Consider the following 144,179-nt stretch of genomic DNA (forward strand, 5'->3'; position numbering starts at 1 on the left):
CCTAACCTCCTCCTCCCGTTCCAGCAACCAGAGGGCCTTCCGTCCCACAGAGCTCCAGCCTGGTGTTGGGAAGGCGTTGCAAAAGTGCCCCCCTATGCTGTTTGGTTGCTGTGGGATGGAGGTGCTCTTAAATTAAGGCTTTGTAATAAACTGAGGCTCGAAGTTCACCTGCATCCATAAGGAAAGCGCAGCGAGCACTGATTTGAGCCCTGAGACTTTATCCCCTTTCTGAATTTAATTCACAGTGATACTTAAAATAACTATAGGAAATCCTGCAAATGGACGGACTGTCCCCCAAATCTGAGCATCTTAAGGGTCACTAGTTTTGGCAACTTCAGCCCACTCCCCTTTACAAACTAATGGGCAGCCCTCCCACCAGGGTTAAACATTTTCATGAAACCTGCAGATGCTACTAACACTGACATTTAAATAACTTGGATTCTGCATGCTGCATGTTAAACAGCAAAATGACAGATCAGTTTCGAGAGGCAACAGTATCTGAATCGCCAGGCGCGGGGAGGTGATGAACGACCCATCTCATATAAAAGTTTAGATTATGCATGGCAATGATGGGAGTATTTTTCAAGTCATCAAATACTGGACTGGCCAGTTTGACTGTGTGATCTCTATAGCATTCAAGTAGAATAAATTCAGAGCCTTTGAGATTCAAATTCACCCCCTTGTGGGTGGACTCTGATAATTACCCGGGTCTCACAGCAGACACTGAATATGAGGCATTACACATGCAGTCAGGACGCTGGGGAAAAAAAAAAAAAATGTTTTCATCTTGTTGGGATGAGATCTGAAAACTTTGAAGATGGGGCTGGGCTGGTGGAGGAAGAACTTGCATAACAGATGGTTCTTTAAAACTTTTTTTTAAAGTGCTGGGCCTCTGGGCCTCATGTGGATCGTCCCACCCAAGAGGCAGCAAAATGAAAAAGAAAGCCCAGGCAGCTCTTCGCATTCTATATGGAAACCCAGTTCACCAAAATTTAGGAAGTCTGCCGCCAAGATAATCTTGGGCTCGAGGTGGGGCGCGGGGTGGGGGGGTGTTTATAAGTGAGAGAAGGAACTGGGGAAGAATGGGGAAACGGGGATAGCCGTTCAGATTCCCGGCGACACGGCTGTCCCCTCGGTGAGCAGGTGAACCGTGACGCTCCGCCACTCCCGGGGGCCCGCGGACTGAGTGCCGAGGAGAACGAGGCCGGGAGACCCTCAAGAGCAGGCCAGCTCTTCTTTTCATTTCTGGGTTGTTTAAATGTGTTTAACTCCTCCTGCAGCCCCTCACCCGGCGCACACGGGGGCCGCCCCCTCACCCCCACTCCCACTCGCGTCCCTCTGGCTTCCCCTCTGCGCGCGGACACCTCCGCCCGAGCTTCTCCTTGGCCGCCGCGCTCAGACAGAGGTCGCCTCTCACTCGCTGTTAAGACCCGCCGCGTGCGCATCCCCCGCCCCGGGCCTGGGTGGGGTGGGAGGGGGCGAGGCGGGGTGAAGAGGTTGGGGCAGGCGAGGGGACTGGAGCCTGCGCCTCGTCCTCATTGGCTGGCGCCTGGTGTCCGACCCGAGTCCGGAGCCCGCGTCCCCATTCACTGTCATCACCCCTCATCCCCTCTTCCCCTACCCAGCCCTACTCACCTCCCTTCTCCTCCTCTTCCTCCCCTTCTCCTTCCCAGCCTCGCCTCCCGGGCTGGAGAGGACTGCTCCCGGACTGGCGAGAGGAATAGACGAAGCGACAGAGGGAGGCTGGAACTTCCTAACTCCAAGCCTGATAGTGAGCGGGAGGGAAGCAGAGACGGGCAAGGGGCGGAGAGGAGAGGAAAGGCGAGGAGGGAGAGGAGAGTGAGGCCAGAGAAAGCGCGCGCGAGAGGCCCTGCGGATCCCGAGCGCTGGGCGGCGGAGGGCGAGGTGCAGGTTGCCCGAGCCGAGCCGTCCGGGAGCAGCGGCACCGCCGCGGCGGCAGCAGCTCGGCCGCCGCCTCCGCTGCGCGCCCGGAGCTCGGCCGTAAGCGCGTTCGCGCCCCGGGCAGCTGCGCCCTTGCCGAGCCGGACCGGGGCGCCCGGACGCGGTCTTCGCCTGCAGCCCGCTGCCTCCTCCTCGCGGTTCGGGGGCGGCTCGGGAGCCGCAAGCCTGGACGGGGCTCGGGGGTCCTGACGGCAGCCCCGGAGGCGGCGGAGGCGCGCTCCTGCCGGCGGGCGAGGAAGCAGCCACCCGGTCGCCCCCTCCTTCTTCCCGGCGGAGTTGAAGCTGTGCCGCCGGTGTCCAGGTGCTGGGCTTCCGGACCGGCACGGACCCCCTACCCCGCCCGCGGCCGCCTTGTCATGCTGCCCAAAGTGGAGACGGAAGCTCTGGGACTGGCTCGGTCGCATGGGGAACAGGGGCAGATGCCGGAAAACATGCAAGGTAAGGAGGCGCTCGCGGCGCTTGGCTTCCGCGGCTCCAGCGCCCCCGGGCTCGCCCCGCGGGCTGCAGCCGCCCGCCCCGCGCGGGAGCTTGACCGGCCGCCGAGCGCTGGTCGCCGCGGGGCTGCCGAGCTGCGGGGCGGCGCGCGGGCTTCGGGCCCCTTCCCCAGGGGCAGGCATAAAAGTTTATGGCTCTTGAACAATGCGGGGCGGGGATTTTCCAAGCAATGCCTAATTGGCCACTTCTCATTAAGAAAAGAGAGGCTTCGAGCTCTGGCTACTAGAGCGGGGCAGCTTCAGGCTAAAGATCTTGTTATTCTAAAGATCATTCTAAGGAACGGAATGTCTCGCGGGAAACCCGAGCAGGTTCCCAGTCGTTGGAATCGGCGGGAACTTGAACCAGGGCTCTTGAGCGGTGGAAGAACACTGCCTGGGAGAGTCAACTGCAGAGAGAGATGGAGCCTCGGGGAGAGCGGGCTTAGCGGTGTTAGGACGCATGGGCACCCCACAGCCCAGGCGCACCCAGGGAGCCGGCTCGAATTTGAACAACTTCATAAAACTGCAGGCAGAACTGGAGAGAACCAGTTATTCCCAGCCCATCCTCTGGTCGGGCGCTGCGGAGTGAGTGTTGGGCGGGGGCGGCGGTTTAGCCTCAAGCCCTTCTGTCTGAGACCTGGGAATCTGGAAGTCCTTTTTCATATCCCAGCTTTTGATTGCTAACACCAACAGCCAAAAAAAAAGTAAATCCCGTAGGCAGTATTTTCGCCGCATTCCAAACTAAGCGAGTCTAGATCTGGCCGTATTGAGCCCTTCCGAAGTGTATCGCAGTTGCTCGGGGCCGGGGAGGGAACAATGCTAGGAAAAGTCACCGGTGCCCTTCCATCCTCGCCCCTGCCAGCGCGCAGGATGTGCGGGCCGGCGGGCCTGTGATCCCGGAACGCTTCCTGCCATCCCCTTGAACGGACTTGAAAGGGCCGGGGAGGCGTTGAGAGCAGAGTTCAGGGCTGGTGCACGCGGCTGTGCGGGAGAGGCGGCGCTGGGCCCGGGGCCTGAGGTCGCCCCGCTGCTTTGAGAAGAGGGGGCGGCGGGAAGGCGTGCGTCCTGCTGGTGGGGTCGGATACCGCTCGCGGATCCTGGGGTCTCGCTCAGCCTCCAGGGAGGGCCGTGGACGTCCCCTGGGGCCGTGGACGTCCCCTGGGCCCGAGGCCCTAGAGTCTAACTTGTAGGTTGGCTAACGAGGGGACCCGGTTGGCCCAAAGAGGCTTTCCCTCTGGCACCTGGGATTCCGCGAAGGGGGTCGCAGGGGAAGCGGCGCCGGGGAGCTGCCTCCGAAACCCTCCGCCGCCAGCGGCCGCGAAGGACTATCCTTCGGGCGGCCTTGGGGCCGGCGAGATTCTTGGGCCAAGGGAAAGTTTCTGCTTCTCCTTACCGCGCGCGTTTCTGGGCGACTCGGGAAAAGCAGCGGAGGGAGAAGCCGGAGCAGGAAGCCGGGGAGGCAAGAATCAGGGTTTGGGGGGAGATGGGAGGGAGATGCCATTGCAATATTTTCTTTGTAAAATTCGAGAGGGGCGTTCTCGACCCGACCTACTGCCCCAGAGCAGAAAGCTGGCTTTCCCTGGTGCCTAGGGCTCCGGGAAGCCTCCGGCCGCTGGCTCAGCCCCGGGGTCGAAAGCGGGTGGGCAGCGCCCGGGCGAGGCTTCCTCCAGGCCACGCGGCCTGCCGCCGGAGGGGAGCCCCTGCGGACAGGCACCCCAGGACCAGGCTCGCTTTGGTCTCGGCCGGGGACGCACCGCCGTCCGACCCGCGGGGCGGAGGGCCGGGGGGCAGAAAGAGGACCCGCTACCGGGCCCCGGGACAGTTCGGGGAACTTGTCCGCGCGCCTCTGAGGCCTTCGCTGTCCAAGGCCCCACCGCGCCCTCTACTTTGGCAAGACCGGGACTTATTTGCTCGGACGCACTCCGTGCTCCAAACGCTAACTTGGGTTAAGAGCACCTGGGCGCCTCTGAAAGGTGCCCCGGTCTCGCACCGCAGCGTCGGTCTCCCCACACGGCCTCTGTCTTTGAATTTTCCAAGAGGGTCCCCACCCCCAGCCCCGGTCTTTTGGGTGTCGGATCCCCGAGGCGCGCACCGGGTCGCCTGGAAACGGTTGCCTCTCCGAGCCTCTCAGATGCGAAGTTAAAGTTTACTTTGTTGGGGAAAGGGGGAGGGAGAAGAGAACACACTTGGTAAAGCACACCTTTTTCCGTCCCTAAAACGTGCCTCAAGACAATAATCACGAGCTTTAGGAGGGATGGGGCTATTAACAAACTTCTGGAACTCTCAGCCTCGGCCAAAGCCCCAGGTTCCCCAAACGCGAGCGCGGACCTCTCAGGGCACCGCCGGGAGAACTGCGCTCTGCGTCTCTTTATTTCTGTTTCTCGGAGCCCACACGTCTGCCTCGGCTGGAACATCTCTTCCCGGGACCCCCCACCCCCCACCCCCCAAACTCTGGCTAACTCACCCAGGTTTATGCCCCAGCCCAGGGCTCTGAGTTCCTGGGAGAGAGCCGGCCCCACTCTGCCGGTCGCGGCTCAGCCGAGAAGCGCTGCAAGGACCCTCACCCCGACGGCCCTTTCCGGAGGCCCCCAGAGTCCGTAAAGAAAACAGAACTTTATTTTAAAGAGAGAAAAAGAAAATCAGTAATCATTGGCAAGGAGGCCACTATGGTGGTAGAGCGGCCAAGTACTTTGGGGGTGGGCCGGGGGCTATTTCTCCCTTTCCTATTTGGTAAACAAATCAGAGGAAGCTTCTGCCCGGCCCTCGGTTCCCCGTCCACCCCCTCCCGCCCCGCCCCGCCCCCTGCAAATGCCACTGATTAACTTAAAACAAACTTGACTGGGGCGTTTGTGCGCCTGGGTGTAGCCGAAAGTTGAGCAAGGGGCGAGAGGCGAATGCGCCCGGGGTTTCACCGGAGGTGCCGGGAGGCTTCGGGCGGCGGCCGGGCTGCGCGGACCTGCCCTCGCCATCCGTCCCCCGCGGCGCGCGCTGCGAGGCTCGATCGGCGAGGACCGAGTCTCGGGGAGGGACCGGATCAGGTATTATCTGGGGTCTCCGGGCCACTGCCTCTGCTATGCAGTTTACCGTCTTGGAGCTGTGAAGACGCCTTCGCGGCGCTGCGTCGGAAGGAAGGCCGGTTACCCGATCCCTGCAGGGAGCCGCTCAGAGCCGCGGCCTGATTTCTGTTTAACAGGGCGAACTCGAGGTGTTTATATTTTGCGGGGATGATCGGAAACATGTGAAGTTCATTAAACGACTTCAGTACTTTGCGACGAAACCAAACCCTCGTGTGTATCTTTTCCTTTCCTTCTTTTTCTTCTTCTTCTTTTTTTTTTTTTTTTTCGTCCGGGCGTCCTGCCTTTTGCCTTTTTATTTTTACAGGAGATTTTTGCAAAGTGTGGAGGGGAAAGCCCTATCAATACGTAACTGAATGTTTGGATTAATCTAACAGATCTGAACGCTGGGAGCCGCAGGCTGTGGTTAAATTGGGACTGCTGAGAAGGTTTCTGCGGCATCCGTTCCCCTGCCAAGTGTTTGCATATTGGTGTTGCTTTCCCCAAGCACCCTTATAGTTCGGTGCACTTTGAGCAAACTCATTCCAGTGGGAAGATAACGCCGTGTGCTCCTTTCTCTCCCTTAGGCAAAGGTGACATTTTGGAACTTAACGTCAAGGAGGTTTAAAAGAAATTCGAAGTTGTTACTTTATGCAATTCTTGTTTCTATTCTGATCTGTTGCTTTGCAGAGTTAGGGGGACTCGTGTTCAACAGTGGTCAGCTTAAGAATTTTTAACGCAAGAAATTAGAATTATTTTTAAACTAAAATAATGCAAAGCGCATGCCAAAAGATGTTTTACTTTCACTGTATGAAAATAGCTCTCTGCAGTACATCTGGGTAACACATTTTTAGTTTCTATTTTACCTGGTGATGTTTGCCCACCAGTCACCAAAATGGTTTTTATTGCAGGATTAAAACCTACCTAGTAAATTAATCGGATATGTGCATGCATTTCTCTTGTTTCAGTGTCTCAGTTTAAAATGGTGAATTACTCCTATGATGAAGATCTTGAGGAACTCTGTCCCGTTTGTGGAGATAAAGTGTCTGGGTACCATTATGGGCTCCTCACCTGTGAAAGCTGCAAGGTTTGCCTTCTCCGTTGCTACCTGAGAAATACAATGTTCAAAACCAAAATAAACCATTGGATTACTTCTTAAAGCTAAATATAGGCTGTCTTTTTCGGACTCAATTAAAAATGAGAGAGGGAATGAGTGAGTCTTAGTGAGATGATTCTTCGAAATATGTGTCCAATTTAATTCAAAAGGCAAAGAGATTTATGCTGTTTAGAAAACTTTGCCAGTCTCATGGCTTTAAAATAGTTTATGGTAGGAAGGTGATAGAGCTGTAGAAAGACTTCTATTTCTAACGGTCCAAAGTATTGATTTTGCTTGACTTATATATATTTAAAGCATCGTTGTTCTTGAGAGTGAACATGACAGAGTATTTCCCAAATACTTTTTAACTTCAGAGTATTCTGTGCTACACGTCCAAACATTTTTTACCCACAGACATAAAAGTCTAAATTTCCAACTGCATGATTTCATCCTGATTTATTCCAAAAATAATTTTTAAGATTTTTTTGAAATCTATATCATAAAGAATTAGAAACCAGATCTTAAGTTTATAATAAGAGTAGTTTTCATAAATATATTATATGACCTGTTTAAATGCAAGAAATTTTAATATGTAAGATGTACTGTATTATTACTAACAATGTCAACTATACATTAAGGATTTATCTCAGACCTTTTTCATATATTCCCAGTAAATCTGATACCCCCTATTTTTCAACATTTTTAAAAGTAGAAAACTCAGTACAATTACTTAAACCACTGCCAAGAAAATCCCTTCTTTCTTTCTAACAAAGTAAGATGGTTTCACTTTGTGGCTAGTAGGACAAACAGAATATACCATCCAAGCTGTTATTATGTTACAAAGCTACAGATTTTATTTTTGATTAATTCTTGTGGGTGAAATATAAGGAAGGCATACACTCTGCTAAAATTCAGCTCTCTGCTATATATGCTTTTTTCCCTCATGAGTTTCACCTTTTTCTTTACACAGTTCCCCAACTTGAATGTATTCCAATGGAATTATGAACATTTTCCCATTTTATTCTTTAAATCCTTTTGCTTTTAACTATCTAGTGCTGACATTTGTAAAAAATCTGAGGTGTTTTGCTATTCCATTTTTCCATTGCTATTTTACAGTAGTTTGCCACTGAAATTGTATCAGACTACTTAAAAACAATGCCGCTCTCTATATAAGTGCCTTATCTGGAATATGAAGGTTAATAGGAAAACAGATTTTCTTCAAAAAATTACTGGTTAATATGCATGTATTTTCCCCTGAATGTTGAGATAAGATGGTGTGTAGCTAAAGCTCCCCAAGATTTGATACGATTCTTGAAATATAACTCTGATGCCAGAAAAATCTCTACCATATCCTGGTTTTGGAGGGTTGATCTTGTTAAAATGTAAAACAAACCACAGAACCACATAAGGGCTCAAACGGTGCAATGAAAAGATTTACTGGTGATTTCCTTAAAATGAAACAATGGAAGAGACGGGTGTTAGCTTTATAATATGTCTCACTATTTTCTCTTATAGGGCTTTTTTAAGCGAACAGTCCAAAATAATAAAAGGTACACGTGTATAGAAAACCAGAACTGCCAAATTGACAAGACACAGAGAAAGCGTTGTCCTTACTGTCGATTTCAAAAATGTCTAAGTGTTGGAATGAAGCTAGAAGGTAAGTTTTTTCTAAAGACCACTGCCTGTTAAAACTCTCCAAGGACATAGGATTTAAAACAACATTGTACTTATAACATGGTAATAGTATTTTCCTAGTCTTTTAACACTATTGACAATAAGATCTTTTGATGTTTTGTCAGCAGAATAGTCCGAGTCTCATTTAAATGCTGGTGAAATTTACTAGGAAAAAAATTCTAATACCAGAGTTTCGCCTCCTCACCTCTTTTTTTATTTTGAGGAGCATATGCATTTCATAGGTTAGATGAAAGGTCAGGTTAGATGAAAGCAAGACTAACATGATTCAGCTGAGAACAGGTAAAAATAATTTGCCAAAATATTTTTTAAAATCCTTTAAGTTTTCAAATCAGGAAAAAAAGTTTGATTTTAATCTTTTTAAATAGGTACACTTGTCATAATTGTTGCTATTAGTTTCATGATTCCTGAACAAGAGTTAAAGCCTTTAATTATAAAAAGATTTTGTCATGTAGAGTATCATTTTTGATTGTGTGGGAAAGCACATTTCTTTTTTTTTTTTTTAAGATGATGATTGAGTGCAAAATAAAAAAAATTTTTTGAGAAGCAGGAAACATGAAAAATAATGAACCATTACATCGGTAGCATTGGTATGACAAGAACAAGAGAATGGTTCCTCAAAAGCCACATTAAACTTTACGTTGAAAAAGTAGAACCTGCATTTACGATGTACAGATTGGCAGGAAGTAACGTTTAATATGTGACTTCTGTAAATAATTTGTAGTTCATGGACTATTATGGTGTGTTGCTGTTTTTCAGCCTCTGACCTACTGACTTTCCAGAGATTAAATATATTGTAAATAAAGTAACAAGAAGTGATACAGATCCCTGAGATGTGCCAGATACAGGAGTGCATTTTATTTGATCAGTGAGGCACAGACTAGTTGTGTTTGGGGCTTTTCTGTTGTGTGGCACTCAGACCTGATGGCAATACTCAAAAAATTTCAGATACGTCTGCTGAATTGCTAATAGGTTCCTTCCCAATAGAAGTAGCCACTTCGGTTATCAGGAGGACTGTTAAGTCAGTGTTGCTTTTAAGACAAGATCGAGAAAAGAAATAACTGATTCTTGTTAATTTCTTCGCTACCAATCCCTGTTATTATTTTCCAAACAGCAAAACAGTGTGGTAGATGCTTACTATAGTATGAGACTCAGAAGATAAAATGTTAAAAATTAAATGTTGTGATTGCATATGATGTCATTTGATTCCTTTTTTTCTTAACAAAGGGAAAAGGTTACATTTCTTTACCTTAAAAAGTGTGCTTTCTTAACAGTAAGTCACTTGCACTGCATGCTCATGCTTTGTTCACAGTGATATGAAACAATTAAGTATTCAATAAATTATCATCCAGATGAAAAACTCTTGATTATCTTGTGCGGTGTTCTGGATACCTAGTATTCACAATAAATTTTTAATGCTATACTAATCCGAAGATGAAAAGCTCAAAAACTTAACCTCCAGCAATTTCAGTATGTCACAAGCTGTCAGAGGGTTGCTGGGTCCTATCTAATTGCCACTGGCCACCATGAGCTAGGAGAGTCCCGCTAAGTAAATTACTAGACGTGGCCCCAGACGCCCCATAGCATTGTGACGGTGGACCGTTTTGACAGCTTCTGAAATGAATTTGCTTTAATTATGTCCAGTTCTGCTTAAGTGAAAAACAATAACCGGTGGCTCCCTGGTGTGTGCCCGTCAAGTCCAGGTGAGGATGATTTTCCAAGAAGAGCATGTACCTAACACTTTTTGCAGCAAATTAACCAAAAGACTTTGAGAGAGAAAGATGTTCTAAGGAAAAATAGTCACAATTGAATCCAGAAATGGCTCCTTTGATTTTTTTTTCCCCTTTTAGCAGTTTGGGTTTCCATAAAGAGAATCACAGCATCCCTGGCATGACAGACCCTGATCCTCTTCCTTAACAACATGAAGCATCTCCTGTGTGTAGCAAAAATTAGGAAGTCTCTGCAGTCGCCAAAGGGTTAATATGTCCCTACGTATCCGAAATATTTTTTTGATGACAAACACACTTGGAGGAAAGAATTCATAAATAAAGAGGGCATGGCTCTTTTTTGGCTATTGTAGTGAAAACAACCACACACAGACCACTTCCGGTCCATTTTCAGCCTTTCTAACTATCTGGAGATCTGGAGAATGCTAATAATTTACATCTTCTTTTTACCCTTACTTTCTTTTTTTTTATTCCCCCATCCCAACAGCGGTAAGGGCGGACCGAATGCGTGGAGGGAGGAATAAGTTTGGGCCCATGTACAAGAGGGACAGGGCCCTGAAGCAACAGAAAAAAGCCCTCATCCGAGCCAATGGACTTAAGCTAGAAGCCATGTCTCAGGTGATCCAAGCCATGCCCTCCGAGTTGAGCATCTCCTCTGCAATTCAGAACATCCATTCTGTCTCCAAAGGCCTACCTCTGAACCACCCTGCCTTGCCTCCTACAGACTACGACCGGAGTCCCTTTGTAACGTCCCCCATCAGCATGACAATGCCACCTCCTGGCAGCCTGCAAGGGTACCAGACCTACAGCCACTTTCCCAGCCGGGCCATCAAGTCTGAGTACCCAGACCCCTACACCAGCTCCCCGGAGTCCATCCTGGGCTACTCCTACTTGGACACTTACCAGACCAGCTCCCCGGCCAGCATGCCCCACCTGATCCTGGAACTGCTGAAGTGTGAGCCCGATGAGCCCCAGGTCCAGGCCAAGATCATGGCCTATCTGCAGCAGGAGCAGGCGAGCCGCAGCAAACACGAGAGGCTGAGTACATTCGGGCTCATGTGCAAGATGGCAGATCAGACCCTCTTCTCCATCGTGGAGTGGGCCCGGAGCAGCGTCTTCTTCAGGGAGCTCAAGGTACGTGCCAGCCCTGGGGGCTTAGAGCTCCCCTTCCGGGAGACCCGGGGCTCTGTGGTCCCTGCTTAATAGGGTCTTGGTGTGGAAAACCCGTTTTCCTTACTTTTCTTCTTTGTAAAATGATGTTTTCGACCTTGACTTCAGAACTATTTGCAGCTTAACTTTATGGGGCTTTTCTTGCCTGTAGCTCTTCATCTGGGGACATGGCATTTCATGTCAAATAGGGGAAAGTTGGTTGTTTTTTTTTTTTTTTTCCTGAGTAGGAGAATGTCTTTACTTACTCCCTTTAACCTCAGATGGTTTATGGCTAAAAAACTGAAGCCAGTGTGAAACAGAACCTAGTAAACTTTAAAAAAATTACCAAGTAAAAAGCTCTGTTACAATGGTGCCATTTTAGAAGGAAAAAAAGGCCAACATTTAGTTGTGTTTAGACACTAAAGAATGCAAGTGGTACCACTGGTTAGTAGTTAGCAAGTAGGTATTTACTACCTGTTTACCTTGACATTAGGTTGGTAGAGCCTTTGTTTTCGGAGCAGATTCCAATAGGATGTTTACTGCTGTTGGCTGGGGAATGGGCCCATGGCAAGTGCTAGCCTGCTTGGCTGGGCTTTGCTACTCATAATCCATGTCTGTCGTTGATTTTAATGGATTGGTACATTGTAAACACAGCCCTTGTTTGTCTAAGGATCTCTGTTTAACTACATAATTATTTTATTTCCTGAAACTGAAGACCGAATTAATATGGGAAAGTTATAGGGAAGTTTGGGATCCGAGAGTAGCTACCAAACTGTATTTGGTGGTCAGTGATTTCGTTCTCTGTGTTGAAAACAAAACTGAATCCTGGGTTTGATTTCTAGTTTGTCTGTCACAAAATCAATTTCCTCCTGTTCCTGTGGCTGCTTCAGACACCTAGGACTTTGGGAGGAGATTTAAACATCTCTGAGAGAAGGACAGTACAAAGCAGACTTTATTTTAAAGGTTTCTGTTTAAAGTGGTGTGTGCGCGGATGGGCTGGGGAACGTGGAAGCCACGTGCAAACGGAAAACAGTGCTTTCCGTGGCCGTCTTCACCTGGCACTGTGATCTGCAACAAAAAAATTATCTGAATGGATCCGAGTAAGTTACTAGGCTACCACCAGCCTGCTGTTAGGATGCTGAGCGGTCCAGCCCTTCTGTCTAGGCCTCTGTCCCGCGCGTACAGACGGCTGATGGCGGGGATCACTCCGGGGGGGGGGCGAACAGAATGCACTGTTAGCTGTCAGGCCAGACCCTCTGAGGATGGAACCACCCTGGGATAGTCAGGGCGCTTATCATTAGAAACCAAACCAAACCAAAGTTTCCCGGCGCTCTTAGGTTCACGACTTTGTCCCTTAAGAGAACAGGTAAGAAATTGGAAAATGAAAATGAAAATGATGATTTTACATACAGCCTGAAAGGTTAGGAAATGTACAAGTGAGGAAAGCACAGCCTTCCAAGTCAGAGGAAACCAGTTTGCATTAGATCTTTGCTACTTAGTAACTGTCTTTGTGGGCAGGTCCTCAATCTCTGAGCCTTAGTTTTTGTTTTTTTTAAAAAATATATATATATATTTAAATTTATTTATTTTTTTTGACTGCATTGGGTCTTCATTGCTGCGCGTGGGCTTTCTCTAGTTGCAGGGAGCGGGGGCTACTCTTCGTTGCGGTGCGCGGGCTTCTCATGGCGGTGGCTTCTCTTGTTGCGGAGCACGGGCTCTAGGCGCGTGGGCTTCAGTAGTTGTGGCACACGGGCTCAGTAGTTGTGGCTCGTGGGCTCTAGAGCGCAGGCTCAGTAGTTGTGGCACACGGGCTTAGTTGCTCCGCGGCATGTGGGATCTTCCCGGACCAGGGCTCGAACCCGTGTCCCCTGCATTGGCAGGCGGATTCTTAACCACTGCACCACCAGGGAAGCCCGAGCCTTAGTTTTCTTGTAGGTAAAATTGTAGGTGTGGTGTTTGGGGGGTGATGGAGGGTATGGAGGGAATAGCAATACGTGTATTGAAGAGGTTTTTCGAGGAATAAATGAGACTATATGGGCAAAGCATCTAGTCCTGGGAACCCGGCCTATATTATATACTCAATAAATCAGTGCTATTTTAAAATTGCTCTTATTGTTTTATGACAAGTCTGTGGAGGCTTTACGTATTACTCTTATATTCAGGAAAAAAACATGCACTTGTACTCTGATTAGTTTGACATTGGAAAACAGTATTACCACATGTGTGGCAGAAAGTAAAATTGTATAATAGTCATTAACTACTGCCAGTTGAAGACCTCAAATTTGTCAGGCAGTTAGTTGGTGTAAGATGGATGCAAAGTGGAATAAGACAGAATATTTGCTCTCAAAGATTTTATGATAAGACAATTTCATAAATATCTATTCAAAAAAGAAAAAGACCGTTGAAGTCTGTTTCACAAAAGCGTGGGGAAAGAAATCATGTGTATTAATTACATGTGAAAAAAGAAAGGAAGGTTATAAAGTGAATATAGAGCCCCCCAGGTAGGACTTTAAGAGTGCTAGGAAAACACTCTCTCCAAATTTCTCTTTTCTTTTCCCTGTAATTAAATGGTATGAGATTCTTTTCTAGGACATGAGAGTTCATATTTGGCTAAAATGTAAACACTTTTGAGAACGGGACATATTAAAGCAATATCAGTCATTTATACTGTTGTTTAAGGCATTTATCAGTCTTTCATGAGAATATGCATTTAAGAGGGAAAGGGAACAGATACAAACCCTGGGGGTGACACCTGTAAGGGGTGAGAGGTGCCCCCAGGAGAAAGAGACAAACTGGACCCACTTCACCATTTGCCTTGGGCTTACACTGATTCCGTTTTAAGTATTTTCCAGAGAAAGAGAAGTAGAATTTCAGAATAACTTAGGGGTCGTTTAAATATGGAGTTGCGAGGTGACCATTTGCTTCAGAAGAACTCCTTTTCCTTTGTTTATAAATTTACTTTGTGGAAACCAGACCAAGGCGTTTGAAGCCAGCATGGAGACGTGGGTTGCCGTGTATTTCTCCAGGGCAGAGGGTTTCAAACTTCTGAACTAAGACCTGCAGTAAGAAATACATTCTACCCTGAATCCTGGTGTACCAAACACATCACACACACATACACAATGCATACACGCACACACACATACAACTGAGCCAGAGTTCCACTAGACAGTACATGATTTTGTCCATGCCATGCACTCTGATATTTTCTATTCTGTTCTGCTTTAGTCTAATTTATTTCATGCTTTTTAAAACTTTCTGGTCATGACCCACTAAATTGATTTCACGACCCACTAATGAGGTATGACCAGCAGTCCGAGAAACAGTGCTCCTGGGAAGGTGTCATGGGTCTTCTGGGTGTTGTCTACCTGCCACCACTAAGAACGACTCCTGGACAAGGCCTCTCCCCAACACCACCACCCCCGCCGCCGGCCCCACCGCCTGGCCTCCAAGACATCCCCGAAACCTGCAGCCCGGTCCCTGCCTACCTTCCTGCAAAACTTGTGATTTTTTTTTTTTTTTTTTTAAACTTGTGATTTTAAAAATATCGTTTGGGAAGATGAATGCTCCCCTTTACACATTTGTCTTTTTCTTGTTAACGTCACTGCAAATTACCCATCAAGCGATATACTTATAGGGCAGATCAGATTGCTTATACCTCTACAACCCCAAGATGAAAAGGCACATATTTGCTCCCGGAGAGTAATAGGATAATAAGGCAATTTTGCAAATGACCCCTTGCTCGCTCTCCCAGGACAAGTTACACTCTCTCCGTGGATAAGAAGAGGGCATACAGATTCCATTTGTTTACTATTTAAGGGATCAGAAGGGCCAGAGGAAATTTGGTGGGTTGTTTTGTTGTTCTACATAGTTACAAGGTGCAAAAAGAGATATTCTGGTTCCCATTCAAAATATTGGAACGGGAAAGAGGAAAGTATAACTCCCAAACACGCATCTTGAGACATAGCACATGAACAGCAAAAAAGAAAAAGAAAAATACAATATACTCAGAGAGAGCGTGCAATTTCAGAGCTGGATGATGAGCAGGGAAAAAGAGATAGAGGGTACATGTAAGTGAGCTGTTTCGTTTTTCTCTCTACCGGTAAGGAACAATCTTGATCTCCATCCAAAAGCATGGCATGGAAAAGTTGAAATGAACACCCTGAAACTAGTAGGTTTCCAAACAGCACGTGTGCATCCAATGATACCCCTTGCCTGGAAACCACAGATTTTCCAGATCTGGAAGAGACGGTGGGGGTCGTTTGATTCTACCCCCTCCATTTACATACGAAGAAGCTGAGGCAGGGGGCCTGTGGCTTGTACCAGATTATACAGCTACTGGAGGGCAGAACTGGGACTGGTCGATTCAGGTTCCCAGAAGCTGTGCTTCTCCGCAGCCCTGAACCCCACCCCCCAATGCACACACACAAAGAAGCCGTGTAACCTTTGACTCCAAAAATACACGCCTTTGCCAGCGAAGCTAAAGCAAATCTCCACGTTATCAGAAGTCCATCACTACCACCCAATTACTAAATCACTAATAATCAGGGAGATAGATTTTCTCTGAGCCCAGACGACCCCCTGGGAGTGAGTGAGTCACTTTAGAAAGCTACTATAATTCTCGCAGGCCACTGGGGCATCATTCAGTGAAGTGCATCTACCAGCCGGCACTTCTGAGCCCTGGAGGAGTGTCCAGAGCTCTCTGAGTGCCTTTCCCTCTGCACACAGCCCTCTCTCTGGGAGAATCTGGTGTGGCAACCACGTGCAGTTCTGTTCTGCAGGAAAATGGCTAAAGGAAGTTACGTCCTGGGTCCTACGTGATGCTGGGTGTAACAGCATGGGTTCCTTTTTATGTATGTTTGCGAAAATAGGAAGGAAGAGAATTTAGGATTGTAACCAGTTGATAGATGGGCCACGAATTACTGAAGTATGACCATATTTTTGGGGTAGTGTCGTGCATTCACTATACCTTCAAATCCTTTTTTCTTTTTTTTGGCTGCATTGGGTCTTCATTGCTGCGTGCGGGCTTTCTCTAGCTGCGGCGAGCGGGGGCTACTCTTCGTTGCGGTGCACGGGCTTCTCATTGCGGTGGCTTCCCTTTGTTGCGGAGCGCAGGCTTTAGGCGCGCGGGCTTCAGTAGATGTGGCTCACGGGCTCTAGAGCGCAGGCTCAGCAGTTGTGGCGCACAGGCTTAGTTGTTCTGTGGCACGTGGGATCTTCCCGGACCAGGGCTCGAACCCGTGTCCCCTGCATTGGCAGGCGGATTCTTAACCACTGCGCCACCAGGGAAGTCCCTCCCTTCAAATCTTTAAACCTTGTCTGTCTTACAGTGGCCTATACTCTTGACTTTTCCTTGTGTTTTTGGAAATCAAGAGCGAATTCCAGAATCCCCCCTTCCCCCCCGCCCCGCCATATCATAGAAAGCACTGTCTTTGTGAGTCAAGAAGATTGTGCTTTTTTCTTTCCGTTATTTTTCTCCCATCTGTGTCTTGAGTATCTCACAAACACAAGAGCAGTGAGAAAATAATTCCCACTTTGTTGAACAACTAATGAATCTGGAGGATCTATTTGATCTTCTAATGAGACCAGATGTCTTCAGAGGATTCTGGGAATGGGTATAGAAGAACTTCCCCTCCGTGAATGATCCTGATACATGGAGGAATAAAAAAAAAATTCTAAATTAATCCTGAGTGAAACACATAACTAGTGTTCCTGTGGAAAATAGGGCTCAGAGGCTCAGGGAGTTTGTGCCAAAGGAATTCAGCCGTGCCGAAGCCAGTTTTCTCGAAAGTGAGGAGACTGGGGGTGGGAGCAAGCCTTTTTCTCTCTGCTCTGGTGCAGAAGCTTTTTGAGCAGAGTTTTATTTATTTATTTTTAACACCCTAGATCACTTTTCCCAAGCCTTAGTTCACTTCTCCCAACCAATATAGGTCTGCGGTTTGAGATTTCGTTGGATTTGCCCCAATTTTTTTTTTTTTTTTTATTGGAGTACAGTTGCTTTACAATGTTGTGTTAGTTTCTGCTGTGCAACGAAGTGAATCAGCTCTATGTAAACCTATATCCCTTCCCTCTTGGACCTCTCCCCCTCCCCCCATCCCCCCCATCTAGGTCATCACAGAGCACCAAGCTGAGCTTCCTGTGCTATACAGCAGGTTCCCACTAGCTGTCTATTTTACAGAGGGTAGTGTGTATATGTCAATCCTAATCTCCCAATTCGTCCCACCCTCCCCTTCCCTCCCTGTGTCCACATGTCCCTTCTCTACGTCTGCATCTCTATTCCTGCCCTGCAAATAGGTTCATCCGTACCATTTTTCTAGATTCCACATATATGTGTTAATATACAATACTTGTTTTTCTCTTTCTGACTTACTTCACTCTGATGACAGACTCTAGTTCCATCCACATCCCTACAAATGACCGAATTTCATTCCTTTTTATGGATTTGCCCTAATTTTAAGCCATGTTTAATGGACTTGCTTAACCCTTCTTTTCTGTGTGTGTGTGTGTGTGTGTGTGTGTGTTGGGGGGCAGTGCGTGCATCATGTTTTCCCACATTCACCCGCCGTCCTGCTCCCCTTTGATTCCACCTGAGCTTTGGGGTTCAGGGTCACATACCCAGAATTATAGTCTGTCACTTTACTTACCTGTGTTTTCATTTCTTGGGATGCAAAGTAGTTCCTCCTGGAAGCAAATGATCAGTATTGAAGTGATTTCCCATCAAGGGGGGGATAAGTGTTTCTTTCTGAAGGCAAATTAAAATATCTATGACCAGTCAACATACTCATCAAAAAGAGACCAGAAGAAAAGAAACCCAACCCTTCGTAGGTTTACAAGGAAATGAGAAAACTGGCTTTTCTTCCACCGGGGCTGGGAAGTTTTGTCCTGCCTTTGAATTTGGAGGGAACATTGGAATCTGCAGGTCTGATTCCATGACTCGGGGCTCTCCAGGCATCAGACGTCTGTTTCTGTGATTCTCTCCAGGCAGACCCGGCACAGCAGCCTCTGGGCTGCTTGATGGTGCTGAGAATGTATACGATTCTAGCCTTCCTCGCTTGTACAGGCACGGGGCTTACTGCACCCGTGTCGGTTACTGATTGAGAAATCCATTCTTTAGACTTTAGCGTCCTCTTGGTCACCGTCCCATCAATGCCTGTTTGTGCTATAGGTGTTGTCCTTTGGTGGAAATGGCCCCCTGACTGCGGAGATGTGGCTTCTCCACCTTCTGTGTTCCTTTTTAAAGTATTACATTTGCTTTATTTAGAGAGGATGCATCTGCAAACTGCAGACTCGGCTTAGACTCTAACTTCTCGAAGCTTGGTTTCAGCGTAGCCAGGCGTTAGTCGTTTCCATGCTAGTCGTTTCCTCCCTGGAAAGCCAGGAGATGTGGTCGAAGCAATGATGATGGCTTCATACCGGGTTTGCTTGTTCGCACACCCGATACGCTTCCTGTTCCTGTTAATCTATTTTTTTTTTTTTAATTTTTGACTGTGTTGGGTCTTCGTTGCTGTGCACGGGCTTTCTCTAGTTGCAGCGCACGGGCCTCTCATTGTGGTGGCTTCTCTTGTTGCGGAGCACGGGCTCTAGGCACACGAGCTTCAGTAGTTGTGGTATGGGGGCTCAGTAGTTGTGGCTCGTGGGCTCTAGAGCGCAGGCTCAGTAGTTGTGGCGCACGGGCTTAGTTGCTCCGCGGCATGTGGGATCTTCCCAGACCAGGGCTTGAACCCGTGTCCCCTGAATTGGCAGGCGGATTCTTAACCACTGTGCCACCAGGGAAGCCCCCTGTTAATCTATTTGTTATCTACCAGCATCGTGGGGAGCATGGGAATAGCCAGCCATACCCAAGGAACCCGTGTTTAATTGGCTGGGCCATTGTCAGGCGTCTGAAATGAACAATGAGGGTAGGAAGAAAATGGGCATCTTCCTTGCTCTGCTCAAGGTCAGGTGGTGAAGGGAAGAGAGGTCCCTTTTATTGGGTGCTCACTGTTTGCCTGCTCTAGGACTGGGTGCCTCAGGCCCTTTTCTGGTCCGCTCCTTAGGGCAGCTCCGGGAATTGAGGATAGGACAAGGTCTCCTTTGGTCTTAGAGAGGGAGAGGGAAAGCCCTGAACCACTGCTGTCACATAACGTGGTCCTTCCAGAGGACACGTCCATCCCTCCCTTATAGGCCCAAAGAGACACAGAGTTCATTGATTAATAAAAGTTTGTTAACTGGGTTTTTATTTTTTAATTTTTTTAAAATTTATTTTATTCAGGTATAGTTGATTTACAATGTGTGAATTTCTGCTGTACAGCAGAGTGACTCAGTTATATATATTCACTTTCATATTCTTTTCCGTTATGGTTTATCACAGGATATTGACTATAGTTCCCTGTGCTATACAGTAGGACCTTGTTGTTTATCCATTCTATATATAATAGTTTGCCTCTGCTAATCCCAAACTCCAAATCCATCCTTCCCCCAACCCCCCTCCCCCTTGTCAACCACAAGTCTGTTCTCTATGTGAGTCTGTTTCTGTTTCGTAGATAGGTTCATTTGTGTCATATTTTAGATTCCACAGATCAGTGATAGCATATGGTATTTGTCTTTCTCTGTCTGATTTACTCCACTTAGTATGATCATCTCTAGGTCCATCCATGTTGCTGCAAATGGTATTATTTCATTCTTTTTTATGGCTGAGTAGTATTCCACCATATATACATATATTTATATATATATATATATCACACACATACACATACACACACACCACGTCTTCTTTATCCACTCATCTGTCGATGGACATTTAGGTTGTTTCCATGTCTCGGCTATTGTAAACATTGCTGTTATGAACACTGGGGTGCGTGCATCCTTTTGAATTAGAGTTTTGTTTGAATATATGCCCGGGAGTGGGATTGCAGGAAACTCTACTTTTAGGTTTTTAAGAAACCTCCACACTGTTCTCCATAGCGGCTGCACCAATTTACATTCCCACCAACAGTGCAGGAGGGTTCCCTTTTCTCCACACCCCCTCCAGCATCTATCATTGTAGGCTTTTTAGTGATGGCCATTCTGACCGGTGTTAGGTGTTACCTCATTGTACTTTTGCTAACTTGGTTTTTAAACAACCAAGTTTTTTAGTCAAATAATCTGTTAGTACCAGCAAAATTAACCGAGGCACTTGAATCAGTTCGGGGATGGGTGGGGATCAGGAATGAGAAAGATGGAGGAAGAAACAAAGACATGGGGGAAAAAAACCTCAGCAGGTAACCTGCCCCCGAGGCTTGGAGCTCCATTAATAGGTGAGGGTTTAGGGAAGACTCAAGGCTAACAGAAAATACTTCCATTTTTCCTCGACTGCAGAGTTTGGATAATAGGTGAGAATAATACCCGCCATTTATTGAGTTTTTACTGTGAGTCAGACAGTTGTTAAGTGCTTTACCAGTAGTGTATCTCACTTAATACTAATTAATCCCTGGGCAGCGGGCATGTTTGCTCCCAGTGTGCAGAGCAGGCTACCAAGACCTAAAGACTTTCACCGATTTACCCCAAGTCCCATGGCTAATAAGTGGTAACTATGTCATAGAAACAAAAAATGTATATGGCGGTCTTTTGTAAACTATGCCCATCTCAATACCGCTTTACAATAGGTCTTAAAGGACCTCTATGACTCTTAAACTACAGAGAGCAGTTTCTTAAATTGGCCCAAGAACATGTAAATTCTTTCTTTCTTTTTTTAATTGGAGGGCGACCTTGTAGGGCTGGAATCGGAACCGGAACCGTTTGCTTCCGGAGAAGATGAGGAGTTTGCCATTGGCGGCAGACTCTGGAGCTTCTAAACCTTCATCTGTAAAAGGGGCTGTAACTGGGGGGGGGGCCGTAGAAGGAGGCCATCGGGTGCAGCAGGGGTGTGGTCTTCTCGACTTGGGGACACGGGGCAAGCTGTCCCCACCCCCCCGCCGCCAATGCCCAGCACCGGTTCCCACCACACAATCATCAGAGGCAGGTGCATCAGTCTGTCTGCTTAGAAGCAGGTACACACTTGTTTGCTGAGAACAGCGAGGGTCCCTGCTCACTCCAAGACCTGCGTCTGCCCAGCAGGACACACAGGCTGCTCACAGATCTTACAGAAAGTCCGAGATGTTCATTCCTCAGTGTCGGGGAAGGGGAGCTCCCTGAGCCCCAGGACCCTGTCTGCCCACGGTGTCTGCTGTTATACAGAGTCAGGTAATGGGTGACAAAGCCGAAAACATGACTCATGTGTACACTCCTTAACACAATTTGAAGGACTTTGCCCTCTGAGCCTGTGAGGTAAAATAGGTCTTTCTATTTTCCAGGGTAAGTGAAGGATGACTTTACTCTGACTTATTCTTCGACAACTTGGGAAGTCGATCATACAAATCTTTGAGGGCTCCACATCCATTTGCAGAATGGCTGCATGGGAATTGGGCATTTGTGCTATTGTTCACGTTAAAGACATTAATGTCTAACCCAAGAATACCACCCACACTCGAGAACAGAGACGTACACGACATCACCTCTGCCAGCAGCTGGGTCTTTCTTAAATGTCTGATGCTTAAAACCTAATTCTCTCTGCACTTCTGCCTTTTCTGTGCACCAGGCGAAGCTCAGGCCGCCTGTGCATGGGTCCCCAGCCAGCTTCTCTGGAGACACTCGGACCCTCTGTATCATTTTCCTGATTTTCCCCACTTTCCTTCACCTCCATCTCTCCTTTTCAGTCTGCCCAGACTGCCTTTCTCTTTTCTCACTCACGTGGCTTCTCCTCCTTCCCTCGGGATGCCTCAGCTTCCTAGAGGCACCTGCAGGCATTGCTTTGTACAGCGTCGTGGTTCCTGGGACCCCTGTCCTCGGCTGCATCTGCGTTTTCCCTGCAGGTGGAATGTGGTGGACCAGGAGGGCACCTGAACCCCGTAGGTCTGAGGATGGATGGAGAAGCATGAGAAACAGTTGAGTACATAGACCCTAGGAGTGGGCTGCATTCAAGGAGAGTAGATGGAACATCTATGTGGCCCTGTCTCTGAATGAGGGGACCCCCACGCAGCGGGGTTTTCTCTTGGGGGTAGCAGGTCACCTTCAAGGGCAAGGGCAAAGGAGACTGAGCGGGGGAATGTGTGGACCCCTGTAACGCCCATGCAAAGACAGCTTCGAAATTCTCCTTGTTTCTCAGCAGCGGTGTGTGGCAAGGCCCTGCTACCTATGTACATTGTGTAGCGACGTCTCCACACAATCCCACAAAGGGCTACCAATGTGTCCCTCCCTTTTAACTTCCTCCCTGGAAATCATTTTCAAATGCCGTGTTTCCGACCTCCCAGGACCAAGTCTGTGAGTTCTTCACATACAGCGTCCTCTGAAGGAACAGCCAAACACCTGGAGGAGAAATTGTACAAATCTGAAGTGCGCAGGACTGCTGGGCCCTGCTGCTGTTCATTTCTCTCCAGAAACTAAAAGAATACCACGTTAGCTTGAATATTTAGAAGTGTCACCAGGATTACACAACATTTGAGATTAACTTTACAACCAACCTTGATCCTACTTCTAATTCTGTAAGAATGCTTTTTCTTTACATGGCAAATAGACTAATTGGCTAATAGTTCTAAAGTCTGTCTTTATTGCACAATAAGAGCGTTGCAAAGGCAGAAGGTAACCCCAGATGGGTGCCTCTTGTCTTTCATTTGGGGAGCGCAGAGATAACTGGCCTTTCATCCAATGGCTCACAGTGTTGATTTTTAAAGTCTACAGCGGGACCACCTCCTGTGAATTGACTATCACATTTCTAAATACCCTGTTTACAGAATACTTTACCTGTGAGAGCAGGATAATTATTTCATTTAAATTAAAAACATATTTTTAGGGGGGGATGAAACACAGAGGGTACCAGATCCGTGTTGAATGGATACACCCAAGATGTGGAGGAGGAGGACGGGTTGGGAGGGATGGGGGTAAAGGCAGCAGAGATAACATTCTGTCTTCACTTTTAAGCGACACTGAATTGCTAATTGGTAATCGGAAAATTCTCAGGATGTTTTCATTGTCTTCTTAAGCAGTGTTCCTGTTGTGATTGATACAAACACACATTCATTTGGTAAAAAATAATTCCACTCACATATAGGTTTTGGGTCCCACGTGGATAGGTTTTGGGTCCCACGTGGTTCCCCCGGGCAGACCTTGTGTGTATATATCACAGAGTTTTGAGTACATATCCTGTTCTCAGATGTGTTCTCTGAAATGTTGGCTCATTCTAAGACCTGTTTTATTTTGACCACTGTATCTTGCCTCGTCTGAAATCACCACAAATCCTTCTTTACCACACACATCCCAGCACCACGGTTGTGCTTTTTTGATCTGAAGTTGTGATGGATAAGAGGCTTGGCTTACTGCCTAATTTAAAAAAAAAAAAAAACCTACTAAATATTACATTTCCCCTTGTAAAATAATGATATAGATTATAGTGTTTGTGCAGAAGTGTTGGCAACAGAATTCTTCAAAAGTTTTCCTTTGGGTGATGAAAGCTGTTATATTATTTTGACTAGCTAATCAAATTAATTGGGGAGCTTGAAGTGCCTTAGATTTTCCTTGTACAGTTATCAAAGTGGGAATTGTAACTCGTGGAGCTGATGAAAGGCATCTCTCACGGTATTCTTTCAATTATAAATCTTACAGAGGGAAGAAAGAACAGTTCTGTTGCTAAAAACTCAGGGCTTGAAATGCCCCTTAATGTTAATTGCTGTATTAACTAGTTAACACATTATTATACATTTTAATTGATTTCTTGCTCCAGTTTTGGAGAAAAAAAATTCTGGATCTGTTTGGCAAGTAAATTAAGGAGGGAAGATGCTTAAGCACAATAATATTACTGTTTATATTAGGTTTAAATCATGCCAGATATTTGCAGTACAAACAGTAGCCCTCACTTTTGCGGGGTCTAACTTGCTTTAAAAGCATTAATAGTTTGCACTCATGTATTGGGATTTGTGGTTATGAATGTTTTCAAAGGAGTTTTATTTGACCATTGAGAATTCCTTTTACGGTTTTATCAATGACATGTCACAATCTTGAAAACATAACTTCATTCCAGTCATGTATTTGGATGGGTCCAGCTGAGGGTTGGCTTTTGAAAAGAATCAAAACATATTACACCTGCATTTCATTCACCAGGACGTAGCATTTTTCTTTAGGGTTGAATCCCACTCTCAAGCTACCTGTAAAACATTTCTGGCATAAATGATGAGTTGTGACCTAGGATTAGGACAGATTTCAGCTTTTATTCATTTATGAATTCACTTGTTCACCCCCTCATTCGTCAAACCTGTAATGAGTTCCTACTGTGTGTCGGTCCCCTTGCTACATTACTGCAGACAAGACAAAAGTGGGCCTGGCCGGACACAAGTTACATCCTCCTGGGCACTTTTCTCAATTAAAGTAAATGCAGCACCAAACACCACAGCCAACCCTGACTCTGAAAGCTTGTGCAGCTACTTGTGACTATGCTTCCACTGATGTTTGAAATGTATTGGAACTGGAAAAGACGATTGACTTCTCACAGACAACAGGCCGACCTCTGAGAAACATGGCAGTAGTCCAATAATGACTAAAACTGAGAGATAGAGGTTTGTCCAGAATGTAGGGTAAGCTCTTGGGGGGCGCCTACCCAGCCTGGGGCAGGGGAGGGGGAAGTCTTGGAGGATGAGTAGGAGATGTCAACCAGCTGAGCAGGTAGAAGTGAGGGGAGTCAGGGAGACGTCCCCAGCAGAGAACAGCTGGTGCAAAAACATAAGGCCTGTGCGCTGTACTTTGGGGACCAGCGCATAATTCCTGTGGTGGGAAGGTGAGCGTGTAGGGAGGTGGCTGGACGGGGGACAAAGGTCACTCACATGGGCTCCTAAGTAAGGATTTTATTCAAGGCAAAGGGAAGCTACCATGGCAAGTTGAGACGGGGTGACCCAGAGGGATTGGAAGTGTACCACAGTGACTGTTGGACATATATGCCTACTGTTTCCTTTTTTGTTTTGTTTTTTGATTTATCTTTGGCTGCGTTGGGTCTTCGTTGCTGCGCATGGGCTTTCTCTAGTTGCGGTGCGCAGGCTTTTCACTGCGGTGGCTTCTCTTCTTGCGGAGCACCGGCTCTAGGCACGCGGGCTTCAGTAGTTGTGGCGCACGGGCTCAGTAGTTGTGGCGCATGGGCTTAGTTGCTCCGCGGCATGCGGGATCTTCCTGGACCAGGGATCAAACCCATGTCCCCTGCGTTGGCAGGCGGATTCTTAACCACTGTGCCACCAGGGAAGTCCTGTTTCCTTTTTTGAGTTCAGCTTTGGTGTGGTTTTCCCTCGTTTCCCAGCATTTAGCTGAAATACGTTTCAATGATTTCTTTTTATATATCACTTAAAACTTTGTTGTTGTTGTAAAGAAGGCATATAGTTGATATCTTTTCTGTATAGTTTGTTCTTTCCGCTATTCTTTCCAATAGGCCTTTTCCTTCTAGGTAAATTCCAGTTAATTGGTGACATGGATATATTTGAGGTCTTGGTCTTTGTTTCATGTTTAATTTAAACAAATGTGACATTTGAAAATTTCTTCAGTATAACATGTGTTTTGACCAGAAAGCTTTTTCTTTTTAACCTTACACTTATCTGTTGCTGTTTATTTCATAGTCATTGATTTAGTGGCACCAAATCAGTTTATATTCACGTTATTGGGGGGAGGGTGCTATCTAGCCCAGTGGACCTAGAGCTATCACATACCAGCTTTTAAAATTATTTGTTCGAATCATTCATTCATTTATTCATTCAATACATGTTAATTAAATACTCGCTAAGTGCCAAGCCCTACTCTAAACCAGAGGGTGCTGTTGTGAACAAGACCAACAGGGTACCGTTTTTATTGACACTCACTTTGTAGTGGGAGGGAAGCAGATGATAAACTGCCAAGAAAGATAATGTGAACAGTTAGAATAAATGAGTGAGGAGGGTAGATAGGAAGAGAGGGAGCAGTTAGAGGGCTTCAGAGAAGACAGACGTGAAGGGTGGACACTTGAACTGAAATCTGAACAGCAGGAAAGAACCAGTCTTGCTAAATCTAGTGATGTAGCAGTCCAGGCACAGGAACAGCAAGTGCAAAAGCCCTGAGGTGGAAACCAGCTTGGTATTTTCAAGAAACATGAAGAAGGCCAAAGTGCATAAGTCAGCTCTGGCTGTAGGAGGGAAATGGGTCAGGAGGAAGCAAGAAAGAGTATAGGAGATTCTAAGCCCAGCGGCTTAGAACGGGGCATGACGGTGGGAATGGGGAGAAGCGGATGGACTCAGGACACAGGTTGAGGTAAAGCCGACAGAATTTGCTCAAAGGGGCTTTGGGAGAAAAAGATGAGACAGGCACAACTTGGGTATTTGGCTTGAGCCGTTGAGAGCCATTTGTTGAGAAGGAAGGGGAACCAGCATCTCTGGGAGCAGGGCCTGCAAACTTCCTAAAATGCTCCTGGAACAGACAGACGCAGAGGCCAGGGCTGGTCCTTCGATGCCTGCTTTGGGAACCACTGATTATTCTGGAGAACACAACTAAACCACCCCATGCAGATAAGAATCCAAGCTCTTCTTAGAGGGCAGGATTCTCCACACTCCCCTGCAGTGTACTTCAGAGTTAGCAGCAGTCAGGATGCTCTTTGATTTGCAACTTAAACCCTTCCTTCTGCAGAAGTGTCACCCCCTCTGTCATAAAGTCAAAACAGGAGGGTACCCTTGGCTTGATTCTAACCTGTTACTGAGTTACAGCTTGTTGAGTTGCAGCTCCATGAAAACCTACAGATATTGTCATTAAGGGATTCAAACTGATTTCAGCAATCAAGACACAGGAGTCTGGTTAAGACTGGACCCCTCTGCCAACACAAACTGACCAGCATGCAAATTCAATGGGAGTGGCACCTCAGGGAAATTAGTGGCTGAGGACATTCACTGCTTGATCCCACGTGACTTCCCCCTTCCAAGAATGTAAAACAGATTTGGACCATCAAACCTTTAAAAGGATTTTTCTTACTTCAATGTGGATTCTCTAGAATTTGACCCCAAAGTTTGAGTCACCACCTTGACATGGACTCAGTTTGTTTTCCTCCACAGTCCTTTTTATGAGGAGACAATTGCTAGTTATTTTACATATTCTTTCTAAGCTTTATCTCCAATCCTTTCATTATCTTTGTTGCTTTTCTAACAACTTTCGCTTTCTTTCCTGTAGTAGAAGTCAGAGATAATGTAAACTGTAGTCTCTCCAAAGCTTCTCTCACCTCAGCGCAGAGCAGTGGGCAGTGTTTGGATTATAAAACAAATCCAGGGATTTACCTACAAAATTATAGATGGGCATGAATATGCCAGACATACCAGAATCAATAACCCTGCCAGCAGCAATGAGTGTTTTATCTACTCCGAAAGGACTTTGTTTCCCGCTGCTTAGTACCTTACTTAATTTACTTCTAGGCACTGAAAAAACCCTGATACTATTTTGTCCAGTATCTTTGCAGTTGAAACAACTTCTTGCCCACTCACTTATTAGCCCAAGTCAGTGGTCATTTGCAACACAGACTGACCTCAGCTTTGTGGACCCTGAAACTTACACAATTTAGGAAGCACTCGATAAAAACAAAAACAAAAATATCTTCTCTTTTGCACATTTTACAAACTTTAGTCCTTGTGCATAGAATTGCTTGGATTCCCTCAAGAGTCTGGAGAGCGCTTATACATGGGAAGGTTCCTGAAGCTTAAGCTCATTCATTTCCGGTATAAATGCCTCTGATTTGCTTTCTGCCAAGGAATTTCTTGCATAGGTTATCACTGCGGCTAGGAGGAAGGTGGGGATAAAGAATCTGCATGGTGGTCAAATAGGATTTAAGTGTGGACCACCCAAATTGAATAACACAGATACGAAGCCCAGACACCTTTACCGAGTTTTCTTTCTAAAAATAATTCCTCATTGGTCATGGGACAAAAGACAGTCTTGCCTGTAGACTGAAGACGTAACTCTACAGCATCGTTAGATGCTCTCTGGCTGGTCCACCTTCTCCTCACCTAGGCTCACTGACTGGCCTCTCTGACACATCATCCTGTTCCTCTGACTCCACTCTCCTTGCCCTAAGACATGTCTCATACACATATCCAACCAGTTTATGCAGAAAGTGCCATTAAGTTCTATTTCAGTTTTGATGAAGGATTCATAGAGAATTCAGACTCTCCGATAACAGTAGTACTTCGTGTACACGTAGGTGCCACAGTGATCTCATGAGAAACGTTAGGGGTTTCCCATGGTGAGATGATGAAAGAGGATATAAAGGTTTGGGGGTCCTCAGATTGGAAAAATTCAGTTTTTTCCTTCCTCTTAGAATCACATTGTAAACTATTACGTGATCATACATTTCCTGTTTGATTTTATTTACCCAGTCTTTGACTTACACATCTGAGTAAAAAGATCAGAGCTCTGAAGGGATTCGTTAGGAAGAACATTGGAAAATAGAATCTCTAACTGGGTCTCAGTACTATGCACATCCATGAGTGGTTACCTCTAAGCTGGACTTGTCGGCTTTTAAATGGGACCTTGCAGAACGTTTTGATGAAGAGTTTAGTCTCGAGAGCTCAACATTCAAAATAAAGTTTAAAGGTTTTGAGAGGTTTTTAAAAAGTGAATTTTACTCACTTCTAGTATCGCTAAAAGAAATGAAGTGAATTTCTCAAGTGTTTTTCATTTGTGAGATGGTATGACTATATAAATTGTGCAGAAGAACTTACATGTTCTTGCCAAAACAAAAATAAAGAAAGAAATGGGGTGATGGATGTGTTAATTAACTAGATGGGGGGAATCCTTTCAAAATGTAGCAGGGAGGGATAAACTGGGACATTGGGACTGACAGATACACACTACTATATATAAAATAGGTAACTAATAAGGACCTACTGTATAGCACAGGGAACGCTACTCAGTACTCTGTAATGACCTATATGGGAAAAGAACCTAAAAAAGAGTGGATGTGTGTATACGTATAACTGATTCACTTTGCTGTACAGCAGAAATTAATACAGCATTGTAAATCAACTCTACTGCAATAAAATTTTTTTTTAAAAAGTAGATGTATAATCAAATCATCACAATGTACACTTTAAATATCTTACAATTTCATATGTCAACTGAATACATCGATAAAACTGAAATAAATTCATTTATTTATTGTACAGGGGACCAAAGGAGTATGTATCTGTTGAACGGATGGGTAACAGGGTCCCTTTGTGCACTAACTATGGACTTTTGTTTTGAGGAGTAATTAAGGTAGAGAGGAAAGACAGTCTAGCAAATTCTATGAGCCAAGTCATATTTTGGAGTGTCTTGTGGTTTTTATATATTATTTCTAAATAAACTACAAGTCAAGGATCTCCTTTAAATAAAATGATCAATCAGGAGGTTTCATGGACTGTTCCTGCATAATAACGTTTAATAGAAAATCTGTTCTAAAAATTGAATGTATCAATGAATCTGGATTAGAGCTGGTTCAGGTTGCTGACTCTGGCTTCGTGGCAGGATACCCTACCTCGTGACATATAAACATGAGTTGTGGTGATGGTTAGTAAATGAGAGAATTCTGGAAGAATTTGTAGGGCGGAGGAGAAACGCGTTGACATCCTTTGGAACAAGAGAGTGAAAATGAATTTATTTATTTTTAAAAATGTTTATTGGAGTATAGTTGATTTACAATGTTGTGTTAGTTTATGCTGTACAGCAAAGTGAATCAGTTATACGTATACCTATATCCATTCTTTTTAAGATTCTTTTCCCATATAAGCCATTACAGAGTATTGAGTAGAGTTCCCTGTGCTATACAGTAGGTCCTTATTAAAATGAATTTATTTTTTGAAATGAGGACAGACTACCCACTTTTCCAGATTCCTGTCCTTTTATGAGATTTTTTTTTTTGAGCCATTTTCTTCTTTGGTTAGGAATTATTTACCCAGATGACTACCTAGTGAGAAATTAGAGATCAGTCACATGTCGTATAGAACCATTTAGATGAACGTTCTTTGATTTCTAAATCAAATGTGCCACACAGAACACACTTTCACAGTGTTATATCCATAAAATAGTGGATATATCACGGTGCTTATATCCACAAAATAGTATTTCACGTGCTTTTGCAGTAGGTTTTTCCACGGCTTTGAGCCCTAACCCACTTCACTTCAGGAGGAAGGAAAAAACCCCACTAAATCAATGATTAGCTTAGATCTGAAAGCACTTTGCTGCAAAGGTGTAATATCTTTACAGAGGTTTCTGAGGTAAAGAGTATTTGTTTAGCTTTAACTTTATCAAAATAGAACACTAGGTAAAAACACATTGAAAGGGCACTTGAAACAGCAAAGCTGCCCGGAATCTATTGTTCCGTTACATTTGAGTGTCGGGCAAATCCAGTTGTTAAATTATCTCATGTTGAGAATTGGTAAATAAATGTTTATATAATTGCTCCCACTTTTCCTGACTCTCTTAGTTCGATCAGTTTTAGAGTAGAGAAGAAAAAAAAAAAATTTATTAAAAGAGAGCTTTTGAGATTGAATCCTCTAATTAGCTGCTGATTATTTCTCTAAATAGACTATCTTCTTTTTTTCTTGTAATATTAGTTCACTTATTTATTGCATGAAAGATTCATTAAATTCTATAGTGCTTTGCAGTTTTCAAAAGCTTCACACACATGATTTCATATAATCGCAGAATAACCCTCCCTCCTCACCCCTATATTGCCCCTCCCCCCATCAAACTGGTAACCACTAGTTTGTTCTCTGTGTCTGTGAGTCTGCTTCTTTTTTGTTTTATTCACTAGTTTGTTGTATTTTTCAGACTCCACATATAAGTGATATCATACAGTGTTTGTTTTTTTTTTCTCTGACTTATCTCACTTAGCGTAATGCCTTCCAAGTCCATCCATGTTGCCGCAGATGGCAAAATTTCATTCTTTTTTATGGCTGAGCAATATTCCATTGTATATGTGTACCACATCTTCTTTATCCATTATCTGTTGATGAGCACTTAGGTTGTTTTTGTGGCTTGGCTATTGTAAATAATGCTGCTGTGAACATTGGGGTGCATGTATCTTTTCGGATTAGTTGGGGTTTTTTTTCGGATGTATATCCAGGAGTGGAAATTCTGGGTCATATGGTAGTTCTATTTTTAGTTTTTGAGAAATAGACTATTTTCAATTTTAAAAAAACCACTTAATTGTCTCCATTCTAGTGGATTTAAAGCTGTGATGCAAAGCAGAGCTGATATTCAGGAAGACCGCAGGGGCCGGTACACCTGGCTTACTCAGCATCTCACTCCTCCCAGACAGAGCCAATCATAATATTTAGCAGATATTTTTTTCTGAAGGTCTTAAAAGTTGATCAATTTAAAAACAGACGTACACAGGCTATCTTGCATTTGATTTTGTGATTAGAACAGTCTGTGTTGTGTTATGAAGGGATCCAGGGACATGGAATGCTGCTTCAGGTTGACAGAATGTGTTTGTCTGTTGTCTTAGATATGAGGGAGAAATTGATTTATCTTTGCTATGACTGTCTTCACAAGGAAATACTTGTAAACAGATAGGCTCTAACTCATCAAAGATCAAGGTAATAGATGGGAAAAGAATTTGAAAAAGAATAGATACATGTATATGTATAACTGAATCACTTTGCTGTACACCTGAAACTAACACAACATTGTTAATCAAACTATGCTCCAATATAAAATGAAAATTTTTTTTAAAAATCAAGGTAAAGAAACAGCAGAAGTAAATCTGGCAAAATTGATCTTCCCGATTTTAGATACTTCTTATACCAGAAAACCCATTGGCTACAAAGGGAATCCCTAGGTGGGACCATTTACAGAGACTGGATTCCAGCAAGCAGTTTAGGGGGCAAGGGGGGGAGAAAATGAGGCTTTTTTTTTTTTGGCTGCGTTGGGTCTTCGTTGCTGCACACAGGCTTTCTCTAGTTGCGGCGAGCGGGGGCTACTCTTCATTGCGGTGCGTGGGCTTCTCATTGTGGTGGCTTCTCTCCTTGAGGAGCACGGGCTCTAGGCGCGTGGGCTTTGGCAGTTGTGGCTCACGGGCTCAGTAGTTGTGGCTCACGGGCTCTAGAGCACAGGGTCAGTAGTTGTGGTACACAGGCTTAGTTGCCCCACGGCATGTGGGATCTTCCCGGACCAGGGCTCGAACCCGTGTCCCCTGCATTGGCAGGTGGATTCTTAACCACTGTGCCACCAGGGAAGTCCCAAGGCATTTTTTAATATTATATTTTTAACCATATTATATAGCAGTCAGATATGTTTTTAAATGATAGTCCATTGATTAATAAACTCCTTGTGGGTTAGTTATAGTAGCAACTTTGCTTCAATATTCAAAAGACAAAATTTGAGTGATTTGAGGATACATGAGCTGCCACATAAGGTGAGATTCTTTTAATCAAAACATCTAAAGGTCAAATAATAATAATTCATATAAAATTTGGAAAGAACACACAGTTGTATACCCCTTCCACACCCCACCATTGAAATCTGTTTTTAGTTAATAGGAAATGGGAGTAAAATATTTTATTGAGTCTAAATATAGGCTTTCATATATTAAAAGAAATGCTATTTACAGGTGATTTGTTACTAAATAAAATCTTGGAGGGACACTTTTAATTACCAAAATGGTAAGGTAACAATAAACACAGGAAATATAAATGAATAAAGTGTTCACAGACTCACACTGCTATAAATAACCCCCCAAGTCTGCTACTATTATTAGCATGGATGAACAAAAGAAGAATCCAGAAATAGAAAGGGGAAGAGCTTCTCGGAGAGCCTTGTATTCCATGGCATAGGAAATATTTCTAGCAAGCTCATGAATTTAGGGGGTTAATTGATTTTTAAAGAGGACATTTCCATGCTATCTGTTTGCCAAGGAAATTCTTTTTACTGGCATGTTTGTAAAGTTGGCAGGCTGTTATTTCCTCTGGGTGACAAAAGGTGTGATGAAGAATTTTATCTTGACCTCCTTACTAAAATCGGCACTGAGGGCTTGCCTTTTTGTTAACTTATTTGGTTATTATCAGATTATATCTCTAGAGGATTAGTTGATGTGGCTGAAGTTGGAAGGGGGAGTGGACAGCCCTGGACCAGGAGTCAGGTCTCAGCATCACCTGAGCCACCAGTGAGCTTTGGGTCAAAGCACTTATAGATGTGTCCCTGTGCCAGTTTCCTGATTGATGAATGTAGCAAACATGTATTGAGCCGCCAGGCCCAACGCTAAGCAGTGGGGTTACAAGGTAAATAAAAGTACCTTGTTCTTGCTCACAGGCCATTTGTGGCTGGGAGGGCAGAACTGGAGTTTACAAAGAATGTATCATAGAGATGATCCCTATGCAAGAACACAGGGCAGAACTGTACTCTATCTAAGGAAAGGGCACCCAGGAAAACTGTGTAGAAATGGGGCCATCTGAATCAACTCCATCTGGAAGGATGCCTCATTATAAAAAGGGATGAAAATGGCTGTACTTGGTTATCTTACAAGGCTCTGGTGAGGAACCAATGGCATGATAAAGGTGAGTTGAAAAACATAAAAGACAATGTAAACATAGGCTACTACTGTCCCATATGACACATACAACAAATTTCTATTTTATCTTATTTTTTATAACAAAGGATTCACATGCATGAATAGTATCATACATTGTCTGCTAAGTTTTTTTTTTCTTTTTTCATAACTAGTGATGAGTGCAATTATTTGAGAACTGATTAACTGTAGTTAAGTGACAGAAAAACAAATCTCAAGTACTTTGTTTTTGTTTTTCATCAGTATGGCCCAGAATCAAAAGAAGAAAAGATAACTTCCCCAAATACAGCTATATTTTTCCATATGTGGTAATGATAGTAATTATTTTTAAAACAGTTATATTCGTGGTGATTTTCAGGATATGAAGTTATGATGATGAGGTATTTAGTATTAGTAGATTATTTTTTTAAAACATAAATTACTTATGCACAAAACTATGTGTCTTCTGGTGAAAAAGGTTATCTTTCTTAGGCAAATTAAGTATTAGATTTATCTCTGTCCAGTAGAAATTTATTATTTTCTTATCCTCAGTTGGATAGCTGACTCTGATTTAGTGATTTATTCAACAAGTATTTTTTGAGTGCCTATTATGTGCAGTGTCAAACAGGGCAAACAGTATCTTATAGAATACGTTCCAATATGTCTTTTTAGAGTGAAACATTTTTTTAAATTAATTTTTATTGGAGTATAGTTGATGTACAATGTTGTGTTACTTTCTGCTGAACAGCAAAGTGAATCAGTTATACATATACATATATGCGCTCTTTTGTAGATAGAACGAAACATTTTAAAAAATACATGGAAGTCAGGCATTGATTGCGTTTCCCCTCAGCACCTCCATGCATATAAGTGAATCAGGGAAAAAACAGGGAAGCCTCTGCTTCAGCAATATGCAAATTAATTTGGAGTATGCAAATAATTTGAGCAGACAATGCGTTAGCATTTAGAATTACCATTGTGAATAACTTTTACTCCCCATATGGTTTTTGTTTAAAAGTAGACGTGAAACAGAGAAAAGGTGTAAAACAGAGGAGAAATCTCTCCTGTGTCCTTGCACGGCTATTGATAGGTTAGCATAAACCATCGCTGGTACAGCCCAGGTTCAAGTTCAAAGGCACAAGCCCCAGGTCTGCATCCTGTGTCCACCCCTCCCTGTGTTCTATTCACACTGGCTTTTCTTCCGGAAGCTCTTTCGCCTTCCTTCTTTTAACAGCTTGGACTGAGGTGAGGATTCTCTAGGAGCCTTTATGAGCCCTGTGTTGCCAGGTTTCTAAAAAATGTAAGCATGGTAGTTTGAATTTAGAAAAAAAACACCAAAGTGTATATAAAAGCTCTTCTGGTTTCATTTGATTTTTTTGTTAAGAAACAATGGTGTTTATTTATCATATTTGGCTTAGAATTTCTTTGGTTCTCGGTTCTCTCAATTTTTTCCAAGAAACTAAACTCAATCACAACCTTAGCAAACAAAATAGTTTGCAGTTGAGGGTGGGTGAGGAAGTTATATGAAGATTGAGTGGGAACATCAACCCAAGGACATAATAGACAAGAAACCATGTTTTTCCTCCCTTTTCTTCAGAAGTAGTCTTCCGCATGGTTTAATGTGCTAACATAACCCCGGTTCCAATATTTCAAAAGATACAGAACTTCCCAGCACGATGATAAAGTTTTCCTGTGTTCCAATAATAAAACCTCAACGTACCAGTGACTTCCAGTTCCTCTGTGGCAACTACACCAACCAGGGCCTGAGTCCTTAGCCTGCAGTATCAGTGTAGGAGTCGGAAACAGATGTTCACGGGACAATGCCATTTGTTGTCACCGTCGATACTACGTGGCAACTTTCCCAAACGAAATTGTTTGTGGATGGAAAAGAATGTAAGCAGTGATTCATGCCCAGGAATTTTTTTTTCTTTTTTTTTTTTCTTTTTTGGCTGCAGGCTAACCATATTTTATTTGTTTTAAAATCATAGACCATTACTGGATTAAAAAATTTAGGATAGCTTATTATTAGCAGATCTTTTCCATTTTGGGGGTCCAGCATTTCCTTCTAAAAGGAGCAACTATTTTAGGTGGTTTACTGGAAGTATTCAATGCCTTACTTTAGTCAGAGGATTCAGGTAATTGAATGGCATGCCTTGCTTTGTACTTTTGTTCATAATTTGGAAGCAGAGAGAATTCAAAATAAACATTAAGTAGAAACATATTTATTGGTAATAGGTAGCGTTACATGATCTTGATTTGAAATTTTCATGAATATTCCAAAGGCGCATCCACGCTTACCGTAAGAGACAACGGATTTATCTGTGCAAATTAAATATTAATTTTTAGAGAAGCTTAAACTGTGCTTACAATGAAATAGGTACAACAAAGCTACTTAAAACTTAGGCGCACCCTGTCCTACGACACACGCGCGCGCACACACACACACACACACACACACACCATCTATTTCAGGAAGGAAACCTAACAAGAATTCAAGGCATCGTATCCATCATTCTACTGCCGTTTTTGTCAAAACAAACTCTAATCCGCAGAGGAAAGTCTTTTAATGTTTATTCATAACAGCAGATGCCTAAGGCCGTAATTATAAAATGTTCTATGCTTTTTAAAATACGTAGGTATCTCTTAGAATTAGGTTTCTGTATCACAGAGAAATTATTTTAAGGGACATGACACAAAATCTGACTTTTAAACAACAGTCAGTGGAAAGATTGGGATCACATGTAAGGGAGGAGTCCTAGGTTAGGAATCAAGAGTCCGGAGGTCTCATTTCACTAACTAGCATTTTATTATAAAATCATGGCCATGTGGCTGCCTTTATCAGCCTATTTTGCCTCATCTGCAAGATGACAGGTCAGGCTGGGTGACCTTTAGGGACCTTTCAAGTTCTCACAGTTCTGGATTCTAGTTTGGTGGTAAAAACTTCGGGGCTTCGAATTCTAGTTTCTGTCAATCGCTGTTCACCTTCTTTGGATCACAGACACCTTTGAGTATCTGATGAAAGTTATTATGACTCTTCCCAGAAAAATGCATAAACAGGAGTTTGCACGCCATCCTGGGGCTTCATAGACCCCCCTGGAGCCCAGGGGCAGCCCCTGATTAAGAACCCTGTGTCTGGGTAGCTTCGTGTTTCTGTGAAAATTAAGGCAGGCATTTAAAAATGGCTCAAGACTTCAGCAGCAGAACTTTCTAATCATTTCTTTAAGTTAATTATTTTTATTTTCTAACGTTTCCACATGGTAGATAGACATTTGACATTGGTGTCAACCTGCTTGAAGAATGGAAAGTCACGTTACTTGGCCAACTAAAGACCAATACGTATGACACTTGGAAGAGATCCTGTGTGTACACAACTAGAGGAGGGGGTGACAAAGGGTGTCATACCTCCCAGCTGAGGCCTTGCTTTAGAGCAGGAAATGAATGAACCGAGCTCTGCTTGCACCTCCCAATCAGTGAATCAAGACTGTTGTTGTTGTTTTTAATTTATGAAAAATTCAAAATTAAATGCTCCTACCAAAGAGACAAGGGGCCGGCCTAGGGAGGACTGTTTCCAGCCTTGTTCATTTTCTGTACCCAACACAGAATATTCAAATGCACAAAGTGACTGGAGAAAATCATAATTCAAGTGATAAATACTAAGTAGGAATTAATTCTAATTCAGTTTTAAGAATATCTAAACTGCTAATTTCCTTCCAGCAAACATCTCTGTGTTTTTAAGCCACCTAAGGGTAATTCGACATTTTCCTAAATTCTAATGTCATTTGGAGAAAGGTTTGGACTTTTTTATTTTTTTAATTTATTTTTTATTTTTGGTCACGCTGTGTGGCTTGTGGGATCTTAGTTCCCTGGCCAGGGATTGAACCTATGCTCTCAGCAGTAAAAGGTTGGAGTCCTAACCACTGGACTGCCAGGGAATTCCCTGCACTTTAAAAAGTACTTTCATGTAGGTGATCTCATTTGATACTATCATTTTTTTTTTTACACATGATACATACATAACGTGTACAATTCCTTTTAATGAGTAGTGTGAGTCTTAAAAAATTTACTAACCCATTTCTTTCATCCAGCAAATTTATAATTTTCAGTAAAACTTTGTTTTTACCATCATAACTGTAGCTTTTAAGTTCTTAAGTGGACACATTCTTCATGTGCACACTTTTACATTTTTCGAATTCTATTAACTTCTCTGTATTAAGGTCAAATTGATAGATTCATGTTGCCTACTTTTGGCATTCACAGCAAGTCAGAGGCACTCTCCAGAAAACAGAAATCTAATCCTGATGTTACAGGGGGGCCCCAATACCACTTGACAGAAATGATTTCAATGAGGGCGCCCCGGCCTTACCTTTCCTATTTCACTAGAACAAATGGTATTGGTATTAGGGACATCCTTGGGTACCAGAAAACCCTCTCGCTTTGTGGAGCAGAGTTCCTTAGAGCGCTCGAATCCCATCTTTGATCTCCGGCGATATTTTTCTCTGTTATGTCACAGAGGTCACCTGGCTCATGTGTGACAAACTGCCTGCATAAGTCACAGTGCCAGTGGCAGAGATTTGTAACCATGCCCCTGCTCCATTGCCTTTGAATTATTTCACAGGCCTGCTGCTTTACATTTACACTCTGTCGGAAGATGAACAGGGGAAGGGAGTAAAATCAAGGGCAGGGTCTCATCCTGAAGGACAAGGGGAAACAGGTGGAAGGTTAATGGCCTTGGAGCGATTCCACAAGCCGCTCAGGCTTGATATATGGGCCTCGGGCCTAAAACGGGCATTGGCTTTCAAAGATATATTATTTCATTTGGGGAGAGACATTCTGGAGTTCCTGCATTTGTCTGCTGATAGATGACCCCCTGTCCGCAATTGGTTATGGCGTGTGAGTTTTCCTTGGGCCTGCTCCCGTACATAAAAATTTTGCTGAGCTCTCCAACCTCTCACGGGCCTGAGGAACAAGAATGGGACGTGTGCAAGCCGCCTACCAGGCTGCGGCTGGATTTCTGTTGCTATTTTAGTAGTTCCTTTTGAACCATGAGGCAAGTGGGGGATGAAAGAGACTTCTGTTCATTCATACAGTACTTGATAAGGGTGGCCTTGCCCAAAAAAATGAGCGCGGAAAGGATGGTGGGTATCAGACGTGTGTGTGGGTCGTGTAAGGTGGACCCAGGGGGATATTCGGTCATTAGGGTTTCAAAAGTTGCTCGCATGAAAAGACAGATGCCACCAAACAACTTTGGACTTTCTGTTTTGCACTCCCCCTAAGCTTTTAATAAAGGGCTTAGTCTATTTTATTATTGTGTTCAGAAAGTTTGAGGTGATTTGGGGAAGGGAGAGAACAAGACCTTTGCAAAAAGATGCTTTACACACAGACCGATGATGGATTTGCCTAACGAGAACCACTGGTCGACGCCACCAAAAAATATGTCTGATGGCTCACATGGTACAAGTGGATTGAACTGGACACCAGATTAATGGAACCAGTGTCTTGCATGAACCTTGTGTGGCCTCTCAGAAGTTGTACTACAGATTCTAAAGCTGCAGAAGTCACTTATCTCTGCCTCCTAGTGTTCATAGATTTAATGATCACTAAAATATTAGGAATTCTAATATGCCTTAACTTATAAGTCTTCTGAAATTAATTATTAACTCTGGTTGGGGGTGTGTGTATATATAAAATCTTTGACTTTGTAATTCCTGATAACTGTTATACTAGCCTTGTCAGAGAGATAATGCTTATTTTTATGGCAAGCATTCAGGAGAAATGAGTTCTGTAAACTCACTATCTAAACACAAGGTAAGTTTTCTTTCCAGTTCTTTTGTGTTCCACTGCCCTTGTGTTTGGTGAATACTCACACCACTGTATGAAGTGTTAAAGTTCTGTTTGTGGACATTTTTATTACACTGAATAGCTTTGTCAAAGGCAAATTCATTATCATCATAGATACATGGGGATTTATAAGAAGTTAATATTGGGCAAACAGTCTGATAATATATAAGTACCAATAGGAATTTAATTTTTGAATGAGAGACGCAGCTGTGCCACACATTATAAATAATTCACACATACTTTACAAGGCACCCTTGTCCCAATCCTTATTCAGGCAACATCAAGCCCAGCTCTCAGTAGAAAGATGCACTGACCACTGGCCCTGCTAATAATAGGCTTATAGAGATGTTCATTTCTTTTCCTCTGGAATATTGCAAAAGCGCAGGTTAGACCAGACTGGGGGACCTGTTTAGTACCTGCAGGAAGAAGATGGCCTGAATTTTTTAAAGGAAAGCTTTCAGAATCACTAAGTAAAGAGACAGTTGGATGGTGAGTGGAATCTGCTTTTCCACTTGTTGCTTGGATAGAATGAGGCCCCCAGTCGGGGAACACCGTAGATAAAAGAATCCCAGTGGAAGGGCATGTCCCAAACCACACCAGGATGCTTTTCAGTCACAGAGTGTAATGTGGTTTTAGATTTTTTTGCTTGTGACCTAAACGCCTCATTTTCACGTTGGAAGAGTTACCAACTTTATTTCAGCCCTATTCACCCTTCCTCCTCAGTATTTCCCCATCAGTAGACCATCATCCTGTGGGTGATGGCCGTGCCTAAAGCAACGATCAAATCGCAGGCTCTCACATAATGGGGGCTCACTCTGAATTAGTGAGGAGCCCCAGTCTTCTGCATCTGTCAGGTCTCCCGCTCAGATGGACTCTTCCAGAAGGCCAGCCAGAGGAAGCCAAACACTTGCAGTCTCTTAATTGCTCATTTGCAGTTGGACAAAATGCTAAGCACAGAAAGGCTTCAAAGCCAATGGAATCTGCATTGAAAACAGGATCTCAATACCCATAGTTGCTTATTGTTGCAAAATTAGAATAACAAATGTTCCCAGCATGAAGCCAACATAAACTTGCTAGAGTATTACTCAGCCTGAGACAGATTCAACTTTTTTCTTTTTTTTCCACAGCAATAGAAGATGCACACTTTGCCCTCTGTTTGTTATTCTATACTGTTCATTTTAATGATATATTTAAGTCTCCATCACACTTTGTATTTTTACGTATAATTACCCGTATTAAAAAAACACTCATTAGTGTTCTGTTCCACTGACTTAATTATGCCCTTAATTAAATCTTGACTAACTGGGGGTCACTGCGGTGTCAGTGGGATTTGTCACTGTTTGTCAGCAGGTGTCTGGTTGCTTCTGTTTCTGGTTTTCCTCTGGTTTGAATCTGTTTAAGAGCTTGCTTTTTTCCTCAATGCCACAGAGAGAGAGTTCTCATTGGAGGGAAGGAACAGTATATATTTGACAGGCAACTGCTCCCCGAAAGCTCGTTTGTAGGAGGGCATTTTTGTTATCATTAGTCTAAGGATATCTCTGAATTAGGGGAAAGATGCTGAAAAAAGACCTGGATATCACAGATGCACTTTTTAAAAGATCAGTATGTTTACATTCTAGAAATCATAATCATATTCATGTATACAATTCTAAAATTTCCTTGAAGAACAAAAAATGATTTTTTGTGGTTGTTATGAGACCATCACATTAGATGTCTTGCACCAGGGTACTTTGTATTAGTTAATTATTTGACTGACATTTGTCATTGTAAAAATATAAAGCTAATTACAAACTCAGGAATCAAACTGAAACAAAAAAATGTCTTTTATGTGTCTAATGTTCACATAAAAGTCAACTCATTATTTGGAAGGACTTTTAATAATTAGACTGCTTATACCTTCACATTTCATATTAGAATGTTTTAGACTCCTGATTTTAGTACATTACTTAAGGGAGATATAATTCCCATGTTTATGTCTATAATAGGCACCTAATGTTGATCTGAATAATTGATTAGTCCAGTCAGGTTTTTATAATTAGTTGTCAGCTTTTCAACATAGACCCCCAAAACACTTGCTGTGAATCTACAAAGCTTTTACATTTATTAATCAGTTTTTCATCTAAACATGTATGCAAGCTACCTGAAAATAATTTATATTTTTTTCTGGAATTAGGATGGCCCTTCTAACATAAGCTCTAAGAAACTAAACTCAGACCAAATGTCTCTTAAGTTTTTCAGTCTAGAAATTCCTTTTTTTTTTTTTAAGATTTATTTATTATTTATTTATTTTATTTTATTCATTTTGGGCTGCATCGGGTCTTAGTTTTGGTGTGCGGGTTTTCTCTCTCTAGTTGAGGCGCACGAGCTCCATAGTTGTGGCGCACAGGCTTAGTTGCCCCGCGGCATGTGGGATCTTAGTTCCCCAATCGACCAGGAATCGAGACCAGGGATCGAACCCGCATCCCTCGCATTGGAAGGCGGATTCTTTACCACTGGACCACCAGGGAAGTCCCCAGTCTAGAAATTCTGATTTTTCGAATAGCATTTATTTTCATTTAAAGGTAAAAAGTCACAATTTTTCTACCAGTTAAGATGTTTTTCAGAACTTAGATTTCTAGTGGTAACTTTAAACAAGACAGTGGGTTACAGATATCAGACTATCAACAACATGAAACAGTATTGTCACCTTATTGTCATTATATTTTGATGTTTCATAAACCATTTAGATTTACCTACTAATAGGGTAGGGCAGAGTAAGAAGGAATTTTTAAAGAAACGTATACCGTAGTTCAACTCACTGTATTTCTGAAATCAAATCAATTCATTTCATCCTAAGGCATTAATTCCAGCTGCCTCTTCTTGAGTAACAAATATTCTCTTTTGTTATCCAAATTATTCTCAATGCAAATCTCATTTGAGGTGTCCTTTAAATTTTCTTATCAACTTTAGAAGTAATTTAAAATTTAAATATGTGAGCATACCTGGTTTTTAAATCAATTTAAACGGCGAGATGATACCAATTTTTATGGATTCTGTGGATTCCGGTACAGCCTCTTAATAGTCCCTGGAGAATGAAAGACTGGATCCTGTGTGTAACCTCAAGCAGCTACCGAAGCAACATGAATCCCGATTTCCTTACACTTACACAGCTGAAGTCACAAATGTACAGCTGAGCTACCATAGCATTGGTCAGATAATTTTAAGATTCCTTCTTTTATTCAGTAAATACTTATCAAAGGTCAGTTGTGTGCCACTTACATTTTAGGACTTAGAGATTCAACATCCCTCCTTTTGAGGAATATATTTTATATGTATTTTAGTGGTTATGAAATTTTTTTTGAATAATTACACTGACAATAAAAGCATTTCAAATTTATCAAACTAGCCTAATCAAGGATTAAAGCTACAAATCATGGAATGTTTCTGCTCCTCCTCTGTTTAAGCCTCCAAGAGACTCCCCAGTTCTCCCACCCAATGTATAGTATGAGTTCAAGTACATTCCCTGGATATGTTCAAAGATTTTTTTTTTTTTTTTTGGCCGCACAGTGCAACATGCGGGATCTTAGCTCCCCACCAGGGATCGAACCCGCACCCGCTGCAGTGGAAGCGCAATGCCTTAACCCTGAACTTCCCTGGACCACCAGGGAAGTCCCAAAGTTTATTTTAATAGTTAGTGTTCCTTTCTGAAGCTCAGAGTCAAGGTAAAAAGGAACAGTAATGGTTAAGGAGAATAATACTTTTTTTTTCATAAATTAAAAGTAACTTTTTTAGGTGAACTAGTCAGAGAAGGGTGGAAATCATACAAATAAACAATGATTTTAAAGCCTGATGGAATCTCTAGAAATTTTTTTTCCATGTGACAGCTAAATGATACCCATTTGTAGACTTTCATTTGTAACCTCCACAGAGCTGCCATTATTCTTAGAGAATAATGAGTTACGCAGTTTCATTAAAATTGCATTAATCCTTTTGGAGTACCTTCTCTAATTCATCGATTTGATAATATAAGCACAATAAACATTTTTGGCATCACAAAATGCAGTACCAAAGTGTACTCTACCCATAAGTACAAAATGTAACAGGAAAGCAAACATACTTACCAAAAGAGAAGCAGGTTTTCTAGCTACAAAATAAAGTTGGGTTGAACAGTGCTAAAATCTAATATTGAAACCGAGCAGGAGCCTTTGGGGCCCTCCTGGGTACAAAAGTTCCTCTGCGTCCCCCGTTTCATGTTTGTAGAAAAAAGGCTGTAGCCTCCTGGGCCTTTCCTGAGTTCCAAAGAGCAGACTCAAGCAGTTACTGATTAGGGAAGTCAGGAGATGCAGAAACAAAGGAAAAGCAGTCAGGAAACAAAATAGTTCAGCAATAAAACAGAGTATGATTAAAATTCCCCAAACATCACCCCGTTACCTCAGCACCAACCAATCAGAAGAAAGACGCACAGCCTGCAGCCCTCACCCTAAATGTTACCTTTAAAAATTGTTCCCTGAAAGCCGTTCGGGAGTTCTTCAGGTCTTTTGAGCACGAGATGCCCATTCTCTTTACTTGGCACCTTGCAATAAATGCTGTACTTTCCTTTACCACAACCTGATGTCAGTAGATTGGCTTTGCTGCATGGTTGGCAAGCGGACCCAAGTTCGGTTTGGTAACGATGTACTAAGAATTCTGTCATCGGGCCATATTGTAAGCAGTTTTGTAACAGGTCAAATGACCTGAAGGTCACGGGCAGCAGAAACATCCGGGCTCTGCCCCAAGGAGGCTCCAGCATGAGTTACCCCAGATCTGCATCTCTTGGGAATGGAGAGGGTAGTGGTCAGAGCTGGACGTGTCCCCTCTCCCAGTCGTGGGTCTCTACCTATGTTGTGTAAGAGTCAGGCTCCCGTCTGCAGAACACAAGGTTACTTCTTTCACAGGCGTAATGGAGGATTACAGGACTTCACACAAATCAAGTTCCTGGTAGTCTATGATCAGGAAATGTCAATTTCTTCTTTCCTTAATTGATGCTGGATGGTCTGGTGCTGTATTTGATACAAATCCTGGGCTTGGTGCAGGGCGCTGGGTAACTCGTTACTTCCCTCTGATCACAACAGAGGCTTCCTGATGTGGAGATTACATGGGCTTTGGAGTCAGACTTGCCTCGGATCCCTAGCTCTGCCACTTTCTGGTCATATGCTCTTAGGAAAGGGACTTAACTTTAGCGTCCTTGTCTATATAATAGGGATCATGTACTACTGATGTGGTATTTTTAAATGAAATAAAATAATATTTGCAGAGTGCACTGTGCGAGAATCTGGATGCACAGAGATGAAATGGTCTCCATCTTCAAAGAGGAGGGCTCGTGTGTGTAAAATATGAGAGCACCAGTGCTGCTTGGGGGCTGGGGGGAGAGGCTAGAACACTGTTCCTCAACAAGAATTAAATTTCTGAAATTCTAAAGTAGAGAGATACCCGGTAAAGACCAACACAGTTTATTGTTCAAACCAGCAGATGTGTTATTTGTATGCATTTGGTATCTGCTGTGTAGTTAAGCAGAATTTTACGAGACAATTCTCTGAAGTCTGTATCACTCTCTCCCGTTTCTCTTGGGTCTGATGTAAGAACTGCTCAGTCCCTCGTCCCCACTGAAGGATGGAGGGAGGGGAGGATGGCTGTGAGACCATCAGTTTATCGAACTCCGTGGTCAGGAGACAAATGCTGGGTGCACTCAGGCTGAAGGGAAGGAAAAGAACTACAAGAGTCAAATATGATTCACTCACTGTTGCTAAGTGACTTTGTGCTTCCTTTTATTAGTATGTCAGACAGGCTTATTTATGCCAAATAATTATGTCTATTATTAATGGAAAGGTATGAGGGTAGGGAGAGAATGAGTTCCGGAAACTTTTTTAGAAATTAAAAAAAAAAAACAACCCTCAGATAATTGCATTACAATATGATGAGTGCAATAATAGAGGTCCCCCGAGGAGAGGAAAATCTCAACACATGGGAGTCCCTTTTTTTCTCTACAACCCTGACCTGGGTTAAAACTGGGACAAAGAAGCAAAGGGCAGGCAAATTGTAGTTTCTGAAGAAGCTGGGGGCTTTGTTCAGGTGATTTCTTTTAGCTCTGACCTACCTGCCGTGTTTTAGCCACAGGTATACTCCACAAATGCACACGCCCGCCCATCAACCCATCAACACACACACACACACACACACACACACACACACACACACACGCACTCTCTCTCTCTCTCTCTCTCTCTCTCTCTCTCTCTCTCTCTCTCTCTCAAAACCTCTCCTCCAGGAAGGCTCATGTGTGTGCTTTCAGCTCCGTGTCCCCTCTTCCTGTTGTGAAGTCTGAGGGTCCCTTCTCTTCTCACTTTCCCACTGTTCTCTTCATCCCACTTTCTGAGAGAACATCTTCTGTCAGATTTTTCATTCCATGTCAGCTCTTTTCAGTCTTCCGCCTCCACTGGGTCCCCTCACTCCACAGGGATGTGCAAGTCTCCACTCCTAAAAAAACAAAGCCCACCTCCCTGATCTGGCCTCCTGTCTGTCGTCATCCTGCCTTTTCCCATCACGGTACCTGCGCCCTCGGCTCTGCTCCTGGTGTCTCCACAGCCGGGAGGTCTGGAGCTGGACCAGCACGGGGGCTGTACCCACACTTCTCAGTGGAAACGGCTCACGAATCTCAGACATTCCCGGTGACCTTGACCACATCTTCTCCGGCCTCGTCTGCTCTCCGTTTTGCATCCCTGAGGTTCCCGGGCACCAACTCTTGATTATTCCCTCCCTGGCTCCGCTCTCTCTACCCAACCCCAAAACAATATTTTCCTCTGAGATCTGTTGTTGGTCCCTTCCCTTCTCACACTACACGTTCTTGGTGATACCGCCCATAAACCTTCTCTTCCAGACTCCGCAGGAGCGTGTGCGCTGCCTGCAGAACACAGACGCTCAGTCACCAATGTCACCACTCAGAGGTCTCCTGCAGTCGCCCCCAATTTTTCCTTCCCTGACTCTCAGCACATTCCTTCCAGCTGTTATCCTGGGTTTTCTGATTTCATCACACGGCTCTCAGCTGTGCGCTGCCATGTGCAGAAAAAGTTAACAACCCCTCAGCAGGCATGTCCGCATCTCCACCTTTCCATCTCCCTCCCCAGTCTAGACACACCCAAGTCCTCACACTTTCCCACCTCTGCAGCCTTCCCACCGCTATGCGTGGCTCACAGCGAGACCCCTTCACAGCATTTATCCGACGCGGCTGAGCTAAACCCCAATTCCAGGAACCTTCCTCAGTGGCCTGACCTGGAATTAATTTCCCTCCTTCCTATATGACTATAGTATTTCGCTTGTAATTTTTTAGCTAATATGTCCATATATTCCACCACCAACACCACCACCAAACTCAAAGCCATTGATGTGACAGGTGTAAATGTAGTCACGGAACTCTCTGGAATTGGGGCTGTCTGACAAAATCTGGGACATACGTAGATCATCTTACCCTCTTTCCCCCAGTGGTATTTAGTTATGTCTCTCTCTCCAATTCATCCCCACCCCTTCTTTGTCACTGTTGAGGATCTTCCCACAAACCCTAGCAGGGTTTTGAACTCACTGCACAGGATTGTTAACTTGTCAGAAACTCACCCGTGTTAATATGAAAATGATTGATACTGATTTAAAGCAGCGGTCTCAGACTTTTCAATTGCAAGACCCTTTGCACTCTTGAAAATGACTGAGGACCCCAAGACCTTTAGTTCATGTGAGTTTTAACTCTATTAATGTCTTAGGAGTTAAAACTGAGAAATGGTTAAAGCACAAGAATTCACCAGCACACATTCCATCTGCCACAAGAGTGACGTCATTTCATCCTGGGGCCTCTGCACTGTCCTGAGAGGCAGAGGGTCAAAGGGCAAATAGCATCTGAGCACAAATGGGAAGACGGTTTTCACCTCTTAGACCCTCTGACCGCACTTGTAAAACCAGTGGTTTAAATATCACTCCTGTGGGTATTTACTCTCTCATAGGGATTAAAGCTTGATGTCAGCTGAATGCAGTTCCCAAACCAGAATTTTCACATCAGCAAGTCAGTGGAGACACCCAGGGGAACAAAGCCCTTCTGGCTGTCGGTGGTCGAGAAGTCGCTCTCCGGGGCCAGGGCAGGGATGCCAGCAAGGCCAGAGCAACCATGGGGGCAGACGGATGTGTGTGGAGGTCATGGTTTCCCCTGCCTTGGCCAGCCCTGGCCCCTCCCCAGCGCACACGCCCTCACTCACCTCAGTGCCGCCTGCGCCTTGATGACTGGGAGTGGCCGGTAAAGGGACAACTGGGTACCATGGCCCTCGTCCTTCTGCGGTCAAGATCCTCTGGGTTCGTGCAGCAGCTACAGTTTCTGTCTGGTCAGCCCCCGGGACAGGGAAGGAAGTTACTGGAGGGACCACGTCCCAACAAAAGCCTGGAGTTGTTGCTTTGGTTTTTGTTTGGGTTGAACTCTTGGTTGGTAGTAACCGTTGAGCTGAGGGTGATGGACTGAGCCAGACTTTTGTAGAAGCACAGTGGTGTCCTCTAGACAGGGCAAGTATTTACTGAGCCCAAGCCTTGCCCAAGTTCCATGCATGCGCTAGCTCAGTGAACTCTCCTCCCAAATTCAGGATGTCAGTGTTAATTAGAATTTGATGGGAGCTGGGGCGGGAGGATAAATCAGGAGTTGGGATTAAATCCACACACTACTATACATCAAATAGATAACCAACAAGGACCTGCTGTAGAGCACAGGGAACTCTACTCCAAATTCTGTGATAACCTACATGAGAAAAGAATCTGAAAAAGAATAAATATATGCATATGTATAACTGAATCACTTTGCTGAATCACTAACACAACATTATAAATCAACTATAATCCAATAAAATTAAAAAAAAAAAGAATTTGATGGAAGCTGGACTAAAGTAAGGCTCAAGAAGTTAAGTCCTTTGCCCAAGGTCACCCTCTTCTTGTCACACACGGGTGGAGTCTGGCTTTGCATCAGGCCTGTCCGATTCCCAAGCTCTCACCCTTTACCATCTCTGTGTATTTTCTCGTACCATATTCCTGTGCCCAAAACGATGGTGTGTGAGTGTATGTGTGAGGCCGTGTGTGCACACACATGCACATGTGGAGGGGAGATACCCATCTTTTTGCTGGAATTTTCTAGAACTTTTTATTCAAGGGGTGGTGATTCCATCAGTGCCGGCCTCACTGGTCAGCTCGTTAGATGTGCAGGACCCCAGTCCCAGAATCTGCTGAATCAGAACCTGCATTTTAACAAGATCCTAGTTAACTGAAGGTGCCTTGAAGTTTGAGAAGCACAGGGGGTGAGCACAGCTACATCTCCCGAGCTCTTAAGGGGGGATGAAGTGAAGCTGTTATGAGGCTTCCTGCTTAGAGAGACATCCAGCACCTTCAGTTTTAAAAAAAAAGAAGAAGAAAGGAAAAGGGTGCTTCTTAAGAGAATATGCTTTCAAAGCAGGCACTTACACTGTCTTGCCCATAATTTCAGACAGAATGTACAAATCCTTCAAGACCTAGTCTGTAGAGAAGATGCACTGTCATTTCTCATAGTCATCTTTGAGGTCTGCCTGCAGTGTGCTTGATTAAAGCAAGCAAAGACGGAAGGGCCACACCGAAGAATGTGGTTTGTGGTGGAGTCTGGTTTGTGCCACTGGGCAGAGGTCACGGAGAGGAGCTTTTTCACGTGCTCAGTCCGGGACGAGATCCATCTGCATACTTCACCGTATCGATCTGAGCTCACGGGCGCTCCCCTCCTTGAAGCGATGGGCTCACGTGTGGATGGAGGTCTCTCTGAGCTGAGGATTCCAGCAGGGGCGCCACCCAGGGCAAAAGGTGGAGGTTTTAACACCCTCGTTTAGGTCCTCCTTTCGGTTCCAAGTGACTTGCGTATCAGTTACTCAGAAATAAAGATTTTAAAACACATAGGTTGCTTTTCTACTATGAGGAGTATTGTTTTTCTTCTGTAGTTTCTATAAATCATGTCTGTTCAACGTAGGGGTTAAATGTATTTGAATATAGGCAGATGGCTTGCTTTCAAGTATAACGTGAATGGTACCAAAACACAGCTCATTTCTCTCTTTTTTTTAACTTTAATTTTTTTAAACATCTTTACTGGTGGCACATATATACAATGGAATATTACTCAACCACAGCTCATTTCTTAATTAAACAATACCTGCTCGGTGTGGTCTTTAGGGCCCAGGAGTCACTCCCGTGTTCCTTTTTTGTCAAAAGTCCCTGCCATTCCTGTATACAGTCATCCTTTCATTGCCGGAGCACTGAGGAAGCAGTGGCTGGGTGAATCCAGCTCATAAAACATTTATGTGACCTTTGTGTACTTCTTCCTGGAAGTAATGGGCCATGGGAATTCTAGAGGTGAGGTAGAAACAAGCCAACAAGCAAACATTTCCCATCAGAAAAAAAAAAAAAGTGTAGATTCCAGGTTCAAGCTGGACAGGGGCACACTCAGAGCCCTTCTGACTCTCAGGCAGAGTTTCCAAGGGCTCTTGGGCAGACAGCAGCCCCCCAGCCCTCCTTATTTCCATCCCATGTGGTGACAAACTCTTTGACAAGTGTTTCCTGTTCACCCTTGACCCCTCCCAGCCCCAGGACGGTGCCGTGCACGGCAGTGAGCAGTCGCTTTAGAGACACCATGGGCTTCTCCTAGACTCCATTTTGCTAATTTTCTCCCAAAGCAAAAGCAGATTTTGCTTTGGGAGAGAGAGTCAGGCTTGAGTCGGAGGCAAGTAGACTTAGGTCAAATTTTTGCCAACTAGAATTACACCTCATTCTCTGGATGGGGATTTCTGAAATTGACATCTGTAAAATACCACTTTGGAGTTATTTTTCCCGTTGAAAGTATTTTTCACAGGAAAAGTTGCCTCTTTAGACCTTTGTAAGATTCCACATCTTAGGCTGTACCTCTTACGTCCCCCGTCCGCCACCTTTCTGAAGGCAGGAGGTCACAGTAAGGAACAATCTGCTGTGTCTGAGCTCCTTTTCCAGGCTGCTGGAGAGGAAGCAGCAGGTAGTTGAGAGCACGTTGAGGTGGGTCCCAGGGAACCGGGATGGATGGGACACAGCTGCACCATTCAGCTCAACTTGCGGCCTGGCTAGGTCCTGTGTTGGTGGATTTTTTTAGGCACTCTAGCCTAGGAGTGAGTTATGATTATTTGGTATCTTCCAGGTTCTGAATCACAGTCAAGAAAGATTTTTAAAATATTTTTTGGGGGGCAGGGAAAAGTCCCAATTGGTCATAAAGAAATAATAGGAAAAGTACTGCATGTTGGACCTGAAAGGCCTTTGCTTTCTAACTCGTGTGCAATGGCCAATATCATTAAGACAAGACACGTGACAGACTAATTCTGAAGACTTGTGCTCCTGTTGCTGCATTTTTGTTATTGCAATGGCTAGAACCCCGCTCACACCACAATGCTGCTTTCTTAACACCCAAATGCAATCAGGTGCTCATTGTATGACCAGCTGTGTGAAAGCAGAAGTATTGTGTGATTGATGGGTAGTCATAACCCATCTCTAGGCCTGTATCCGTCCACACAATCTAGAAACTGTTGATCAGTCCAATTAAAAAAATTAATCGACTTCATGAGTTGGCTGAACTACTTTCCTGGTGGATGTGAATTGACCAGCCTATACCAAAAATACAGCCAACCAGCTCACGCTGCAGACACAGACTGTCATGGGACACTCAGGAATGTAGGATGTATGAACAAGGATGTGCCTCTAAAAACAGAACCACACGGCTCTTCTTCTTTCTCTGAGGAATGCTGTCCCTCGAAGAACCAGGTCGCATGCAGAAAATGTCAATAATTCATTCCTATTAATATTAGGCCCATTTTCTATGTGATCCATACTTAGAATAAAATGCAAACAAAATTAATCACTTAAACTGAGTATTACTTCTATTGTGTGAAACCCAGAGGCAGTGGAAAAGGACACAGTTCTCTCATTCCCTCTTCTTTCTTGAGGATGCTTAACCCGCCCCCGGCTTAGAGGGCTTCCTTCATTCCCAAAGGTAGTTCTCCCGTTTTACAATGAGAATAATTGGGAAAATGGAATTCAATATCTGCCTTTCGCCTCTCAGCCGTCTTTGCAGGAACTTCTGTGTAGCAGGGTAGCTCTGCTATGCATAATTCTCTCAGATCTTGATTTGCTATAATATGTAATATATATAATAATACAATGATCTTGCATCATTATATTCAGATATAAAACCCTGTAGTTGTGCAGCTTACTTAGAGTGAATAAAGGAAACACTACTGAGAAATACCAGAAGGCATAAAGGGATTGACTTGGGACTGATCTGTAGGACACTGGCCTCATGGGGAAGATTCAACGGGGCAATACAGCATCAGAGCCCACACGGTTCTCTCTGAACCTCGAATAGAAAGAGTATGAAAGTAGAAGTAACGGGAAATGTATTGTAAGGCCCGTCCTCCTCACACAGGCGCAAAGAGCTAGGGGTGGTATTGATAAAAATCTAGCTCGTGTGATTTTGATTCCAGATATCACTACCTTGCAGCTTTGTAGGATGTTTTCTTTCCCCTTTTAACTGGCCAGAACTGAGGAACTAAAACATTATTTGAAATGAGTGCCGATACAATATTGGAAAATAGTGTTTCCATGATGCTGATATCCTTCATGTTTCCCTTTGGGCCCTGTAGTGGAGTCGAGGAGTCCTGTGTCCCAGCGGTCCCCAACCTTTTTGGCACCAGGGACCGGTTTCGTGGAAGACAGTTTTTCCACAGACGGGGGCTGGGGGATGCTTCAGGTGGTAATGCAAGTGATGGGGAGCGACAGATGAAGCGTCACTCGCTCACCTGCTGGGCGGCCCAGTTCCTAACGGGGTTGGGGACCCCTGCCGTATCCCTCCCTGCTGAGCTCTAGGAAGGGGCGCCGGCAACCAGGAGTTATGTGACGACTCAGTTTGCCTTTGGGTCTTCTGGGACCGGGGGGCACTAGGAAGCCAGGTGCATGGCTGTGGAGGTGCAGGGCCGAGAGGTTTGAGGGAGGTGACCTCAGACGCTGCTCCAGGGACACAGCTGGGAAAAGGTGGTCCCCACAGATGGCTGGCCAGGTGCCACTCTTTCTGTCATGACCGAATGGACACATCCTATGAGGTTATATATGGGCTATTAGGAAAAAGGCCCCAGGATCAAATTAAGTTAATATTTGCCTAAGTATCTTGAGGGAAAAATGTAGTCAATAATATCAAATCATAATTTGTGGGTTTTCAAAAATAGGAAGAGAGGGTACTCCTTTTTCTTTTTTTTTTTTCTTTTCTTTTCTCTAGGCCCTTTCTCCATCTTGATTCTAGTTTACCCAGAAGAACCGTATCCCCATTTCAACTGGGGCACAGAACAGATCCCCTTGGGATTAAGTAAATGCCAGGTCTTAGCTCACCCTCTGTTCAAGTTACCTTCATAGTCTTTCCCCCAAAATAGGAAAGAGCATCTATCTAGATTTTATGTCCAGATAAAAAAATCCAAGCTTCTATCGTTGGGTAACCATATTTGTTGTATATTTCCAAAGGACTTTATTTCTCAAGTCAACCTTCTTCACATTTGAAATAGAGACATTAAATTACCATTAATATATTTCCTTGCAGGAAATAAATTGAGGCAATGTTCCCTTTTTAAAAAAATATTAGAGAAAAAGATTGTTCTTTATTCCTGTATGAAAAAGGCTTAGTGACAGAACACTGGGCTAGGATTCAGAACACCTGGATTCCCACCCCGTTTCTGGCCCCCGACCAACCTGCTATACATCACAGCCCACCTGACCAGAATGGCCTCCTCTGTAAAATGAAGTCTTTGAACTAAAGGTGGTTACTGGGTGGGTCCTTTCAGCACTGACCAAGCAGACATTAATTAGGCAAAGCGAAAATGGTTTGGTTTACCTAGAAATAATCATCCTGCACTTTTCGACTCCTGGAGTTTTCTCTTTAGTTGCCACCACTTCTGTGAACATACTTCTGGGCACCTCTGAAGGCGCAGGTTCATGTATGCTCAGCACCGCGACCTGAAGGGGGAAGTTGAATCCTGTGAAGGGACCATGTCCTCCTGTGTCACTGGGGAACCGGGTGGAGGGATTCTCCCAGGAGCCTTTGTACCCAGCGAATTCCCATCACTGAACGGTCCTGAGGGACCTCTCCTTTGCCTCTGCCCTAATGTGGGTTGTATTTTTGGTGAGTGATATTTAGGCCACTTGGGTTCTTTCCTCCTTTCTTTGGCCAAAAGCCTGATTGAAGCAGCCAGCCAAAAGGGACCCAAGGACATTTTAGCCTCTTAAAAACTTTTTTTTTTCTTCTGGCTTTGAAATGCAGTCTACCAGGAGGAGGAAGCTGCATTCAGACCTTACGGGAGTCACAGCTCATGCATCTTCCTTTCTTCTGCATCTGGTGTCCCAAGGACTCCAGCAGTGAGTCCATTTCATGGCATGTAGGGCTGCCAAAAACCTTCCCTAATTTATGCCTTAATCACTGTTGTCCAGACAATGGGCTGTTGCATACCTGGAATTCTGTGGCTAGTGTCATTATTGTCTTTAAGGCAGTGTCTGGAAAATGAAGATTATAATCTTAACCTCGCTACCCTATTCCGAAAATGACAATCATATTCACAGATGCTTTCTGGACATTCCAACCAGGCTTAAAGGGCTTTGTCCTCATGGCTGGAAGATCCGCCTGGTCAGACATGTGGGGAACATTGCCTTAATTATACAGAGGAGATTTCTAAACTAGAGAACAGGAAACAGGCAGTGGTCATAAATGAAACAATACCTACTAGGAGAAAGCACTGGAAAATATTTCACATTAATCTGCCTTAAACTATTTCTTTTCTTGTTCAGCAACCTTTGCCATCACCTGAAATCTTTTTCCTCTGTACTTCATTCAGCACCTCTTATATTTGACCTTCCTTTGTTTATTGAGATTCAGGTTTCCTTACCATTAATAGGGTGTCTGCCCTGTGCCAGCCATCCAGCTGGGCACACTTGTGTTTATCCCATTTAACAAAAACAATGGCTTGGGAGAGCAGCTGAGGTTTAAGGAGTTTGAATTCTTTGCCCAAAGTTACATGGTGAGGGTGTCAAGGCAGAAACCCAGGTTTCTGAGCTGTAAAGCCCGTATATTTCCTTCGTAGTGTCTAATGGTCCTGAACTAGGCCATAAATGAAGGGGCCTAAAATGTATACCTTTTCTCCATTTCTGGAGTGTCTCAGGTTATCTTTGGAAAACAGACCATCAGAAACTTGTGTTCTAGGATCAGATTATCTTGGCTCCTCTTAACATTGTCATCAGCTTTACAGGGAGCGTTCGCTGTGAAGCTCAGTGTTGGCTATGGAGGGGATGTCATCAGAGCCTGGTTTATGTGTCATCTAGAACCCTCCTGTGGAAACACACGTGAAGTTTCTCTCGGGAGTCCAGTACATTTCGAATGTCACGTGTGCACAAATCATGTTAGCAGTGGTGCTCTGGTGACGAGGACCCAAACTGTGGCCCTTTGCCAGCCACTGGAACAGCCCTCATCGAGCTTGTTTTGGGAACCGATGCTATTCTTGGCTTCGAATTATTTTCCTATCTTTATTTTCCCTTGATCTCCATTTTCTCCCTTCTGTCATTTCATCTTTTATTATTCATATGTACAAACTGCTTCAAAAAAATTTTAGGGATGTTGCATTTTATTTTTTTAATTTTTATTTTATATTGGAGTAGAGTTGATTTACAATGTTGTGTTAGTTTCAGGTGTAGAGCAGAGTGATTCAGTTATATATATACATTTTTCAGATTCTTTTCCCATATAGATTATTACAGAGTATTGAATAGAGTTCCCTGTGCTATACAGCAGGTCCTTGTTGATTATCTATTTTGTATATAGTAGTGTGTAGGATGTTTTATTTTACACACACACACAACACACATATTTATTTATTTTCTAATCATTGGTTCCACGGAGTTTAACACGTTATATGTTACCCTGTGCACTGGTTATTTTGCATGGATATGTTGTGTTTGCTCAGTTCGTTTGTAAGTTCCTTGAGCATAAGAATTAGGTCTTATTTCATTCAAGTCTCAATGGCACCCAACACCAATCTGTGTAATTTGATTAATTGTTGATTGGGAAATGTCTGTAACCTGACAAGATGAATGAGTCCTAGGTTAAGCATGCCCTTGTACAAACCAAACTTTTTAATGCCAATCTCACTAAATCTGGGACTGGGTTGGCCATGAAGGTCACCAATCTGCTAATTCCTACTTCTTGACTTTGTAAAAGACTGCCACCTTACGGAAGAATCACCCCTGTCGTGCTGACTGAATTGTCCTGTCAAAGCCCCTCTTAGGGGAATGATGGACACAGCTCACCTTCTCTGAGTGGCAAAAACCCCCTTTTCTTCCCATCTCTTTGCATATGAACATGCTTTGACTTTTTTTTTAATTTTTATTTTATATTGCAGTATAGTTGATGTACAATGTTGTGTTAGTTTCAGGTGTAGAGCAGAGTGATTCAGTTATACATGTCTATATCTATATCTATATCTATATTCTTTTTCAGATTCTTTTCCCATTTAGGTTATTACAGAATGTTGAGTAGAGTTCCTTGTGCTATACACAAAATATTTAAAATTTGTATGGAAACACAAAGACCCCGAACAGCCAAAGCAATCTTGAGAAAGAAAAATGGAGCTGGAGGAATCAGGCTCCCTGGCTTCAGACTATACTACAAAGCTACAGTAATCAAAACAGTACGGTACTCACACAAAAGCAGACACATAGATCAAAGGAACAGGATAGAAACCCAAAAATAAACCCATGCACTTATGGTCGATTAATCTACGACAAAGGAGGCAAGAATATACAATGGTGAAAAGGCAGTCCCTTCAATAATGGGTGCTGGGAAAACTGGACAACTGTGTAAAAGAATGAACATGCTTTGACTTTGAAACAGCAGAATGTGATCAGTTCCTTAGACCACAAGGAAGAATGGTCTCTTTACCTCTTAGCGCTCAGCTTAGTCAGATCACATAAATCCCATGTGGCTGGACATAGAAACCTGAACAGAAAACACTACCAGTACTACTGGGTGCAAACTCTTAATTGACCTCACAAGTACGATGAACATACTGTTAACTTATAATTAATTCATATTTCAATAAGAAGCTGTTTGAAATGTGGATAAGAGGAAGAGGAAAATCCGGGCAAAAGTTATCCTTCACTTTGACAAATTCTGAGAATGTAGCTACATTTCTGTTTGAAAGAAATTGGTTAAATTACATCATGTTGTGTGGTGATGACATAGATCTCAATAGTGATATCTCACGTTTACATACACCATGCAGTCTTTTTCTTCCAGACCTCAAAGGTGTCTCTCACTGATGTAATAACTTCACATGTATATAAATGAAAAAAGTCGGCATTGAATATCTGGCATTAGCCCATCTTTAAATAAAAGAAAATTGAATTCAGCATCCCTGGGAAATAAGGCATAGCAGGCATCTGAATGTTCCGGATAAATGAAACTTACCCTTGGAAGCGTTCGTCTTTGAAAGAAATTTAGTGATTGTTGATGGAAAGCCTCCAACACAAATCACATGATACCCTCGCTTCCTAACCGAGGATTTTTTTGAGCCTGTGCTGACTCATCATGGTCCAGGGCGCCTGCACTTGGACCCTGGGTTCAGGGTGGTCCCCTTAGGGCTCCCTGAAGTCTTGTGCCCCTGACGCCTCTGCTGCCCCTGGATTGAGATGTTCAAGAAGTAGATTGAGGGCTGGTCTGTTTTATCTTCTGTCTCCTTCCTCTGCTGACAGCTCCCGTGTTCACTTCCCAACCACTTTACCCCTGATGGTGTGGAGGTGGCCCATGTCCCCGGAGGTCAAGGCTATCAGCTGTAGGGCAGCCATTCGACCCCCTCAGTTCCTGGATGATGGGCCAGTGGGCACACTGATCGGTGTCTGATCCCCACACGCTGGTCAGGGAGGTTTGCTTTGGGAGAGGTCTTCGGAGGGAAATCTAGGGAATGTGGATGAGGTTTGTTCCAGAGGAATAGCCTGACCGAAATAGATCGTTCTAGTGCCGGTGTATGTGATGAATGACAACTAGATGGAGAAGCCCGTGGACTCACGGGGTCCTAATTTCCGTGGACTCTTGGTCGTGACCTAGATGGGAAGGAGTTGGTGGGAGTGGAAACACAGGGCAGGTACCCTGCAGTCAAACCTCTCTGCCTCCTGCTTCTCTCACCTGGAAGAGAGTTTTGATCCCAGAGGGAGAAAAAAATCCTTTGTTGGTCCACTGGAGAAACGGAGAAAGGGCCAGAAGAGCTGAGTCCCTGGCTAAGTGTTGCCAGGCAGGTCTTTGTACTCTGGACCGACAGCCCGCAATTAACAAATACACAGGAATCACTTCAGTTGTCTCTGAGCGGGGAAGAACTTCTGCTCATAAATCTGTTGGGTTTTGCAACAATTGACAGGGGAGTTAGGCTGTTATTTCTCTTGTACAGTATTGTTCTTAGTGCTTGTTTAATCATTGTTAGTGTGAAATCATTTTTTCTTGGACTTTGTAGCAGTTTATTACAGAGGTTGCAGATAATCATCAGTGTTGTTTATAAAGCCAGTAAAGGATTCAAGCAGTTGTGTGTCTGTCTTGACCAAAGTAGGTTCTCATTAGGAGTTGCTAAGTTGATGCTGATTTGTTTGGGTTTTGATTTTTCTCTCCCTGCTTCTGACTATACCTTTATAACTGTCATCATTGTCACAAAAGAAAGTATAAGGAAATGGAGGTCCACCTGCAAGGATTTTTTTTTTGTTTTGTCCAGAAATAATAACTGGATGTTATTTGTAATGGTTCTGAAGAGTCTTCACGTTTTTTTAAAATACTTTGTTCCAAGCGTTGTTTTAACAGGAGCTACTGAGAAAAAAAAAAAAGAGTTTTATTAAGTGGTTCTACAACATTAAGACCTGCTTAAACGTACCCTTCTCAGAAACTTCTGTGACCCCCTGGAAGTCTCCCCAAGAAACGAAGTAGGGTAAAGTGACCCCCAGCTTCTAGTGCACATGGGGTTATTATAATGGATGTACACTTCTGTCTCCTCTCCTTGGAGTGTGACTTTCTTAAAGGCAGGGATTGTGTCCTGGCCACCTCTGTTTTCCCCCAACTTTCTAGCACAAGGCCTGGCACACACCAGATTTAATGATCCGAAATTAGAAATGGGTTCATGTCCACTTTAAATTACCAACCCATGTCAGTTGAATGTTTTCCTAAACATATCTTCCTTAAAGCTTAACCACAATGATTCATGATGTCGATTTTCAAATAAATGCCCCTGCGAGAGGGAAAGTGGAATAACAGTTCAGTGGCCAGACTGAGCAGAGGTAAATTTGAGGGGGGCAACAAAAAGGGTCTGATAAGTTCAACCTGGGCTTGAGAAAGATCTACACATTTTTCTTCTTCTAATTGTTTGCCAAATTCACTCCTCTTATGAGAAAGCACAGGTTTCTAATGATTAACGTCCTGGGTTGTGGGAAGGTGTGTTCGCAACAATATGAGCCCTGTGTCCCCTCACACGCTCATCTGTGATACCAGTGTGAGTCGTTTCTGATGAGTGACTAGGGTTCTGAGATAAGCCCTTCTTTTTATTACAGCTGATAACACAGGATTGTACGAGGGTGTATTACCAACTAGTGAGAGGTTTTGATATGTCATGGAAATTACACTCCCTCAGTCTCCTGTCTGGGCTCCCCAAATGCCACCCAAAATTGTTTGTTGACAGCATTCATACCCGGAAATGTAGTCAAAAGTAGTAGATTATTTTTCTCCTCTTCTCCCCACTCCCTCCACCCTATCACCTATAACACTCCTTCCTAAAGAGAAGTTATCTTCAAAATTGCCAGCATCTCTTATCTAGAGATAAGGAACAAGTCGGTCATCATATTTGCCTTGTCCTTTCCTTCATAGAGCTGCATAAAAACTATGTCACCCAAAGCCCCGTGAAGCTGCATGCTCTCCAATTTCAAGATAACATAAAATAACCACATAATCAATTATGGAAATATTGAAATGGAATGTCAGCCTGGAAAACCTCCTCAGAGAGCCTTAAAACAAGGAATCAATTGCCCGAGAGGGGTGTTAAAATTACAATCAGTCAAGAAGTCTTTACCGAGGGCCAGCGGTGGGTCCAGACCTGCCGGCCCGTGTGGGGAGGGTCACGCGCGTGTTCATCACCGGGTGAAGATGACCCTTCCCTCCACGAGCCCCGAAGGAGTCACTTTTGCCGTTGTTGTCTATGTACCAGAGACACCGGCCAAAAGCAGACACTTGCAGGAGTGAAGGCACCACGGTCAGTCACGTGTTCCTTCATTTATTTCACAAGCGTTTCTGCTGGGGCTGCGCTGGACCCCCCCCCCCCCGGGAGACAAATAAACAAGCACTTACAGGACTTGGTGGAAACAGAAGAAATGATGACACGAACGGCACAAAATACAAAACCAAAAATGAAGTGCTAGTTATGGGAAATAGACATGCTCAATTTCATCCATTCCTGCAACTTCTGAAGCAGCAGAGGGCCCAGGAAATATAGACAGATTTTCAAAGCCAATCCATCTCCACACACACTTTCCTGATCACAGAGCCTGACTGTAGCTTCAATCTCTGCAGTTACCCTTTTCCTTCTCAACAGGATCAATATGGTCTTCCAACTGGGAGCCTTGTGTTTGGCATTGTTTCTTCATTCGTGTATTGTTTCACTCTTTATTCATTCCATCCTCAAGACAAAAACTCTCTCTTGTATTTTTAGGTGAGAAGATAAGGCTTAGAGAACTAAATGGCTTGGCCAAGCTCTCAGAGCTGGAAAGTGCACAGTTGTACCTCGAATGCTTGCATTAGTCTAAGTTCAGTACTGTCTTGTTTTCTAGACTCATGGAAATAGTCAGCCCTAAGCTCCTATCACTGGTAATATGTGAGTGGAAACTTCCTAAGAATCACCCAACCATCCAGAATCTCATTAAATATCTGCTTAAAGATGAATTTGTTATAAGTGAGTTAAATTAATTCAGTTTAGAAAATTCTAGCACCTCTTTTTCTTTTTTTAAAAAAAACGGGTATAGTTGATTTACAATATTGTGTTAGTTTCAGGTGTACAGCAAAGTAATTCAGTTACATATATATTTTTTTTTTCAGATTATTTTCCATGATGATAGGTTATTACAAGATACTGAATATTGATTGTTCCCTGTGTTATTACAGTAAATCCTTGTTGCCTATCTATTTTATTTACTGTATATTTGTTAGTCCCATACTCCTAATTTATCCCCACAACCCTCTGGTTCCCTTTTGGTAACCATAAGTTTGTTTCTTATGTCTGTGAGTCTGGTACCTCTCCATGTAATTTGGAGACATCCTAAAGCTTGAGAGAGAGAAAGAGAATCATCTAGGTGTACCAGTTAATAGGTCTCTGAGACCATATTTTCTCATATGTAAATTGAAGAAAATGATGCCGGTTCTGCTAACTCCACAGGCAGGTTCTCTGAATTAAATCTAAAACAATATGCAAAACTCTTCAAAACTGTTACATGACATCTAAATGTCAGGTGTTGTTGGTATAAATGCATGATGTATTTGGGCACACCAAGATCTTTGGCTGGTACGTATTACAAAATGAAAAGAAACTGTCACAAATAGCCATGGAAATGGATCAATATGCCCTCCACGTTTGACCGTGGATATGTGGCCTGTACCTGAAATAGGTATGTTACTGTCATTAAAGAATGCAGTCCCCTGGGGGGGGGGGGGCCGACACCATGTGGATAAAATACTCACCATGACGCAGCCCTCTTCATTTTACTCGCCACTGCCATCCTGTGAGGGGGGTACTGTACTCGGCCCATTTTTCAGATGTGGAAACTGAAGTGTAGGGGGTTTGTGGGAAAATTGTCCAAATCATAAAGCAAGTGCAGGTGAACATCAAGACCAAGCTTGGTGATTGTTCTAGTCAAAGTCTAGCACAATTTGAACTTTGGGTGAACACGGATGACAAACAACGGCCGTGTGCTTCTAAATTCAAAAGTCATTTGGGGGGCTTCCCTGGTGGCACAGTGGTTGGGAGTCTGCCTGCAGGTGCGGGGGATGCGGGTTCGAGCCCTGGTCTGGGGGGATCCCACGTGCCGTGGAGCAACTGGGCCCGTGAGCCACAATTGCTGAGACTGCGCGTCTGGAGCCTGTGCTCCGCAACAAGAGAGGCCGCGATAGTGGGAGGCCCGCGCACTGTGATGAAGAGTGGCCCCCGCTTGCCGCAGCTGGAGAGGGCCCTCGTGCAGAAACGAAGACCCAACACAGCCATAAAATAAAAAATAAATTAATTAATTAATTTTAAAAAAAAAATTTAAAAAAAAAAAGTCATTTGGGCTGTTCTGCTGATTGCCTCTCATATAAATCCTCACAGTTTGGTGGCTTGCTAATATCCATATCCTATTTCAGCTTGGGCTCAATGTATTAACCTCTACCCAAGCCTGGGCTATTTGGGGTCATTCTAAAGGGGTCCACTGAGGATAGTCTGAGGCGCCTGTACCTCCCACAAGCAAATGCTAATAGATCTACTGATAGACTCATCTAATAGAGTACCTTTTCCTAGCAGCTCGTTGATTATAAATATTTAGTTTAAGTATTTATATGTGGCCTAAAAAGTATTTGTCCAAATGAAAAGAATGATTTTCAGGAGGAAGGATGGAAATTCTGAGCATCTGTGCTTCGGTGACCTTTGGTGGTCCTTCCTTGCTTATAGTGTGTTCTCAGGTAAAAAATCATGCCAAAAAAAAAAAAAAGTACTGAGTTACAGTGTCATTTTTTTCTATTTCTTTTACAGGTTGATGACCAAATGAAGCTGCTTCAGAACTGCTGGAGTGAGCTCTTAATTCTCGACCACATTTACCGACAAGTGGTTCACGGAAAGGAAGGATCCATCTTTCTGGTTACTGGGCAACAGGTGAGTGTAGACACCAAAAAAAAAAAGTGTCTTTTCATTAAGCACGTTCAAGATGGCAGGAATTTAACTAGGTCAGGAGCACTTTTGTGCTTTGAAAGGGACATTGACTGCAAATAATTTAGAAAAGCTGACTTGGTGTGCTTCGTTCCTGCTTGGATGATTACAGTGAAACTTGTAAAAACTGGCGTGATCACAAACAGCCTGCCGCTTCCAGGCTTCTGGGATTGAAAGTTGTGCTTTGAAGGGTCAAAACAATTGCTCAGTCAAAATTAATGGTTAGTACCTAGGGTTGTTTCCTCAAGCGTCTGCATGAATCCACCACACTTGTTTGTCTGCCTTTTTTAAAAAAACCTTAGAAATGGTGGAATCCTGACTATTTTGGAATCATGTTGGTGGAAGAGACCGATTCAAATATCATATATCAATCATCTAAATATTTGGCCTAATGGCAAGCAAGTGAGAAGGGAAGGGAGTGATAGTGTTAGTTAGTAAGAACCAGTCATTATTGAAAAGGAAGGTGGAAAGAGGAAATTACAGTGAGATCCTGCTCCTTTCTGAATAGGTATTTGTTCAGTCAACAAATATTTACTGAGCATCCGGCAGGGTCCAGCCATCATGGAGCTTAACACTGTCGCAGGAGAAGCTGACAATAATCAATAATCCTAATAAATGTTAGAGGTCTAAGTGCTATTGAATTTTTTTCTAAAAAAGGAACTGTTGTGTAAAGGAGAATCAACGTACATGCGTGGTTGTGTTGCTGAGTGACCCTTGGGTTGCAGTGTTAATAGCACTGGTTGGTTGATCCTTATTGAGAAGGTGAGATTTGAGCAAAGGTTTGAAAGGAAGAGAGACACTCGGCCTTCTGGACACCTGGGGGAAGAGAAAGTCTACTTAATGGGCCTAATTCCAACTTTACAGGATTTTGGGCTGTCCCTCCCATCTCTTAGCCTCCGTTTTATAACTGGTGTGTTATTAAAATGGATACAAGGAATGCAGAGATCTGTTTACTCCATCGGGCTGTTGCAGGCATGTGTTTGTTGAACGGTGCTTCAGGACTCGGGGACTCAGGCACTGTGATCTTTTACATCGGCCATAAATGTTTATGTGCTGTGAAACCCCAGCAGTGCATATTTGAAAATGAAAGGCTGTCTCCACATCTTTTGCTGAATTATAAATAAATCGCATGTTCCCAAGCAAATTAAAGGAAAGCATTCTTTCAGAGTTTTTGCGGATTGGATTAGTCTGATCTCTGCTTTCCGCACTATTCATGAGAAAGGCTTTCTAGAATCAAGCCTCAGTGGGCTCGACTTCCCCATCTTGTGAATTTTTGTTGAGCCTTTTCATCCCGTGGCTCAGGTCTTTGGGAGAAGTGTACCCATTTTCAGAGTTGAATCACGGGTCTGATTCCCAACCCCCTCCCTCCCAAACCCGACTGGGAGCTGCATTAGAAGAACAAGACTCAGCCCACACATTAATTTGATTTCATCCTTCTGAGTTCCAGAAATCAAATGGGTTTGTGCCATTCTTTCTCAGAGCACTTCCATTCCCGCTCTTTAGAAATGCTCCTTATTTCACGTTTCATTTTGCCTTAAGTGCTGCCCCCGGGTAAAGGTAATTACCATGTAAAAAGTAGAGAAAGTGCATTTCTTTCTCTGATTTTCCAAACCAAGAACAGTCAAGGAGTAGATGGCATTTCTGGTCTTTAGTATCAATTATTGCGACTTTGCGTTTTGCCAACACAACGGAACTTCTTACTTAACCCTAAAGTTAGCTATTTTAATTCTGTCTTTTCGTCTGGCTTCTATAAGTGTACATTAAATAACCTTGTTAAGCCAAAAGGAAATAATGATTATCAGTAACGTTAAGCACTGCCAAATCAATTCCAAATATTTAGCATCTTATCACTATGACAAAAATTCGTTTGTATCCAGTATTTAAAAAATACACGCACACAAAACATACGGCTGTATGTGTATATATAAAACAACAGTAGAGGATTTTGACGTGGCACCACTTTCAGTATTTGCATATTGTAGCTAATTAACAGCCGCTGTAACATTTTCCTAAGGGAAAGGACTACTGGCACCTTATTCATTACCTTCTATTATTGTGTATCGTATTAAAAAGACAGGCATCTTACAACGTACAAGTCATCAAAAATTTCAGCTATTAGAACTAAAAGCAATTTAGCTACAACTGTTGCTACCTTCATGGTGAGTGAGATTTTATCCAAAGGGGATATCCGCTTATAGTATTTCTTCAATATCTCTGTTGAATTTAATGGCACAAAGATTCCATGTAAGAGAGCGATAAATTAATTTTACTAAGTACATAAAAGACAAGGCCAGCTGCTCCTGAAATGAGGGCAAACTCCGCATTCAACAATGAAAATATAATTATGTTTGTAATAAACTGTCAGGAAGTTGCCGATCTGGGCTCTGTTTCAGGAATAAATCACTGCCCCTCCTTCAGAGCCATGCAATTTGATAAATTATCCTTGAAAGAAATGTTATCTGAGCCCCCATTTCATAAGCATGTTTGGGCTTTCAAATTAGCATGTAAATAAATGTATAGCGATAAAGTTGTTGGTGTGACAATTGATTTCCTGAAGTCCATCTCACTAAGTACAGAATCCTGTGAAACCATTTCAGTCCCTTTCCATTAGAGCGTGTTATTTTCCAAGTATGAAGTTCTAATAGTTGAACTTATTTCATACTTGTTCAAGTTACACACATAGCAAATTTTAATCCATATTTTTTTAAAAATTAATTATTTAGAGTCCTTTCAGTTACAATGTACTACATTTGCAACTGTGAAGTTCTAGTATTTGAACTTACTGCCTACCTGTTAGAACCACAGACATAGCAAAATTGAATTAACCCCATCTTAATAATGAAAAATCAATTAATACCAACATAATTCTGGCTTATTTTAGTAGTACACCTTCCTGGTTTAGGGATCCACTAGTGATTTTTATTAAAATGTGTTATGTACCCGGACTTCCCTGGCGGTCCAGTGGTTAGGACTCCACGCTTCCACTGCAGGGGGCCGCAGGTTCGATCCCTGGTCGGGGAACTGAGATCCCTCATGCCACACGCTGCAGTCAAAAAAAAAAAAAAAGGGTTATGTACATTCTGAGCTACACCAACGATGCTTTCAGCAATTGATTCCAAGCTTAAGTTGGCGGTGTTGTCCCAACTACTCTCATTTCTTGATAACAGTGGAAGTGGGTGGCACCTTAGTGTTATCCAGCTGAAGTGCCTCACTGAGAGATGGAGGCACGAAAGATGGAGCTTCTTGTGACTACCCAAGGCTCTTGCTTCATCAGTGGCTGCACTGGCCCACACCCTCTCCTGTCTTGTCCCAGGTTTCCTCTACCTCTGGCCCTGGCTGCCATTCCCAATTCTACCCCAGTTGTCCCTATAGGATTTATATTACTATTATGTGGAGCAGTTAGACCATGTACAGTTTCTAAGGGACTCAGAGCTCAGCCGCTCCTGTTAAGTAAGAAGAACATCCTTGGAGTAGAAAGTTCTCCTGTAAGAGGACTGGTACAGTGATGGTTGGGACATCCCTGGGTGTGTCAGGCAGGTGACCCTCACGTGGTCCGTGACATCCATCCACTTGTCCTCTCTGCTTCCGGCTCAGGGTTCAGGCTGCCTGTGTGCTGGCCCTTCCTCTCACACAATCTGCAACAGAAACCACAGGCGCGCTTAGGACAGTCGATGTTTGAATTTAGTGGGGAGATGTGGGCACCTGGACCAGGCAAGTGGGACAGTGCAGTGGTGATGCGGGGGCCTCCCCAGGACACGTACAGACTGGGGCTTTTTCACGCGCAGTTGACCCTCTATAAACTCATTGACACCTTTGGGGGGGCCGTCTTTCCACTGACTCATAATTTTTCTCACTCTCAAAAAAAGGTTTCTGTACACGCAGTATTCTCAAGTTAAAGCTGAAAATTCAACTCATCATATTTACACAATAAAAAAAAAAAAAATCCATCCTGCCTTGTTTTTAATTGCAAATTCTCCTCAAGGGACTCATTCTCCTGCTTAGGAGGCAGCCCTGTGCCTTCTCCTAGAGAAGCAAGTGCAGTCAATTATGGTAATGAAATGTCAATAAATATAAAAATTTAATACAGTCTGCTCCGGGTGAGTGGCAGATGAGGGCTTGCCTCCCAGACAAATTTGCTGCTGCTGCAAATATTAAATGCACCTAAAAGAGTATCTGGTTGCCTGAGAGCTTGCCAGTAAAAAAAAAAAAAAGGATGGGAGCGTCAGGTAGCAACTGGGCTTTCCCATTATGCTGTAATTGCAGCCGCAAAGCCAGTTCTGCCATTGATAACCACCCCTGCATCTTAACTTATTATTATAAATTGAACTTTTGGTGTCCCCGTGAATAATCTGAGATGGATGTATTGCACCACCTTTTTTTTTTTTTCAGTGAAGAAGGAAATAAACCTTTTTTGTTTTCTGAATCAAGAAATTATTCTTCTCATAAATAAGATCACTGCTGTCATTAGAGAGAAATGTATTGACAAGCATAGGAAAGTAGCTAGTCTTTGTCGCTTTCGAGGAAGCAGCAAACCAGCGAATAATCTAAATGTGATTCTTTCATCATCCATAAGCATGCAATCTTGAGCAATGATTACTTTAAAATGAAGTCTCTTAATAAAATGTAGAAACATATCTCTGCCTTGACTTGCCTCATTAATTAACTTCATGTGCATATAGAATGCCACCCTGGATTCACTTTTTATGGACAGTATATTTTTCTTTCAACTTATTCATGAGCTAACAGTTTTCATCTTAGATGATAATGTCACTTCACAGTAGGAAAAAAGATAAAGGTATCTACATGTACAATTGAGGCAGTCAAGACCTGCTTCCTACAGGGCTTATCAAAATGATTAGATTGATCAGGGTGATTATGATACAGTTTATAATAATAGAATGTGTCTCAAACTGTTTTCGTGGGGAAAGTCCCCTGTGTTATGAATGTCTACTGCAACCTGATTTTTTACCCACAGTGCTTAAAAGTCTCAAGGGAAATATATACGTATACATATGTTTAATATATGTGTATATACATATATAGATTTTAACGTAAATAGTAAATAAAGATAGAATTTCCGGTTCTGAAAACCCCCTAAACTGATCCTATGTTGCAGGTGGACTGTACCATCATAGCCTCACAAGCGGGGGCCACACTCAACAACCTCATGAGTCACGCACAGGAGCTGGTGGCAAAGCTTCGTTCTCTACAGTTTGACCAACGAGAGTTCGTGTGTCTGAAATTCTTGGTGCTCTTTAGTTTAGGTAAGGAATCCTTTTCTCATAAAAATGACTAAATGATACCGACCTTTAAGTGTCTTGAGGTCCATCCATGTTTTTGTTCTTCCAAGATAATGACCTTCTTTTCTAATCGTGAAATCTTCCAGCTCGATTATGTTTTCCTGTGTGTGTTCCTGGCTGAGTCATAGCCCTGTTGTGGGTGGTTTGGCGTATGGGGAAGGAGTTACGACTGGAGTCCTGAGTGTTCTTCCCTGATGGCTGTAATGAGTGGGTGACGCTGATAGACAGCCGTGACACAGGGTTAGGAAAGACGCGTGGTGTCACGTTTTGGCCACCTTTCCGCTGTTGGTCGTTTCTCTGCACCTTTTGTTTTAGCTTGCAAGCTACTGCTGTTTTTGTTCTTGTAAAATATGGATGGTAATTAAAAACCTGTTTCCTAAATCTCTATCAGGATTAACTAGAGAATGTTTATAACCAGATGCACCACTATGCAAGCATAAAAGATGACGGTTGTCAAGGGGAAAGGATGCTTCTTTAGGAAAGCTTTGGAGAAGAAAGATAACTAAGCAAGACAGATTAGCTAAATCAAGGCTCCCAGTGAGTCAGTTGAGAAAAATCACCACTGCTTGGAATAAAAAAAGGATTAAGGAGATGGATTTTTATGGACTTCAAAGGAACAGATTTTTCTGCCTGTCCCGTACTTGATTTCAGTATTTTGTTGGCTTAATAAAGCCAACTTAAATAAACTTTTTGCCAAGTCCATTTATTACTTATTGGCAGACAGCTGAGGGAGGCAACTTCCCTTGAATGAAAAAAATGCAGAAATCAGATTTACCAACATATGTTTTTTCTTTAGTCTTCAGTTATAAGATAGTTGTGAATTCATATCCTTAGAAATAAAACAATAAAACATACTGCAAAGTAAAACAGATGTGTCTACACTCCAAATTTGGTACTTTCATTTTAAAATGCTTCTTGACAGCACTGCACAACTGTTGCTAATAAAGGGATAGTTTGAAGTAATAGAACCAGAGTTAATTTTTCACATGTAGTCAACATTTAAAAGAAAAGGAACATTTTCATATTTTGGAAAATGTGATAAATATAGCAAAAAGAAATGTTACTGAAAATTTAAAAAGACAACAGAATTTCATAGATGTAGTGTTCAAAGGTTTACCATGCCAGCACTGGGTCCTGTATGGTTTCTGTATTAACCACAAGAAATAAGAAAGTTCTATTTAACTAAGTCTACGTGTTTTACTCAAGAACAGTTTTTTTTTAAATCAAGAGGAAGATAGCATAGGCCTGCTTGCTGTCATCTCACAAATTATTCTGGTTTATGGCAAGATCTTCGTCTTTTCAACTCGTACGTTTGATCAGTAATTAAATGAAAAAATGTGGTAATGTGTGTGTAAGAAATCTTATAGCATCTTGGTGATAAAATATTTAAAGAGATTCATCTCACTTCAGTGGTATCTTAAATTAGTTGAAGAACTGCATGACATTGGAAGATGTAGAGATTAACCATCAGCCATGTTTAGTTTTCACCCCTTTTATCGTTCCTTCATCATTTTTCCGAATTATTATATCTCTGCCAAACACTATGGATGGGTGGTCAGGGTGGGGTTCGGGTGTTCCCGAAGTGCTCTCAGCACTTGAACCTCACAGATCATCTTCCTGAACAGTTAGTTGGGTCGTGTGTTTACCAGACCCTCAACCACACAGAACTCTCTGGTTTAATAAGGGTGTTAACTGTTTCAGGATCCTGGGCACCAGGGAATACCTAGTTGAATGTCCCTTAAAACTATGTCTGTTTGTTGTTTAAGGAGGAAAGGACAGCATGGCTTTCCGATCGATCAGAGGTAAATCAAGTTTGGCCAAGAGTTCATTTTTAAAGAAGCAAGAATAAAGTAACTGGCAGTAAAGTTCAGGTAGTTTCCAATTTGTGAATGGAAAGCTTTTCTCCCCCCATAGAAACGATGAATAATCAATCTTTGGGGGACAACTTCATTGAGGGATGTGGATAATTAACCTTTGGGTACCCAGGCCAGCCTCCAAAAGCCTGTTTTACCTGTGATGGGAGTGAAATCATACCAGGGCCTCCCTCGAAAGCCGATCCTGTGCCCCTGAGTCTGAAACCTGCTGTGTTCTGATCCCAGCCCAGCCTTGAGCCTCTGGGATCCTGGAGGAACACGAGGCTTCTGTGGACTGATCCAAGGCCAGGAGCTGTGTAGAGAGAGACTGTGTGCTCTTGGTGAAAGATGAAGCAGGGTTTCCTGATGGACGTGGTGAGAGAGTAGGTGTGAGCCCACACAGGTACAGTCTCCTAAGCCTCATGGATGCCTGGGGCAAAAGCACGGAGGCTAGAGGGCAAGATGGGTTCAAGGTCGGGACTCTTGGGAGACCAGTGTGGCTTGAGGGAAGCAGCGGATGTGCTGGAGAGGCAGGTGAGAGACACTCCGCAGTTAACTGAGCACTTCCTGTGAGCAGCCATCGGGATATAGCTGCGACCAAAACTGGGTACCACGGATTCTTCATCCTGCAAAAAATCTAGACGGACGGCAGGATTCTTTAAAGGGGGATGAGGTGCGTCACTGAAGTTGATTTGCCTTCCTGGTAGTCGTGTGGAAAAGGGACTAGAAACTGTGTTCCGAGTGGCTTTAACGCCCTTGGAGACAGGAGTGAGATGGGGTGTGGACACGTTACAGGGTGCAGACCATGGGATGCGATGGGGTTCCGAGGAAACAGCTGGGATGCATCTCAGGGTCCTGGGTGCTTCAACCAGAATAGGAAACTCTGTAGGAACGGCGGCTGATTAGTTGAGGTCCAACCACCTTCCTTCCAAAAGTCATCCTTCACTGAAGCTGGGTCCTGATTTCATGAAAAGCTAATGACAGGACTAAAGTAAAAAGTACAGTTGACCAAAATTCTTCCACTCTGCTGCCTGATGTTTTTCCTCAAATAGTATCCGTGAGCAGACATCAGTTGGGTAAGCTGGTTGAAAAAAAAAGAATAAAAGTAAAAAATGCCCATCTCCCAGGATATTTCTCTGTGTGTGATATAACAGACTCTGGAGGCGCAGTCTTTGCTGGTTGGAATGTTTTCTTAAAATCCTATTACTCCCCTCTCCCCCCGACCCTTTTTCTCACCTAACTGTGAGATAATTTGCATCCATGGAGATAATTCTAAGTTGACCAGTTAATATTGACGACCCAAGAGAGGCCAAAATAAAATTTTTGTCTATTTATTGGTTTATACTCCCACCTTTTAAAGAGGAATCAAAGTGACTGATGAAATTTGCTGTCACCCACCAGGGCAGAAATAAATCTCATAGAGGAAGAGGTGTGTGGGATCATGATCCCCAAATACCATCATTATCACATGCATTCCAAAGACCAGTAGAATTCCCATTAACTGTATCTCCTGAAAACAAACGCAGAGCTGAGAAGCAATCACCTGGCCTTTAACTGCAGCTTCCTGAATAATGTCATTACATGGTCGAGCCCATCAGGAATACACATGTGGCCTAAGTGCTCAGAGCAGCAAGTGACCAGAATGTGCCAGCTAAGAGGTTACTCTGGCTTGGGATTTTCTCAGCCTTGAGGCTCCGTGGCTAGACGCTGCTGGACTCTTGTTCGATCCCAGGTGGCAGGAGAAAGTAGAGGCATATTGCATCCTGTTTCCCCTGATGAGTGCCCTTGACTGGTTGTGAGTTATTCTCTTCTCTGGTCAGCCAATATTTCTGAAGGCACTTTTTCATACTCAGCTGAGTTAAAGAGATTGTTTATTCTCTTTGAGAGGATTTCCCCAGCGTAAAAAGCAGATTGGGGTTAGAAATTGTCCTTTATGTTTCTCTACATCCGAGATTTCTAGCACATTGCTCAGTACACCGGAGGGACTTAGGAAATGTTGCTGATAAAATAGATGCATCAATAGACTTACACTTAGTTTTTTTTTAAACAGATAGTTTACTTAATGTTTATTTTATATTGGAATATAGTTAGTTGATTTACAGTGTTGTGTTAGTTTCAAGTGTATAGCAGTGTGATTCAGTTAGACTTACTCAGTTTTAAACTCAAGGCAAAGCCTTTACCAAAGTAGCTTGTGATCTGTAATAGGAAGTGGTTAAGCTGCGAAGTCCTATCCAAGTGCAGGTTAGTTTCGGAGACTAGTTTTTCCAAAGAACTCTCTAACAGCTGTTTTCTTTTTTTTTTTTATTGAAGTATAGTTGGTTGACAGTGTTTCAGGTATACAGCAAAGTGATTCAGTTTTATGTGTGTGTGTGTATGTATTCTTTTTTAGATTTTTGTCCATTATAGGTTATTACAAGATATTGAGTATAGGTCTCTGTGCTATACAGTAGGTCCTTCTTGGTTACCTATTTTATATATAGTAGTGCATATATGTTAATCCCAAACTCCTAATTTATCCCTCCCCACCCCTTTCCCCTTTGGTAACCATAAGTTTGTTTTCTCTGTCCGTGAGTCTATTTCTGTTTTTTAAGTAAGTTCATTTGTATCATTTTTTTTTAGATTCTACATATAAGTGATATCATATGATATTTGTCTTTCTCTGTCTGACTTACTTCACTTAGCAGGATAATCTCTAGGTCCATCCATGTTGCAAAATTACATTATTTCTATTACCAGTTTGCATTCTGCTCCTGGCCTACTCTCTGACACATAGTAGGTTTTTAAGAAATATTTATTGCATTCATAAGTGAAAGAAAGCCTTTCCTTCCAACTTCTAGGTTAAAAAAAAAAAAGTAATGGGAACTGGAAAAATTAGTTTAAAAAAAATGCGCAAAATTTGAAGAAAGGGAGACTAGAAAATAGATCCTATAATACGTATTAGACAATTTGACATCTTTTAATTTTAGAAAATAAGGACATGTCTTCACATTGTGAAGGGAATTCTTATAAGGAAAGTAGAGACTAAACAGAATCTTCTCCTTTGGGAACAAAATAATTAATGGAATTAAGGGCCAATGATCAGTATTTAGATTCTGTTGGAATTGTGACACTAAGCAGGTCAGATATCAAAGTGAGCTACAGAAGGAGGGAGCAGGAAGGCTTTTCTTCTGTAGTGTTAATAATAAAATACTTCAAGCGGGTAAATCATTTACTATCTCCCTTCCATTTTGCATTTGAAATTTAAAAAACTAGGTGATTTACCCCCAACATTTTAGGCTCAGAGCCAGGTCTGGAACTAACGACCCCAAATTCCAGTCCGTGTTTTCCCTGCTACAGTACTCTGTCCTCTTCAGGGACGTATGAGCTCATCAATCAATATTTTTAAAATGCTCCCTACACCCTAAGGCACCATCTATACAGACAGAATGATGTAGGGAATTGGGACCATCATCTGAGGAATACGGACCGAAAAGAAAACCAGCCTCTCCTGGGTAAAAGCAGGGAACTGCTTTACATGAATCTCCAGTTTTTACTGAATATACTAAATAATTGTGAAGCTTTTTACTTCCCTTGGTTTCTAAATGTGAGTTGTTTGCATGTGTGTGTCTGTATGTCTGTGTGAATTCTGGGTTCAGGATTTCAGCAAGCTTGTTGAAAGCATTGGCCTTAAAGCCTTGGTACCTCCCTCTCGGAGAATCCCTCCTTGTGGTTTTGTTGTTGCCTCTTAGGTTTGTCGTTTTCTTTGGACCACTCACTATGCATTAGGAAAGCTGCACGATCATAAGCTTTCATTACTTGCATGTCTACTTTCTATTTGAACTCTGATGTTCAAAGGAGAAAATAAACCAAAGTAACCTGACGGTCATTCTCCGCTTCCCCTTTGGTGGGCTTCGGCATTAAAAACCCTAAAATAGAAAAAGTGGAGCCATAGGTGTCTGGGAGGTTCAGGGCATGAAGCTCCTTGGTGGGGAGGGGAAGAATTAGTAAGTTCTATCTTCAGGTACAACTTTCCGCTTTGCTAAAGGGTCCACCCTGACTCTTGCAATATGATGTTGACATTGTTAATAGTGAATAAAAGTGCACCATGTTTTCTAGCTGGAGAATGTGGATGGTGAGTTCATAGTCTTTTGGGTTAAGGAAATGTATTTTCAGTCGTTGGTTTTCCAAAGGGCTTAGTTTTTGATAGGATAGGTATTTTTTTCTGGTTTGAATTTTGTCCAGGAATTCTTCGGCTTGGGGCTTTACATAAAGATCTATCTTTGTTTTCTTTTCCTACATATGTCCTTTCTCCTCCTGGCTTTCAAGGTCAGAACGTGGCCAAGACGCCCTGTAATAGCTCCCCGCAGAGAAGGCGGCAAAGCAAAATGCCAGTAGGGAGGTGACCCACGTGTAGTCAGGGCCTCTGTGCAGAGCTTGGAACTTCTGTCACAGAAGGGAACTCCCATCGCTGTCAGGACCAGATTATTTATATCTGCAGATTTCAGTTGAAACATGAAGGCTTTATAACGGGCCAGGAATTGCAGAGCAGCTATTGCCCTCACATCTCATTAACCAGAGGCCACAGGACTTGCAGGAATAGCAGACATTCCATCCTTAAGTACGCACACAAAAGGCTCCCGTGTTACCGGCCTGGAGACCACAGCAGTTCAATCCTGGCCCCCTTAAGTTAAGGGAGGACTCGATTCTTTTGCTGCTGGATGACAAAGACCACCTCGAAGCTACCAGCACAGATGGCGCGTGCTCTCCTATAGTGAGAGAAGACTTCACCGTGCACACCCGCTTCCTCCCGTCCGCCCGGGTGTTTGCAGCCCTGAGGAGGATGGCAGAGGAGGGCATACGTAACCTCTTGGCTAAACTGCATTCCGTTTGCCAGTCCCAGTCAGGAGGTCAGCGCTGCATCAGTGTAAGTCCCCGCCTCCCAAGGGGAGCAAGCAGTTTTTGCAGCCTCCCCTGATGACTGGCGAGTTGTGGGGTGGTCAGGTTGTTCTGCCCCGGCTGTGCCCGGACACCCCGCCCTCCCCCAGCTGGGCATCCCTGGCCGGGGGGCGCACATGTGGACACAGCAGAGGCCCCATGCTCCGTCCCCGCCCCCCCACCCCCCGGCACTTCTAGACTAGCCTGGAAATAGCGACGAGCGCCTTTGGAGAAGGGAATGCCAGGGGTTACAGAAAAGGCTACTGGTTTTGCCCACCTCTCCAGCAGAGGTCCAGCAACTTGTTGGGGTCTGAGGGTTTTTTTTGCCATCGAACTGTGTGCCCCTATTGAGTTGGAAGGGGCAGTGGGGGGAAGAAGACACAAATCTAAGAAAACAGGAACAAAGGGAAACTCGAATGCTCCTTTGCTTTTTTGCAACATTAAATCCAGTTCATGAAAGAGGTTTCCAAATCCAACAGACAGATTTGATCACAGTGATTAAACACTGTGTTTGCAGTGCCTAGAGCAAAATGAACTGATCACTTTGTCAGTCAGACAACGGCGCACCAAGTGTATGGACCACTGTGGAGCAAACCCACAGCCAAGCCAGGACGCGTTTGAGGGCCCATTCCCATCCTCAGCTCACAGCCTCCTTCCAGAAGCACTGGAAAAGCTTTTGAGGCTGGAACACTAGCACACATTTGTATCTGCATCACCATGTATATCTGAATACTGTATTAATTCAATTCTGAAACAATCACAACTGTCCGCATGTCATAAAACGCTGCTTACAAAGTATCTGCATAAAAGATGAAACAGCAAAAACTAGTCTTCCCGTGATGTGGTAATTGTCCTTCCTGAGGCTGGTCACAATATTTGCTTTATTGTAGCCTTTCAATATACTTCACCGTGCAAACCCTCACACGTTGCACGCACGCACACACACACACACCGTCACCAACTGGCCTGCAAAGTCTAGTGATGGATACATTCCCCTCACATCTTTACCTGAGTGCATCGGTTAAATTGTTCTTCATGAAACAGATAAGCAAAAGAGAGCTCCCTGGGTTCTTCTTACAATTAGCATTCAATCTCAGTTTTTCCCTTTCCGTATATGATACTCTAATTTAGAAAAACACTCACTAGACACTTGTCAAATAACCACACTGATCTCCATATTAATGCCTGGCTGATATATATGTAGCAGAGGGTAATGCTGGCAAATAAGCATTTCCTAAAATTTATGTAATCATTTGAAATTCAGAAAGGATTGATTAGCATTCAAGGGATACCGCCGTTCAATATTTACACCATAGAGATTTCACAGAAGCAAATAATGGCACATAATGCTTGTCTTAATTAAATGCAGTGTAATAGGTGTTGTGTGGATTTTTTTTTTTTCTTTCAGTGAGCAAAGCAGTTTAGCAATGACCGGATATAATTCATTTTGGAGTTCTAAGTTTGAACTGAATCAATACGAATTTACAGCCATGGAAGAAGTGATTATCATTTGTTATCTGCTGGCACAAGAATATAATTGCCCAAGTAGCATTTATTTAAGCATATTTCTGAATAGCTTATGCCTAAAGATATTTATCATTTTTCAGTTGTTCATACTAATATCGTCATTTTGCTAACTACTGCTATTTAGTGAGATGATTTTTCAGAGTTGTATTGGCCTAGCAAACTGGGAATAACCTACGAGGAAAGTGGATGAGAATGCTGAATGTACTAGCTGATGTTTTTCCTACCTTAGTCCTGCCAGCTGCTCTGTTAAAATCCCAGAATAAAGTGCCTGTCTTAGGGACTTCCCTCGTGGTCCAGTGGTTACGACTCTGCCCTTCCAATGCAGGGGGCGCGGGTTCAATCCCTGGTCCCACATGCCACGCGGCCAAAAGAAAAAATTAAAAAATAAAGCTGCTGTCCTAGTCTTGACTCAGAAGAGGTTAGTTGGTTAACGTGGTCAGTTCAGGTCCTGCACACGAGTTAACGCCGGACCCCCCAGGCCTCAGGGTCATTCTAGAATGGAGCCAATCTGTGACTCACAGCCGAGTCATTCGTATGCCTTCTTTCTAGTTGACTGATAAAATCCAGTCTTGAGTTCTGGGTAATATTTGGTTAAGACAGACCAATTCAAGCCAGGAACCAAGAGCAGATATAAAAGATAAAGGCCTTTCATTGCTTTGAAGCATTAAATGACAAAACATACTAAGCGCCTACTATGTGCAAAACCGTTGCACTGGGTGGTATCTGAGCTGGCAACACAGTCTTTCCAAAGAGAAGGAAGCCCCCCATATGATACAGAACTTCACTTTGGACCCTGGGGACACCCTTCCAGAAAAGGCACACTCAGGGCTGCATTGCCTGATGCTCCGGTCGTCATGGCTACCCGGCCCCCTCCCTCCTTCCCTCCCTCCTTCCCTCCCTCCTTCCCTCCCTCCTTCCCTCCTTCCTTCCCTCCTTCCCTCCCTCCCTCCTTCCCTCCTTCCTTCCCTCCCTCCTTCCTTCCCTCCTTCCCTCCCTCCCTCCTTCCCTCCTTCCTTCCCTCCCTCCTTCCCTCCCTCCTTCCTTCCCTCCTTCCTTCCCTCCCTCCTTCCCTCCCTCCCTCCTTCCGTCCTTCCTTCCCTCCCTCCTTCCCTCCCTCCTTCCCTCCCTCCTTCCTTCCCTCCTTCCCTCCCTCCCTCATTCCCTCCTTCCCTCCCTCCTTCCTTCCCTCCTTCCCTCCCTCCTTCCCTCCCTCCCTCATTCCCTCCTTCCCTCCCTCCTTCCTTCCCTCCTTCCCTCCCTCCTTCCTTTCCTCCTTCCTTCCCTCCTTCCCTCCCTCCTTCCTTCCCTCCCTCCTTCCCTCCCTCCCTCCTTCCCTCCTTCCTTCCCTCCCTCCTTCCCTCCCTCCTTCCCTCCCTCCTTCCTTCCCTCCTTCCTTCCCTCCTTCCCTCCCTCCCTCATTCCCTCCTTCCCTCCCTCCTTCCTTCCCTCCTTCCCTCCCTCCTTCCTTTCCTCCTTCCTTCCCTCCTTCCCTCCCTCCTTCCTTCCCTCCTTCCCTCCCTCCTTCCTTCCCTCCTTCCCTCCCTCCTTCCTTTCCTCCTTCCTTCCCTCCTTCCCTCCCTCCCTCATTCCCTCCTTCCCTCCCTCCTTCCTTCCCTCCTTCCTTCCTTCCCTCCTTCCCTCCTTCCCCTCCTTCCTTCCCTCCTTCCTTCCTTCCTTTTTCTCCCTCCCTCTGAACCAGTGCATATGCCACACACATGCCCGTCTCACCAGTCCTATCTTGTCAATGAAAAGGCCTTTCTCAACCCTCCCATGGCACAAATCTGACCTCCATCAGAGGCAGGAGGAATTGGGAAGCTGGCTGGGGGGTCCCCTCTAGGACTGCTCCCACACAACCCACACCCTGAGCTACCTGGATTTTTCACAGAAACTTTGGCCCGAGCCCTGAAAAGAACCTGCACTGTGGCCAAGTCCAACCACTTCTCCCTCCTGGATGAGGAAATTGAGCTGAACAGAGGTCAAGTGACTCGTGCATAGTTCCACAGGGTCAAGGTCTGAACTGAACATTTTGGACTCCACACACAGGAAAAGAGCACAGACGTGGATTTCAATACTGACTGAATTACCGCTGTTGCGTTATTTCAAAATTAGATCAAGATATTTCTTGGCCAAATTTCTTAACTAAATCTAAAAATGTCATCATTGTGATGCATACAAGTAATTTCCCAGGAAAGCAAGGAATGCTCGTTGCCTTTTATTACATTCTGGAGGGCCCTGCAGCACGTGCCAGGTCCTGGGTGTCCCGGCTTTGGAAGAAGGCACCGGGCACATTCATCACACTTTGATTCCCCCAGCTTTGCCCTGGGGTCGGGGGCAGTTGGGGGGGGGCGGTGGGAGCCATCCGTAAAGGCAGTAGTGTGACCAGAGTGGCAACACTGACCTCCAATTGGACAGTTCTGCCTAGTCCCTAGAGGGGAATGACCACATTCAAGGTGTGTATAATTTTGTCCTGTCTTAATACATAAGCATTGATAGCACACCTGAAATAACCCTTTCTCTCCACTCTTTGTCCTAAGAGAAAATAATGATTATATTAGTATTACTATCATCTCTGCAGGATTGTTTCTTAAGGTACAGATTTTTTTTTCTCATTTTAAATTTTTTTTTAAATTGTGGTAAAATATACGTAACATGAAACCTACCATTTTAACCATAGTTGCATGTTCGGTTCAGCGGCATTAAGTACCTTCAGGTTGTTTTGTAACCATCACCACCATCCATCTCTAGAATATCTTTCATTTCCTAAATTGAAACTCTGTTCCCATTAAACCAAGGGTCCCCAACCCCCGGGCTGAGAACCGGTACCTGTTAGGAACCGGGCCGCACGGCAGGAGGTGAGCGGCCGGCGAGCGAGTGAAGCCGCTCCCCATCGCTCACATTACCGCCTGAACCACCAACTACCCACCCCGCCCCATCCGTGGAAAAATTGTCTTCCACGAAACCCGTCCCTGGTGCCAAAAAGGTTGGGGACCGCCGCATTAAACAACTCCCCCGCCCCCTTCCCTCCAATGCTTGCTACTACCGTGTAGAACTTCTTTATTTAGAAAGTACTCTTTACATATAACATAACAAGTTAGAGTCATTTTAGAACGTGGCTAGGTTCAGAGACTGTGGCTGTCGTGCCCAAGGCCACACAGCTCGGAGTCTGAGAGCCTATGACCCCAGCCAGGTTTTCTAATTCCAGACCTGTTGTTACCCGTCTACACCCACTGGAAAGGAAGTCTTAGGATTTGGGTCCTGACGTTGGAAGAGGGGAAGGGGGAGGTGTTCATAACCAGCTTATTACTACCAAGGTGGGAAAGGCTGCAGGCTTGAATCCAGATGCCTAGGCACCTTAGCTCTCCTGTTTCCCCGTCGGTAAAATCGAAATAGTAACGTTCTCCCTAAAAGCACTATTGTGAGGGTTAAATGCAGTCATTATTATGAACTTAGCACAGCATCTGGCACATGGTACCAATAATTATTATCCAAAGCCTCTCTATTTACATTCAGCAAAAGTCATATAAGTGAAGGCCCCTTATTGGGAAATTCCTCTTCCCCGAATACAATCTCTGGTGTACAGATTATATGAAAACGATCTTCCCTGTGACAGCAGAAACTACTCTGTTAATTCAGCACCAAGACATAGTTTGAAATCTTGGATCTACTAACCCAAGGCGCCATTATCACCTTTGATATTTTGAAATCTGTCAGAGGAAGCAATCTGAAGCCACTTCCTTTTAGTTCATCTACCATACATCCCAAAATCAGACCAAAGTCACACAATAAACAACCGGTCCCCTTTCTAGGCTGCTGGGGCCCCAGTGATGACATTGTAGCAACGTGGAATTGCTGGGTTGACACCTGCTCCCTGGAGAATGTTTTCCCCGGGAAATTCTTCAATGTTTCCCTCCCATGTTCTCGAATTATCAATGTTCTGTAGTTAACTTTACCTAAAAAGGTTGTAAATTCTTCTTTCAAACTTATTAATACTTCATCTCTAATTCTAATGGCTAAATAAAAATTACAGCTTCCAGTACACAAAACGGAAGATTTCACTTTGAGAAAGAAAGCTATTTCTTTTGGAATGAAAATCCTGGATAACTTATTCCTTCCAAGGGAAGTGTTGAAATTTGAGAACTAAAACCTTTCAGAGAAATTAACTTTGTTCTTTAATGACCGTATTTTAAAATAATAGGATGCTTTATTAATAACAATTACTAATAGTGATTCTAATATTTTCAGATCCACCCCCCTCCCCCCGAGTATTGCTGGCTTCAAACTCAAGAAACTCAGTGGAGTGGGAAAAACGAAAACATGAACTTGTGCATGTTTTAAAATATTTTTGGTTCAGAGTCCTGGGTTCTCCCACCTGGAAGCAGGGTGGGGGGGGCCCCGGCTGATGAACTGTGAGCGTCCCTCACGATGTGAGTCTCCCTGGAACTTCTGCTCCCTCGACTGTTAAAACACGGACACCAGGGTGTGTCGGGTATTTGTGTGCGGGTCACCCTTCACATCTCAGGTCAAAATCACCTTCTCTGACAAGTCTTCTTTCTCTCACTTCACAGACAGATCCACACTTCTTCCTCTGAATTCCTGTTGCTTCTTTCACAAATCTCCACCTACCACAGTATTTTGTCATTGTGTAGTCTGCCCTGCCCTTACGCCAGGCCTCTTTCCCTTCTGCATTCCTAGCACTTAGCACCATGCCTGGAAAATACAGTTCATGTTAGAAAAAATACTCACTTAGCGAGTGTGCTCAGTGATTAAGTGTGTAAACCGTAAGGCACTATACCAATGCTTCTCATTTAGGATCGTGATGACCCAGTCTAAATAGACCAGTCGGGAATCTGGAGGATATCTGATCCTTCCACATCTTTCTTGCGACAACAAGGGGTGGAGTACCCGCCCTACCTTCTTCGTGGCTAGCAAGCTCTCTCCCCAACATCCCACTCAAGGCCGCCACGTGGGGTTTCACCCAGGGCTGCTTTCTACTGACCAGTTTTAGGAATGGGACGGCGAGTTTTCTCAATGCAAAGTCAGAAGCACTGCTGAAATTGCAGGGCACTTCGGGTTCATGCTGACTGGCTGATTCTATGCAGATTTTTCTTTTTAATGTGAAGAAGCATCTGGTGGCCAAATTCCTATCCTCCAAATCTTTAAGGTAAACAGAATCTTATAATTTATCAGATATTCTGAGCCTGGATCATTAACAGATTCTCCCTTTCCTACCATGGCTAGCTTCAGAATCAAAGGACTGAGCTTAGTAGCGTGGGAGAGTAGGAAATAGAGATGGAAAGGCGAATGTGTGCAGGTTTTAAAGTATTTTAAGACTAACCGAAATTAAAGTTTTCATCATAAAAATCTTTAGTACATTCCTGATACTCATAGTCAGGATAGAGTTGTAGTAATTATCCATCTCTTAAAATTTTTTTTAAAAAAGTTGTTGTCATTATTGCTCGCCACAAGAAATTACAGGGCAAATTGGATAACCACATGTTCTGGCATTTGTCCAGAACAACCCGTATCAAAAAGGATTGGTTGCATGAATACTGTAACAGTATCGTTTCTAATTATAACTTCAAGAAACTTCCTCTCTCAAAGGGGTAGCTGCAGAAACTTATTCTTATCTTACAAAAGAATTGAGGCTTTCAGGATTAAAAAACATCTTCATTTTCCCTTTTCGCTCCATGTTGTTTTCCAGATTCCTATTTTGATTCTTGCAGATCTGGAATCCTTCATAAATCCAGAGCCTGAATCATCAGTTTCACTGGGCCATAGATTTCGTTATTTAATGTACCACAATCTATTGATTCATTCTCCAGGTGGTGGATATTTATTACAAACCACACTAAGGGAACATTTTTCTACATGTCTTCCTGGACATATATGGCTGGGAATCCTTTTCAGTTCTAGAAACTGCCACATTGTTCTTCACAATGCCTGGACCAAATTGCATTCCCAGCCACAGTAACTGAGAGTTCCCATTTCTCCACGTCATCAACACTATCACTGAATTTCTGTCGTTCTGATTACAAGTGAGATTAGGAATCTTTTTACATGATTCTCTGAAGGTACCTGTTCGTGTCCTTTGCCCATTGGGATGTATGCCTTATTGATTTGAAGGGCACTCTTAGATATAGATGTAGATATAGATATAGATATATACATAAATACATAGATAACATAGATAAGTTTGGCTTTTCCTTTCACTCTTTTAATGTATCTTTTCTTTCACAGAAGTAGCCATATTCATTCATATTTTCCTACAAGGTTTTTGCTTTTTGTAGCTTCTTTTAAGAAATCCTTCCCTACCTTTGAGGTCATAAAATTCATTCTCCTTTAGCTTTTTCCTAATATAGTAAGACCTTGATTTTCACATTTAGATCTTTTAATACACCCAGAATTAATTTTTGTGTATAGTATGAGGTAGGGATCTACTTTTTATTTTATTTTGTCTTCTTTTCTTTACAGGTAGTCAGTTTCCCCAACACTCATTAAATTGAATAGCTTGTCTTTCCCACTATTTTTAATGCCACCTTTCATGTATACTCAAGATCTGTATATGTGTGGATCTCTTTCTGGACTTTCTGTTTTGTCCTAATGGTCTCTTTGATGATCCCACATGTTTAAGTAACGTTATACTTTTTGTCCCTCTACCTTTTATTTCAGAATAGTCTTAATTATCCTTATGCTTTTGCTTTTCCATATAAACTTTAGGATTGGCTTGCTGTAATTTTACAAGGAGTCTGGTTGGAATTTTGAAAAGAATTGTGTTGTATTTAGAGATTAATTTGGGGAGAATGATTATCTTTACAGAATCGAGCCCTTCCCATCCATGAACATAGCGTATCTTTCCTTTAGTCAGGTGTACATTGGTGTCCTTCAATAATGCCTTCTCATTTTCTCCTCAGAGGTTATCATTTGTAAATTATTTATCCTAGCTATGTATAGGGTTTGTTGTTATTGTGAATGTAAACTTTTTCTCTTACATTTTCCAATTGGCTAATGTACATGTAACTATTTTTTTTTAACATTGAACTTGTGTTTAACAAACTTGCTGAATTCCTGCATTTGAAATGGCTTTCCTGTAGTTTATCTTCCATACAATAATAGTCTGCAAGTAAATACAGATTTATGTTTTGCCACTCAAATTCCTTTTCTTGCCTTATTTTATCGACTAGATGATGTTGACTTGAAGCTGTGATAACAAGCCCTCTTTATTGAAGTCTTTAATGGGAATGCTTCTAAAGTCCCGCAATGTACTATGAAAAGTGTTGTCTATTTACCTTTTTTTCTTTAAAAAAAAAAAAAGCTGTCATTCTGATTATCCTTCATTTTTTCCTTTACCTTCTGCTGTTTATTATTTTGTTCTTCTCATTCTAGCTTCTTGAGTTGAATATTCTGTTCATCTGTTTTCAGCCGTGCATTTCAGTTATTCTTCATGAGTGCATTCAGTGTTAGGAAGTTGCTGCTTGTCATGGCCATAGCTGAATCTGCAGCAGGTCTGATGGGGCAGATAAATTGAATTAAATTGAATGCAGACCTGCCTCGGCGGTCACTCTACCGACCTCTAGGGGGCGCAATTCTCACCATTGTCTATGTCAGTGTGTCCCTTAGGGTGGTGCACAACCTGGACAATCCTGTCAGCTATAAATGTTTCATGATCTCCATTCTGATACGTTTTTTTAAATCCATGATTTATTTAATAGTGGGTTTTTAAATTTCCAAAGAAATGGGTACATTTTGACTATCTTTTCATTTTTGGATTCTAATTGATTGCATGATGAGGTTATGCATATTGTTGATTCATTGAAATACGTTAGGATGTCCTTTATAATTTGATATTAGTTAATTTATCTAAATGTGGCACGTGTACTAAAAAAAAATACAGTGTCCATTAGGTGCCAAGTTTTGTTTATATTATTCGTGATACCTTTGTTGTATCTTCTTGGTGGGTTATTTCTTATATTACTATAATGTTCCTCTTTTTTTAATGATTTCGTCTTAAAATCAGCTTTGTCTGATATTGAGTGTTTTATTAGCTTTTAAAAATTAATATTGACGTATTTTTCCCCATCTCTTTACTGTCGACTGTTCAGTTGATTCGGTAGGATTTCTTGTGTTTCTGTGTTTTAGGTGGGTGACTTGTAAGCAGCATGTTGCTAGACTTTGTTTTGTTTTTATCCAGTCTGTCATCTCTTTTGAAATTTAATTTTGAGAACATGATAGATTTACAGGAAGTTGCAAAAAAAATCTTACTGGGAGATTCCACGTACCCTACATCTACTTTACCCAATGCCAGCATCTTGCATAACTATACTCAGTGTAAAAACCAGGAAATGACATTGGTGCAGACCAAGTAGAGCTTATTCAGTTATTCAGTTTGCTTATTTAACCAGCTAAACACTCGTTTGTGTGTGGTTCCTGCAATTTTATCACGTGTGTAGATTGGTATAACCACCAGCACAATCATGATACAGGACCTTTCCATCACCACAAGGCTTTTTGGTGCTACCCTTTTGTACCCACACCCACTCCTTCCCCCATTCTTAACTCCTGGTAATTACTCATCTGTTCCTCATCTCTGTAATTTTGATATTTCAGGAATGTTATATAAATATAATTATACAGTTTATAACCATTTGGGACTGGCTGTTTTCACTCAGCAGTATTCCCTTGAGATCCATTCATGAGCGTACCAATAGTTTGCTGTTTTTGTGGCCGGGTAGTAGCCCACCATGTAGATGGACTACAGTTCATTCCACTCTTCATCTGTTGAAGGACATTTGGGTTGTTCCCAGTTTAAGGCTATTACAGATAAAGCTGCTATAAGTATCCTATACAGGTATTTGTGTAAACTTCAGTTTTCATTTCTCTGGGATAAACGCCCAAGAATGTATTTGCAGGGCCATATGGCGAGCATGTGTTTATAAAATGTATTTTAAGAAATGAGTTCAATCTGTTTACTGGTAAACCATCCTAGTCTGTGTATGCATGAAAATGTTTCAAATTTTGCCTCATCTTGAATAGTTTAGTTGGATATAAAACTTTAGGTTGGCAAGATCTCTCAACACTTGAGAAGGCTATTGGAGGTCTGCTCCCTTTTCTCCCTGGGAACTTTTAAGGTTTTCTCTTTGTTGCTGACATCTTACACTTTCACCCCAAGATGTCTAAGTACAGTTGACCCTTGAACAACATGGGATTGAACCACATGGGTCCACATACACGTGGATTTGTTTCCATAAATACATACAGTACTGCATGATACACAGTTGGTTGGACTTGTGGATGCAGAACCATGGATGTGGAGGGCCAATTATGGGACTTGAGCATCCGTGGATTTTGGTATCGGTGGCGGGGGGCGGGGGGGCCATGGAACCAATCCTCTAGATACTGAGGAGCGACTTGTACAGTATCCAGCTAGAGGATACTGGATGAAAGAAAATTATTCTCTTTTCATATGTTACTTCTTTGTAAATCTCTCTGTTAACTCCTATTACTCTATCTCTCTTTTATGTCTCTCTTTTTTTTAAAACTTGTTTATTTTATTTATTTATTTATCTTGGTTGTGTTGGGTCTTCATTGCTGCGCACGGGCTTTCTCTAGTTGCGGCGAGCGGGGGCTACTCTTCGTTGTGGTGAGCGGGCTTCTCGTTGCGGTGGTTTCTCTTGTTGCGGAGCACGGGCTGTAAGCGTGCAGGCTTCAGTAGTTGTGGCACGTGGGCTTAGTAGTTGTGGCTCACAGGCTCTAGAGCACAGGCTCAGTAGTTGTGGCTCACGGGCTTAATTGCTCTGCAGCATGTGGCATCTTCCCAGACCAGGGATCGAATCCGTGTCCCCTGCATTGGCAGGCGGATTCTTAACCACTGTGCCACCAGGGAAGTCACTATGTCTCTCTTTTTCATGCCTTTTCCCCCCCGTTGTCTAAATGTGCTGCTTTTTTGCATTAATAACATTTCATTCTCTCTTCAACCATATCTAGTCTAGCAAGTATCCCATCAATTAAGTTTTATTTGAATAATTATTTTTGATTTTAAAGATTTCTAAAAAATTATTTTTCGTATGTGTCTACTAGTGTTTAATTTTTGCCAATTGGTTTCATATTTTTTTAATGAATAGTATCCCTTTATTTACCTCTTGAACACTCTGTGCAAACTAATTTGAAAACTCTCATCCAAATCTTCCACAGAAACGGTTCTTCCTGGAGTGAATTGATGTTTTCATTGTCGTTGTTGGCTTCATCCTTAGCAATATGTGTCTTCTTGGTTTTTCACGATATGATTTGCAGACTGGTCTTGAGTGAGATTTTTGGCGGTTATTGTTTCTGCCTCTTTCTCTTCTCTGGCTTTTGGTCTCTAGCCCACTTTGTGCTGATCTTTACTTGGCATTTCCCCATTTCCTTCCGTCTAGAGCTTCAAGAGCCCTAGACGGAGCCAGGTTTTACAACGGTGATAAGGCCTCTGTACTATGGCAACACTGAAGGCAGGTCAGATCCAGGCGCAGAGACGGGGCGTGAGCTGCCTCAGTTCATCCAGGGGTAGGTTTTCCCTGCTACCTTTCCTAGTTCCACAGCTTGCCAGAATGTGCTGCTCAGGCAGTAAAGCAGGAATAGTTTCTCTTCTTTCTCTCTCTCTCTTTTTTTGAGTCCCTCACCCGGCCCCATGCCATGCCCTGACCTCTGGGCCTGACCACAGCACTTCAGCCCTCACCACCCTCCAGAAGCTGGACTCCAGCTACTGTTGACTGTTTCAGCCTTGGCCACTGCCCTGCATTTCTGTTCTGTTGCTGACAGAGACATTGGTATTGTTTTTGAGCCTAGCTGTGTCGTTTTTCTCTCACTGAATATTTTTCTGTTGTTGATGAGTTTGAAGCAGGAAGGGTGTATCCAAATGTGAACTCACGGAGACTCTGGACTGAAGTGCAGCAGGTCCCTTCTCTTTCCAAAGATCCCGACATCCTTCGATCCCTACACCACTACCACCACGGACACACACGCACACACACAGAATAACACGTCCAGCCGGGATTTCGTAGTAAAGCCCTGTGGAGTGGGACTCCGGTCTGCCTTTCCCAGTTTACGTCCCACTGTTTTCTATTCCCGCCTCACGTGTTTCCCAGCAAACTGGACAATTGGATGTTCCTAGACCCTGTGGGGCATCTTACTATCTTGCTCTGCTCATCTTGAAATACCATTCATAGGTCCCCTCAGTCTTTCAAGCTCAGACAAATGCTTTCCTCCCTCACTGAGAGACAGACTTTCCCAACCCTCCTCTTTGGGAAACAGTTTCTGTCTCCCACTAATCAGTGTGTTTTTCAATCTCTACTACAGCATTTGCAGTAATCTGAAATAGCATTATAAAACATGGTACCCAGGCTCAATGACTTAAAATAGTCTTATACTGTCTAATCATACATACATAAATTATATATACGTATAACTGAATCACTTTGCTGTATAGCAGAAATTAACACAACACTGTAAATCAACTATACTTCAATAAAATTTTTTTAAAAATAGTCTTACACAGAAGATGGTACTTAAAGTAATATTTATTAAGAAACTACTGTGTGCCATGAGCTGCCCAAGACATTGTTGTGTCATGTAATTCTTTCACCAATTATGATATGGTGTGAAATGTGCTCATTTTACAGACAGGAAAACTGAGCTTGAGTACGTTCCGTAGGATCAGCGAGCACGTGGTGAGGAAGGGACCGTCCAGCCTGGCTCACCCCAGGCCCACGCCCCACACCCCACTCTGTTTCACACGTGTCCATACCCAGGACTTGTGCAATTGCTGTAATGGCTGTTCGTGTTGTTCAGACGCGAGCCCCTTGGGCCACTGTCTGTGGACCCCCCCGTGTCAGCATCACAGGGTCCTTATGAAAAGCACGGGTTTCTCAGACCTACTAAATAGGAAAACCCAAGGACAAGGCCCAGGAGTGTGCATTTATTCCCCTCAAGTACTCTAGGCCTCAACAGTAATTGCTAAATTTTGTTGCTCATTAGAATCACCTCGGGCATAGGTTAATATGCCCAGAACTACCGAATCAGAATTTCCAGAGTGATGTCAGTATTCTAACAACTTCTCAGGCGAGTCTGAAGCAGATGGTCCACTAACCCTGGTCTGAAAAATATTAACCTAGGCAATGTCTTAAATTGGTGGCCCATTAGTAAAATTTGGACCCTTTTTTTTTTTTAAGAAGATGATCCAACTTTTTAAGTAAGAGAACCAACATAAAATGTAGATTTCAGGTTCCTTCTGAAAAATTAGAAGGTCTGACCACACTAGGTCCTCACATTGCAGGTTCCTGGGTGCCTTGATGCCACAAATAAAGAAAGTGACCCTAAGAAGGGCTTGAGCATCAAGGAAGAATTCACGTACTAGAAGAATGCTGTTTACCATACAGGTGGCGATGTGAGCCCTGGAGATTTGAGATTTCAACATAAATAAATATTTGGGACAAATATACTGGATAAATGATTGTAAGCTTTACTAAGTATTACCAAATATAACTGTATTCTTCAAAAATGGATATATATATATAGTTATACACATACAACCTCTCACTGTAATAAAAAGCAAAATAAAACTGGGGACTTACCTGGCGGTCCAATGGTTAAGACTCCGCACTTCCACTGCAGGGGGCACAGGTTCGATCCCTGGTCCAGGAACTAAGATCCCACGTGCTGCACAATACGGCCAAAAAAAAAAAAAAAAAAAAAAAAAGATTGGAAAAGCAAAATAAACTACAAATAAAATAAAAATTATAAGGTTACCAAATATTAAAGACTCCGAAATCCAAATACAAGATTACTAAATATCAATAAGGTTGCTACATATTGACAATGTGTCTTGAGTTGCTAATTTAGTTGTGGAACTACATCTACGAGGTTTGCAGTGTTATGTGGAGAATTCTTTGAGATGAATGTGAGCTGTCTACAACCCTCCAAATATAGATACGGAAAAAGAGTAGGTTTGCTTTCTTTCTCCCTCCTTAGTGCATCCCATTGCTCTGGATGGCTTAGCCGAGGCTACCGTAGGAAATCCTCTGTGGAGGAAGACACAGGACAGTGGCGTTGGCTTGTTTGTTTTAACACAATACAGCCGTGATTTTAACAGCCTGTGTAAATGGCCATCTGTAGGCACCATGGAAACCTTCTGCCATCCTTTATCTCTGGGTACTGGAGAGCATAGCATCTAAGGCAACTTATGATATATTTAAGATCTAATTTTCTACTAATAAAAATATCTTAAATATTAAATGAAATCAAATTAGAACGATTTATTAAATAACTGCCATGTGCAAATTGTTAGGAGAAGCACACAGCAATGCCCATCCCGTCCATCTCTGAGAATCATGGCTCCCAGACCACCCAAACTACCCCAAGAATTTTCAGTACTTCTAAGACTCCATTTAGAAATTGTACATTTACCTACAATAAGATTGCCGAAGCTAAATAACACAAAATTTCTTTCGTTTTTACTTAATGATAGCGAGTCAGTATACCAATAGTTATCTCATGCTGAGTCGGGCAGTATTATGTTTTTCACTGGTTATAAAAAATAGAAGTTTGGTTAATTATTAGTTAATAACCACATGTTCATAAAAAAAACTTTCGAAAATGGGGAGAGAAAACAGTACAATACAGTGAAAAAAAGTGAGAAAACACTGATACAGAAGGGAAAAGGTCTGAATCAAAAATAAGATACATACACACATGAAACTAACACATTGTAAATCAACTATACGTCAATAAAAAAATAAAATTTAAAAAAAGCATAAAACAAAAATAAGATATACATAGACTGTAAATCTGAGCAAAAAGCAAGTTTTGAAAATAAAAACCTCCCTGATAAACTTAAAATGTATTAAAATCACCATTTCTACAAGAGTGATTTTCTCTTTCCTTTTATACATTTCATTAGCTGAACAAATTATCTATAAAAATAAAATAAAAGTTGATCTCCAGGCACAAGGAAGGGTGAAGGGGACCCTGTGGGCGTGTTCTGGCCTCATAAGGGTGGAGATGATTCCTTCATCGTCTCGTGTCCAGCTCTTGGTTCAATCCTTGGTACACAGCATGCTTGTAGACAGGGTCTATTTGTTCGTACTTCTTAGAGCTGTAAGTTCACACCCTGTATTCAAAAGAGTGACCACGACCGATGACAGTGGGTTTTGGTAAGTGGTGTGTGACCAAGCCTGCTTCCCACCCTGCGTGGCCCCGGCTACACCCCGCTGTAGGAATTACACGTCCGGTGCCGAGGCCAAGAGCCTCCTTGTTTCTGATCCCGGCCCGTCAAGTCAGTGCATCGGCCACTGAGTCACTGCCCTTTCCCAACCACCTCAGCTGCGTTTTCACATCCACCCATATCCCCCTCAGCACACCGCAAGCGCAGTCGAGGGGATGAGATCAGGGATAAGGGGCCTTTCTGCCAGGGAGAGGCGTGCGGGCAGAGGGCCCTGGCACCTGAGGCCGATTGTAGCGAGGACGTGGTGCAAACTCAGAAAGCCCCGTGTGCCGCCGTGTGTGAGCGTCACAGAGCTGGGAGCACACACACCATGAGCTCCCCACCGGTAGGGAGCCCGTCCTGCGGTGCTTTATATCCCAAGGGCGCATAGTGCAGTGCCGACCGTGCAGGAGATGGTCCCCGTCTGTGTGACTTAGCTTCTGCTTCCACCTGTCGACTCCTGTCGATCCCCTAGGGCCCATCTTCTTCCAAGATCCCTGCTTGACTCCCCACGACATTTTCCTACTGACTTCCACGTAGTAGTTGCAATTATCTGTTTGTACTAAGGTTTGCACCCCTTGCTGAAGTCCCCAGTCTTGGCAAATAGTAGGTGTTCAAGCAGCCTGGAATGGATGGATGAATGGATGGGGGGATGGAATGGATGGATGAATGGATGGGGGGATGGAAGGATGGCTGGATGAAACATTCATTGATTAGAAACCATGTCAAGCAATTTGAAGCAGCGCTCTCTCACACACTTTCTTTTTTTCTATCCCAATTCATTCTATCCCCAGAATGACACATAAAAGGGGACCAAAATCAAATGAAAAAACTAAGAACCTAACCCATATTTTGTCATCCTTGGTACCTACTTAGTGGAGGAAGTATGAAATTGGGCTACTCGTTCAAAGAGTTAATAGGTAAACCAGTTTATGCATCACTAGCTTGTTTTTATAGCATCAATCTGATGTAGAGACAAAAACAATCCTGGATGTTAGTATCATTTATATTTCATGCCTCTGTGTTTATAGCAGTAAGACTCTGGATGATTATCGGCACCACTTAAAAATATGGCTCCTTGTTAAATCATTAATACATGTGATGTGGAGAGCTTCAAACAATGCTCAGAGATCCAGTAATTAATGGACTGATTACAAGATGCTTGTAAAATGGCTTAAACACGGAGAGTACAGAATAGGTGTAATTGTTGTAGAGTTAACCCTGTGTATTTAAATGTGGGAAAATGTTCAATGAAGCTGGTGGGGGGTCGGAGACAGAAAGAGGGAAAGAAAGGTCATAAGATAGCACGTTAATATAAGGGTCTTAGTTATTGAGTTAAGATTTTTTTAAGGTTCTATAAAGGCAGAATGCAGGCATTGTTGATGCCCCAAATGTTTTTTGAGCATGATTCTAATGACATAAGAGCATCACCATGAGTCACAGGATGCCGTGTACCTTTTTGTGTTTTTAATTTTTTATTAATTTATTAATTTATTTATTTTTGGCTGCGTTGTGTCTTCGTTGTTGTGCCCACGGACTTTCTCTAGTTGCGGTGAGCAGGGGTTACTCTTCGTTGCGGTGCGCGGACTTTTCTTTTCAGTGGCCTCTCTTATTGTGGAGCACGGGCTCTAGGTGTGCGGGCTTCAGTAGTTGTGGCACGTGGACTCAGTAGTTGTGGCTCGCAGGCTCTAGAGTGCAGGCTCAGTAGGTGTGGCACACGGGCTCAGTTGCTCCGTGGCATGCGGGATCTTCCTGGACCAGGGCTCGAACCCATGTCCCTTGCATTGGCAGGTGGATTCTTAGCCACTGCGCCACCAAGGAAGTCCCATGTACCTTTTTGAAGTCAGAAACTGCCACAGTTCAGGTCCTTTCAGCCTAGGTACCTTTTCTGACCCCATAACTAAAATACTCTTATTACCAGTGCCCAGCTCTCACACTGTTGGGTGTTAAGAATAAGTGGTACTTCGTGATTTTCTCTCTGTTGTTCGCTGTCCTCAGAAATGACCTACCCTCTGAGCTTTCTTAGGGTCTCTGACATTTCAGCTCTTTTCCGCCTAGAGAAGTTCCCTTAGCGTTAGTCATAGAGCTGGTTTGGTGGTGCTGACTTCTCTTAGCTTTTGCTTGTCTGTAAAGCTTTTGATGTCTCTGTCGAATCTGAATGAGAGCCTTGCTGGGTGGAGTAATCTTGGTTGTAGGTTCTTCCCTTTCATCACTTAAAATATATCGTGCCACTCCCTTCTGGCCTATAGAGTTTCTGCTGAAAAATCAGCTGATAACCTTATGGGGATTCCCTTGTATGTTATTTGTTGCTTTTCCCTTGTTGCTTTTAATATTTTCTCTTTGTCTTTGATTTTTGTTTGTTTGATTACTATGTGTCTCGGCGTGTTCCTCCTTGGGTTTATACTGTACGGGACTCTGCGCTTCCTGGACTTGGGTGACTGTTTCCTTTCCCATGTTAGGGAAGTTTTCAGCTATAATCTCTTCAAATATTTTCTCAGACCCTTTCTCTCTCTCTTCTCCTTCTGGGACCCCTATAATGCAAATGTTGGTGCGTTTAATGGTGTCCCAAAGGTTATGACATTTCAGCTCTAGAAGGAGGAGGGGGAACGGGAAAATGGTCCTCCTGATGGCACACCACCCAGCTGAAGTGACCCCCACTCACTCGCTCCGCAGAGGAAGAAGGGCCTGTTGAGAAGATGAAACATGGTCTGGTGCCCTTTAGCACTTTCCTGTGCAGTCAGTCTGTTAGAACGTATTGGGCGATTATAGGACAGTCTTTTTCAGGAAAGCCATGGGTTTCGAGTTAGCAGGAACAATCTATCAATTCCTAAGATTATGCCGTGATTTACTGTCAGAGCATCATGTATTCTCTGATTTTCTGCCTCCCATGAAACATTGTGCTTTCCTTTTCTATTGATGTATCAACTATAATAGTTACAAGCAGCTACAGAAAAATCAATAGCGAGCTTTCATTACCGTGTACATCAAGCGAAGAGCCGCGGCAGCAGAAGCATACCTGGTGAGACCCAGCGCACCAGCCGCGGAAGGTGCGCGCACGTGACCCGTTTCTTCCAGGCCGAACGGAAAATGGTGGGATTCGGCACATCATTTGTAGGGAATTTTAGAAATGCTGCTGTATTTGAAAGAGTAGAGAGATCCTGGGAAAGGCCACTCAGAAGGCATGGAGAGCCTAAGCATCTTTCAAAACAAAAGCAGGCTCTTGCCCAGATGGACATAAAGATGCTTCTCCTGTGGGTTCTGGTTTGCAACTGTCCCCTTCAGGTCCTCTGGGCAGCGGGAGGACGTTCCAGGTTACTGTGTCCCCAGACTGACTCTCTGAGCAGGAAGTGACCGCTGCTGAGGTGAAAGGTACAAAAGTTACACGTCCACCCGGCCGAGGACGCTGCAAACCGTATCCCTGTAAAGTGATATCGCCAGCGTCTAATCAGCTCAGGAGGCCCGACAGACACGTGGATGAGTTGAATTCTCTCACAGAGCACACGTTGGGGGCGGGGGGGAGAATTGGGATTTTAGAGCAACAAGTACCTTTATTTGCCTTGAGACCATCTTGGTTACCAATCCATGCCTGGGAGACAGGCAAAGCCTCAGATCTTCTCTAGCATTTCGGCATCAATTTGGGCAAAAGAAAGAGGAGATCTACAAAGCAGTTCCTAACAAGTCTCGAATCTGAGCTGTGTGCAATCATAAGTCCTACTAAATTGCCAAACTCAAAATATATGTACAGTGAAATGTGCGCGTGCGTGCGTGCATGCACACACGCACGCACACACACACACACACACACATATTTATTACTTTCTGATAGTAATGATCTATACGGTAAGTCCCCTGCATACGAACCTTCAAGCTGCGAACTTTCAAAGATGCGAACGTGTGTTCGCATGTCCTGTCACGTAAGTTAGTTCACGTGTCTGGCATACATTGTCACGTGCGGGTATCCTCTACAGGTGATTGTGCTTTTGTGTACTTTACTGTACAGTACTGTATAGAATGCAGTAGTACAGTATCTTTATTTCAAGCCTAGAATGTCCAGAAGCAAGCGTAAAAGCAGCAGTATATAGCCAGTTGTGTTAGTTGGGTACCTAAGCTAAGTTTGTTGGACTTGCAAACAAATTGGACTTGCAAACGTGCTCTCAGAACAGAACTCGTTTGTATGTGGAGGACTTACCATATAAAGGTTTTTCATATTTCACTACTATGCTCCAACTCCAAACCCCCATTATAAAAATTATCTTTAGAGATAATATATTTATCGAGAAGGTAGAAACTTGCACCTGGATAATTTTTGCATTTGTATAAGAGTCTTAAAGAACTACAAAAATATTTTTTGGAAATGTCACTCAACATTAAACAAACAACAAACAAACAAGCAAAAACCTTGAGCCAGGAGATCAACCTCCCCAAAGGAGCATTTAAAGATAAATCTGAACAAGTGGTTTGACTTCTCTGGGTTTGTTTGTTTGGGAGTGGGGGGCAGGGAAGGGAGGGAGGAAAATTTCAATGATGAAGTTTTCAAATATTCCATTTTCTTTCATATTATTCCCAACTTCTGGGTTGTTTTTTTTTTTCCTTCTGTGTTTATATGCTACCAGATTTTGTGTGAGAATGTTTTAAATTTCCCTTTGAAATTCTGACAACAGAATGGACAGGCTTCTGCACGATGGCCTCAGAGATAGATGCTCCTTTCCCTGGCTAGTCAGGTGGCTGTGACATCCACGAAGTTACCCTTTTTATTTGCCAATGTCCCCAACAATTAAACCTGTACAGATAATTCATACATGGCCAATCTCTAATTATATGCTTGCTCTCATTTATTTCTTTTGCCATTTTCCTGGTTGATGTTTTGCACGTTAGTTACGTGCAGTATTTTTTTTAACCTGCTTTAGCGGTGGTTGTCCTGACTGTAATTGGAGATCTAAGTGAAATGGAATATCATTTGGACAGTTTTCAACCAGGCATCATTACACAATCCCTGTGAACTCAGCTAACACTTCTCTCCATGTCACACCCGTGCTCTTTTTTAATAATTCTGTCGTCTGGTGGCCGAAATGCACTCTTTCCACGTACTTTATTTCGCGTAGTTAAAAAGAACTCTTTCCATGACACACTGAATGAACCCTAGCACCAAACACGCTGGGGCTGCCCCCTGAGCTGCTGGCGGCTGCAGACAGAAGGCATAGGCCCTGGCAGGAAACCCCGGAGCAGGATATTGTGCCTGGGAGGGGCTTCCCAGCCCAGCTTGCTCAGCCCTGTAGGGTCAGATTAATGGGGAAATCCAGAATGACGACAGATTTGCCATCAACTCATCTGGCTCCCCGCCAGAGAGGTTGCTGGTCCGACATCCACACGTGCAGTGGGTGTTGGATGTTTTTTAAAATAGGTGCAGTGAAAGAGAATACATTTTAAGCAGGAATTGAGAATGCAGTAAAAATGAGGTGATAATGTATGAGAAAATAAACAAGGTGAGGAAGAGAGAGGAGGGAAAGAAAAAGGAGGGAAAAGAGGGAGGGAGGAAGGAAGAAGAGAGAGGAGGGAAAGAGAAAGAAAGAGGAAGGAAGGAAGAAAGAAAGGAGGGAGGGAGGATCAGTTAGTAGTAGAAAACCAAATATACACTAAAGCAAAGGAACGATTATACTTATTTCATTCCCTAATCATATACGATTTGAATTTTCTTCCTAATCGAGAAAAAAGGAAGTTCATATATCAAAAAAACTACTCTGGAATTGCACTGGCATAAATATTATTCTGTGATCCAGTTGAATTCTTAAGTTGGTGCATTCTTTATGCAAATTAGTTAAGAAAAATAATTTGGATATTTTTATATGTTTCACAAGTATTCTTTCCACTTTCACCCCATTACGAGGTCTTCCCATCACAGGGATCCCCGTCTGCCCTGCTTCTTCCAGCTCCTCAGTGTAGAACCCTTGCAATCTGTCTCAGCGTCCAGAAGCCGAGCATGTGAGCGTGGTCAGGAGTGCTTGTGCAGGAATGTTCTAGGACCAGCCTCACAGATGGTGTGATTTCCTGAGCTAGACTGCCCCCCTCGCCAGTGACCGTCCTCACACTTGACATATTTGGGAAGGGACAGGCTTGTCCTAAGGCAGAGGCCACGCACCTCTCTTCACCGCCTCTAATCCAGCCACAGGGGAGACACCTGCTGACCTTTCATTGGTTCAACTGATCGCAATGGTCACAGGCCCCTGAGTGTCCACAGAACAATGAGTGACACTCAAGAGACAGAGGGAACCCTCTCCTGGTGGTCCCACAGCAACCCACCGCTCGGAAGTGCACACCCTGAATAAAGGGATTATGGGAACCCCAACCAAACGTTTAGGAAGCGTCTTACCAGAGACAGTGATGGACCTGTGCTCAGGAAGCTGCCTTGTTTTTTCTCTGATGCCTGATTTCTGTTGACTCCAGTCTCACATCTCCACTCTTCTGGCATCTGCCCGAGCGGCTGGAAAGCTCTTTCAGAAGTTTAAAAAGATTTCATTTCACTGATGCATCAATTCTGCACTTCCAGCCTCTCAGGGGGACCCCCTTTGTAGACGGAGCTTTAGGAATATCAATGCTGCAACTTTGGGACCAAAATTCAACCGTGCTTCAGGAGAGTGGAAGGAACTTTTTCTCCCTCACCTCTACTCCCACCAAAGACCTAGTCTCCCAGTAACAAAATGCAGGGCATGATTAAAGGCACAGAGGGCAAAACTTGAAAATCCAATGGACCCGGATTCTAATCCAGTTCCCAGTTCTGCCACCAACCTGCACCAAAGTGGAATAATAAAAACAACAACAATAACGTCAACCTACTGGGTTGTCTTAGCCTTAAATGAGATAATAGGAGCATAGATAGAGACCTCAGAAATGTTTCTTGCTGATATTATTAGTTAATAGGCCATTCACCATAAATATACAAGGTCCATACCTTACAAGCTGAAAATGCTCAGATGGCTGTTACAGGATAATATGTATTTCCATACATCCAACTGATTTCCTTTCCACCATGACTTTTGTTTTAATCAGAGAAATAAGAACTGTTCTTGATTAAATGATGAGGGATTTGTTTGCTTTGAAATAGTGAAGACAAACAGTTGCTCTGGTCACCTCATACAATCTAAGATGTATACTTTTTTAAAAAGAGACATCTCTATCCACAAATGTCATATTCATAGAGTTTAAAATAAAGAAAAAGGTTTTGCTTTTTTCACTATTACACAATAGACTGGGAGAAAGACAAGCATCTCAAGAATCTTTTTTTTTTCTGTTTTGAGATGTGTTTAATGCTTTGAAGAAGTGTTTCTTTAAAATTTAGGAAATGGAAGCTTCTTTATTTCTTCACAACCAAAGAATAACCACAGCGCAGTTCACTCTTGGAAGAACCTCACCGGTTCTGGAGTCATTGTTGCCTTTGGTCACAGTCAGATCAGCTCCCAGATTGCTGTTTGTGATCTAATGTCACTCTGGAATTTTAAAAATTATCCCCGATTTTCTCTGTTAATGAAGGCTGCAGGACAACAGATAATCGGCAGATTATCCAAAAGTCAAATCTTAAACAGCTATTTCAGTCCTGTGCTTCACAAGATGAGAGCTGTTACGAATACCACCTGTACCTCGGAGGCGCTGAGTGGTGTGGAGCTGCCCTTGAACTTGATGTTGGTCCAGTCACTGGGCCCCCACGAGGCATAGGGGAAGTGTATCTGGGGTTTTGTCTCGTGCACTGAATACTTAAGGAATTGCCCATGAGACACGGCAGACACCACCCAGGGCTCCTCGGGGCCACGGGAGCGACGCCCTGATTGCGGGCATTAGCCGACACCCTGACTGCGGGCATTAGCGCAGGGAGCAGGTCGCCATCTCCACCACTGACCCTGACCCTTACCAGAGCCGCTCTGGGGGATGCCTCAGGTCAGGAAGAACCTTCTCTGCGCTGGAGATACTTCTCAGCAAGGAGGTCATCACTGGATGAAATGACTAAAGGTACTCTACAGCCTAGGCACCGTCCTGCCTCGTGGGAATGACTGTTAAAATACATTTGAAAGATGAGGAAACTGAGGCTTGGAGCCTTTTCCTCGTCCCAAGGTCAGCTGGCCAGTGAGAGGTTCACAGATTTAAAATCACCCCTTTTCCCTTTTCCCAGCGGTGGAAACGCAAGGATCAATAATTCCCCTAAATAGTCAAGAGTTGGCTATAATACAGCCCCAAGAGCGCCAACCTCTGCCGACTCTTAAATTCATGATACCTGGGTGTGGAAAGGTATGGTCACCACCTATTCATCGTTCCCTTGCTCTGCAGGGGCTTAGAACTGAGCACAGTATTTTCCAGAACAAATAAGATCAAATATAAGGTATTGTAATATCAGCGCTATCACTGTCTTAGCAAAACCCACAGTCACATCAAGGCGGGCAGGTGGGGTGTGGAGAGCTTCCTTTGCAAAATGTTTCAAGCTCTTAAAAGTTCTCAGTCTCATCTTTCCTGTTACTTTCTCTGCCACATCGTTAAACAAATACAGAACAAATTGGTGATGGATTTTCTGTCTTTCACGTACAAATACATATCCCTAAGCAGTTGGATGAATTATTAACTTATGTCCAAAAAATTGATAAATATGTGGCTTTAATGATCTTGTTAGGTAATCAGTTTCCCTTCCCCCTTAGTTCTCACCCCAAAGACCTCTCTTTTCTTTTTACAGTCAAATGATTCAAAGTAAGTCTTGGTTCCGCCGAATGATTTTTTTTTTTTCCCCTTCATTCAACCTCTGATCTTGTTGAGCGGAATTTTAATAAGCTGAGGAAAATGATGTAATGATAAGTAACAAGTGTATCTAGCTCTTAAAGAGTAGTTTTATTTTAACGCTACAAACTAAAAAAAAAAAAAAAAAAAAACCAAACAAACAAACCTTGGATGTTTAGAACAGACGTATACAAATACCAGTTCTCATATGGGCCTAAAGTTGCAAGCATTTTCCTGATTGTGATGTTACTTTTTAGTACAAGTGGAAACAGAACATGCAAAGTACAAGAAACCTCACTAATTCAACTTGGCAACAGAAAGCTGAATTCACATGTAATTAAAGAAATGCAGTTTTAGTGATCTCACCCCAATGCTTTCTCCAAAATAATAGAGTTATCACAGTGGGGTACAATTAAAAGAGGATTGGGAACCTCAGATGCAGCATTAAAAAATTCCCAATTCTGACAGGTTTTCCACCCAATTCTATCATTAATCCATGGTGTGTCTTTCTCAGAAGGCTGGTGCCCGGCCTGCCAGGAGTGTTGGGGGAGGGGAGATAAAAATAGATGAAAAGGCTTTGATAAAAGTTCAAAGCCCTAAACACATGTTTCATTCTCAGAAATTGTAAGACACACTAAGCCTATATTTCATAAAATACCTTACAAAAGGCCTTTAACAGTTAAAAAAATGGATTTTAAAATAGATGACGCATAAAGAGTACTTTTAATTCCTTGAATTTCTGATTCTGCTGCTGGTTTCAGATAGAGTTTATTTCTCCCGAGTTAGATATTCACACTGTGATTCAGAAAGGCATGCTTTAAACTTCCGATCAAAAATAAAACCCAACTTGCAGAGAGCTCAAGTAGCAGAGTGTTAATTCCTGCACCAGCCACAGACAGGGCTGGAGTTTCCCATAGTCTCTATTTCTTGCGGTTTGGGAGGCAAAATTCCTTACCTTGTTACACATTCTTGTATCGACTTAACTGTAATGTGTTTTCCTTCTTTTAAAATAACCAAGACTTACTCTTTCAAATGATGCCTGTGTTACTTTCACGTCTTGGTTTCTGTTGAAACGAATGGGATGAGAACCGGTCCACCGGGTGTTTGATTCTTTCACATCTAATCGCAGCTGCCACTGGGTGGGAAGTATGGAAGCCAAGTCTCAGCAGTGATATCCCCGGGGCCCTGTCACCCAGGGAATCGGGTCAGGAGCACAGCTGGATGGTGGAGACACATCTGTGTCTTTCTGGCACCAGGCAGTCCTACCGTCTGGTGGCCTTGGTACCAGAGAAGATTCCTTGAGGTTCCTGCCCAATCAGCTACAGGCCCTGAGGTCTGCGTAATACAAGTGATACAGAATAAACGGGTTATTTGGGGGAGATGGTCGAATGCCTTTTTTTTTTTTGACATTTTCACCCGCTCTTTAGTTGGAAGGAAACTTCTCCCTCTTCTCCCCCCCCCCCCCCCCCCCCCGCTCCCCCGGACCCTCGGCCCTTCTCATCCCTGGCCCTTTCCATCCCTCGCCACCTCCCAGGCCTGGAGGACAGAAAAAACTGGCTGGAACCAGCCTTGTGTGTAGAACAAGCCGCCCCTGGCAATGCAACTGTGCTGCTGCCTGTGGGCTAACAGGAACCCTTTAAAGAAAAGGGTTTCTTTCAAATGCTGAATTATGAAGGAGTGTTGATTGTATGGGTAGAAATATCTAGAAGATTACATCTTCTGTCTTCCAGACTATGGCTCTAACGTGGAAAAATGTTTGAAGTCACCTGTGTATTGCAAATACAGTACCTTGTTTACTAAATGTACATTTATATTCTCAAATGTTACCCTTTCTTTTTTCTCTTAGAAATAATCTCTCCCAGAGTCCGTAGGAAAGTTGTACAACACTAACTAAAGCTGAGTACAGCGGACTAAGTTGGGCTCTTTTTCACTCACTCTGCCACAAAATAATATTTTAACGGGCTCAGCTAATATGGGATCCAAGTTCGCAAAAGTTTGAAATCAAATAATTAAATGCAAATACGGCATTCATCCCAAAGACGATAAGAATGCCTTTAAGCTAATATTTTTAACAAGAATGGTTGGACAGCCTCTCTTGTAAATTTTATCATACCTGAGGCAGTTTTCCTCATTCGATTAGCTGGAAAGCTGAATTTATCCTGAGGCAAACCAGACATGGAGCCCAGGCTAAATTCAACAACTGGAGCTTAAGTTTGGCTTAATATATCCCCACTTGGATCTGCCTGTTTAATTCTCTTTCATATGATAACGTTGGTTTATTCATAGGCTTTGACTTGCCTATGAACAAACTGAAGCCCATACCTTATTCGAAGAGAATAAGAAAGCTTGGCCAAAACTGCAGACGTGTCTGAGTGGAAATCAGAAATGCAAACATATGATTCAAAAACTGTTTTAGGACGTGACTACGAGAGTGGGGTGAGGAGCTTTTCTCTGAAGAAGGACAGCTTTTTATGCATGTGGACATTTACTATTCTGAGGGGACAGATGGTCTTTATAACAAGATAAGGACCCAGGCTCCCAAGGCCGGCCGGCCAGGGCAGCTGCAACTTGAAATGCTACCTATTTTATCAAAACGTTATATGTATTTGCCCTTCATATTAAGTCTGTTTGACAGACAGCTTTATTTGAAATTTAGGGGGAAACCGGGAAATTGCCTCATCCTGTGCCCCTTTAAATTCTGTTTCCTGGTTCAAAATATTCCATCAATTCCCAGCCAGAGACCTTTTTTTTTTTTTTCCCCTTTCATTCTCCATGCATTTTTATGTGGCTTTCAGTATCATGTGGCACGTAGAGGTTGATAAAACTTACAATCTGTTTCAATTCTTTATCTTAAAACCCCTGTAGTATAGCCTTCCTTCCTCATTTGTATCCCTCGGAATTCTGGAAAACAAATTGCAAATGTATATAGAGAAGGAAAATAATGAATGTCGTATGTCAGCGGTTGGTCCCTGACGTAGCACACAGCCCCCAGATAGACTTTTCTCAACATCTTCAGATTACGTACCACTTCATAACATCAAACAAACCAAATGGTCTTCCTTCTCCTACACATTGAACTCAGTTTCTTCAATTTTGTATCAAATTGTGAAATTATTTTGAGTCAAAAATTCCTCATTGTTTAGAGAGGAATGATAGGAAACGTGTTCCACTATTATAGCTGAAATTGGTTATGAGTTTAACCGAGTGAGGAACTCTGAAACTGCCTAAGGGTCTGGTAGCTGGGACTTGGGCTCATGTGAGGTGTTCAGTCCATCCTCAGGGAGTTATTCCGCATATGGTTCATATTCGTGGGAGCTTAATTCAAAGTAGCAAGTTTCCTAGGATCTGTATTGGGCATCTGGGCTTGCACGAGGATGCCGTCTAGGAGGACAGGCAGGACACAGGGACTCTAGGTTCAGGAAGGCCTTCCAGACACAAACAAGGCGAAGATGGATGTGTCAATTAATGTGAAAATGTATTCTCTCGTTTAACAAGTGTGAAGGGGGTTCGACTTTGTCCAGGCACCGTGCTAGGCCTGGGGAGGGGTGACCGTTATCAAGGTCACCTGTCTTCACAGTTGACAGGTAACCAGGTGACATCCAGCGCCCCCTGTGATGGGCAAACGGAGATGGGCTTGGGGGAGGCTTCCTGGAGGCCGGAATGTCTGTGCCGAGGCTGGGGGACATTGGTCTGAAAATCGGTACAGGAAAATGAGCGGGGCAAGCTCCTGGAAACCAGGGAATGGAGTGTGTGGTGTTACACACCCGGGTTTGTGACGCCCGCTGGCCATTCAGGCAGGGTGTCCAGGACGCGGCTGGATCTACGAACGGAATAAAGCCATACCCTGTAGCCTTCAGCCTGGGGCCTTGAGTGCGCGGGGAGGGTGGACGGTGCAGCAGAGGAAATAAATGTTCTACACGCGGAAGGTGCAAAGGAGGCAAGAAACGCCGCTGCCTTGGCGCTGCAGGCAAAGCACTCAGCCAGAATCCCCACTGAAACCGCGTCCCTAGAAAGCACAACACAGAGTGGAGCTGGTGCTTTTTGTTTACGATTATGAAACAGTTCTGCACGGAACAAAAACAAAGTCAGCCTTGAGTTCGATATGGAAGCATAACAGCATGTCAAAGGCCCCCAGAAAAAAGAAGAAGAAGAAGGAAAGAAAGATTTTGGTTTAGGGCCAAGCAGTATTTAACCAAGAAATGTGTTCTTTCATTCATCCCTCACATATTTAGTGAGGGTTTTCTCTGTGCTGTGCACTGGCCTAGATGCTGGGGCTCAGCTGCAAATTAGACCAAGTCCCGGCCTTCACAGCTTTCCTTCTTCATTTTTATTTATTTATTTATTTAGGCTGCGTCGGATTTTGGTTGCAGCACGCGGGATCTTTGTTGAGGCACGAGGGCTCTTCGCTGCAGCGCACGGGCTTCTCTCTAGTTGCGGCGTGTGGGTTTTCTCTTCTCTAGTTGTGGCGGGCAGACTCCAGGGCAAGTGGGCTCTGTAGTTGTGGCATGCGGGCTCTAGTTGAGACACATGAGCTCAGTAGTTGTGGCTCGTGTGCTCAGTAGTTGTGGCACGTGGGCTTAGTTACCCCGCGGCATGTGGGATCTTAGTTCCCTGACCAGGGATCGAACCTGCGTCCCCTGAATTGCAAGGCGGATTCTTTACCACTGGACCACCAGGGAAGTCCCACAGCTTTCCTTCTTGTGAGGATGACAGGCAAACGTAACAATTAGACAAATAACCGTATGCTGTAAAGTCAGTCAGGCATCAGTAAGAATGTACAGTTTAGGGATGTGAGGGAAGAGGAAACACAAAATGGATAGCGGTCACTCTACGGCATCAGGAATTGGTCCATGGAAGGAATACACAGGTAAGCTGGAGGGTGCCGGTGGCCACCTGGCTCTGCAGAGCAGTGGATTCTCAGGTGTCTGTTACATTACATTTAATAACCTACACGTACAGTACATTATTCAGTGTTTAATTGTGGTAAAATACGCAGAACATAAAATTTCTTTTTTTTTTTTAATTGAAGTATAGTCGATCTACGATGTTGTGTTAGTTTCTGCTGTACAGCAAAGCGACACAGTTAATACGTATATATACATTCTTTTTCATACTCTTTTCCATTATGGTTTATCCCAGGACACTGACCCTAGTTCCCTGTGCTGTACGGTAGGACCTTGTTGTTTATCCATCCTGTATATAATAGCTTACATGTGCTGACCCCAAACTCCCACTCCACCCCTCCCCCAACCCCCTCCCTCTTGGCAACCACCAGTCTGTTCTCTACAGAACATAAAATTTCTCACCTTCGCCGCTTTTAAGGGTACAGTTCAGAGATATTAAGTCCATTTACGTTGTTGTCCAACCAATCTCCCAAACTCTTTCCATTTTGCAAAACTGAAACTCTGTACCCATTAAACTACCCCCGTTTCCCGCTTCCCCCAGGCCCTGGCAGCCACCCTTCTACTTCTGTCTCCATGAATTTGACTGCTCTGGGTACCTTAGATGAGTGAAGTCCTACAGTATTTGTCCTTTTGTGACTGGCATACTTCACCTGGCATCATGTCCTCGAGGTTCATCCACGTCGTCCGTGTTGTCCACGTTGTATCAGAATGTCCCTCCTTCTCAAGGCTGCTCACTATTCCATCGTATGTAGAGACCACATTTTGTTTATCTCTTTACCCAGTAATGGGCACTTGGGTTGCTTCCACCTTTTGGCTACCGTGAACTGTGTGTCTGTGAACAAACACGGGGGCACGCATAGGTCTTGCACACATGGCATATATTTTTAAGGAAAACTAAGGCAGAGTGTGGGGCCAGAGTGATCTGATGGTGAGGCAGCACTGTTTTAGAAATGGTTCTCCACAGAGGCTTCTCCAAGGGGCTGATGTGTGAGCAGAGACTCGGGTGACGTGAGGGAGAGAGCCCCACGTGATCGGGAAGAACCATCCAGAATTCAGGAACAGCAAGTGTGAGGTCCTGAGGCAGAAACAAGCAAGAGGACCACTGTGTCCAGAGAGGAGCCCGGCAGAGATGTGGTCTCAGGGTTAGACTGGGGCAAGGATGTCCGTCTTATCCTGAGAAGGACATGTATGTAAACTCATGGAACAGTGTTTTGTTCGACGTATTTAAGTGACACCGTTTGTATTCAATCTATAATCTGTAGACTTCCGGAAAGGGTGCCTGACCCGTGTCAGCTCCCAGAGGCAGCTTTGCAACTTCTGCAAGCTTTGTCCTCACGTCCATGCAAAAGCTACACCCTTCCTTGTAAAGGGGAGCGCTGCTAGGACATAAATGAATTCAGGTACCCTTTTCCTGTGGCACGGTGTGTCAAATCATGGCTGCATACTAAACAGAGTTTGAAATAATTTGTAATTCAGGCCAAAAACCATCTTGGAGAATCGAAGTCCTATCCGGACAGTTGAGTGAAAACGCAGGTGATGGGGTGGGTGAAGAGCGATGCTTGTCCCTACTTGTTTGTTGACGACACCAAGCCAGCACCTTCCTTCCAAAATTTGGGCTCATAATCATGCAGTTGTAGACTGTTAGAGCTGGGTGACAAGAGATCATCAAGTCCAACCCTTGCCCTTCACAGGCCAGGAAACTTGAGGCCCCAAAGAGTGGCATGCTCGTGATCTCACAGTTGGAGACAGAATCAGGACTAAGAATCACGACATTTGATGAGTGAGGAATGTTGTTCTCCTTTGGGAAAAAAACCACTGCCTCTTGGGGGTGACATATTATGAACGCGAAACTGACAAAAGGGCCGGCCCACTGCGGGTGACATTCTTTATGCAGTGGTATTTCCTGAGCCTGTACTTTTCAGCAACCATGTGAGGCACTGCATTAGTAGCCTTTTGTTCAGAGTGTCATATGTGTTTGGGGAAATTGGGCTTCAAAATTAAGAAAACATGGTGGAATATCTTTAACTGAAACTTAAGCCTTGGCCACGTTTTCCTGAATATTCTTTGTGATTGAGGGTAGGATAAACTTGCGAGTGATCCCTCTACCTTCCATTAATTTTGGAAAACTGCAACATCAGAGATTCTGTTTTGTCCATGAAACTTTATGGCAGGAAAACGATCACATTGCTGTGTATGTAGAAAGGTTACCTTCCAGGTGTGTATTGGAAGCAAACAAAATTTCCAAATTTTATCAGTAAAATTATAAGAAAAGTAAGGCCCCGTGAGTATACAATGCTTGTACACTTTTTAAAGTTTATTCATATTTAAGGTATCATTTTACTTTTAAGCGATCCTAAGAATTATTTCCCCATTTTGCAGATGGAAAAACTGGCTCAGAGGGGACTGAGTGACTTGCTTGAAACTAGATTAGACCACCATTCCTGTCAAAAATCAAGTGGCTTTCAGACTTTTTAAATTGATGAAACCCTCTTTTCTAAATATAAAGCATAGAATGGAGAAACTTACTTCTTAGTCCTGGCACCTCCACAGCCCCGGTGGCAAGGGCTGGGCTCGGGCGTGCCCAGAAAAGGCCCCCAGGAGGGCGCCTGTGACGCCGGACTCTGCTCAGTGTTGGCTGTGACTATTTTTAACCATGATCTGTGGCATTAAGACGATTACGGTGTGTAATACGTCAATATAAGTGTCAGGAGTATGTTATTTCATTCAAATTCTCTGAAAACTCTTCATTCAGGGATCATGAGACCCTTTAGAAACTGAACTATTGGACCAACCAGCACAGCCCTTTCTCCAACCCCCGCAGGTGGCAGGAACTTGTGGGCTGTGACATGGGGGGAAAGCTCTGGGACTGGGATGTCCCCAGCCCTTTGGGGCTCAGGTCCCACCTCTGTGATCTCGTGGGGAGAAGCCCAGGGGTTTCGAGGGAGACACCAATTCCAGCTCAGGACGTGTGTGACGCACTGAACCCCTCTCAGCCTGTTTCTTTCCCTGGAAAATGAGAATCATAATACCTTCCCCATAAGATTCTTAACAGTATTAAATGAGATATGTAAAAAAAATCCTGTGCACGTTGACAAGCGCTTGTTAAATGTCAGCCGCTCCCCCATTCTCTGGGTGTGTCCTTAACTTAGAGATCGTGGAAAAGCTGTTTAATCTCTGTGAGTCTAAATCTCATAACACCTGTAATGCCTTCTCAAGAAAGAATCCTTGGCAAGTTGGCTGTCTCCAGAATCCCACCACTGACCCCTTCTCTTCTCTGTCCACACGTTCCCACCGACTCCGGGGGTTTCATCCATCACCTGTCCGCTGACGGCTCCCAGATCTGGACACCAGGCCTGCCTCTCTACTGCGTCTAGACCTGTATCTCCAGCCGTCTCCCCTACGTCCCCAGGGAATGTCCCACATGCCCCTTAAACTCACCACGGCTGCCCCTCCAATCTGTTCCGACTCCTGCTGGAGGCATGGCCACAACCCGCCTGCCTGCCTGGTGTCATCCAGGACCTTAGCTCGCGACTAATCCGGGGCCAACAAGCTCTGTAGTCAACCATCCTGATGCCTTTCAAGTCCATCCCCACCCCCACGGCCACCGCGCTTGTCACCCGTACTCCTGCGACAGCCTCTCCACACACCTGCTCTTTCTGACTCAGAGAGCTGACCGCGTCCTTCCTTCTTAAGATCTTGCAATGTTTCTGCATGGCTTCCAGAACAAAATGCAGACTCTGTCTGATGTGCAGCGCCCTTCACAGTCCTAAACCTTAGGGTCCACCCTTACTTTACACCCTGCTCTCCTCCATGGAAGGTAAGCCGCTTTGCGAGGGCTCCAAGGATCCCGTTTCCTGTCTCAGGCTTTGTGTGTGGGTCGCCGTCTCCTGTCACCTTTTTCTCCCCGTGTTGCTCAGCTCACCCGTTTCTCAAAACCTCTCAGGTGTCACTTCCCCCAAGAGCCCTTCTTGCCCCCAGGCCCTGGGTTAGGTGCCCATCCTGTGTGTGTCCGGGGCACCCACTTCTTGTCTCTGAAGCACTGGACACAGAGACTGTGTCTTTTATTCCTCTATCTTCAACACCTGGCACAGGGCTCTTTGAATGAATGAATGAATGAATGAATTCATAGATTGTACATAAGGTATGAAAGAGTAAGTGAAGCATGGTAGCATGTTTTGTAACTTATGAAGCACCAACCAGTTGTAAGGGCTTCTTTTGACATACAGAAATAATACGTCTGCTATATGTCCACATTTTTACACAGAGTTCCTGTCAAAGAGTTGCATTTTCTTGTGAGTAATTTGTATATGAAGACATTGAATTGTATGTTCTGGTCGCTAAAAACAGCTCTTGGCTAATCATCATACACGTGTGCACACATATACACACACACACATTTATGTAAAGGACTTACCAGTAATTAATTTAAAATCTTGAGTTTAAGTTTTGCTGGAAGCAGAGTAGAATCTAATCTCAGGCATCTGCACTGAAAGTGTCCTGTCTGCCCATCTCCAACCCCTAAAGAGCCCTCACTATTAAGTGAACTTGGTTCATATGAAAAGAGCTAGCATGTTGCCCTCCAGAAGTTCCTACAAAATTTTTTATACAAATTATTTAAATATAGCCCTTTAAAAATAATTTTTAAATGAATTCCTTATAGAAAATTCATTTCCTTTCTCCTTTGCTGGCCTATCAAAGGAAAGGGTCTTCTGAGGACAAATTGTGAGCCAGTTTACAGATGTCACCCCTCCAAAAGCCACAGGGGAAAGAAGTGTTCTCCGGGTGCAGAATGGTACCTCTTTTCCCCACTTTTGTATCTTTGAAAGGACAGGATGAGATTTTTTTCCCCATGTGTGGAAAGTGAACAAAGATAATTATATTCTTGGGCCATTTGAGTCTCCCGGCCCCCCAACCTCCTTGCTCAGCAAAGGACCAGTCTCTGAAAAGAGTGTCCTGACCGGGAGGATTTACAGCCTATGCCACATGGCAGGTACCAGGGAGACAGAAATCAGTATCTTCATCTTCAGAAAGAGGCTGAATGCCACGTTAAGACCGAAAAGCCAGCTGTAATATATTCAAGAAGACCTAAGGGTTTACTTTCCACTAAGGATGGAAAAAAATCTGAGTACCCCACTGTGAGCTTATCGTGATGCTGCCTCATATAAAAAGTTGGTAATTAGTCCCTGAGTGAATAAAGTAGAATAGATGATAAGAGATTGATACTTAGAGGAGAAGCTCAAAATGATTTTGCCAGTCATCAAAATTTAAAGGCGCTGGAGAAACGGTTGGATGCCTCTGTCTGTTTACATACTGTTTCCAACTCAGACTTTGTAATGATAGGGTTCATTTAACTTGCGTTTCTAAATTGTATTAAGATGAAGTTTACGTAAACGTCAAAGAAACACATAGTGTGCCAAACGCGGGAGACTTTGGGATGAAGCACCACAGAAGAACTGGGGGGGGGGAATATCGGTTCATTCACGAATTTCCTGTGTTATGGACTCCTGGTAGGGATGAGCTAAGACTCTCAGGCATGCCAGCACCCATTCATTAGAGGAGGGCTTGGTTGGTAGGGGAGCATCCCAGAGGAAGTGGTGAAGACTTGAAATGTATTTCATGTTTAATTTTTCAGGAAAGGGCATTGAGTAGCATAAAAAGGAATTTTATGAGCATTATGGGAGCACACTTAAATTTCTGGACTCTTCCTAAAAAGTACATACAAGTGAGCTACATGAAAGAAAATTCCAAGTCTTCCGAGGGGTGGTGGCATCTGTGTTTTGGCACTTCTCCATTGGCTTTTTTTTTTTTTTTTTTTAATTCACAATTTTTAAAGGTTATATTCCATTTATAGTTATTATAAGATATTGGCTGTATTCCTTGTGTTGTACGATATATCCTTGTAGCTTATTTATTTTATACATAGGAGTTTGTACCTCTTAGTTCCCAACCCAGATCCTGCACCTCCCCCTTCCCTCTCCCCACTGGTAACCACTAGTTTGTTCTCTGTATCTGTGAGTCTGTTTCTTTTTTGTTATATTTATATTCACTAGTTTGTTGTAGTTTTTAGATTCCACATATAAGTGATGTCATTACAGTGTTTGTCTTTCTCTGCCTGGCTTGTTTCACTCAGCATAATACCCTCCATGTCCATCCACGTTGTTGCAAATGGCAGGATTTTATTCTTTTTTATGGCTGAGTAATATTCCATTGTATATATGTACCACATTTTTTTATCCATTTGTCTGTTGATGGGCACTTAGGTTGCTTCCATATTTTGGCCACTGTAAATAATGCTGTTATGAACATTGAGGTGTATGTATCTTTTCAAATTATTGTTTTCATTTTTTTCAGATATATACCCAGGAGTGGAATTTCTGGGTCATACAATATAGTTCTAGTTTTAGTTTTTTGAGAAACCTCCATACTGTTTTTCACAGTGGCCACACCAATTTACATTCCCCATAGTGGAAAAACCAAGGTCTGCCTGTCAGACCGAAAATGAAAGACACTCAGGAACCCAGGGGCTCACAAAAGAATTCACCACAGGATTCTTTGAACAGAACACACTATTCCATTTAAAATATTTCAGGGAGAGGTCTATTGTGTAAATCAGTTTTTGAAAGCTGCTCTCAAATTAGAAAAAGAAAGGAGGTAGACTTATAAGATGCGTAACAGCTAATGTAATAGGTCATTTTATAACTAATCAACCTTGGACAAATACACCACTAATATAAAGCAAACATTAATTGGAGAAATCCCTGGGGAAGCCTTGACTAAAACACATAATATATAACACATCACCCGAAGATGCTGGCAGTGTACATAGGGAAATGGGCGATTAATAAAGGAGGGCAAGATGCAGTGAGAGAGACAGGAGCTGAAATAGATCAGCCAGAGCAATGTTCCAGGAACTTCTTGGTCGGTGGATGAGAGTAATTCAATCAAAATCTTTTTCTTTCTTTCCTTCCTTTTTTTGGGGGCCCGTGCCACGTGGCTTGTGGGATCTTAGCCCCCAACCAGGGATTGAACCCACGCCCCCTACAGTGGAAGGGCAGAGTCTTAACCACTGCACCACCAGGGAAATCCCTCTTTCTTTCTTTTTTTGACCTTGTAGCTTACATATCAGAATCATTGCCACTAAATTACAAATTGCCTGTACAGACATAGAAAACAAAATAGACATTCAGTTAGTAAGTACCTTTGGGGCAACTAGCAGCATAACTTTTTTTGTGTTTAATGATAAACACATTATAAAAACACAGTATTTTCCTTCAGAAGGAAAATTGCATGTATTTTTAAACTTTGGGGAGGAAGGTGGCAGTTTGGACCAGTATTCACAGAAATTATCCAGCGAATGCTGATCTGAAGATTTTAATGATTATATGTACTAATAGTAAGTGAATAAACCAGAACTTGTGATCCATCCTTTGTTTTACGTTTGTTAGCAGTTGGCTGTTTTTGTTTTTTTTTTCTTAACAGAGTCCCATAATTTATCACAGAAGGTTGAACCTCATTCTCAAAAAATACATTTATCAAAAAAAGAAGGTTTCAAAAACAACTTTCTGAAAAGACTATTATTCGTTTATCTTGCATTTCATTCCGTGCAAATTCCTCCCTATAAACCTCTGTGACTATTGCTAGCTTTTCTTGCTGTGAGAATATCTTTCATTGTAGCATAAAATAGTATTCCATTTCGATTTTTTTCCTATGATTGTGTTAAAATCACTGTAACACTGGAAGTTGCTTGTTTGGGTTTTTTTTTTTTTTTTTTCAACTTCTTACTGGTAAATAAAAGAGAAAACTAAATTTTTCCTTACGTTTTATGTTTAATTTTAAATGTTTTCTTTAGGTTGAGTGGAGGGTAAAAAAGAAGCAGCACTTAAGAAGTTGGTCAGAATTCAGATGAACTGTTTTTGCGTTACCCGTTCTCTGCTGTGAAGCTTTATGAAGGACTGTTGTCTGTAAGCAGAGTGTGAGCCTCTGAAAGTATAAGAGCATGGCAGAGAGCCAGGCTAACGTGAATGTAGATTTTTTCTGTCATCTGCCCAGGTACAGCGTAGTCAAGGTACTTCCAGTTGTTTACATTTTGTAATTCTGAACCAAATATAACTAATATTTCTAAGTATTTTAAATAACTTAAAATAACTTTTAAGACATTTTAGGTGAGATAGATGGAAACTGCTTTATTAACTGTCAAGTGCCACCTGGGTACAACGTCCAGTGGGTAACAATTTAAATGTCAGTTTAAATGCCACAGGAAGGCGTGAGCTTGTAGTGTAGCATTTGTCTGTTTGTACATCTCATTAATAAATAATCAAATATTTCTGATTCTCCCATCGTACTTTGAAATAGATGTGATCCCGAATGCTCACACTATGTTGGTACTAATTCCCCACTGTTTTTAATTTGGGGCAGAGATCTGGGGACAGAAAGGGGGAAACATGTTTCATGCAGAGTTACGGCTCAAAATGTAAACACTGAAATCATCCTGGACACATTTCAACAGCAAATGTAAGGCAGCCTATTGTAACAGCATTTAGAGATACCAAAATGGACCCGCACATACATACAGGCTAAGGTTAACAACATATAGAGCCGAAAATATTGCATAAGAGTTATTTTGGTAACTCTTAACTGAGTTTATAGCACATTTAACCTTTTAGTTATAGTATTATGTGTTTTCTATAGAATCGTTCTTATTTATTTTTCTCCAGTTAGAAAATAAAGCGGGGGGAGGGGTGGGTGCATCTGTTTACCTTCTCAGCATGGACGTCTGTAAACACACACACATATCCATGCATTTCTTCCGGAGGCTTCTATATACACATTGTGTAAAAGTTGTACAGTTAACATAAATAAACTCCCCAAGAGAAATTCCACCACAACCGTTTTCCCTTGCTCATTGTCTGTGTGTGTGTGTGTGTGTCGGTCTGTCTTTTGACTCTGTTTCCCTCTTATTCAGCATTTATGAGGACCTGTAAGGCAGAGGATCTCCAGGAGTTAGGCTGGGTGAATTGCCTGCATCTGTCTCCTCTGTGTGAGCGACTCATGTCCAGAAGGAAAAAGAAAGAAAGGAAAAAAAAAAAAGTGAAGTATCAGACTTTAGAAACCACATTCAGGTTAAAGGGTTGCGGCCATCCTGGCTTGAATTCTGCCTAAAGGACAAGGCTTTCATTTGATAAAGATCATTAGTCACCGAGACATATATTTTAGAGAGTTCCCAGCAGCGACTGTTCCGCTGGCAGTCACTGGAGTGTACAGATGGTTCATTAGCATAGGCTAGACAAGTCAAAGGCTTTCAGAATCATTTAGAAAATGTCAAACAGAAACAAGAACCCTGTCACTTTTTATTAGAATTAACTACATCATACCCTGGACACAGATTTCACCTTGGGTCAGAAAAATTAATACAGAATTCTATGAATTGTGTCATATACCGGGTTAAGATAGGTCTTCCTAGAGGGACTCATTTGCTGGCAATATATTATGATGCCTCTGCTTTAGGAATCCTTAAACCTTTCCTTTTGTGAGATATGAAAAGAATTGACCTTGCTCAGAATCCATTGGTGTCTAATTGATTTGGAGGTGTAGGCAGAATTTCAACAAGACATTCTTCTAAAGCTCTTTTGTGATCGTTTTCCCAGGAAGCTTGGTGAGTGGGGCTGACTGAATATCGAGCATTGTATCAAGTCTGCTTTATGTCGGGAGGAAAATACCTCCTTTAACTGAACACGCTGCTGGGGTAAACAGGAATTAAAACATCATCGAATGATTGTGGGTTTTTGTTTTTTTTTTAAATCCAGATGTCAAAAACCTGGAGAACTTCCAGCTGGTCGAAGGTGTCCAGGAGCAAGTCAACGCTGCCCTGCTGGACTATACAATGTGCAACTACCCACAGCAAACAGAGAAATTTGGGCAGCTGCTACTCCGACTACCTGAAATCCGGGCTATTAGCGTGCAGGCCGAGGAATACCTCTACTACAAGCACCTGAACGGGGATGTCCCCTACAACAACCTGCTGATTGAAATGCTGCATGCAAAACGAGCTTAGTTACAGCCCCTAGGAGTGCGGCTACCAAAACACAAAGAGATCGGTGGTGGGGAAAGAAGAACAGGAAGAAAGGGAAAAAAAAAAAATACTCTGAATGGCTCCAAGCAACACAAATTAAACACTTGGTTTAAAGATATTGAATTTAATAAAGCATAATAATCAGATACTTAATAGCCAATAAATGATGGATCAGGGTATTTGTATTGCAGACTGTGAATCAAAGGCGTCACATCCCCAAAGAATTCCGTATAAAAGACATTGGAATGGAGTGAATTGAACTCACAGGTGGATCCCAACACCACATCAGGATGAAAATGGACAGAACAGTTCTTGTATGTTGAAACTGATCTCCGCTGTGAAGAAATCTAGGAACTGATCTGTGTTATCCGTTAGGCTTTCGCAGCGGGGCGGGGGGGATTTGAGCTTACAGAATTCCTCCGTGGTAAAGCTGAACTGAAGCCATTCTCAAGAGTTCATCAGCTGCACCAATCGTAGCCCTTCCCTCTTCCTTTCAAGGACGCAGCACCTTCTGTCCCGTGATCACGGAATCTGTACTATGGACTCTCGCTCATCCACACCCACTAGTAGCTCCACCAAATCATGAAAAGCCTAATCTTGAATGTCTGTGTCTTAGACCTGCAAACAGCTAATAAGAACAGTCTATGAATATGTTAGCTTGCCATTTTGACTATGTTCTGGTTTGTTTTGTCATGTGTTCATGTTAAAAAAAAAAAAAAAAGCAGGCAGTATCCCTCTTCTGGTCTTATATAAGCATTAATTAATATTAAGGGCAACGAGTACAAACTTTGCAAGCTTTAGCTTTAGCATTGTAGGATTTCATAAAAATCTCCAGCAGAAAGGCTTGTTAGACTACATCAGCCTTTTTAACCATCAAGGTTTGTAGTTCATTAAAAAATACAACATGAAATGTATTTTGCTGGGATGTCAAGTAGTTTAAAACAAAACTGAAGCGTGGTAAGCTATGCAAAATAAAGGAAGGGATGTGCAGGTAAATTGACTCGTTGCAATTGATCATCCCCTAAACGCAGAGAGGAAACAGTGATCTTTACATATGGCCTGGAAAGATAGTAAAGTGATTCAAATCTTCCCCAAAAGGGAAAGGAAGAGAGTGATACTGACCTTTCTAAGTCTAAAAGTCTGCTGTTGAACAAATTGGAGGACAGAGAATTGCGAAACAAACTCTCCAAACGACGCTGTCAGTATTATTAACAGGCGATGCCACAGATAACAGAAGTCTTGCCTTACTTCACAATTCTCAAAGGTAGCTGCGCAGATGTGGATCAACATTTGTTTAAAATAAAGTATTAATACTTTAAAGTCAAATAAAATAGAGTGTTTACATTCTTTAGGTCCTCTAGGGGGAGGGGGGAACCTGTGATATGACAAAAGAGCTAAAGCAGTAATTTCCTTAATGTTATTTTTCTGATTGGTAATTATTTTTAACAGTACTTAGTTATTATATGTCGTGAGACACTAAAATCAAAAACGGGAATCTCATTTAGACTTTAATTTTTTTTGAGATTATCGGCGGCACAATCACTTGTAGAAACTGTAAAAAAAAATGAAAGTATCTCCTAGTCCCTTAATTTTTTCATAAATGTTGCTGGCTTTTGAATAGTTTATTTATATTGTATATCATAGTTTCAACTGTAGACAATTATGATGCTAATTTATTGTTCCTTGGTTTCACCTTCGTCTAAGATAGCCAAGACTGAAGAAACCAAATATATGTGTGTATTGTAGCATGTCAAGTTAGCGGAACATAGTTCAGAGACAGAGAGGGGTCTTAATGAATTAAAATCATTCACTTGATTAAATGTCTGTAAATCTTCATAATTCTTACTGTAGTTTATTTAATATCTATTGTAAATTATGTGACTTGTAACCTCCTCTGTTTTCAAGTAAATTTAACAAGGGTGGAGCCTTACCTGGTTTTTCTTTCCAAGCGTTGTAAGTTGTATACCAAAGATATTAGTTATTACTTCTGTGTGTACAAAGAGGATTATTTTATTATTTTTATTAATCACCTCTAATACGCGTCCATGTGAAGGGTACCCATTAGCTAAGCCGGGCGTCCGCAGCTCCTCATGCAGAGCTTGGTCACCCGTGTCATCTCCGTGGCTCAGAGGACAACGGAAAAATAGCTGATCAGAGTCTATATCCAAAGCAGTAAATAAAACAGTAGCATCTTTGCTCTCCCCAGTTAAAAACCAAGTTGGAGGGGAAGAGTGTCAACAGTTAATGAAATGGTTCCATCAATGGGTATGGAACATGGGTGGAAGCAATTTCGAGATTTGGGGGATAGTTATTTGGAGGGTCCTTAACATTGCAAAAAAATTTTAAAAAACAAATACATTGATTCCAAAAGTCCAGGTTTTATTTTAAATATACAGTATTCCCCACTGACTATTAACACCTAAAAAATGTCACATATTGGGATGTTGTTGACCTAGTAAATTACACCATGAGAACAGCTAGAAAGAGGGGCAACACGGAGATTACAGCCACGCTGCTGGTGCCATTAAAGGCAGAAGCTGATAAACAAGAATGCCAGCCGCTTGGCGTCCACGGCCCATGCAAAGCCCGCAAGCGAATTTTCTCTAGTGTTCATCGTTAAGTGGCTTACAACCAGACATTGACTTAGTAACTGCTTTATCAACTACAGGATTTATTAGTAAAAGCAGACTCAAATATGGAGGTTTGGGGCTTGGCCTGGTTTATTATCGTTGGTCTATGTTTATAAACAGAAAATCTGTCATGTCTGAATATTTGTCTTACAGATCTTCTGCTGTTCCCTTGGATCTGAACCCATGCAATGTTTAGAGTGTGAAGTTGGTTCCTCGTTGACATGACTTACTGTATCAGTGAAATCAAATTGTCCTGTTGGTTCTTGCCAGGAATTTCTCAACAAAATGGAATTTTTTTTCAGTATTTCAATAAATGTTGATATGCCCAGCCTGATCATTTTTAGAAGTTTTTATGGTGTCCTCATTCTGTTGGGTTCTAAAGCTTCCATGTAACTGAGATCCTTGACTAGGGATGGAGTCCAAAGAATTCCACACGAAGAGATACTTTTCCTTCTCTAGATACTTTCTCAGGTGCTCCACTGTCCTTAGTTGGATACTTGAAGCATTGATCTCAACCTGTGCATCGCCTCTCCATACACGAAACAAAGCAATTTGTATCATTAACTGTTACAACTGAAGGCAGAAATCTCTTACAGTATCTGTCTTCGTAGAGCTCACTGTGCCCTAGTCACGCCGCCAGGTGTTTGGTTAATTCACTTGATCCTCAGATCAGCTCCATGAGGTATCCTCCTCCTCCTCTTACATTACAACTTCTTGCTCAAAGTGATACACTAGTCAGTGGGAAGTGTGGATCTAAGACCCACGGCCTTAAACGCGACAATATGCTGTCTCTAAACGAGGGTGATGCTTAGGGTTTGCTTCAAAAGGAAAAGAAAATCAGGCATCAGGTACTAAGTTACTGATACTTGATGTCAGTGTTATCAATGATACTATTGATATAAAAGCCTTTAAATTTTTTTGGAGTTTAACCCTAAAATTTAACATCTTTTTGTTCTAGACATTAGCCTTCTCTATTTATTTATTTAGCTATTTATTTATTTATGGCCACACGTTATGTGAGATCTTAATACCCCGACCAGGAATCAAACCTGTGCCCCCTGCATTGGGAGCGTGGAGTCTTAACCACTGGACCGCCAGGAAAGTCCCTAGCCTCCTTCAATACCATTGAGCCTTTGGAGATGTTTGAAGCAAGAAAATACCTCCACAATCCATTTTGGAATTTAACAATTATCTCTATTACAAAATAGTGCAAGAGCCACAAAACACTTAACAAGGCTTATGATATGTGGTGGTCCAGCCCTCCCCCTTACACACCCTGCTTTCCCCTACCTCCCCCTGCCGAGACCAGCAGGAGGTGTCATGCCTTTGCCAGGCAGACACTGATTCTTCTTATGGTCCCACCAAAGGATACCAAGGAATCAGATCCAAAACGCCATACCTAGAGTCTAGTAGATTGCGGAGTTAAGATTTTTAATCAACTAAACAGTGGCCCACAAAACACATCTCCCTTGTCAACCTCTTACTAGGAAGAACTTTTAAAAAAAAAAAATTCTTGGCTTCCCTGGTGGCGCACTGGTTGAGAATCTGCCTGCTAATGCAGGGGACACGGGTTCGAGCCCTGGTCTGGGAGGATCCCACATGCCGCGGAGCAACTAGGCCCGTGAGCCACAACTACTGAGCCTGCGCGTCTGGAGCCTGTGCTCCGCAACAAGAGAGGCCACGACAGTGAGAGGCCCGCGCACCGCGATGAAGAGTGGCCCCCACTTGCCGCAACTAGAGAAAGCCCTCGCACAGAAACGAAGACCCAACACAGCCAAAAATAAATAAATAAAATAAATAAATAAATTTTAAAAAAATTCTTGCTGACATTCCATGGCATATGAAAAAATATGTATATATTCATACTTAGTTGGAAACTAACTTCACATATAGAAACGTGTACAGTTTGATAAACTTTTACATATGTATACACCCAGGTAATCATCACACAGGCCAAGGAAGACATAGAACATAATGTTTTTAATGTTTTTATAAGTGGTTATATACATTTTTTAAAAAATTGGTGGAGGGGGAGTTTTTCTGAAGCCCAGCCCGACAGCCAGCAGAGGTGATTCTGATGAGCAGATATCTCCCTCACATAACTTAGAATTTCTAACTCTCACAAAGTTGTTGAATCCATCAGCATGAAGCAGCCCCTGAGGGGGGGGAAAAAAAGGTTCTCGCTGATGTGCATTTGATTGTTATATTCGATATTCACAAAAACTTTGAAGAGGTTTGTACCTTTAACTAAGTTTGACGTTCGGTTTGAAGCCATCTCTGATGTATATTTTTATGAGAACCATGTGGAGAGTTTGTTCTCCATAACACAGGTCAAAGTGCTACGACACTCAGTGATCTTGACATTTCCCTGGAATAATAAAGACCAATTTTCCTTAAGGCTGAACAGGAAGTGTATGGTTTAGTCACTCAAAATAAATATTCCTGCAGTACTTTAACTGTTTCACATAGGCATTTGTTTTATGTTAAGTGAGGAATTAATAATTCAGTGACTGAGATCAGCCTGTGATGGTGGTTTTGTTTGTAGAAAAGCTTAGAACCAGTCTGTGAAACGTCGCATATTTAATTGTTGCTAGGAAAGAGGGGAAGAGGCAGAAGGGGTGTAATTAGACTAATCGCTGAGTATCCCTGATGTGAGTTTGACACTAAACGGTCAAGAAGCCAGTAGACTGGTGATTGCTGGGCCCTTCACGCTCCCCTCCTGAGCTGAGGCCAGCATGGGGCAGACCCTGGATGCCCCAAGAGGTTTTGGGGACCCCAGCCCAGCCTCCCTGGGACACTGGGCTGAGACTGGCCCCAGGACCACGTCTGTGAGACAGAGCCAAGGGGAGACAGGAGGCGTCCTTCCAAGGGTGACTTTTCGAAAAATTCTATTCATTCATTCAAAACTGCTTCTCCAGCATCTGCCGTAGAGTAGAGGCAACTTGTGGTGGTGGAGGTGCTGGTTCCCCACATATACCTCCTCTGGGCCACAATGCCCTGAGGTCAGATGAGGTGACCCAGGAAGGTTGCTGGTACTTGCTTTCCCAGCCCTTCCTCAGAGCGCTCCCTGCCAGCTGACAACAGAGAGCAAATGAAAGAGGTTGCACTGGGGGCTTCCCTGGTGGCGCAGTGGTTAAGAATCCTCCTGCCAATGCAGGGGACACGGGTTCGAGCCCTGGTCCAGGAAGATCCCACATGCCACGGAGCAACGAAGTCCATGCTCCACAACTACTGAGCCCACGTGCCACAACTACTGAAGCCCGTGTGCCTAGAGCCCGTGCTCCATGACAAGAGAAGCCACTGCAATGAGAAGTCCACGCACCACAACGAAGAGTAGCCCCCACTCGCCACAACTAGAGAAAGCCCGTGCGCAGCAACGAAGACCCAATACAGCCAAATATAAATAAATAAATTTATTAAAAAAAAAAAAGAAAAGGAAAGAGGTTGCACTGGAGAAACCCACGCCATCCACAGCAACGTCTTAACTGAAAGAAAAACAATTTGCTTACTAATCCAGTATTTCTCACCTGAAAAATACTGAGCATCTACTATGTTCCAGGAAATGATCTCATTGAGGAAATGCATCCAAAGAACACATATTAGAAACGATTCAAGAAAATAACAGCATCTCTCTTTAAGCATTTATTATGTGCTAGGCATTGTGAGCTACATACTGTGACAGACTTGTTAGTTGTCTCCCCAAAATCCATCCTTCCTGGTTTCCTGGACACATGGCTCCTCAGTGAAAGACTACATTTCCCAGCCTTCTTTGCAGCTGGTGTGATCATGTGCCTAAGATGAGCCAATGGTGGTGGAACGTGGCGGAAACGATCATCCCACTTCTCAGCCTTTTCCAGCGTCAGAGACTAGCCGCTTTCCTTGGACTTTGGCTCTTACCTCCTTCCCTGCCTGGACCCAAGGTGTGGACTCAGGTGAGAGAGAAATTAACTGCCCTTATCTAAGCCACTGTATTCTGGAGTCTCTTTGTTTCAAAAGCTTAGCATTGCCCGTAATATACAAAAATGATATTATTGAATCCTCGAGGCAACCCCATCTTACGACAAGGAAACTGACGTTTACAGAAGTTAAGTAACTTGCCCGGGTCTTATAGTCAGTAAGTAGTAGGGCAGGGTTCCCATGATTCTGTTTGATTCTAAACCCCGTGCTTTGAACCCCCTGGAAGCACAGACCAGGCATCCTGCAGGACCTGTGTTCATTACTGAGCCTTTTCTTTAGGACTCAAAAGAAGCAACGGTGACAGACAGTTTTTTAAATAGTGGCACCCAAAACACAAAAACATTCTTTGTCTCAACAAGAGTGGGAGTGATCGGTTATATCCACTGACATCTAAAACAGGTGTCGATTGCCCAGGACCTCGGGGACATCCACAACATACAAATTCTTTGAGTCTTACATACACAAGAGTCGGGGGCTGTAAACCTTTATTTGTACACCTTCTCGACAGGAAGCAGCACCATCATCACCACCCAAATGTTAGTCCTGACCATGTTGTAACTTTAAGAGCTCCCCTAATTTTCTCATACTTTAGTCCGACTAGCAGTTTCCCTATTTATTTTATCACAAAATCATTCAAGAAACATCATATCTGCATTCACTATTCATAACATCCTATCTACGAATCCAAGGCAATAATGTTTACAAAGAAAAGACATTTTGTGCCTGTCATTTCGGCTCACCTACCTTTGCCATCGGCCCACTTACTAAAGTACTCACTATTTTAAAAAAAAGACAAGAAAAAAATCTTGTCCCAAGGATTTTCCCCAGAAATAAATTAGGACTGTCAAAAGCTCTCTGCCACTGAGGTGGAACAGCTTCTATAAATAAGCGTGGAAACACGTGTCGCGCTGGCCCTGGTGTGGCCGTAGCAGTTTTTACTTCCCCTCTGTTCCTGCCGTGTGGCCTTGTGTTATTCCAGTGTCGAATGTTCCTACAACTATTGTGTGGCCTGGGTTGCGGCCAAGTTCCCGGGGCGATGCCCAGCCAGTGCTCACCCAGCCTCCTACCTCCCTTAAAGGAGAAGAAAGCGTGCAAGTGCCCAGGGGAGGCCTCACATCTCCTACACCCACCCACGCACCCACTCCCAGTCTCATTGATGGGAAAAGGACGAGGACGGAGAGCCATGATTGTGCCCTGCACCATGCTGAACCCTCATTTAACCAGATCATCTCCTTTGATTCTCACAACAAGCCTAGGAGGTGGGCATTATTTATCACTGTCGCATCACAGATGAGGAAACTACGGCTGAATCACTGTGGTTTCCTAAGGTTGCACAGCTGCTGGGTGGCAAGGCCGGGGTACCAACCCATCTCCATTTCCCCACGGAGCCGTGCGTTTCGCTCGGATCCGTACAGAAACTGCAAAACAACACAGGAGGAGGTGGGGGCTAAGCTCCGCGTCTGCTTTTTTTGTTTCATCATCACGCTGCCTGACTCTTTGGGACGAACCCTCCCTTTGCCCAGCATCAGTTGAGATCTATATGCATATCAAGAAAAGGCAAGAAAACACACCCCGATCATGTGATAATCTCACATCTGTAAAAACCACCGTGGCATAACGAAGCCCAAAAGTAAAATTAGCGTGCCTCAATGGTTTCTGCTTTTTCTCTGCTCATTTTCTCTTGGTTCGCTTTTGCTTTGTTTTGTTTTAACGTAAAGGAACTCAAAGGAGGAGCTGGGTTGTTTTCAACACTAAAATGCAGTCACCTTCCCCAGCCACATGGGTGCCCAGAATGTTACTGGCCAAAGAGGATTTGGTGGAAGGCGCAATATTTAGATGTGGGTACTGCTCACCAAGGCACGAAGGGCTGAACCTCGGGTGAGTGCTGAGGAACGAGAAGTAGGAAGTAGGAGCCAGGTGCCGAGGGAGAGTCACAGACATGAGAGCCCAGAAGGACAGAAGGATGAGTTCAGAACGTAGAGGGATTAAAGGGGGGGTGGGGGGCAGATGGGATGTGGCCGCCCCCTTGCAAAAGAACAAGCCTGTAATCTGGGATCAGCCAGGTAACAATGAGAAGTGTCATTGTTCTCCTGATATTAACACTGTCACTGTATGACCTCATTCTGTGAAAAACTGTGGCCAAATAAGGAATGACATCAAATGATCTTAGCGGTGTGTAATTATTTTAGTTCCACCGAAGCGTCCTCAGAACTTCCTGCGTTTATTTTCATGCAGGGCAGTTAAGAGCTTCCCTGGCACTGAGAGTCAGAAGAAGGGGGTTTCCATCCAGCTCTGATTTATGACCCACAGAGGTGCCAAGTTCCTGTTTTTCAAGCTCTGCGGGAAACTTTCCCAAATACAATCTGATGTGCAACAGAGCCACCTAGCAGGTTCGGGGATGGGAGGGGACTGTGGGGGACCTCGGGGCTACGAGTGTTTTTATATTGTGAACACAGTTCATGATTATCAGGGGGAATAGGGAAACCCAAAGCCTGCTTATTTTGTAATCCATTGGTAAAACACTTGTTGTTAATCATCTATGTTTGCTTCCGAGCCCTCCAAGCCGAATAAAAGCCTGGGACCTCCCTTCTGTCTCTCAGGAGGGCAGGAATGGAAAGTAGCTCCTGTCACCCCCTCGGTGCCTACAAGGGGGTCCCGGCTCCCTTCAGCCCCCTGGTTAGAAGTGTGGATGGCAGTGGCTTTGCAAACATGGGGCTGCACACCTGACACTTGTGTATCTGGGGACGCCCCAGAGAAAGCGTCAGCCTCCCAGAGATGGAGGGAAGAGAGGGGGAAGAATAGCTGTGGAGGGGCTCATCTCCCCACCCGCCTCACCTTCCCGCTGTGTCATCAACTACCTTTAAATCGGGTAACTGTGCTCCCCACACAGGCTAAGACATTGTCCCCAGCTCGCTGGACCTTGCTCTACATCTTGGGTGGACAATTTCAGTCCCGTACTTTTCTTGACCAGAGGAACGTGAATAGGCTATTTACCCATCTGTGGTCAGAGTTCAAGACAGCAGTGGTCCCGGTCCCGGCCCAGATGCCCAAAGGCGACGACCTGTCCTTCCCTTCCTCCCTCCCTACTTCCTTTCTGACGAATTGCCTGCAAAATAGCACTCACAAACCTCCCAGCCCAAAAAAACCCACGTCCCAGTTGGGCCATGTGCCATCACGTGGGGCTAAAGAATTAAAAAGGAATTAAAGTCTACTGAACGCCCCCTGTGTCTTCCACCGGGAAGCTGTGAGTGGTCAGACCCTCTGCCAGGGACCCAATCCTGCTCCCAGCCTTAGCTGCTTGTAACTCCATACCTACTCATAATAGGTGCTTAATAAATGCTTCTTGGATTGAATCAAATATTTAATGGCTTTTCTCGGAATTTAACATATATTTGAAAACACACATAATTTGAAAAGCAGTGTTAACAGATCTTTCACCTTGAAAGATCCTGGTTTGTATGAAAATCCTCCTCTTCACCTTTCTTATAACTGCTTCCAAAGAGAACCTAATAATCTAAAATTGTACTTTCACTGATAATTTCTATGTCAATAGATTCTTGATTATCTAGGATAGAGGAGATACGACTTAGAAAATAATTCTGAAAGCCATTATGGTCCAAACATGAAAACCTACTTGACTTTCATTGTCAATTGACTCACCATGAATGTTCATATTGTTTGAAGTTAAAGCAATCAGTTCCTTTAGCACCTAAGATACAGATGCTATGAGCTTTATCAGTCCTCGCAGTCATTGCAACATAGACAACGGAGTTCTTACTTAGATGAATGTTTTGTTTGGCCACTCTTTGATCTGAAAATCCAAGTGAGAAAGACCTTATTTCTTCAAATCTAAGGTCAATTCATTTCATGTCAGTTGTGAGATAATGCCATGATTGTACACACCACTGAAAAGGAAACATGCTTCTGGCATTGTTAGACATACTCTGACTTGGAATAAGTTTCATTGGGAAAACGTTTGTCTTAGAAGTGATGATATAAAGTCTTCCTTGGCTACACATTCCTCACCATCAAGTTCCAGAGCCCCAAATCCTCGAGCCACGGAAGGACCAAGCGTCAAGCATTGTACCTATGACTAGTTACATCCAATATAAAATGACCGATGGGTTTGTCTTAGGGTTTATATATGTATATATGTTTCCTTATTCAGAAGATATTCCTTTGTACCTAATATATGTGTTAGACACCGTTCCTGCCCGCAAGGACTCACAGTCTAGAAATATATGACTTTGATTTAGGCCAGGGGTCAGCTCACTATGGCCCATGAGCCAAATCCCACAGACCTGCTTTTGTATACTTTTGTTGCAACACAATCACACGAATTTCAGTAGTGTCTACATCTGCTACCCTATAAGCACAGAATGGCTGCAGCAAAGACCACATGTTGCCTGCAAAAGCCTGAAACATTTACTCTCTGGCCCTTTATAGAAGACGTTTGCCGATCCCTGGTTTGGGCTAATGGTTTGGGACTTGCTGGGAGTCACTGAAAAAAACTTCCATTGGAAATAAATATCTCATCAGTTCCAAGTGGCACAGACCCTAAAGTCTAAGCAGGAAAATTGGGGAGGAGGGAAGGACTGGGAGTTTGGGGTTAGCAGATGCGAACTATTACGTATAGGATGGATAAACCACAAGGTCCTGCTGTACAGCACAGGGAACTATATCCAACGCCCTGGGATAAACCGTAATGGAAAAGAATATAAAAACGAATGTGTATATGTGTATAATCAACTCTACTTCGGTTAAATAAATAAGAAAATCAATAAATAATTTTTTTAAAGGAAGGAAAATTGGGAGGGAAGGGGAATAAATAAAGAGGATGTAACCCTAATAGAGAATAAGCAGTAGTGATTATTTAAGAACTTCCTGCTCTGTCTCCCGCTTGGCTGCTACCCGTGGCCTTCCAAGAATTACACCAACATGGATGAGGAAAGAAAGATCTCTAATCCGACAGTACGGCAGCTCGTTAGCAAGTCTGGGGTTCAGTCCCTTGCAGGTGACATTTTATTAACGACAGTGGACTTGAGCCATGCCCCCCATAATCCTCGCCAGTGACGCCCTCAGAGCCTGCCCTCCATACTCCATTCAGCACTCCAGTCACCCGATACCGATGAAGCAATTGCTCTGTGCCAGGCTGTTCTGGGCACGAGGGTGACACAGGGGACAACAGGACACACACTCTACTGATGGAGTTTGAATTATAGTGGGAAGAGACAAAAGTAGGCAGGGTCATAAATCTGTACATATGGGGCGATGGTGACAGTTGCCAAGATGAAATCCAACAGCATCCGGAGATGGAAAGGGACTGCAGGGGGCAGGAGAGACGGGGCGGGGAAGGACTCTGCCGCCTGAGGACAGAAGGAACAAGCCGTCTGGACCGGTTTCCAGGGTGGGAAGGGTGTCCTGCCCTGAGGCGGGAACATCGCAGGCCTGTGTGGAGGGGTGGCGCACAAGGGAGCTGGAGCGGGGAAGCCAGAAGGGAGAAAGCCCGAGAGGGTGCGGGGCTGGGCCTGGGCGAGGACGCAGGGTCCGCCAGGGGGAGGCAGGAGGCGAAGCCCCCGGAGGCGGGGGGCGGAGGGGCGCGATCCCTCCGCCCTGGGTGGAGACCGGGGGCTGGGCGGTGGGAGAGAAGAGGGGGGGACAGTTGGGGGCTGCTGTGATAACGAGGGGTCTAGGATAAGGGAGACGGAGGGAAATGTAGGGCGCAGCGGGCGGTCTGGGCACCTTCCAAAGGTGATGCCTGCAGGGTCTGCTGATGGGTTGGCTGGGGACATTCACAGAAAAGGGCACAAGGAAGTTAACCCATTCCCTGTAATGGACAACTGACGTTTCCTCAGCCCTATATGAAATGTGGACAAATGCCTCTCTAGAAAAATCGAATGTGAACTTGGTCACATGTAATCCAAGCCGTGGTGTGTGGTCACACAGATGCAACTTTAAGACAAATTGTCTGGCCCCTCTTCCAGCCAGAGGGCCTCCCTAAGCCCCTTCTAGGAAGAAACGCATAGCTTGTTAGTCACACTTCACTCAGCCGTGTGGTCCTTTTTACAAGCAGAAATTTCCTAAATGGGAAAATAATCTGAAAAAGAATAGATAGATGTACATATGTAACTGAACCACTTCGCTGTACACCTGAAACTAACACAACATTGTACATCAACTATACTCCAATATAAAATAAAAATTTTAAAAGAAATTTAAAAATATGGGAGGGACATGCAAGAGGGAGGAGATATGGGTATATATGTATACGTAGAGCTGATTCACTTTGTTATGAAGCAGAAACTAACACACCATTGTAAAGCAATTATACTCCAATAAAGATGTTTAAAAAAAATTAAAAAAGAAAACAAGAAATTTCCTGTATCTGCAATAGCATCAAATGTAAATGAAATTTTATTTTTTATTAAAAATCACTCCTGAAATTAACATACTAGGGTTTTAGTAAAAACTTTTTTACAAATTAGCTTAGAATAATACACTTGTATTTCAAAAAAGGGTTTAAAAATCTGAATTACAGAATTATTTTAAAAGAAACGCCATCGCTTTACTTTCAGTTATCTAAAGCAGTGCTTTCAAATCTGAAGGGTCCCACAATCACCTGAAGATCTTATGAAAATGCAGATTTTGATTAGTGGGTCTGGGGAGGGGCCGACATTCTGCATTTCTAACAAGTTCCCAGGTGACCCTGGTCCTCGGACCACACTTCAAGGAGCAAAGACCTACAAGCTAAGAAACTAGGCTAGGAATAAATTGACTAGGAGATGACCTTTTTTAGAACAAGTTTAGTAAATAGATATGAAGCGCTTATTCAAGAAATATTTACTGAGTGCCCTCTAAGGACCAGGAAGTGTATCAGATGCTGGGGTTCAGAGGTGGAAGCCAGTCCCTGGTGTGAGGACTCAGGCTGATGAGGGAGAAACCACCTGAATAAGCAGTTACAGCTGCCCTGGGTGCCCCGATGGCCAGGCTCTGTGGAGGCCAGAGGAAGAGTGAATGGGGCAGGACACGGGGGTGATGAGACCCGTGAGTGGTCTCCTGAAACACAGATAAGGAAGAGGACACAGCAGGGAACGACGTTGCTGGTGGAGACCCCCTGGTACAGCCCTGGTAGTCCCTGTGTACTTGCAAGCTGTTCGCGTGATGGGACTCGAGTGCCCAGGGGAGGGGGACAGCGGGGAGGATGGAGGGCAGGCCAAGGAACCAGAAGGGGTGAAGGGTGTTCGCGGAGAGTCAGGTCTGCATCTTGAAGAGACCGTGGGATGCGGGGGAGGACGGGGCACGTGCTCTGAGCGTCACTGACACTCAGGCAGCTTCTTTCTATTGGGACATGAAATGCAAACTTTTTTTTTTTAAGGAATTCCTTTATTATTATTTATTTATTTATTTATATGTATTTATTTTTGCCTGTGTTGGGTCTTCGTTTCTGTGCGAGGGCTTTCTCCAGTTGCGGCGAGCGGGGACCACTCTTCATCGCGGTGCGCGGGCCTCTCACTATCGCGGCCTCTCTTGTTGCGGAGCACAGGCTCCAGACGCGCAGGCTCAGTAGTTGTGGCTCATGGGCCTAGTTGCTCCGCGGCATGTGGGATCTTCCCAGACCAGGGCTCGAACCCGTGTCCCTGCATTGGCAGGCAGATTCTCAACCACTGAGCCACCAGGGAAGCCAGAAATGCATACATTTTTAATCCATTTATGTGAACTTGATAACATGAGTAGTGTACACAGTAAAGGCGATGGGATATAATTAACACAGCAATGATCTGCAAGATAGTCATCCACCCAGTGCTTGAAAAAAAGTTTATTCTATAAGAAGGATAAACACTTTAATCTGCTCGCTAAGGCTGAGGGTAAAATTCAAAATAATCTCTGCCCTAAAAATCACAACTTCCAAATGGATAAATTAAAACGAGTGACGTAAACCGCTAGCTTCTTTTCCTGCCTTCGTTCTGCTCTGTGGCCACCCTGCGTGTGAGTGAGTGCGGCCACGGCCACGGCCATGGCCACGCCGGGTTTGCCATCAGTGCTGAACTCTGAACAGCAGCCGAGGATCCCAGCAATTCAGGTAACTGTGCCCCACGAAACCGCATTAGCGCCTTGGTTATAACTTGGATTCCTGTGACATTTCAGTCTGATGCACGTATGTATATGAGGGTGAATAATTCTGATTTCCAAGACTGAGATCTGTCTCCCACACAGGAAGAGAAAGAGAGACAAATCCCGCCTCATAAACAGAGGAAAGAAGCCAGGTAAACTGTGGATACCCTGAGGCAATTTGTCTGCAGCATCAAAGCAGCCTCAGGACAAGGAGGCCGGAGGCTTCTTCGGAAACCACAGTGTGGTCCTCCCGTCACAAAGCCTGGCCACACTGGGGTTTAACCCAGCAGGGTGAGAATCGCACAAGGAGGGAAAGTCTAAATAAACATCATGCTGATTAAGAAATCAGACATGAGCAGATCAATGATAAGCAATTTTTACTGGGAAAGACCCAGCAGGGTCCCACATGTACCGTTTTTTTTCCCTGGTGTTGAGGCCACATTAAAATTCCAAATTGCATTTACAGTCTATGTAAATAAGGAGAATAAGAATAAAAGTAGCCACACTTACAGCAATAACAGCAGCTGTTCTCAGGAATTAATTTTATCCGTTGACTGGACCTGCTCCTTATAACCATCTGGAAAAATCCAGGCAGGAGTTTTTCTCCACCTATTTTACAGAGCGGAAAACTGAAGTCACAGGTCACTCTGGGGGGAGTACTTTTTTATGCCTTCTCCACAGCTCTGTGACACTTAGTTCTTGAGCAGTGACAGGGCAAATATCCACTCTTTCCAAGCAAGTTGGTGCTTGCAAAGTATACACATATTCTTATTTTTCAATTTATTATTTATTTATTTATTTTGGCTGCGCCGGGTCTTAGTTGTGGCACACGGGATCTTCATTGTGGCATGTGGGATCTTTAGTTGCTGCACGTGGATTCTTAGTTGCGCCATGTGGACTCTTAATTGCGGCCTGTGGGATCTAGTTCCCCAACCAGGGATGGAACCCGGGCCCCCTGCATTGGGAGCACAGAGTCTCACCCACTGGACCGCCAGGGAAGTCCAAACATATTCATTCCACCAAAAATATTGGCAGATTTTACTCCTGTTTTCCCACAGGTGGCAGCTCCTGCTCCCACACCCCTGAAAGACGCGTCCTTTCCGAATCATAGCATAGCTGGCAATAGTTAATAAACAACTTAGAAAGTCGCTATAAGACATAGCCGTCTGTGCCAGAAAATAAGTGACGCGGAGTTACAAGAGTGCAGCCTAATGGCGCGACCAGGAAGGTGGGCGTGGCGGTGGCGGGGACAGGGCATCACGTCACCCCCCCCATCTCCGACGTGCTGCTTCCCTCCATCCAGAGGAGGCCTCCCCAAAGGCGGACCGGATCCCAGAGGAGCCAGGCTGGCCCCGGGCTCGCCCGCGGCGGTGAAGATGGAGCGGAGCTGGTCACACTTGTCCCTCCACAGCCGCAGGAGCCTCCGGTACAGCCCCTTTCATCCTGGCGGCTCCACCGATCTCACACACCTGCCACCAGGCCTTCTGGCGTAGCCAGTGCATACCCACCCCCCTCCCCGAGTCTTCAAACACAGCTGGTACTCCCCTCCCCCCACGGGTCCGCATTGCAACCTCGAGGTCCCATGACCCACCCCTCCCACGTCCCCAGTCCCTGGGAGGGTAGTTTCATGTGTCAGCTTGCCTTGGCTGCAGAGCCCAGTCACTTAATCAAACACTGATCTAGGTGTTGCTGGGAAGGTATTTTGTAGATGGGGTTAATGCTACAGGCATTGGTTTTAAGTAAAGAGATAATCTTCAGTAAATGTGGGTGGGCTTCATCCAATCAGTTGAAAGGCCCGAAGAGAGCAAAAACTGAAGTTTCTCAGAAAAAGAAGAAATTCTGCCTCAAGACTATAGCATCGACTCCTGCCTGAGTTGCCAGCCTGCCCTATGAACTCCAGGCTTGCTGGCTCCCTTAAAATAAATGTATTGATGCGTGTGTGTGTGTGTGTGTGTGTGTGCGCACGCATATGTGGTTGTGTGTGTGTGTGTGGTTCCCACACTCCAGGCACACCCGTGTTGGCAGAAAGGATGGATGGCCCCCTGTCCCTCCACTTCATAGCTCATCTGTGCTTCTGTCAAACCATAAATGACTCGTCCTCCAGCTCAGCCCCACGCCCCCTTGCGGGGGGGGCTGCTGTCCCCCACTGACAGCCCGGCGACTCCCGTCCTTCACTGAAGAGACTCTGGTCCCAGGGTCGCCAGCTTCTGCGTCCCCGCCCACAGCACCACTTACCCCCACGCACACATTTTTCTCACCTGTCCTGGCCCTAATTTCAAATGTTCACTTGACTCTCTTCCTGAGCATGTCACATCCAGTCCATGCGAATCCAATGGATTCGGTCTTCGCTCTACACTCAGTTCTGCAAGGGTCCCAAGTTCAACGTGTGGCTCATCCATCCGTTGAGTTACATGAGCCCAAACGCAGAAGCTTTTATGCCTCCCTCTTCTTCATCTCCTTATTTCTTAAATACCCCTCAAATACACCTCGTCTTCATCTCATCACCACCCTAGCTCAGACCACCACTAACTCTCATTTAGGTTATTGGAGTAGCCTCCTGAATTGGTCCCTTTGCTACCATGGTGCCAGAATAATCTTTTCAGATGCAAATTTGATCATCCTCTCTGATTAAAATCTTTGCACAGGGACGTCCCTGGTGGCACAGTGGTTAAGAATCTGCCTGCCAATGCAGGGGACACGGGTTCGATCCCTGGTCCGGGAAGATCCCACATGCCACAGAGCCACTAAGCCCGTGAGCCACAACTACTGAGCCCATGCGCCACAACTACTGAAGCCCACATGCCTAGAGCCCGTGCTCTGCAACAAGAGAAACCACCACAATGAGAAACCCACGCACCGCAACGAAGAGTAGCCCCCGCTTGCCGTTAGAGAAAGCCCGCACGCAGCAACGAAGACCCAACACAGCCAAAAATACATAAATAAATTTATTTTTAAAAAATCGTTGCACAGATAAAGATTTGAGGATAAAGTAAACAAACAAACAAAACCCTTCCTTGAATTGAACAGTGTAGCACTACCTCCCCTCCCAGTTCATTTCACATCATGCACCCCTTCTGCCCCTCTGCCCCAAGCACCCCTCCTACTCATTCTACAGCTCAGTGAGGTCAGACCCTCTGGGAAGCAGGTGCCGAGATGGAAACAAAAGTGCAGGAGATTTGCCAAGGAAACTCCTGTGAAGGATAAGGGGAGAAGGAGCAGGGAGCCTTCAGAGCAAAACAAAGGTCTGACACTTGTGAAAGGACAGAGGAGGAAAGGACAGAGGAAGAAAGGGCTGGACAAGAAGAGCCTCAAACCAAAAAGGGAAAAGGGAAGCCTCCTATGCTGTGGGTGGGAATGTAAACTGGTGCAGACACTATACAGAACAGTATGCAGGTTCCTTAAAAAACTAAACATAGAATTACCATATGATCCAGCAATCCCATTCCTGGGCATATATCCAGACAAAACTATAATTCAAAAAGATACATGCACCCCAATGTTCACTGCAGCACTGTTCACAATAGCCAAGACATGGAAGCAACCTAAATGTCCTTCAACAGATGAATGGATAAAGAAGCTGTGGTACATATATACAATGGAATATTACTCAGCCATAAAAAAGAACGAAATAATGCCATTTGCAGCAACATGGATGGACCTAGAGATTATCATACTAAGTGAAGCAAGCCAGAAAGATAAAGACAAATATCATATGATCTCACTTAAATGTGGGATCTAAACTGTGACACAAATGAACTTATCTACAAAACAGACTTGCAGACATAGAGAACAGACTTGTGGTTGTCAAGGGGGTGGGGGAGGGGTGGGGGAGGGATGGATTGGAAGTTTGGGATTAGCAGATGCAAACTTCTATGTAGAGAATGGATAAATAACAAGGTCCTACTGTATAGCACAGGGAACTATATTCAATATCCTGTAATAAACCATAATGGAAAAGAATATGAAAAAGAATGTATATATGTATAACTGAATCACTTTACTGTACAGCAGAAACTAACACAACATTGTAAAATAACTATACTTCAATTTAAAAAAAAAAAAAAGAGAGAAGAGCCTTATACCACAGTGTAGCTCTGAGGACGTCGCAGCCATCTGGGGTGAAAGCAGCCCTGGGTGTATGTGATGCTGGGTCCAAAGGGGCAGCGGCTGAAGGCTGTCCGCTGACCACCCACCCTCCTCTCGGCAGCCTTTCTTTTGAAGGGAGAGCCGTGGGGCACACCTCCAGGACGGCCACAAGATCTCAGCTCAAACAGTGCATTTTGCAGCAAAAAACTTTTCCTGTATTTACAGTCGATTCCTTAGATTCTAGAGATTACCAGGGCAAGATATAGAAACATTTCAAAGGTTCTTGACACATGTTACTAACATTCTCAATCCCTGAGAAGAGACTAAATCACTTGTGCTACACTGTGTTTAATAAGATATGCAAGCATACCAATACATTTTATAATATTTTGAATAATAAAGTTAAAAGGAATGGTAGGGGGAAGCTTTGGAGTTAGCAAGTTGAGAAAAAGGAAATTCGATTACATTCCCTTTTCTAAATATTCTACAAAATCTCAGTTTTATTATAAAAAGACGAGAGCTATAAATATGTGTGTTTGCTGCTAAACAGAACTCTTACCCTTTCCATTCAATTTGCCTTATAAATAACAAACCCCAAACTAAAGATTGAGGTTGGATCAAGCTATGGTTCAGAATACACTCCTCCCCCCATTTTTTTTAACAACACTTACTTTATGTTTTCTGAAAAGGTGAAGAGATACATATAATACAGTCCTGCCCTTGGGGAACCATATCCCAGCCAGAGAAAAAGACATGTAGATAGTTAACAATCTACCACACCACAATGTGCATTATGATAAAGAGAACAGAGAGCTAATGGGACACAGATGAGAGAGGAATATTTTTCAGCCAACATGCAGAGAGAGAGAGAACGAGGAAACAGAACGATTTACAGAAGTGACGTACACACCGGTCTTTGGAGAATGAAGATGAGCTGGCCAAGAAGAAGGCGTTACCAACAGAGAAATGGGTACATGTTAAGGCGTGGAAGCACCAAGTGTGGGCAGTGACAGAGGGCTGCAAAGGTAACTAAGGGCAGGGCGTGCAAGGGTTTGCTCCAGTAAACTGAGGAGTTTGCTTTCACCTCTATAAACAGTGCAAGTGTTGAAAGGTTTTTGCGTAGCTAAGTGTCATATTCGGAGCGTTGTAGAAAGACCATGCCGGTAGCAGCGTGGAGGAGGGGTTGACTGGGAGGAGGCCAGTGAAGCTGTTGGAATAGTCTAGGTCAAGAAGAGTCAAGAGGATGGAGTTGAATCAGAGAGTAGTGGCGATGAGGAAATTAGAAATGGACGGAATCAAGCAAGCTTTGGGATCTAAGCCTGGGTCTTATGAAGCCGTAGAAAGTCTAAGTCTGGTCTCTAGACTCACGGCTCCAACCTGAGCTGGACTGCACACAGCCCGCATCCCTGAGAACAAGGCCTTGAGAATCATCTCTCCAAAATTCCATGGAACCACTTTACAGCCTGGCATCTGCTCATTCAGATTCAAAGGGCTTAAAAGAGTTAACATAATCTTCCAGCTTGGCACCAATACATTCTCAAATCTCACGTGGTTCCCTGAGCCTCGGGTTCAGAGTATGAAACCTTTTTAATGACTTGGGTGAGATCCACACCATCTCTATAAACAGCTGAGGTGTGTTACAGTAGGAAGAGGGAGAGGTGGACCTGAACATTCCCACATGTGGACCACCTGGCTCTTAAAGCAGACAAAGTGACTCTTCTTACTCCCCGTTTGGTGAAAACACGCCATTTCCTTCTCATTTAGATACACACTTGGGATACAGCCACTCCACTATTTTCAAGAAGACCAAAATTAATCAACCAAGAAAAGGATCTCAGAATGAAATGATGATCCAGCATTTATGGTCCAGAACCATGTGTGGATGCAGAGCTCAGTGGAGCATGACCAACGGCCACTAGGGTCAAGCGGACTGTATGGACGGCACTGGCGCTCTGCAAGAGGTGGCCTCTTAGGGAGCTCAACACGCATGGAAGATGCAGACTAAAGGTTTTAATAGGGTGCCCATCTTTGGCTTCTAGAAGCTTCTTATGAGTAACTGAGAGTCGTGTGCTGTTTCAACATACACTCACATCTGTGATGGCCCGACAGCCGCCTCCACCTCGGGTGTCTCACTGACTCCTCAGAGTCAACATCTAATCATCTTACTCCTGGGTTAGCTCTTCCCCCAACCTCCCCAGGACTGTTTATGGCCCATCACTTGTAGCCCTCATCCGTCTTTGATTTTTCCCTTCCCCGCCACACGCACGAGTCAGATACCCAGTTACTCCTTTTTTTTTTTTTTTTTTTTTTTCCAGTTACTCTATTAATTCTTCCTCTTCTGTGGCTCTTCTTTTCTCTCCCTACTGTCACCACCTCATTTTTGTTCCTGGTTCCTCTCACCTGGAGTATAGTCCTCTAACAAGCTCTTAACTCTCTAATCTCGTCGTATTCCTCTCCATCCAGTTTATGATTCCTAAATTAACCTTTCTAAAGCAAAGCTTTAGAAAATTCAAAAATAGTTTAATGGTTTCACCTTTTCTACCAAATAAATTCCCGACTCTTTAGTCTGATAGTCTAATGTGTTACCGGTCTGGCTCCAAACTTCCCCTCAGCCTAAACACCACCTCAAATTGCGCAACTACTCTTGAATCACACCCTACAATCCTTTCTGGATCCATGGTCCTGTAAAAGCTTTCCTCTGCCTAAAATACCTCTGCCCTCTCCACCCATCAAAATCTGGGACCTACTTCCTTAAGATAACATTGACTAAAAAAACAAAATAAACAAGTGAAAACAATACATTAGTACCCCCCAATAAACATGCTTATTCTCTCTTTCTCCATCGATCTACCCACCAGTCTACCTAGAAAATGGAAATTAGGTTTTAGGAGATATACACCAAGTTGCTACATTGTAAATCAACTATACCTCAATTAAAAAAAGAAGATATACACCAAGTTGCTAAAAGGAGATCTCTCTTGGTGGCACAATCCTGGGTGGTATTTTTTTTTCTTTCTTTCTTTCGTTTTATTATCGAATTCTCTATTTTTTCTGCAGAGAGCATGTATTATTTTTATAAGAAAAAATACTGTTTTATACCAATAATTAGAATTTAGAATTTTTTAAATGCCTATCCATCCTCAAGGCTCTCCTCACATGGAACCTCTTTAACTTTCTTGACGATGAAAGGTGTGTACAAACTCCCCTTCTTTCAACTTCCTGGGTAGCTTTACACACACACACACACGCACACGCACACACAGAGTCACGTGGTCAAGAGCATAAGTTTTGAAATCAGAAACACAATGCAAAATCTCTTTTGACTGTCCTGTTTGATCCGTCCCTGAGTGTCCCCACCAGTGCGCACCATGCTGATTGGGGTTGCACAGAGCCATCCACTGGTCAGTCTCAGCCTGGCTGATCTCACCATCTCCACTTTGCAACACACAACAGCACACTGATTTTTTTACTTTACAGTGGTGCACTTTTATTTTGAATTTTATTTTATTTATTTTTTTATACAACAGGTTCTTATTAGTTATCTATTTTATACATATTAGTGTATACATGTCAATCCCAACCTCCCAATTCATCACAGTACCACCACCCCACCCCCAGCTTTCCCCCCTTGGTGTCCATATGTTTGTTCTCCACATCTGTGTCTCTATTTCTGCCTTGCAAACTGGTTCATCTGTACCATTTTTCTAGGTTCCACATATATGCGTTAATATATGATATTTGTTTTTCTCATTCTGACTTACTTCACTCTGTATGACAGTCTCTAGGTCCATCCATGTCTCTACAAATAACCCAATTTCGTTCCTTTTTATGGCTGAGTAATATTCCATTATATGTACGTACCACATCTTCTTTATCCATTCATCTGTCGATGGGCATTTAGGTTGCTTCCATGACCTGGCTATTGTAAATAGTGCTGCAATGAACATTGGGGTGCATGTGTCTTTTTGAATTATGGTTTTCTCTTGGTATATGCCCAGTAGTGGGGTTGCTGGGTCATATGGTAATTCTATTTTTAGTTTTTTAAGGAACCTCCATACTGTTCTCCATAGTGGCTGTATCAGTTTACATTCCCACCAACAGTGAAAGAGGTTTCCCTTTTCTCCACACCCTCTCCAGCATTTGTTGTCTGTAGATTTTCTGATGATGCCCATTCTAACTGGTGTGAGGTGATACCTCATTGCAGTTTTGATTTCCATTTCTCTAATAATTAGTGATGTTGAGCAGTTTTTCATGTGTCTCTTGGCCATCTGTACATCTTCTTTGGAGAAATGTCTATTTAGGTCTTCTGCCCATTTATTAATTGGGTTGGTTTTTTTAAAAAATATTGAGATGCATGAGCTGTTTATATATTTTGGAGATTAATCCTTTGTCCGTTGATTTGTTTGCAAATATTTTCTCCCATTATGAGGGTTTTCTTTTCATCTTGTTTATAGTTTCCTTTGCTGTGCAAAAGCTTTTAAGTTTCATTAGGTCCCATTTGTTTATTTTTGTTTTTGTTTCCATTACTCTAGGAGGTGGGGCAAAAAAGATCTTGCTGTGATTTATGTGAAAGGGTGTTCTTCCTATGTTTTTCTCTAAGAGTTTTATAGTGCCTGGCCTTACATTTAGGTCTTTAATCCATTTTGAGTTTATTTTTGTGTTAGGGAGTGTTCTAATTTCATTCTTTTACATGCCCCTGTCCAGTTTTCCCAGCACCACTTATTGAAGAGATTGTCTTTTCTCCATTGTATATCCTTGCCTCATTTGTCATAGATTAATTGACAATAGATGCATGGGTTTATCTCTGGGCTTTCTATCCTGTTCCATTGATCTATATTTCTGTTTTTGTGCCAGTACCATATTGTCTTGATTACTGTAGCTTTGTAGCATAGGCTGAAGTCAGGGAGTCTGATTCCTCCAGCTCCTTTTTTTTCCCTCAAAATTGCTTTGGCTATTTGGGGTCTTTTGTGTCTCCATACAAATTTTAAGATTTTTTGTTCTAGTTCTGGGAAAAATGCCATTGGTAATTTGATAGGGATTGCATTGCATCTGTAGATTGCTTTGGGTAGAATAGCCATTTTCACAATATTGATCCTTCCAATCCAAGAACATGGTATATCTCTCCATCTGTTTGTGTCATCTTTGATTTCTTTCATCAGTGTCTTATAGTTTTCTGAGTACAGGTCTTCTACCTCCTTAGGTAAGTTTATTCCTAGGTATTTTCTTTTTGTTGCTATGGTGAATGGGATTGTTTCCTTAATTTCTATTTCTGATCTTTTGTTGTTACTGTATAGGAATGCAAGAGATTTCTGTGCATTAATTTTGTATCATGTAACTTACCAAATTCATTGATGAGCTCTAGGAGTTTTCCGGTGGCATCTTTAGTATTATCTATGTATAGTATCTTGTCATCAGCAAATAGTGACAGTTTTACTTCTTCTTTTCCAATTTATATTCCTTTTATTTCTTTTTCTTCTCTGATTGCCATGGCTAGGTCTTCCAAAACTATGTTGAATAATAGTGGTGAGAGTGGACATCCTTGTCTTGTTCCTGATCTCACAGGAAATGCTTTCAGTTTTTCACCATTGAGAATGATGTTTGCTGTGGGTTTGTCGTATATGGCTTTTATTATGTTGAGGTAGGTTCCCTCTATGCCCACTTTCTGGAGAGTTTTTATCATAAATGGGTGTTGAAATTTGTCAAAAGCTTTTTCTGCATCTACTGAGATGATCATATGGTTTTTATTCTTCTATTTGTTAATATGGTGTATCACATTGATTGATTTGCATATATTAAAGAATCCTTGCATCCCTAGGATAAATCCCACTTGATCGTGGTGTATGATCCTTTTAATGTGTTGTTGGATTCTGTTTGCTCGTATTTTGTTGAGGATTTTTGCATCTATATTCATCAGTGATATTGGTCTGTAATTTTCTTTTTTTGTAGTATCTTTGTCTGGTTTTAGTATCAGGGTGATGATGGCCTTGTAGAATGAGTTTGGGAGTGTTCCTTCCTCTGTAATTTTTGGGAAGAGTTTGAGAAGAATGGGTGCTAGCTGTTCTCTAAATGTTTGATAGAATTCACCTGTGAAGGGACTTCCTTTGTGGCGCAGTGGTTAAGAATCTGCCTGCTAATGCAGGGGACACAGTTTCGATCCCTGGTCTGGGATCTGAGCCAAAAATAAATAAATAATTAATTAATTTAAAAAAAGAATTCACCTGTGAAGCCATCTGGTCCTAGACTTTTGTTTGTTGGAAGATTTTTAATCACATTTTCAATATCATTACTTGTGATTGGTCTGTTCATATTTTCTGTTTCTTCCCAGTTCAGTCTTGGAAGGTTATACCTTTCTAAGAATTTGTCCATTTCTTCCAGGTTGTCCATTTTATTGGAATAGAGTTGCTTGTAGTAATCTCTTATGATGCTTTGTATTTCTGCAGTGTCCATTGTAACTTCTTCTTTTTCATTTCTAATTTTATTGATTTGAGTTCTCTCCCTCTTTTTCTTGATGAGTCTGGCTAAAGGTTTATCAATTTTGTTTATCTTCTCAAAGAACCAGCTTTTAGTTTTATTGATCTTTGCTGTTGTTTTCTTTGTCTCTATTTCATTTATTTCTGCTCTGATCTTTATGATTTCTTTCCTTCTACTAACTTTGGGTTTTGTTTGTTCTTCTTTCTCTAGTTCCTTTAGGTGTAAGGTTAGATTGTTTATTTGAGATTTTTCTTGTTTCTTGAGGTAGGATTGTATTGCTATAAACTTCCCTCTTAGAACTGCTTTGCTGCATCCCATAGGTTTTGGATCATCCTGTTTTCATTGTCATTTGTCTCTAGGTATTTTCTGATTTCCTCTTTGATTTCTTCAGTGATCTCTTGGTTATTTAGTAGGGTACTGTTTAGCCTCGATATGTTTGTGTTTTTTACGGTTTTTTCCCTGGAATTTATTTCTAATATCGTAGCGTAGTGGTCAGAAAAGATGCTTGACATGATTTCAACTTTCTTAAATTTACCAAGGCTTGATTTGTGACCAAAGATATGATCTCTCCTGGAGACTGTTCCGTGTGCACTTGAGAAGAAAGTGTAATCTGCTGTTTTCGGATGAAATGTCCTATAAATATCAATTAAATCTATCTGATCTATTGTGTCATTTAAAGCTTGTGTTTCCTTATTAATTTTCTGTCTGGATGATCTGTCCATTGGTGTAAGTGAGGTGTTAAAGTTCCCCACTGTTGTTGTGTTATTGTCGATTTCCTCTTTTATAGCTGTTAGCATTTGCCTTATGTATTGAGGTGCTCCTATGTTGGGTGCATATATAATTGTTATATCTTCTTCTTGGATTGATCCCTTGATCATTATGTAGTGTCTTTCCTTGTCTCTTGTAACATCCTTTATTTTAAAGTCTATTTTATCTAATATGAGTATTGCTACTCCAGCTTTCTTTTGATTTCCATTTGCATGGAATATCTTTTTCCATCCCCTCACTTTCAGTCTGTATGTGTCCCTAAGTCTGAAGTGGGTCTCTTGTAGACAACATATATATGGGTCTTGTTTTTGTATCCATTCAGTAAACCTGTGTCTTTTCGTTGGAGCATTTAATCCATTCACATTTAAGGTAATTATCGATATGTATGTTCCTATTACCACTTTCTTAATTGTTTTGGGTTTGTTTTTGTAGGTCCTTTTCTTCTCTTGTGTTTCCCACCAAGAGAAGTTCCTTTAGCATTTGTTGTAGAGCTGGTTTGGTGGTGCTGAATTCTCTTAGCTTTTGCTTGTCTGTAAAGCTTTTGATTTCTCCCTCGAATCTGAATGAGATCCTTGCTGGGTAGAGTAATCTTGGTTGCAGGTTCTTCCCTTTCATCACTTTAAATATATCATGCCACTCCCTTCTGGCTTGTAGAGTTTCTGCTGAGAAATCAGCTGTTAACCTTATGGGAGTTCCCTTGTATGTTATTTGTCGTTTTTCCCTTGCTGCTTTTAATAATTTTTCTTTGTCTTTAATTTTTGTCTCTTTGATTACTATGTTTCTCGGCGTGTTTCTCCTTGGGTTTATCCTGCCTGGGACTCAGTGCACTTCCTGGACTTGGGTGGCTATTTCCTTTCCCAGGTTAGGGAAGTTTTCGACTATAATCTCTTCAAATATTTTCTCGGGTCTTTCTCTCTCTCTTCTCCTTCTGGGACCCTTATAATGCGAATGTTGATGCATTTAATGTTTTCCAAGAGGTCTCTTAGGTTTTCTTCATTTCTTTTCATTCTTTTCTGCAGCAGTGAATTCCACCATTCTGTCTTCCAGGTCACTTATCCATTCTTCTGCCTCATTTATTCTGTTATTGATTCCTTCTAGTGTATTTTTCATTTCAGTTATTGTATTGTTCATCTCTTTTGTTCTTTAATTTTTCTAAGTGTTTATTCTTTAATTCTTCTAGATCTTTGTTAAACATTTCTTGCAACTTCTTGATCTTTGCCTCCATTCTTTTTCCGAGGTCCTGGATCATCTTCACTACCATTTTTCTGATTTTTTTTCCTAGAAGGTTGCCTATCTCCACTTCATTTGGTTGTTTTTCTGGGGTTTTATCTTGTTCCTTCATCTGGTATGTAGTCCTCTGCCTTTTCATTTTGTCTGTCTTTCTGTGAATGTGGTTTTCATTCCACAGGCTGCAGGATTGTAGTTCTTCTTGCTTCTGCTGTCTGCCCTCTGGTGGATGAGGCTATCTAAGAGGCTTGTGCAAGTTTCCTGATGGGAGGGACTGGTGGTGGGTAGAGCTGGGTGTTGCTCTGGTGGGCAGAGCTCAGTAAAACTTTAATCCACTTGTGTGCTGATGGGTGGGGCTGGGTTCCCTCCTTTTGGTTGTTTGACCTGAGGCGACCCAGCAACTACAGGCCCTTTGGTGGGGCTAATGGCGGACTCCAGGAGGACTCACACCAAGGAGTACTTCCCAGAACTTCTGCTGCCAGTGTCCTTTTCCCCGTGGTGAGCCACAGCCACCCCCTGCCTCTGCAGAAGACCCTCCAACACTAGCAGGTAGGTCTGGTGCAGTATCCTATGGGGTCACTGCTCCTTCCCCCTGGGTCCTGATGTGCACACGACTTTGTGTGTGCCCTCCAAGAGTGTAGTCTCTGTTTCCCCCAGTCCTGCCGAAGTCCTGCAATCAAATCCTGCTAGCCTTCAAAGTCTGATTCTCTGGGAATTCCTCCTCCTGTTGCCGGACCCCCAGGTTGGGAAGCCTGACATGGGGCTCAGAACCTTCACTCCAGTGGGTGGACTTCTGTGGTATCATTGTTCTCCAGTTTGTGGGTCACCCACCCAGCGGTTATGGGATTTGATTTTATTGTGATTGTGCCCCTCCTTGTGGCTTCTCCATTGTCTTTGGATGTGGGGTATCTTTTTTGGTGAGTTCCAGTGTCTTCCTGTCAATGATTGCTCAGCTGTTAGTTGTGATTCTGGTGCTCTTGCAAGAGGGAGCGAGCGCATGTCCTTCTACTCTGCCATCTTGAACCAATCTCTGTCAATGGTGCACTTTTTAAATGGGTAATTATTGATCAAAAAATCTCTTTAGGGCTTCCCTGATGGTGCAGTGGTTAAGAATCTGCTGGCCAATGCAGGAGACACGGGTTCAAGCCGGGAAGACACGGGTTCAAGCCGGGTCCGGGAAGATCCCACATGCCGCAGAGCAACTAAGCCTGTGCACCCCAACTACTGAGCCCGCGTGCCACAACTACTGACGCCCATGCACCTAGAACCCATGCTCCACAAAAAGAGAAGCCACCACAATGAGAAACCCGTGCACCACAAAGAAGAGTAGCCCCCTCTCGCTGCAACTAGAGAAAGCCAACGCACAGCAAGGAAGACCCAGTGCAGCCAATAAATAAATAAATTAATTAATTTAAAAAAATCTTTTTAGAGCAAACTTTTGTGTACACTTCCAGTTAAATAGTGAGAGTCTTCTGCTGTAGTTCCATCTTTAATGATGGAAAAAAGGCTTGTCGAAGTGAGAGGAGCACACATTCATTACTCCCTTTTAGGCTCCCCTGACCTCCTACCTAAACAGCTCTTCTGCCTTGACTTACCTGACAGTAAATAATTCCCCTCTGAATTTACCACTGTTCATTATTCTGATATTTGTGGGTATCCCCATTGTCTTCAGTCAGTGTTAGGTTTCAATTGTTAGCATCCTCATAAATCTGGCCACTGGGTGTTGGGTTTTGGGGGGGGGGGGGCGGACAACCAAGAGGAACATTTCTACAATCTTTTCTTAAGTACTTTCTTAGGTGGAAGCATCCTTCATCACTGCCGTTCCCAGGCCAGCTCTGTCCAGAAGGAACCCTAGGAGAGGGGTGTTGTCCCCTTGCCTCATCCAACTCTGCTTCTGCTTTTTTCATTATAAGTCTGTTCCCTTGAATATGTATTAAAAATATCTGACTTTTGCCATGACTTTCACAGAAAGTCAGCTTCTGAAAGCAAGAACATTTTTATTAGTATTAATACACTAGTTCCCAATTGCATTTAGCTGAAACCAAGGGTACAATTCCATGGATTTAAACACAATTTCTTAAGAAGCTACTTGGAGAGAAGGTCAGTAAAACAGGGCTGGGAGAATTTCCCTGTACCCATTATGCCTCTTTGGTCCACACAGAAGTCAAGAACTTTCAAGTATCAGGACAGAATGTTCAGCATTCCAATAATTAGCTGACCAGAACCTGGAAATGAAAAGGGAAAAAAAATAAAACAACTCACTCAGAAAACAGAAATAGTGCATTTAGACCCCTCAGCCCATCAGCACAGATCCCCAGCTGAACTGCAGTTGAGCTCTACACATTTGGCTGAAAAAGAAAAAATCTGAGACCACATATTAAGCATTTTCAATTAATTACAGTATTTAAAATACAAACCTACGCTTTTTCTTCTATACTTGAACCTCACTTTTTTTTTTGCTTTCTAATGTGGATTACTTGGTAACATGCAACTTAAGCATTACATGGCCAATTATTTTTGTTTTGTTCAATTATTTTCCTCAAAATCTTATGTTTTTCTATCAATTGGAAAATTATATCAATAACTTTATAACATACTTATAAGTTCTTTAATTTTTTAAAAAGATCTTAGTTTAAGAAAAGAAGACCTAGATATATCTAAATTATAAAAATGATAAAAAGTTTTCCTTTACTAGGGGGAAAAATACAAGGTGATATAGTGGAAACAGTGAAGTCTGGAATCTATGTACTTAGGGTGCCTTGGATT

General features: G+C 43.3%; 1 protein-coding gene and 1 long non-coding RNA gene across 3 annotated transcripts; one reads left to right on the plus strand and one right to left on the minus strand.

Moving 5' to 3' along the window:
* Positions 1 to 2,196: 2,196 nt before the first annotated feature.
* NR5A2 (nuclear receptor subfamily 5 group A member 2) lies at positions 2,197 to 116,001 on the plus strand. 2 transcript variants are annotated; one of them, XM_059906136.1, is made up of 7 exons: positions 2,197 to 2,400; positions 6,457 to 6,575; positions 8,100 to 8,241; positions 10,491 to 11,137; positions 62,441 to 62,560; positions 67,731 to 67,878; positions 113,897 to 116,001. In XM_059906136.1, exons 1-7 carry the CDS (start codon positions 2,319 to 2,321, stop codon positions 114,142 to 114,144), a joined length of 1,506 nt encoding a protein of 501 aa, XP_059762119.1. In that variant the 5' UTR covers positions 2,197 to 2,318; the 3' UTR covers positions 114,145 to 116,001. The 2 variants fall into 2 exon arrangements, with proteins under 2 accessions (XP_059762119.1, XP_059762130.1); XM_059906147.1 differs by lacking the exon at positions 2,197 to 2,400 and adding an exon at positions 5,284 to 5,473.
* LOC132354310 (uncharacterized) lies at positions 58,468 to 70,134 on the minus strand. The gene is made up of 4 exons (XR_009499229.1): positions 69,926 to 70,134; positions 66,163 to 66,249; positions 65,555 to 65,657; positions 58,468 to 58,491 (listed from the first exon to the last, which is right to left on the minus strand). It is a non-coding gene; the product is annotated as an uncharacterized LOC132354310 (long non-coding RNA).
* Positions 116,002 to 144,179: the final 28,178 nt, after the last annotated feature.

Source organism: Balaenoptera ricei, chromosome 1, assembly GCF_028023285.1.
Source record: "Balaenoptera ricei isolate mBalRic1 chromosome 1, mBalRic1.hap2, whole genome shotgun sequence".
NCBI lineage: Eukaryota > Metazoa > Chordata > Mammalia > Artiodactyla > Balaenopteridae > Balaenoptera > Balaenoptera ricei.

Coding starts and splice junctions, on each gene's coding strand:
- NR5A2 (XM_059906136.1), top strand. CDS start 2,319: ATGCTGCCCAAAGTGGAGACGGAAGCTCTGGGACTGGCTCGGTCGCAT. Junction 8,242..10,490: donor TGTTGGAATGAAGCTAGAAG/GTAAGTTTTTTC, acceptor CCATCCCAACAG/CGGTAAGGGCGGACCGAATG. Junction 67,879..113,896: donor CTTGGTGCTCTTTAGTTTAG/GTAAGGAATCCT, acceptor TTTTAAATCCAG/ATGTCAAAAACCTGGAGAAC.